General features: G+C 42.0%; 1 protein-coding gene across 10 annotated transcripts; it reads right to left on the reverse strand.

Moving 5' to 3' along the window:
- Positions 1-42,122: 42,122 nt before the first annotated feature.
- MACROH2A1 (macroH2A.1 histone) lies at positions 42,123-89,701 on the reverse strand. Of its 10 annotated transcripts, XR_012654308.1 has the most exons (11): positions 89,563-89,701; positions 80,985-81,185; positions 67,273-67,379; positions 65,555-65,752; positions 62,898-63,008; positions 56,359-56,458; positions 50,790-50,879; positions 47,408-47,582; positions 45,869-45,985; positions 43,449-44,729; positions 42,123-42,860 (listed from the first exon to the last, which is right to left on the reverse strand). XR_012654308.1 is itself a non-coding variant. In XM_075056786.1 (9 exons), the coding sequence occupies exons 2-9, from the start codon at positions 81,154-81,156 to the stop codon at positions 42,695-42,697; spliced, it is 1,107 nt and encodes a 368-aa protein (XP_074912887.1). In that variant the 5' UTR covers positions 81,157-81,185; positions 89,563-89,701; the 3' UTR covers positions 42,123-42,694. The 10 variants fall into 10 exon arrangements, 8 of the variants coding, with proteins under 8 accessions (XP_074912887.1, XP_074912884.1, XP_074912886.1 ...); XR_012654309.1 differs by lacking the exon at positions 45,869-45,985; XM_075056786.1 differs by lacking the exons at positions 43,449-44,729; positions 45,869-45,985; positions 56,359-56,458 and adding an exon at positions 54,772-54,862 and having other exon boundaries at positions 62,898-63,005.
- Positions 89,702-144,179: the final 54,478 nt, after the last annotated feature.

Raw genomic sequence — 144,179 nt, forward strand, 5'->3', positions numbered from 1 at the left:
TGGAAATAGCAAGTCTGTGCAGCTGTAGTGGGGCTAGACATAACCTCTACTCCAACAGTTGTACAATAACATGGCACAGCTATGATATGGTTATAGGCTGAGAAATCCCATGTTTCTGTCCTGGACTTTATTTTACCAAGTACATACTGCAAGGTGATCTGTGCAAACCCAGCAGCTGCTGGATTTTTTGGGCAGCCAGTGGCTGCTACAGCTCTGAAGGGACCATCTAAATGCATTCAAGTGGGACAAGTTGAAGTCAAAAAAAGGATTAAAACACCCACATCCCCTGTGGTAAATATCTGTACCATTGTCACTCCCTTCTCTAAACTTTACCTCACGTGGAGGCTTTCCCAAAATCAAAATACCTATGGTTATGGGTTACTTTTTTCCTGGCTGCAAAAGACCTGGCCTTGCACAAGGAGTGGTGAAAGAGTTTCGGCAAAAGTAATTGCTCTGCCTTTACCAGAGTTATATTTCCAAGAACACAGTCCCCAAAGAAAAAGGAAAGCAACTTATTCTTTTAATTTTAAACTGAGATTCTACTTCACATTTCTATGTCTCTTCTGCCAAGAAAAAAAGTTAGAAAGGCCAGTGGCTTTGCAGACCTACAAAATTCACCCTGAGCTGTTCTGAAAATAAACAGCATCAAAACTAGATAGTTTTGCTGAAATATAACCCTGCAGTAATAAAACAAATGACTAACACTTTCTATTGGTCTACGTAGCATAGTACATGAAACATACATGTAAGCAAGTCAAGATGGATGAGTCATCTTGACTTAATAAAGCTTACAAATACTTGCTAAATATTTGAGAAGTCACATGCCAGGAGCCTTCATCACTTGTTTTGTTAGACTCCTGCTTTGCCAAGTCAAAACAGTCAGAAATCATAAAAAATAATCCACACAATCTGTCTGAAAATACAGTTTTCTAGCATTATTTTTCTTGGTTTACAGCACCAAGTCCTTCATTCTGCCATCAAAATTTTGCAATAGAGAGCATGACTTCCTCTTCTCATAAGGTAAGCAAATGTTTTGCATTTATCAAGTTCCCAGAGTCTAAATGGAGATAGAGAGTTAGCAGACCTCACATGTTTATGTTTCTGTACTGGAAATGAGCCACGGGAAGTTGCAGTTAAAAGGCTGCAATGTCTTGGGGTTCAAGGGACACAATAGACCTCAATAACTTTAACATAGCTGAACATCTGAAGCTCTGTTTGCCTTAAATATGAATTATAAGTGCTCAGAACCTCTGTGAACAGGGCCAGAAACCAGAAGCCTACATTTATTTGTGAAGCCCACTGCTAGTTCATGTTGGTTTACAACCTTGTTTTCCTATTAAAAAAATACTAATTACCACCCCCACTCCACCCCCCCTGGTCCACCAATCTAAACCTCATCCAGTCTAGAGCTACTCGTACATCTGGGTTTCCCTGGCCACATTTTCCCTTTTCTCCTGAAAATTTTGTCTGAGTGTAATTTGGAGATTTTTTTATTTTTTTTTTTTATTTTAGGGGTGGATATCCAGATGTTTGGCAATCCAACTGGGTTATTGTGCCAGTTAAGCTGCTGGCCACCCTGGAATTTCAGCTCTGTCCATTGCCTGCGATTAGATCAAAGCAAGCACAAATGTGCAGTGAGAGAAGTGCTTTGGGGATAGTCAGACCTACTGCTCAGGAGCTGCAGACGCAGTCTGTGCTAGCGATAAACATGATGTGTTCAAGACAGGGTGGGCTTACTGTACCAATGCATGCACAGAATGACTGAGTCTTCCCAGAAATGTCAGGCTCATTAAATATGCCTAAAAGTGAAAACACTCAATTGGTGTCTGGAAAGAAATATTGCAAGATAATCTAGCAGTGCATGAAAAGTCTGCACAGGCAACAAGAAAAACTTGTTACTTCAAACAAAAGCAGGGAATGCAATTGGACAGGTGGAAGGATTGATGTTTCAGTTGCCAATTTCCCTCCAAGTAACCTGTGCAGGTTGAACCTGTTACTCACTAAGCAGAAATGTAATAATCAACAGTCAAACAGGCTGCTCTTCCCTTACAACTGTGCTCTATAAATCAGAACTTGGATGTGGTCCTTTGGCAACAGAGATAAATAAGTGATTGAATGTCAGTGCAACAAAACAAGTGATGGAAAGGGCTAAACATTATACACTGAGTTGCTGGGGAATTAAATTAGCTTAATTGATCATGGATGGATGAAATTTCTCTTGTTACCTGACAGTTGTGTTACATTTGCCATCTAAGGGGCTTAATGCAGATTTAGCTTTCTGCTGTACACACACTCAGTGCCTGGGAGGAGTTGGTGTACTGCTGAGCCAGAGTTCTGCCGTTATAAACAGGAAGAAATATCTTTTGGCTTTTACTGCAAAATTTGTGTCCTACAGCCTTCCTCCCATGAGAATTCATCATTTGTCTCTGACACAGAAGAGGAGCTGCAACATTACTGGAAAAAGGGCAAAAGTTGCTCCTTTTTGGAGATGGCCTCTCTCCAGTTTTGGTCCAGTTCAGCCTTTGTGCCTTGCAACAGCAGTTTACTGAACTCCAAGTCAGTTGTAACTATGAAAGTCAAATTTCTAACTCATTGATCAGCTTTCCCACAAATGTACCTAACAATAATGCATTAATCACCTTTAATCACCGAGAGTCTAGTTTGTCCCACATGGTGCACCTTTTTTAGCTACCTTCTGCAAGTGAAGGTGGCATGTACTCCATCGACAACCTTGTGCAAAAAAATTAATTAAGGGTATGGATATACATTACTTTGGAGGGGCTTGTCTAAGCAGTACAGTGGGCAGTACTGGAGCCCTGCTGAGAAATAATACTACCCAAACCCTTATTCACAGAGAATAAATAATATTTTTCACTATATCTATTTATTACTGAAGTGTTGCTGTACATAACATCTTCTGTCCATTTGTTTGGGGTCCTAAAAAGGCCACTGATTGTGAATTATAACTAATTCCCCACTTCTGCTCTTCATGGTGCACACACAGAGAAGATGCACAAATTAAGCATCCTGTAACTGGAAGAAAATGTATTGACCAACTGAATTTTTTTTCCAAGGTTAGACAACTAGCACATCAGAGCCACGTTCTCCTGTGGAGCTATAGGGTCACTTTGACTGCTGTCCGTGACTGTTCTGATCTGCTTCACCTCTTTGAAGGCTGTTTTCAAATACTTTTTTTTTAGAAGTCAATGACTGTTATACACAGAGCCACTTCATTATTTACATTTTGATATGTTTTAGGCCGTGAAGGAAGAACTATAAATTTGTGGGCATTTTTTTTTTCTTTTTTTTGTCAAAACCAGAGTACTAGGGATGCAAGGGGGACAGTCCTTTCCAGATAGTCTTTGTCCATTGCATTACCCCAGTCTCCAGGACCTTGCACCTTGCAGCACACAAAGGGTCTTTAGTGCACAAATTAGCTTTCTATGGAGGGGTTGCTGACTGTCTTCTTTAGGGGAGATGGCTAATGATACAGGTATCTCTGTTAGTGATATCCATTCAAAAAAACCCAATTGTATTGGAGGTGATCGGTGTATCTGTGGATAATGGACAGTTTTTAGCATAATTTTTGGCAAAGGAATGAATGCAAATGACAAGTATATATTAGAAATCACCTTTGCCTTAACTGGTGGTTGGCTCTTAAGTGAACTGTCTTTTTTCCTGAACCCATTGCTAGTGTCTGAGTTATTTTAACTTCCCAAATCCTTGCCTCAGGCCCTTTAAAAATTCATGTTTGTGTATCAGTGGCTAGATGTTGTATCATCTCCTTTTAGTTGTAAAATTTCATAGGTGGGAATGCGAAGAAAATGGAAACCTAGTAGTTAAGTACTTTTGCCTCGTCCAGTAGAGGCGGTGTTTTAAACAATTGTGTATATGAAATGAAAACAGCACAAAGCTCTTTTACAACCTATTAAAATTACTGAGTTTTCATTTTAATTAAGGCAGATCTTGGGAAGGAGGAGAAATGAGCATCATTAAAACACCACTGTACTGTAAATATCTCTGGTGGCAACTCTGGTTAATTTTTCACGAAGTTTGCGTAAATTATTATTATGTAAAGGTTGCTTGTGCATCAGCGCACATTCACAAAACATCTAGAAGAGGAAGAGATTTCATTAACTGTACAAAAAGTTCATAAGAGCACGAATAAGGATTTTAACAATAAGCATATAAAAAGAGGACAGATTTTGTAGAACATCTACCAGCTAAATAGGATCAGCTGAAACATGCATAGGCACTTTTGGACCAGAAAGACATGCCGTTGCATTATTTCTATTTGTCTTCAGGAAAATTTATATCTCCCAAGAAAATGGTACTGCTTGTGTGAGGACGGGGAAAAAAGCAATGATTTGGCCTCTTGGAGAGAAAAGAAAATGTGTTCTTACTTACTCCAGTCTCTGTTTTCCAACAGTTAGGAATACCAATTCTACTAACTTTGTCAGTTATTTTTAAAACCCTTATGTGGAGAATATGCAGACAGTTATTAAGTCATTTGTCTATTGCAACAGAAGATTAGGAAGGGTTTGATCTTCACTCATGTAAGGGCATTGTCTTTACTTATAAAAGCTTTCCTTTGAACATGCAGGGGTTCCTAACCTGGGGATGGATCACACCCCCACCCCTTCCCTATTAAATCCTGGGAGAGGTTTTCCCTGTGGACTTTCCCATACATCATCCAGTCAAGAGGGCAGTAGTTGCTGCCCTTCTCTTCCCCCACCTCCATCATTTTTTCTTCCCTCACGGACTGAGCTGTGGTTCACAAGCTCCAGGGACCCCCAGGCATCCAGAAAGGCCTGGTTGCTCCCACGGGAGACCTTTTTCTCCAGATTCCCTCTAAAGCCTGGATGCTGTTGCTGCCCAGCATCTTCTCCCTTTGGAGCTGACTGTCAGAGGCTGCTCCCTGGACCACCTGGGGCTTTCTCTTTCCACCCTGAAGATGGAAAGACAATACAGGTGCCTGTGTGGTAAGGTGGAAAAGCAGACCCCCCATCTTGGGAATTCCTTCTGGGAATTTTTCAGGAATACCTAAAAGCTGAACAGTTGTGAAAAATAAGGAATATAACCCCACAGCAAAACAAACTCAACACAGGGATTTATATATATAGATTTTGGAATTCTTTTGTATTTGTTGGCTGCTTTCAGGGAAATCACTCAGTAACACATATCAATGACAATAATTTCTCTCAGTTTATTATGTTTTTAACTACTGAAATTCAGTGGCCAAACCATGGAGAGTGAGATTAACACAATTAGTTAGTTATTAGTGTTGGAATTTTAATGAATAGGACTCTCTGTTACTGGAATACTTAAATGGAATGGTGTTTTCCCTTTTTGATAGTATATGCCTTGGTGTCTCCTTCACTTCATAAATAGGGACACATCAAAGATTTTACACTGCTGTAAAATAGTTTGAATTATATTAATGTACAGTGCTCCTATACGCCTGTTTTCCTACGATTTTCAGAATATGGAACTTATTTTCATTTCTGAGTATCTTAAAGGACTTAGCACCCCTTCATTTTTAGTAATCTTCTTTGCGTTTGCTATGGACTATGTTCCTCCTAATAAAACAAAATATTCAGACTCCCATTTTACAAGCTTTTAAAAGAACACCAGACTCCAGTGACTTGGTAAAATCTCTTTTCTACCAAAGCTTAAAAAAAAAAAGAGTAGATAACTTGGGAATGTGTGGCATTCTTACTTGCCTTGAAAGCCTTTGATTTGACAGTATTTGCAACCACGCTTTGTACGCAGTTGTTCAAGACAAGCAGTAACTGGGCTTGCTTATCTTGGGTTATGCAGCTCTTTGGTGGGAATAATCCTCTTTACGTACAATCTAAGATATTTCTTTAGCAAAATGTGCCTTTACTCCTATTGTTTAATTGCACTCAGAAAGCTAAGTAACTCTGACAGTTTTTCCATAACAGTGGCGGGAATGGTATAATTTAAATTTAATTGTAATGTTTTCCTGGTGTGTGTTTGTGAGAAAGATCTTTAACTGGGCCTGAAGGGAGAACATTTTGTCAGTGTAGCATTATTACTTGTAATATCAGAGTTTCAGTTTTTTACTTCAGATTCATTTAAGTCTAATCTACTTATAGCTTTGCAAGTCTTTAAGATGACCTTGGAGAATTCTGAATCAGGCCCTCAAATGCTTCAAATTAACTGGAAATACAATATCAAACAAAGAGACACAGCAGAAGGCTAGCCAGAAAATTCTACAAAATATAATGACTACATGACACTGAAAGTATATTTTCTATTTTCAAAAATCTATTTAAGCCATTTCTAAAATCTTTAGAAATGTTTTCTACAAACTAGAATGAGTAATTTCAAAATATGGGAGTTGATTATTTTCACAGAGAGATTTCCTCAAGTCCTATGTTTCGTAAGTCAGTAAAAAAAAAAAGATTGAGGTTAGCTGATTACACTTATATTATTTACTTTGCATGTAGAAACCCACTACAATCAAACAGGCTTTATTTTTATAACAAAAAATGGAAAGAGGTTTTGAGCTAAGGAAATGTTTTTTCTATGCATCAGCAGAAATAACAAACAGAGAAACAGCTTAAATATCAGTGTTGGATCATAAGACCCTTCTCATGTTAGTCTGCGCAGCTGAACTGTATGATAGCAGCTTGTTAGGCTATAGGTTTTTATTGAAATGCCTATTGAGTAAAACATAATTCATGCTGCTGTTCACCCTTAAAACAGGAAATAATATACCCATTTAACTTAATCACAATTTATATTACATGTGCATATTTCTAAACAAGTGCTGTAGATGGAGAGTTTGGTAGCAATAATATTTATGAATTACACTTTTAGTTAGCAAAGGAAAATGTGTGACCTCTTACATTTTGTTTGACATTTGAATTTGGTATCCCGTATATGTGACATGGGTGATGGATGCTTATTAACACAGTGTATAAACAGGAAATGCTTCTAAGCTGACCATTTATTAGCGCAGTATGTGTTCAAACTAAAATTTGAATTTTAGCTGCAGTATTCTTCTCCGACGACTGCAGAGCTGAAATATAAGGCGGGTTTCTTTTTTTTCTTGCTTGCTTTCCTGGACAAAATGGACAGATTTAACAGAGTATAATTTTTATATCTAAATCAGTTGTCCATATGGAGCCTGAATAAATATATGAACACAAAGGCTTTCCTATGAATCGTACAAAAATAGAGTTATAGGAAATGTAACCAGTGGAAGGATTTTGTAGAATTCATAGTGAATTTTCCTGGGTTAAATAAATAAATATATGCGCCCACATTCCCCTTCACATCCTGACGTATGCAACAAGCCATTTCCCCCTTTACTCCATTACTGCAGAAATGCAGGAAAGAAGTATCATTGACTTCACCAGAGCTTTGAGAGCCGATCCACTTTTGATCTATCCTTGGCAGGACTGGAGACATAATAATTTTTCATTCACATTTAATAGTTGGTTTTTTTTTTTAAAACTTAAATTCCTGACAAATATCTGAAAAGCTATTTCAGTGAAAGTTTCAACACTTCATCTTATCAAAGCAAAAGTGAAACTTTCCATGTATTTAGAAGGATTCTTCCAGCAGAGACCAAGAATATAGTTTTTCTAAAAGGCAACCCCTCCTTTCCAATTTTCCTGATGATTTACTAGGGAAAACATAGAATAATACAGAGAATCTGTTTCCCTTTCTGTATCACATTTAAAGCCAGACCTCAGGAGACAGAACATGAATCTGTTTTTCCTAAGCAGAGGCTTAATATTCCGAAGCATTTGGATAAAAATTATTTGTTTAACAAAAGAACTGTGATGACCCGGTGAAGTATCTCAAAGGGAAGATTTTATTTTAAATATCTGTGTCCAAAGAGTTCTACTGTATTGTACAGTGTAGGTCAATGAAATTATTCTCTATTTAAAAAGTCAGTAGAGAACCTCCTTCTAGCTATTATAAGTAGCAGGTATAAGACCATCTTGACTGTTACTATTAATATTAAATACCTTTACTAAATACACAGCTTTCCACATTTCAGGACCCAATCACAGGAAGGTTAGCAACCTGGAAATTGAAACTGGCAGATCTTTAATCTAACATTCTGCTTTTCAGTGGAAAAAAGTAACGTCTTTATAGATGAGAGTCAAAGGTTAAATTTAGTTTGTATCAAATTACAAAAATATGCTTTTGGTGAGGTTAGATTCTCATGCTCAGAGCAATTCGAACTGTAATGAAAGCAAACATTGAAAGAGATAATCCCATTAAAGATGAACTATTCACTTTAACCTCAAATATTTGGTAACTAAAATAAAACCATCCTAGTAGGAGGATGAAGTTCAGCTCTTAAGGGAAACTGGAACTCAGTGTTATACCTCAGACTGCACGAGAAAAAAAAAGCACTCCTGTTTCTAAAAGAAAACCTTATTTTGGGGGAACAAATTAATTCATGTTCTCCTCTTGAGGTCTACACAAAACAGTGGTGACCCTTTTAGTAGTGTGTGTTTGTACACTGCAGGGTAAATCATGCTTTTCTCCAAACAGCAGCTCTTCCAGAAATACTGAAACCCGCGCGGTACTGTCGCACAGTGAGAAGTCAGGAGCAGGGGGATGAATGTCTGCAGCTGTGAGCTGGCTCAGACTCACATGTAACATCCCATAGCAAAGGTCTGTGCCTACTCTTCCTCCCTGCCTTCCAACACCAGCAACATTAGGATGTCTTTCTTTCATGTCAGTTCCCTCAGCCATGCGTCTGGTTTCTGAGAGGGAACTAATTCTGCTAAAACCCCCAAGCCTGAGCTCAGAATAAAATCTCAAATAAACCTGATTTCTGTCCCTGTGCCTCTGCAGCCTGGCACAAAGAGGGAGTGTAGTGGGACTACTTACCTGGGGCTTGGTCAAGGTACTGAGTGTGGTTTGGAGGTCCTGGTGGTTTAGAACTATGCACTTTTCTGAACAAAAAGGGGAGCAAGAAATATTTTTAAAGCCCCATTGCTAAAGTATTGAGCTCTTTCATATAGGATGACAAAGCTTTTGGCTTTCAAGAAATACCAAAAAGCGTCTTTAATCCCTGAACTTCTGATACCCCAATGAAAACTCACCCCTAAATGCAGCCACAGCCAGAGTCTTTCTTCATTCCCAGAGGCCTGGATGCCGATTTAAAGAATTTGGGAAGAGTCTCATATTCTTCCCTTTTACAACTTAAAATAGACTGAAGAGATTTTTTTTTAAAGCTAAAAAAAAAAAAGAAAAAACCAAACATAGACTGATATTTCTTTTTTATGCCAAGTTTCAGCCTGGAGAAAATTTTATGGCTGAGTTCTAATCCACCCCAAACCCTGGTTTATAACAGAAATGCTGACACAATGATAACTATAGCGTTACAAATGCTGGCGCTATGATATTTATTGCTCCCTAGTGCCAGCAGGGGTTAATCCTTATTAAATGCATTCATTTTCTGGCCTTGTGGAGAACAGATCATTTAGTGATCAGGCAGAGTATGGGTCCCTGGTAGCGTTAATGGAAGATATCACACAAGACATAGTAAGTGAGGAGTCTTTAAGGGGGCTACTGTAGGTGTTTCTGAGGATTAAGTGGCCTTCTCTGGGGGCTTGAGTTCAAATCCAGAGTGTCTATATCCAAGAAGTGTCTTTGCTGCAACAGAACAGCACACACTGAGAAGAACTTTGTTCTTCTTTTCAGCTTCAAGGAAGAGTATGAAAGGAAACATGAGATTATCATGTATTTCCACAATGAGCAGTGGAACAGATCCCACAGATTAGGAATTATCAATGTCTCTCACACCTGGATATCCAAAATCCTCTTCTACATTGAACTGTCCCCTTTAACAGTGTTGGAAGAGCAGAGGAATAAGAAGAACCTTGTTAAATATCTACAAGCTGATCCTGCTATTATTTACCAGAGAAAGTGAAACTTACCGTTTAATTGCATTCAAATGTTTTTCACATCTCCTCCTCATAAACATTGAGTTTTAGCAACAAGGGGAACCGAAAATCTCACAAAAATTTCTCCATAGAGCTATGTGGGATGATGGATAGTTTTTTTCCAGAGATTCACACACCGACGTGGTGCTTGCTGCATTTGTATGATAAGCTGGACAAACATGAAGGAAAGTTGCAGATTTGGTTTAGAAAAGAGTAGGATACAGTGGGCATTTTAGCATTTTGCTCTTGCTCTGGGTTCTCCAGTATGAGCCTGAAATCACCTGCCAAGCTCTCAGCCTTAGAAGTCAGTCTGCAGACTTTAAGTAAAAGGGGGTTGCTCGCTACAAAAAAAAATCTCAGGACAAAAGGAGTGAGCATGCGTGCAAAGTTCATGATGAGTTCAGTGAATGATCATATTTTCCCCACAATAATAAATACTTCTATAATTTATAAATGCCTTGAAAGGCTGAGATATGTGGGGGATGCAGAATCAAAGTGTCTTGACAGGAGAGAGACAAAGGAATGAGCCAGAGAGTGAACTGACTACTAAAATTCCTCATCTCTGATTTGTTTCTTTTAGAACTTGTCCCCAGAGAAAAAGCTGCACTTTCTAGAGAGGCTTAAAAAATAAAAAGAAATCCTCTGGGCTTGTGAACAGCCAAGGAGAATTTAAAACACCTTCAATTTGAGCACAGAGCCAAAGAACAATACTCAAGATTTTCTCCTATTTAATAATTGTTTTTTAAAATATGAGCAATGAGACAGAGGAAAAAGTGAGGCTTTTTATAAAAAGATTAAAATCAGAGATATGTTTTCTTCATTTCAAGGCAATGTTCTGCCTTGCTACATGGAAGCTCTCTAGTAAAAGAGAAGCAAAGTAATTTTCATCGGAACTACTTAAAACAAAACCAAGTGTTCAAGAGAACAGAAAACCATGTCTTCAGTGTTGGGAAAAACATTTTTTCATTAAAAAGTCATTTTGAAAGAAAAGGGGTTAATGTACATTCCCTTGATATTCAGAGGAACTGGAAATGAAAATAAAAATAGCTTTATTTTTGTTTCAAATTTCCACAGGGCAAAATACAATGTCATGACCTCCTCTAACAGATAGAAACTAGAAAAATGCTCGTGCGAAGAAAACGGCCACTGGAATATTCAGAAAGGTGCCTTTAACAAGGAGGCAGGAAAGACTTGTTTCCATTTGTCCTTCTGTCAGGTACAAAGGTTTCGCGTTGTACCATGGACTCCAGGGAAGCAGGCCAGACCAAGCACAAGACTGCAAGGTCCTGAGCATCCCCAAAGCCTACTGATTTTTAATGGGAGCTGGGAGGGGTGAGTGCATGGCAGAACTAGTTAAAATCAATGGGATGGAGCTGTGGAAGGACAGGCAGAGTCCAACGTTGCTGCTTTGCGTCTGGCCTGTCCACAGCACCATCCAAAGGAAAAGATGGTTTCAGCAAAGATGGGCACCATGCAGTCGACTTGAGTTTGGTAGTCTGCCTGCAGGAGTTCATGAAACTTCTGGCACAGAGAAATTATTAAAAGGAGAAAAGAACAATATGAAATCCCATTGAAGTATTTGCAGGGATGCCAAGAGCTTTCATGGCTTTCTCTGCAGAATGAAGGGGAAAATTCAGACGTTTGTTCCTTACTTCTAGGGTTTCTTAGCCTCACTTGGCCGCTAATTTGTTCTCTGCCTTCAGTTTGAAGAAGGATTGAGCTCTACAACTGGAAGAAATGTTTTCTCACCCATTAGCCACTTGACAAACAGATAGACTCTCACCGAAATCAAACACAGCCTCTTATTATCTGCCCCACCAGCATAGACTGGTCCAACACAGCTTTGTACATCTTTGAAGTTAGCAGCGTAAGTGAGCCAGGTCTTTTTATAAGGTTACATGTGAAATTGTCAGAAGAATGAAACCATTTGCAGATGGTGGAGTGATAAAGATGGTACAGTATCTCACTTGTATTTGCCCCTCATTTCCTTGGGAAGAGAAAAAAAGGAAAAGGGGAGGGGGGGGCAAAAAAAGCAGTGGAAGGAAAGAGAAACTCCAACAAATGAAATTCTTTTGACAACACAGTGTTGAAGGAGTAAGTGAGATTTCTGGCAAAACCACTAGGACTCTGAAGACAAGCTGACTGCTGCAGTATTTATTACTTTGCTTTCATGAAACCTCTGACATCAAGGACTTTCTTAGTGACTGATTTTTGTCAGAATAATGCTGCAGGAACTGGAAGTGACAGATGATTTTTTTGGACATGAAGCCTGTGCATAATGGCATGAGAAAGAGGACATAAAAAAGTCTGCCTTGAAGCAGCTTAATGTGGCCCTGGAGAACAGAGCTGTTATCACTGCTTACTGATGTAGTCACAGCAAGAGAAACTGTTACCAAAAAATGGTTCCTGAAGTCAGACTGTTCAGCATGGGGAAGATTTTCTGTGAGTTGCGCTCCCTTATCACAGCCTCGTGGAGGTTGGGACTGGCAGGAGGAAATGGAGCTGAGGAATGTACCTCCAGAAATGAAACAGAAATTGACTTTATTGTGTCAGGTCTATTCCCTGTATTGCAATACCACAAGACCACATGCAGCAACAATAAATATGTTGAGCTTGATGCACATTGCTGGGGCTTGTGGCAACCGCTGATGCAGAACACAATATCCCTCTGCTTAGTCTTCTGTATTTCTGAGTGCACGGCGTGGAGGGTAAAAGGACACTGTGATGTGCCTACTGTGCGGTGACTGTAGCTCTTCACAGAAACACAAAACTTCTAGAAAAATTGTTTCCAGATGAGCCATAGTATCATATAAGCTTGTGTGCAGCCAACTTGTCAAATGGTAGTTAGTACCTAATTACTACAGAGCATCTAGGATTATGTGAATATAGAAAAGTTGGGGAATAATTTAAGAGGTAGTCTAGAGTACTGGAAGATATTTTCAAAGTAAGTAAATGATTAAAATAATAACCACCCTTTTCTCATGTCCATAGGTCTTCGAGATGGCAGTCTTGGAAAAACCTGCAGATCTATCTTTGGCTTAGGGGAGATACCTGTTCTGCTTTTCTTCCCATCAAAAGGTTCCAATTGAAAATCAGCGACAGAGTTACAGTGCTCTGCAGCAGAACTGCTATTTTTAAACCTGGAGGCCAGTGTGGCAGCAAGATACTGTAATCTTCTCTGGATATCTCAGTACATTTCTCTGTGCTGTACAAACACACCTTTCTGCTTTGATTGCACCTCATGCAGTGTAATCAAGCTTGCTTTCAGTGGCAATATTGTGAGGTGTGTAGTTGGTGTTTATATATTTTGGTGGAAAAAAGGCAAAATCTCTTCAGACCCCAAACTATGTATTTATTAAAATCAGATTTTGTTTTGATGTACCTAATATTGCCTGTACATTGAGATGTGGGCTTTATTCAAGGCATAAATCTGCCTGAATAAAAAACAAAACAAAATGCTTTATATTTACTTACATTGTAGGTATAGAAGAATACCATCCTGAATGGTAAATATGACTCTTACGTGCATAGGGAATTACTATCGCTATCGGGCAATGGATTACTCTGGAATAAGCTGCAACTCCTTTCGTCTTTTTTGTTACATAGAAAAGGAAGAATAAGCAAGTACTAACTCTTGAAACATCTGTATGTGTGAGGCCTTTAGTGGGAATTTATAATTCATACATTCTCAAAGAATGTGACAGGATTTCCAAGTACTGAAATGGCAGACACTCAGAGATGCTGTAAATTAACCCACATGTGAAACCGCCGACTCTGTCATTTCTGTTCATTCACTCATTTCAGTTGAATTGACAAGGCAGGATTTCTCCCTGGATCTTGGTGCGTTACATACACCTGTCAGGCAGAAGCTTCAAGCCAGCCCTGGGGGAACATCTTTAAAAGACACTTCTGCAATACCAATGAACTCTCCATCCATTTGCAGTCTGTTTCTTTAAAAGAATCATTGACTTAAGAACACACTGACCAAACCACTGCAATTTTCACAGGGCATCCTCTAGGGCAGAGTATGATAATATCTAGGTTTGGACCTGTACCTCTTCTTGCACACCCACAAGTGAGGGTAGATCTCAGCAGAAGTCAAAGGGCACTACCCCATTACAAAAGTGGTGTGAAGAGAGGGCAGGGTCCCCTTGCCAGGCATCGGCTGGTGTGTTTGCACCAGTACATTGGCCTGAGGGAAGCGGTAAGCGTGCTTCTGAAGGAAGTCTGGCTTTCGGTTATATGAAGCTCCAAGTCACTAAGATATTACGGTAACTCTTCTGAGTGTTGCAGATAATCTCCTAGACAATATTGCAATATTCTGGCCCCATTATTTGGCTAAGACCTGGGCATACAAGGCGCAGCCGTGAGTCCTGCTCCCCAGGGCTGCTGTGAACAGCCTGCAGGTCACTCCCAGCACCTGGTCCTCTGACTTCTTTCTCCCAAAGACCCCTTTAGTGTCTGGCAACATTTCAGATGTGAACTTGTCTAACCCATATGTCTAACCTACTTGTCTAACCTACAACAAGGGATACACCAGGCTTTTGGGGACTCCATTTTGTCACTGCTGCTCTGAGCCAGGCTGGCTTCTCCTGGGCATGGGGGTGAGTAACAAGGGCACAGGAAGCTCCTGCAACAGGCTTGCATGTTCAGCTGGGTCCAGGGTACACCCCCTCCCCTCCTCTGGAGGTGTGGAGTCACTGGGTCTGCACATGTACCTCTCTAAATCCTGTCTGCCTGTTCAGGAATGTGGATACCAGCTCAGCCATGGGCTAATAAAGCAGACGAAGTGTTGCCCTGTGCTTCAGAAAGAACATCTTAACCCCAGCAGGACTCTACTGACTGCTTTTATGCAGAACCTCTTGTTTGCTTTGTACAAGATGGAAGGATTCAGCTGACAGTTTAAACTGGGCTAAAATGTGTCACTGACTTTTTTTCTTTTTTTATTGTATTTTTGCAGTGTATGCTGGCTCATAAATTTACGAACTATTTTTAAAGGACTCCTTACAAAAATAAGCATATTTGGGCGGTTTAAATTTGTCCTTAGTAAGTGGAAAGATTTACTAAAACAGGCCTGATGTGATGACTTGGGAGGGATTATTCACTATTGATGCCAATATATTCCAGACAGCCTGAAGAATTAAGCACTCTGGGTGTTGAAAGCAATCTGAATATCACCTAAATCGTGTGCTGAACGGAGCTCTTGTCTGCAAGGGGTGAGACTGTCAGGAATCCAGTGCAAGTCAAGGGACTGCACGGCGGGTGAAGGCAGGTAAGACCTAACTTTGCATTTTTATGTGATCTTTTCAGATGGCGATGTAGTCAAGCTCTGCAAAGAAGTCTGTCCGATAAAGCTGTGAGGCAAAGCACAGCTTTGATAAATGGTGTGCGTCACAATTGCATTCCTACCAAGTGCTGCTGTCACTCACTAAGCAAATTTATCGTATTTTATTCTAAAGTGCATTGGATTCCAGGTGTTAGGAATTTTCTCCTGACCCTTTTATCCTGCTTGTGGTTTCATTTTTCTTTAAGGAAACAGATTTAACCACTTATAAACAGAATTTGCTAACAGTATTTAATGATGGTCTCTCAGATGGGAAAGGAATCCCAAGGAATTGCAGACAATTCCAATGGATCAGTGCATGCAGGTAGCACTGGCATAAGTTGAAGCAGAGTCCTGGCAGGACAGCACACCCTGTGGAAGGGCTTTCCAGTGTGATTATTCAGGCAGTGATGTATTGAGAAACAGTCAAAGGGAATGCCAGGAGTCATTCCCCAGGATGAAGTATAGCCAAAGCTAGAGTTGGTGTAGGATGCTTTTTTGTAAAACAGGCAGGCTCAATTCCATTTGATGTATCTGCTTGTGTAAGTCTGAGTGCTCTGCAGAAGGCAGAGGTGTCAACTTATGCCATGTCCATGTCCTGTCTCTGATCAATTTTCCTAAGTGAGTATTTTCCCAGATCACAGTCCATGGACAGCTGGCGAGCAGCACGAAGCTTACTGTCCAGTAGTGTTGGCTTTCTTCCTCATGTTCACCTGTTATAATGTAATATAGACTGTTAAATACCTGTTTAAAGGTGAGCTTGATATATTACTTCTGCTGTAATAGCTACAAGGATGTTATATTACTGTGAATCGAAAGAGAAAATGCTTATTTAAATGCAAATGGATAGACTCATCCAATGACAGAGCCTTGAAAATCCTTTTTAGACCTGGTGTGGATACTAATTTATTTCATTTATGTTGGAAATAATTCTGTACATACCCAATTCTTTGTCTATGCATGAGCTTATGTAGTTTTCCTCTTACTCTCTTTGGTCAAGTGGCATTGCCATTCCAGACTGCGCATGACCCTCACCATCAGAGCAATGACACAAATCACACTGACCATTCAGTTTATCCAATTTGTGCTAAAGTCATTATCAAAAATTACTGACATTTTGTTGGCAGTTTAAAGGTGCATGGATTCACTTCTTTTTACTAAAGTCATTTGCATGTTTTACTAATGAGCAGGTGAAAGCTTTCACTTCAGGAAGATATTGCAATGGCAGAAACTGGACCTGGAAGATGACTAAAATATTTGTATTCCATTAAATGAGTGGATCATAATAGGGGGCAGAAATGTGAGTTGGAGCATTACTTGGACTCATGACCAAGGCCACTCCAGTTGACTGCACCATGAACAAGCTACATGACAAGGCTGGGGTATCAAACATTTCCAGAAGTGCTGCTAGTGGCATTGCTCCTTTTTTATTTTCTTAACTACAGAAATCAGCAAGTCTGAAATGTGCCAGCCTGAGGTCCAGATCTTTCTGTGATCTGTAGAAGGGTGTTTGCTAAGAAGACTGTAGAAAGTTCCACTTGGCTTGTCCTCTTGTATGACATAGCTGGTGATCAAAGCACAAATTCCAAATCTATTTTTACATCTTTCCTTCCACAGTTATAAAAAGTAAGAACAGCATGAGGTGCTAGAGGTCTTACCCCAGGAAAGAAGTTCTTTATACCAAAACCATGGATTTTTTTGAAAATTTTTTTTTCTTGTTCTTGTTGCTAGCGTGTTTGTGAGGAGTAATTCAAAGATGTCTTGACTACAATGAATAAGAGCTAACTGCAAGATAAACACTTTGACATAATTTTTTTAATTTCTATTTTTATCTATCAAATAGTCACCTTTGAAATCAAGGCCTGGAAAGTTTCAGCTAGGGAAATGGTGCCAATTCCAAGTTTGGAATCTCACTTCTGCTACACAAACAGTTCCCCCTGTTCAAAGTTAGGGGCTTGCTTAGGCTTCCCTACAGCTAAACACTAGAAGGAAAGTTGGGATTCAGATGTCCATTTGGACCACACACCATCACTTTCATCACTATACAGCATACGAGGATGTCAAGATCCCAATTTACAGTCTGGAGGGAAGGTACAGCTGATGTAATTTTATGCTAAGCTCCCATTGCTAGTGTTCCCCATTGGCGGTGCAGCCTCATGGTGCATGGTGGAAGACAGGCAGCCAGGGTCAGGAACTTTGTCCCCGCCTTTGGGAACTAAACACTCCAGTGGAAGCTGGATCTGACCATAATCCTTGGATCTTCCTCTCTCTCCTTCTCTTATGAACATTAAAAATCTTTATTAGCTTTGCTTACCAGCCAAATTACTTCATTCTACATTATTTCTTCATAAGAAGTTATTCGGGTTAGAAGATCTGATTCACATTTGTTCACTATGTAAAGCATCTCAAAAGGGAAGTAAATTGTACAGCTATTTCAAAGTCCCTGGTGGCAAGAGACAATCAGCCTCTTCCCTCTGCCCCAGCCCTTAGGTATTACTGCAACCACTTCGTTGCAGGAAAATGAATTGGCTAGATCCATATGAAGCAATTCTAGTGGGGAAAACCACACTCAGGTGAAACATACATTTTAGCCTTTTGGAAATAGTTTCAACTTTCAAGATAACTATTCCTTTGAGAGGCTTTAACTATAAATCCCCAAGTGCCCGCAAGCAGTTGGGTAGAAGCCAAAAATGCCAAGTCAGAGGAAAATAATTGTTTTCAAATGGTGACAAACCTGCAAGGTCGGCAGAGAACAGAGGAGCTGTGTTGCTGAATGGAGATAGCCATGTAACTCAGGACTGTGAGTTCTGTACACTAAACAGAGCCTAACATCTCCACAGGGTGTTTCGCTGCTGCAAACGCAAAAGGGAACTGGTCTGCACTGGTCTAACTCACGGGGCAGAAATGATATTGAAAGAGAATCTAAAGACATCGAGTTTAGACAGTGTGCACTGCTAATGCTTTGGCTTGTTCTGTTTTTGTTTCCCAGAGGTGAAGAAATGACAGGTTTTGTATTTTTTAAATTATTGCAATGAAAATTATTTGACAGCTTTGTCTAGCGATTTCTGTGTCATTATGAAATGTTGTTTGAAATTGTGCAAGGCAATACAATAATTATACAGTCAAGCATGTCTAAGGATGAACGATACTTCAAGTGGAGGCTGGGAGTTTACCACTGGTGTTGGTCTGGATTTCTCTGTACCCTGGACAGATGCCTACGCAGTGTGGGAACATGCTGCGAGGGGTGCCGAAGCTTCAGGAACAGCATTGCTTTTGAAACTGCAGTTGCAAGTCATGTGGAATCAGCTTGAGGGAGCCTGGTGATTACTTTCTAAGGATATCTACATATAAAAAAAGTCTGCCTGGTGGTATAAATCAGCATAGCTCTGCTGACTGCAGCATAGCTGCATCCATCTACTCCAGCTGAGGATCTGGACAAAAGTACTTAGGCAACACTGAGGACTGAAAACTACCAGAACACCTTTAAAGCTAATGAGCCAGCAACCAAGAGAGGCATTCAGCTGTGTGGAGTAGACTTCTTTCATCTGTGGTAGTTAAAGCAGAAAAGTGAACTTTAGATTCTCACAATTTTACTGCATCTGTTAAAACAGTATTGGCTTTCAACAATGAAATGAGTATTCAGGCCAAGTGTCTCTGCAGAATTTCGGGCACTCCATGAACGGATAAAATTTCAATTGCAGAAACAAGAGAAAGTACCAGACACAAATGTACCACGTATTACATTTAAGGAAAGACAGTGAAGCGGGCAGGTTATACCGTGGGAATAGGCAGCAGCTGGCGGCTGACCCCAGTGTTATGACTAAGTCACCAACGAGGCCACAAAAAATTAAGAAAATTAGTAAGTAAGGGCAGCCTGCCTTTAAGAAATCCAGAAGGGCTGGTCTGCGGGCTAGCAGCAGGGAACTGCTAAGATCTGGGCTTGGGCTCCAAGCTGGGTCCCTTGTTCCCAGGCAGACGGAGTTGGCAACAGCCCGTATCGCTCTCCGGTGGCCCCTCGGGCCAGAAAGAGGAGGTAGCCTCTTGGCAGCCCGGCGAGGGAACGGCAGCCAGCTCCCCTTGCCAGAAATCAGGTTGCTACATTGGCGGCGAGAAAAAGGCAAAAGCGGGGCCCCTTCGATGCGGCGGGCAACGGGGCTCGCAAGGAGAAGCACGGAAAAGACCTGCGACCGTGCCGTTGGGATATGCGGTTCGAAAAGCCCAGGCCAGGTGGGACTCACCAGTCAGACGCCTGCACCGTCCTTCGGTGAGCGGTCCCGGGGGGCCAGGCGCTGCCGGGCTGTCCTGGCCGGCTGGCTGGCGTGCGGCAGAGCCGGGTGCTGGCGTGGCCTCGGAAGTGACTCACTCTCCCACCTGGCCAAAACTCTTTGGGGCGCAGCGTGGAGATTTCCTGAAGACATCTGTGCTTCAGCAGCTCCTGCATCTGGAACGGGCTGCAGCTCTGGTTTCCCCATGCACGAGGCTCTCTGCATATGGCTTTTCTCTTTCCACTGCTGTTCTGGACAGGCCTCCCGCTCATCCTTTCACTTCATTAAAAGGACCTCGGCCCCTCCTCCAACATCTTAAAAGAGTGCTGGGAAAGTCAGCAGTGACAGGAGTGACAGGCAGAACTGGAGTAACTACTGCACCCTTTTACTTAAAGCCCCTGCAATTACCTTCTTTCTAGGTGGGAATCTCTCCCAGTGATTATCTGGCTCTTCTGATTTTCATCAGCTGGAGCGCTGCATCTTTGGGATTATCCTCTCAGCATCCTTGCCTACCCCTTAATGTCACAGGCTTTGGCCAGTTAGTCCAGTTATAGCTTCTCTCAATTCCAGCCTCATCCTCCTGCAAGAGTAACTCACAAATAAAGCGAAGTGGGAGTTGCCATGTTAATGTGCTTTCCTCGAGCCCTCAGGGAAAGGTCTTGAACATGATTTCTTCCGCTTGGATGGAAAGAGGAATTTCTGTTAGAGCCTCCATGAAATTACAGTCTTCTTTTTTTATGAAATGTAAAACAAAGTAAATATTACCTTAGAGTCTCTTATTCGTGTTGCAATAAAATGAGACACTTCCTTGGAAATAAGTTTTAAGACATGAGTCTTGTAATGTTCATATTTATTGGAGTGGAGTTCACAGCTGACCCGAGGTCTGGAGGGTTTGGAAGCAATAGTCTATGTGAACTTCCAATTCTTTCTCTCCTTCTCCAGCACATGAGGTGCAAAACTGGTCAGTTATTCAGAGACTTCCCCACCCTTCGCAAGCTCATGTGCTCATATATCTCTCATGGTACATAAAGAATGACATATTGCAGTGAATCTGCTGAGAATAGCTTGTAAAATACATCATTATATGAATCAGCCTCATTAGAAGTCTCCTTCTCTCATGATTTAAAACAGACACAGTACTTGCAGGAGTGGAAACCAGTGTGATTTTTTTTTCTCTCCTGCTGGCATGTTGTGCTTAACCAAATGTTGAAACAGAAGAAAATAATTCTCTGAACTCAAGGCCAGAAGTAGAAAGCAAGTACTGCATTACCCTGATGCCTCTTTGGCATAATTAAAGTCCTGGGTGTTTCCCTGGATATATGACTTTCCAGCTTCATTAATAAAATATTATGTTGCTCTTCTAAACAGCACAAAGCTGCATTCTTTGCATACTCCAAATCCCCCTGACTCAGGACCCTATAACACCTCACATTCAGCATCCTTAGCCATTCCAGGCTTTTCTCCCACAGCTGCTGCTGTGTTTATGAAGGGGATTATACGACATGGTGCCTGTGATAGCAGGAGACAAGGCTTGGCGACCCAGGAGGCCTCTCTCAGTCCTATTTTATGCAAGGACTGGTGCACCAGGTGCCATGGCTGCGTGACTCAGACCTTGTTCAAACTGCTTGTATGCTGGTGCAGCCACTTGCCAATGAACTCAATGAAGTTAGTGTTTTACCTTAGACAAGACTACAGCAGATGCAATCCAAATGGCACACCTCGGATTGCAGCAGCTCTGAGCTAGTGGCCATGTCATGCAGGACTCGTGGTAGAAAAGGGATGGCTCTTTGCTCCAAGGCAATGCAATAAACTCTTTCACTCCCGTTTGCTCTCGGCATATTGTAGAGCTCACTGACAAACTGCAGGTACAGCAAATATTTCTTGTTTCTCTCTTGTCACTTTAGCATCAGTGAATGTAGTATTTCTTGCTGTTCTTTCTTTTAAACCTTGCCAACACACACCCTCCACACCAAGTTTTGGCTTATAAGCCTCTGGCTGTACTCTTCTGAATCAGACTGATTTTTTAATTAACTGTGATATGTACAATTACTGAGCTATCCTGGGTTGTTCTGGTCTCCTAATCCTTCCAACTATGTAACCCGTGATGTCTCCCTGGTTTGCTCTGCATTGTGTCTTGTCACCAAAGAGCCTTGTTGGCTGAACACTGCGGTATGTTTCTGTCTCCCACCTAAGATTTTGGGCCATGAACATCACCAGGAGCCTTGTCACAATCAAGACATCATGCCTTTGCAGGCAAGCTGTATTTATCTTGAGCTTCTTTACTAGACTCTGCTTTGCCTTTTGAAGAAGTAGGTCAGAACGTGCAATCTGGATGAGTTTTACCCACAGAGGTGATAAGCAGCTTCTGCTCGGCTCATGTAGACTCCACAGAAAGCACCACAGTCTCTGCTTGTACCCACAGGTTTATACATTGCCCTTATATCCTACAGTATCCTCAGGCTGCTCTTGAACTTGCAGTGACTTCAGTGGCTGAAAGCACAATCATGTTAGTCCCTCTGGGTGTATCTGTAGTCTGGCTTTTGATACCAGCTTTAGCTGGACATAATGGCCTGCTTGGATGGTCAGAGGCTGCACTAAATAAGCCACAGAGTGCCAGGGGCTGGGAGTCCTGCAGCTGCACTGGGGATGGAAGGTCTTTAGTCTCTCCTGTGCTCTGGACATCTGCTATTTTTTTGTCAGTAGCAAATACAAATCCCTGATTTTCTTTCTGCCATAGTTCGGCTGTTTTAGCTAGCAATCAATGGATGGTGCCAAGGATTCAGTGTGGTCTGAAGATGAAGAAGTATTTGCAAAAAAACACATACCCTTGTGCAACTGCACCTTACTCAGCTGGTGGCATTTCAGGGCATAGAACAAGCAAATTTCCTCTCTATTTCTAGACTCGATCGTCCTTTCCCACACATTTGCCTTGTTTGTCATGATTTGGAGGAATTTTTCTTAATAGCAATTCACGTAACCTTTGTATCACTGCTGGTTTTGCCACTGACAGAAGTGGGTTTACTTCATCACTCACTTTATTTATCAATAACTCTTTCACAAGACCTGTTGCATTTTAGTTGTGATTTTTGCCTCGGGACTGGGCATCCTTTGCAATGCAAATCTTGCCTCCTGCCCCTTGGATTTGATAGGGAGGATCTGGTTCCCAAAGCTGGGATTTCACAGCTGTGGTCTGACTGGCTTCCTATCAGCGCATACAAAAGAAGTGAGCACACAGCAACAGCTAAATACCCACTTCAAACTTCAGACTTCTCAGCTGGAACAACTGTTGCGGTTTGAAGTTGTTTTGTTAACTTCTTTGGCTAATTGATAACATCTGCATCTCACCACCCTTCCTTGCGTCTCAAGCTACTTCCAAATAGATTGGATAGATAATACTGTGGCAGATCTGTTTCTGTATTAGTGATATATTGTCACGCTTTTGGAAAATTGTATGAGAACTGGGGGGCGTCTTCAAGTAATGCCTCCTTTATAAAGGTTTCTTTCACACAGTCACAGAAACAAGCCCAGAGACACCAATAAAACCTCATGCTATTTATTTGGTGTTTCTCTCATGATCGTGTTCAGATAAAAGAATTTTTGATGTCACACTTTTTTCCTCTGTTATTCTCTACCACACTTGCTAAGTTTGAAATTTACATTTGAGCTTTAAAATATTGGAATTAGCTTTTATTTTTCCTTAGTTTTCATTTTCTTTGTATTACAATAGATGGATCAGGAACTGGTATATGTGATATTTTAGTAAATAAAATTCTTGTATTCAGGATCAGTCTTGAAGTCTGGTAATACACAGTGACACCATATAGGTCCCAAGGAGACATTATGGTTGTAATGGAAATATCATATATCTCATATCCCAGGTCTGATATATCAGCTCAGCAATAAAAAGAAACAGGATATTTGCAACTATATTTTAACAGGGATTTTGCTGTTACCATGAGAACATGGATTACTTGGAAATTTTGGTGAGAAAACTCTTTAATGGTTTCATCAATGTCTAAGCCCAGGAGATTTCAGTTCTTTCACTGCTATTGAAATAGCTATTAATGCAGCAAAAATCAGAAAAGTATGAGTGTGTTTCATTGGCGTCTTACTGTACATCTCAGACTTAGGTCTCAGTACAGGTCAGATGGTCCCTTCTATCATATTTCAGGATTCCCAAGATCAGATCTGGATTATGCCTAGCGACACATGTCCACTGTGAAGTCTCCACAGCTTGACATCGTTCCAGTTTTGGCTGGGGACAGTTCCCTCCTCCACTTCGCTTTTGCTGTTGGGATGGTTAGTGCTGTTACTGAGCAAGGCCTAGAGATGTCTGCAGGGCCTGTGATGTGCAGGGAACTGACGTAAGCCAAGATTTGAAGGCTTGACGTTGCTCAGCCAGCCAGGAGAGCCTCATGAATTTCCTTGTAAAAGGAATTTCTTAGGATTCAGGGAGACTTGTGTTACATAATCCTTTGAAAACAATATTTGACACAGGATAGGGCTATCCCCTTTACGAAGTCCCCAACAGAACCTGCAAGATGCCATGAGCACTATTATTATTGCAATTCTTTTATTTTGTGCCATTTCAGCATCACTAGCATCTACAAAAGAGGTTAGATAAAATCCCAAATACAGATCTCTCATAACTTCACCTAATGCAAGCTCAACACATTTGGTCTTAATCTGAGTGCCTGGAGTGGGATGAGTTCTGCAGGGTTGTAATAAAATAAATATTATCCTGCACTGAGAATGGCTCAGCGAAAGGTTCAATGTCAGGTCAGCACAGCGAACTCTTTAACCACGTTTTGCTAGGCACGGACCATGTCTTTACCTAAAAAATTGTCACAGCTCCGTAGTGGCTGGTGGAGTGGAAGTGATTTAAATCATTCACCTCTTGCTCATTTTAAATGTTGGATTTGGTCAGCATTCGAGGAGGAAAGCTGGGCAGTGGGTACAGCCCCAGCTTTCAGAAATAAAAATGTTTCCACCAAAAAATAAAATAAAAAAAATAAAAAAAGAAGGAGGGACTTTCTGTGGAGTTCCCTTTACCCACTCAGCCCTGCTCAAATTGGATTACTTACAGAAACAAAGGGAACAAGCAGCCTTGTTACAGCAGACTAGTCCCAGGTGGGTAAGTGTGAGCTACTTAACAATTAGCAATATAGTGAGAGCTCTTTTAATTGTTTTTTTTCAAACAAACTTGAACCACCTGTTCTGCCATTTTAATGCAGGAACCAAAGGAAATGTGATTCACAGGTGTGTTATAAAAGGGAAGGCAGAGATGCTTAGGAAGGAAACTTGTTTCTTTGTTGCAGTATGAGGCAGAGCTTGAAAATTCAGTGACTGAATATTTTGTGTCATTACACAGTTGGGGCAGAAATAACCTGAACATCAGAAGAATTTGCTAAGGTTAGTACTTTTCCATTCCTTTGTAATCATGTTGTCTGTCAGTACACCATAGATGAGCAAAAAAGCCCACTTCCCTGCCAGGTAATTCCAAAAGCTGTTCCTAAAGAGAATGTCACTGTACTAAAACTTTTGGTGACCATGTATTTATTTTTGTCACTTTTTTTACACTGGGTCCTGCTGCACAGTCAAGATAGTTCCCTTTCAATTTAGCGGGAGTTGATAATGAACTCTAGAGTTAAAATTCAGCTCCTTAGGTGGTGATTCCTTAGATAAAACTGACTTATCAAGTAACTTTTCTAAAGCTTAATACTTTCCTGGTTTGAGAAGTGCTTCATTTTCTACCTAACCATGCATGTAGTTATTGAATGTTAGCTCTATAGTGCCAGCTAAAAGCATTTTTCTCATTTCCAAGCTCATATCAGCCTATACAAAGATCTCAATGGTTTGACCAAGTTCATAAAGAGGACTATGAGCAGAGCTGGAAATGAATGCAGTTCTGGTTCCAGGTCTTATACTGCTGACTAATTAATTATTCACTGATGCGATTCAGTCTCCAGAAAGATCAGTCATATACACCACAGATTAACTCAGCTCAAAGCAATGGTATTGATGCACACTAGCAGACCTAGGCCAGCAAGAAAGCCATCATGTGTTCGTAATAGAGGTGGATGATTCTCTACACCTGGGCCTACAAGTTTTACTGCTCATTTAAATTCAGCAAATGTATTCAATGTAACCTCATACCTCTTGGTAGAACCTAGTTCTCCTTGTTTAAGGAAACAGTTATTTACTGAGATACTGCAGAAGCCACTCTAGGAAGAGAAGATGGCTCTCTTGGTTGGACTTGCTGCAAAAATCTTAATTTGTTATGTATTTTTCAGGAGAGGATTTTTAAGGAAAGATTGATCCAAGTATGTATTGTTTGTTCACTGGCTGCCAGTAGACAGGTTGATGTGTCCTGTCCTTGCAGGAGCTGGTTAAGTGAAAGTATTTCTTTATGGCCATTGCCATTTATCCTTTCATTTTGGAGCAGCGCTAATGTCTCTCCTTTTAGGGTGTGTCAGTACATTTACAAACTATGATAAGTTGCCCTGCATTGAAGGGTTTACAACCGTATGTATATTTTTTGATTTTTTTGGGACACATATAGATCATGTTAAAAACCAGAAGTCCATTGTTCAATCAATCAAGTTAATCCTGGTGCTCCTTGATAACTATAGCTATCGCATTTCAGAGTGATTTTACTGGATATTACTGGGATTACTTGTAGTAGCCACTCAGTCTAGACAGGGGTTTCTATTACAGTGAACACAGACAAAAGGGTAAGAAATATTAATGCCCAACATCCATTAACCATGCACAAACTGCATATCAGAGAGTGGATCCTGTTCACTTGGCTGTGGTTTCCCCCTCCCTTTTGTTTATCTCTCAGGAGGGCACTGTCTTTTTTTAATTAAAAAGAAGCAGGTTGTCTTAAAAAAGCAGGAAAATAAAAAAAAGAGCTGCTTGAAAACTTTGCCATTTAGAGTTAAGGGAAGTTAGAGATCTTTTGGTACACTGTCCCAGTATGGAAAGGTCCAAGTATTTTGGCCCAAGAGCTGTCTTCAGGATGGCTTTCTCTTGACCTTTCTGCGAGAAGGGAGCAGAGTCATGGTGATCTTGCTGAAATGAACAGCTTAGAAACTTGGATCTCTGAGAATCCTGTCCTTGTGAGAAATATGGCAAAATGGTTCTCAAGACTGTCATCAGGCCTGGATAAAATTATACTACCCGTTGTTTCTGAAACAAAGTCATTTAGAATGACAAGCTCTCCAGGAATGCTGCTCCTTGAATAAAGTTAATGTGGCAGTGACATGTAGTTCCCACCATCCCCTAGAAGACAATTCTGCTAAATTAGGACAGTTGGCCGATTAAAATTAGGCCTAGTTAACGAGGCACTGAGTGAGGTAATAATGTTAAACTCTAAAGCATTTCAGATTCTCATTTTATGCTGCTCCACATGTTCAAACTCTTAACACATGGGCAAACATTGTATTTGCTGCCTAGGCCATTTGTTGTGTCACAGATTTTATTTTGGATAGGGCATATTTCAGGCTGTTGTCAAATTGCCCATCATAACTGAAGCTCCACCAGGTCTTCCAAAGCATGTTAGGGTAACAGTAGAAGCACTTAAACACTCTACTTACATATGGCTTGCCATCCTGTATTCATTCGTCCACAGACCTTGATGACCTTTTATTCCTGACATCCTTTTGGAATCAAAAGCTAATTAGCCTGCTGTTGGGAAGGGTCTGTGGATCCTGTGGAAGCAGAAGCTTCCAACCCCCCTTTTTTGGGGGGGGAGGAGGGAATGATTAAAAACAAAAAAAAATCCCCAGTTTTATAAAAAGCTTGCCATTATTTCAAGATTCCCTTAATCTCTGGGTGATGTATCCATATAGTGCTGAATTGGCTTCATAAATCAAGATTTCCCTGCAAAACTTTAGCTTGGTGTAGACTTGGAGAACGTACTGTGTACCAATGCTCTCAAACCCCTTTTATATCTGACAGCTGATTTCAGTATGTTTGAACATGATATAGTAGGCACTGGGAGCCTGTGTTACTGTTGCTCTTGCAGTGTCTGTCATTCAGTTTCTAAGGCTGGGCACTCTCCACCTCTAATCTTCCACAGCAAGTTTGCTCATGACTGGAAATCTTGTCTGTTGGTTGGCATAGCTCAACAGTAGGTTTGGTGGCTCGTGGGTCTTCCCTCCAGGCAGAGGGGAATAAGTAATGTGGTAGGTTTGGTTTTTTTTTCTGGGAGGCAAGAGTTGTGTTTATATCTCTCTTTTACAAAATGGAAATGTTGCCATCATGAAGTTAAGGTCCAAGTTTATCAAACTATGCAAGTACCTAATTCTCTGGGCTATTTTAATCAATGGTTATGCTTTTAATACAGTTATAGAGATGACAATAAGTTACTTGCATAAAACCTGTGGTGCAGGGCAATGCAGTTGAGTTCCCTCAAATTTTAGGCTTACCGAGGAACATTTTTTTTCTCTTGCTGTGTACATGTTTATCTTGATCCAGCAGCTACAGGTCTGCTTGCCTTGATACACCTCCTCCCTTGAACCCTCATTCCATGATAATAAAACAGGAGTTTCTAAGGTATTTCTCATGGTAGTGTCAGAAAGGAGAGGAGAGCATAAATTCTGCCCTCATTTCCAGGAAGATCATCACAGCTGGTGGTTTTTGCACCCTTATTTTGAAAGCAAGGCCTTTCAAATAAGCCCATGCGTATAACCTTCTTCAAGCAGCTAATGGGTAGGCATAAACTATTGCTTGGAGAGCAAACCCCATTCCTCCTTGGAATAAGTTTCTTTACTTTCTTGCAGGTGTGTGGATGGGATGTGGCAATTCTTGCTGTCTTCTGGTGTAAGGAAGGTTAGGGTGATCCAAAGAAAGCATATGGTATGCTGTTAGAGTCTGAGAAGAACAAGATCAGAAAATCTCCCCTATGGAAACATTGCCTTTGTCCAGGGTGTTTTGCCAGGCGGCATAACCTGACTCTATTGAAAGAGCTGAATTATTGTTATATAGCTTTGAAAACACAGTATCAAATTATACATATAATTTGAGGCTGGTTTTAATAAGCATTTTCTCTAGCCTGTGGTTCCCTCTAGTTTGAATGTTCTCAACTTTTTGGTCAAATAAATAACAGCCTAGAACAGTATTTTCAGGAAAAGATGATGCTTGGCAATGGCTGGGGATTCTGTGGCTTTCACTATCCTTCAGAGGGCTTGGGCTAATGTATAGACTTTCCAAGAAAACAAAAAAATGAAGAGCTTGGGAAGGTTTTAACTGAAACACCATCCAATGTAACTCGCAACTTTTCCTTTGGTGTTAGCTGATGTGAGGGTTTTTCTTCTTTTTTTTTTTTCTGAATATAACTGACATTTCTGAATCTCTGTATACCTACTCCTAGTTTTTCTTTCCTTCTTTATTCTTTATACTTTCCTCTGTTTTTTTCTTCCTCCTTGTTGCTCATTCATTCTTTCATTTATCTCTGTGTTCTTCCCACTGTTTATTCCTAATTTGCTGCTTCACTTCCCAGTTCTTCTACAGTTCAAAATTACTGTGTCTTGAACTGTTCCAACCAGTCCTGGCAAAAGTCAGCTCCTTGTCAAGGCCAAATCATGCTCTTGATCTAATGTTGAGATCACATCTGATCTCAAATGTGCCTAGTTTAAAAGGGACAATATTATAGAAAGGCTGGAGAAGAGAAGATAACAGGGAAGCTTGGAGGAGTGTGCCATGGAAAGTCCCATGACCCTTGCTTTAGTTCAGGCTCATTTCCACAGGGCTATCAACAGCCAAAGGAGGATGATGAGGTGTGAACAAGAGCTGGAAGAAACCATGCAGCAAACACAGCACAACATCTCAAATCTTCTAGAAATGGAAGAAGAGTCTGTATGCTTTGAAGTTGTAGGATGTACCAACTCAAGGCCTGGATTTTGTTGTCTGAATTTTTTTAAAACGTGGCTGGGGGTGAGGAAGTGACTGGGCCTATGAAGGCAGTACCAGAGAGGTCCTTACCAAGGAGTATCTGAAGGGTTTTGGCTAATTCCCCTGGCTTGTGGATGAGGTCACTCTTTTGCTGAGGAAGCTGGAAATGGAGAAGGCTTCTTCCTTGTGTCAGATCCTTTCTCTCCTGCCTGCTGGATGCCCCACAAAGCCTGGCCCTGTGGTTCCAGTGAATGACAAGAACCACCAGGAACTACTTGTAGCAATGTTGTGAAGGATGACTGAAGTACTGAGATTTCTTCTTTGCCTTTTCTGCCCAAATTATGCTTCTTGACAAATCCATCACTTGACTGTGCTGTGACCTCTCAGTCCCTGCTTCCTGGTGGCATAGCTCAGCTTTGGACTTCTAGGAAGCAAAAAGTTCTTCAGACTTAAAGACAGTGAAGAACTGCATTGATTTATACGGCCTGGGATAATGGCCTCAGGATGTTCTTTGAGCTTTTCTGTAATTCTTTCATTACTTCCCAAATGCCTCTTGGTTCCTGCAAACTGAGCAATCGATGGTACTATACCAATGTCATTAACTTTAGATTAAACCTTTTTTCTTAAACTTTGTCAGTGTTACGGATGTTTTGGAAGTTACAGAATATGGAGGAGGTAATCGTCTGTGGGAAAGGCTTGCTGACGCTATTTCATTAGCCATCTGGCTGGGAGATCTTGATTGTACTACTTCAGACAGCTTTGGAAAGACTGAAGATGTAGATGTTTAAATGATAGTTAATAACAGTATTCATCTCGGTGATTCTCTTGGCAAAACTCTTGCTTTAACATTAGCTTTCAATAAAGCTTTGCCATTTTAAACTTTCATTTTAAACAGAAAAATGCTTTTAAAGTTTCAGATTTAGAAGCTTTTACAGAGCTTAATAAAAATTCACTTTTTGGGCAAAGCGCAGTTGACAGCTGTATTGGTACTGATGGTTTCTATTTAAAAACATGTTCCTTTCCTTTGCTGCATCTTTCAGCTGCTGAGATTCTTTGTCTTGCTTCCTCTAAGTTTCTTTTACCATCTCACAGGCATCAGGGAAGGGGGCCAAGTGCTTCAACACCAGCAGAGAGAACTTGATTTTATTCTTTCTTGCATGACTCAGCTCTTTGTATTGATGCGGGAAGGATCTGGACGAGTACCAGAGAAGCTGGGGAGAAGTTGCTCTGTAATGCACAGAGTAGATGGGATGGTCAAACACTCCACCGTGCTTTACAAGCTATTGTTAGATATGTAGGTAGCAGGACGGCCAAGTGCACCAGGCTTCTGTGTAGGAGAAATATACCCTTAATCCTTACCCAGGCTCTGTGACCAACCTATGAGGTAATGGGGCAAAGTAATGCAGCATCAGTGTGTTGGGACAGAGGCGACTTGTTATTCTTAAGTTGCATATTTCCTTGAGCAGTAAGGTTCTATAGAGACAGTAATGACAGTGCTGTGGGAATCCTGCTAAATGCTGTTTGATTTGGACAGATAAGCAACAGCAAAACAATAACCACAGTAAGATGGACTATTCCAAGAGAATAAATTAGAGGAAAAAAATGCACATATGAGTTTAGTGGGTAAAAACATCTGCCTGGGGAGTCTGGGATCTGGCTCATCCTTCTGTCACATTCCTGGATGTCCTTTGCTTCTAGGAAGAAGTTAGCAAAGTGAAGAAAAGGAAATAAAAAAGTTAATCTCTTGCCTAACTAGTAGCTGTATCTCTTTACCAGCTTAGCACTTCTGGGCCATATATCCATGTAGGAACCCCAGTTGTACTTCTTTTTATGTGTATTGACTTAGTGGAGTGCAAACATGTTAAAAAGTTCACTTTCTCCTTTATACGAGTCTATAAAAAAGCTCTTAAAATGGAGTCATAGGGTTTCAATGAGACAAATGAATGATCAGCCGAGACCTAACAGTCCTTTCTGATGGATTAGGTGCTTTAGTGTGAGAAATTTTAAGATGCTAATCAGCCTGGAGAGTTTTCATGCCTCCAGCACTATGTAATGACACAAAATATTGTGATGCCTCCAAGTTATAATGGAATAGGCAAGGAGGATGCAGTAATAGGTATCACTCATGATATTTGATTCCAGTTAAAACTACGTTTTCAAGAGTCTCTAGGCAGCAGAGATTTCTTATGCATTTATGGGAATTTGAGTAAAACTAAACATATACACACTAGCTTGGAAATTTTCTAACAGCTATTTGGACACAGTAATGTACAGAAATAATTGTAAACACATGCACAAGTAGATCAGTGTGTTTTCAGGGTCTGCTTTTAGCAGAAATAACACATTAACATATTTTCTGAATTTTGCAAATGCACTGCAAAATTGCAGCTCAATAAACTTAACTTTTTATGTTCTTCTAAACTGATGACACCAGTATAATATCAAGATGTTTTCCAGTTGGGATTTAGGAAGCTGTAAGACATGACAGAAGTGTTCATAATAGGACATTTCAGCAAAAATTTTTACTTGCACGGAGTTGATCCAAAATCAGCTCTCCAGCAAGGAATGTATCTTTTTACAGCACTTACTGTGGATGGGATCGAGCCCACTGCCAGAGTAGTAAAACACACATTTGCTGCAAAAGCACAGAAGCAGGTCAGAGTCTACCAGAAGGAATCATTTACTGTACAGAGCTGTTACATTTTATTTCTGTACATTTGGAAATTTTGAGTTATGTCCTGTCACTTACATTTGCAGGCATGCAAGCGCTGTGTTTATATTCCACGTTGGTCACTGAGAAGAAGAAAAAAACCCCCAGGATATTTCCTCTGCATGTTTTTCTAGGAGTGGTATTGTGGTATTGCTGTTTTGGGAGATGAAGAGCAAAACTCAAGTGTCCCCAGGATAGCTTTCTACAGGCTTCACTGAGCGGCAAAAGGATGCACCTGAGCTGGTGCTGAAATGGTTAACTAATAGCATGGGGCTAGGAAATCAGCATTCATCCCTGGCACAACTGCTTCAGGAGTTGTGCCAGGAACCAGTAGCTGAATGCCTCACTAAAAACAACAGGACAACACTATAAAATGCCTGGAGTCTTAAATGGTTAGTAGTGTGTCAAGGTGACATGCTTGTGGTCTTCATTAAGGTGTAAGCTGAGAGACATCTCTGTTATTTATAGAAATGAGTAACCAATGCAGTTTGTGAGCATTCATGTTGTCATTACAAGAACAAAATGTTATCTGCATAATTACAAAGCTATATTCTGATGGGGATTCTTATTTAAGCCTGTTACATGCTCTAGCAAAGCAGAAAATCCCTTACTGAGCACCGTTAATAATGGAGCATTAAGAATACACTGTTTTCTTTTCTTGCTTCATATACATCTATTTATTTTTAAAACAACTGTGTTTTGGTGCTTTCTAGGATTTCTCTCCTGGGTGCTGGAGAGATCTTTTCCTTGGACCTGGCTACAAGAAGGAATGTCTCTACAACCATTTCTGGTAATGTTCCCTATGCCTTGCTGGGACCAGCCCTCTCCTTCCCACCACAGTCTGCAGCAGGGTCTGGGACAGAGATTTTGGTGGGCGATGGAGTGTGGGGAGTTTGTCAGCTCTAATGGAAGTACATGGCCCAGGAGAGGCTGCTAATGTTCAGAGACCTCTTTCTGTAAGGATTAAACTGAACTTTCTTAGAGAAATTCATGATACGATGCCAGAGAACTAAACTACCTCTAACGTCCCCTCAGCAATCTTAGTAGAGTCCAGCGAGGTGGGCATGTCCTAGGGTATGTCCCAAGCAGGGACTTCCACTTAGGCAGTGCTGGTGAGGAGACCCTGGGAATCCTCCCTGGGGGCTGAGAGTGCTTTTCAGGCTGTGCTGGTGTGCGAGGTCCTTGCAGCTGATGGTGAGCAGCTGCTTGAGAGGCTCTTCCAGCAACATCTCATGGCCTCAGCCACCTGAGTGTGCGGAGTGCTGGGCTGCGGACCCAGCCCTGCCCTCTCCAAACCTGGGAAGTAAAGGTACAGACCTGCAAAGAGCTTGAAATAACCCTTTGGAATAAAAAAGGGAAGGGAAGGAGTGTGAACCTTGCAAAAGGAAGTAGGTGAGGAGGAAGGCAGGAGGGAAGGGCAGGTGGGGTGAGGGTCAGTCCTGGTAATTAAGCCTTCCTGGAGGCAAGCCCGCTCCCTGGGCAGAACCTGCCCGGCTGCTCCTTCCACTGCTGCTGCTTGTGCACACCGATGCGTTGGCAGAACAAACAGCCAGTGATGGAAAAAAAATGGCCGCTACCGATCAGGCTTTGCTTGTTGAGCCACTGGGCATTTGGATCTGGGAAGGTTGCGGAACTGGTCCTCTATTTAGTGCTGTGTCTAGCTGAGATATGGTCAGACAGCTAAGAGGGGAGCAATCCAAGGAACCCGGTTTCCTACAGGGATTTCCACACTGCAGAGTCCTGTAGTTGGAGGATGGTTTAGCAGGCTAACCCGTACCTACTCCACTTAATGCAATTTGCTGCTAGGATGCATGGGTGTATCTCCCCATGCTGTGGGAAATGAGCTTGTCTCTCCAGTTTTGTTAAGGCACAGCAGTAAATTAAGCAGTGGAAAAAGAATGCAGAATCAAACCCTTTCCTGGGCTGGGCACTAGTAGAACTGCGAAGTGTAACATTAGCATTATGTGGCTTTATTATGGACACGTGCATGCTTGGATTTAAAGGCCAGTGGCTAGACTGAGCAAATATTTAGTGCAGATGGGAAAAGGGAAAACATCTATTTTCTTGTGCCAGTACAAAGGATGACTAATTACACCAGGAACAGCTGCAGTGCACTTGAAACTATAGAAGACCAGCTGATTCCTACCATGCTTCTCCAGCCAACTGGCAACACCTGAGACCTGCCAGGTAAAAACCAGGCTCTGTGCTTTGTCCAAGTCATTAGAGCTCCACTTGGAGAGAAGTGAGCTTTGCTTCACTGCTTAAAGAGTTACTCAGAAAGAAAAAAAAATACCTGGAAGAAATATCTCAGTCCAAAGTAATATTTACTTGGGTGCTTAAAACTTTGTAAAATGCCCTGAAGGTCACAAGCCATTCATCCTGCTGTGTATTTCTCTTTAAGAAGGTGCTTGTAAGTACTACTGGAACACATGTGTGATGAGGGGTTGCCATGGCAAACAGGTTTTGGCACTATTTAAGACAGAGTTTTATTGCACAGCAGAATAAATAAGCATGTTAAAGCCACATACAGTAACTTGTTGGCACATACATTAATGCTCCCAAGGGCTGCAATAACTTAAGCACCCTCCCTTTAAACATTTTTCAGCGTTTTTTCTTTTTTATTGACTACATGCATTTAGTATTAGGGCTAGGAATGTCCCATTTCCACTCCCTTTTGAAGTGAGTAATTGAGGCAAAAAAGGAGGACTGTCTAATAAATCATAAAGGGGCATTGTGCACAGACAAGAGGGGCAATTTTCCCTTTCCTAACATACATGAGGATAAGCCAGCGTGAGACCTGGCTGTGTACTAAATTCTGACTTGCTCCCTCTAGGCATTAGGAGTAGATCGGCGTGTTTATATTTCTGATGGAGCCTGAATAATCAGAAATAGTTTCACACCATTTTCTACAGTTTCTGTCTTGCTCTTTTGTGCCAAGCCAGTCTTCTACCACATCAGAGCAGCAAGTTAGTTACTTCAGCTTTAGTAATTTTATGAACCACCTGTTCTGTTCCCAGTTTGGCTCCCAGTTCACACCAGTGAGTCCCATCAGGTCTGGAAACACTCTCAGCTTCGAGGAAGTGCTGCAGGGAGGCGAGAGGCAAATCTCTGCCTGTAAGAGGGCTCAGGTTTGTGGTGCTCTTAAAGGTGAACATAAATTACACTTTATAATGAAAGCTCTGGCTTAAGAAGAGTTATTAGTGTATTAGGCTGGGCTTTATTAGCTCAGAGGTTTCAGAGCCATGTGGGAGGTGTGACACTGGCTCCCTCTTCTGTGGGAAGCAGTAACTTTTCTGGTTTGGAGAACCTGGAAGCTGCCAAACACAGGCGAAGCCCACAACATCTCCCCCATCCCCTCCCACCTCAGATACATAAAAGCACAATTAGTGCAGATGTGATCAGATAACGCCCAGCTGTAAGGCGAGTGGCACAGTTGCCTCCTTCCCGGGTGAGTGAAGGATGGCTGAGGCGTTCAGCCAGAGCTGGCAGTAATTGTTTCTTGTTTAAAAACTGGGGAATTGGTGAGTGCGATGGACCTAATTCTCTTTGGTTTATTGGCAAGTAAGAAAGTTACTGGGGAAGAGCAACAGAAAGTACATCTCGCCCTAAAACAAGACTGCAGGCACTGCTGGCTCCTGCTATACTCAGAAGAAAAATCTGTTTTACATATTCCCCATGGGTTTAGGATGAAAGCTGTAATGTATTTTACTCTTAGGGCCCTTTTTGCCTCTTGCCCCATTGCCAAGATGACTCCACAGCCTTCAACAAGGCTTGGGCTGATCATCAGAGCCACTTGTCTCTCCTAAACTTTCCTGTGCACTCAGCAGTTGCTGAAGCATGCTCAAGCCTTGTGAAATGGGGGAGGAAAAAGAGTTGGTTGTTTTATGAAAGAGACATGTTTGTAATATCACATACTGATAGGTTCATTATGAATTACAATTTGCTGAATAAGAGAACTGATGAGGGAGGGATAGTGCATGGAGAGAAAAGAAAGAAAAAAGGAAGGAGGCGATTTTTATGCCTAGAAAGGTGTCTCCTGGGCATAACCGGAGTTGAAGACCTACAGTTTCCTTCTAGCTGTTTGGATTTGCTTGCAATTAAAGCCTGGTGGAGCTGTCAGGGGCTGTTGACAAATATATTATAACCAACTTAGGTTAAGCGAAAGTTACTTAAAATTAATCCATCCCTGCACAATACTTCTGTTTCACTTCAGAAGAATGTGCCAGGAGGAATAAGTACAATCCTGACCATGTTCGGAGAACCTCCTCAAGGTGGAAATTTGCAAATAGGGCTACTGTAGTATGTAATGAGAAGCTGCAGGGCTTTCAATTATCCCACATAGTCTGTCTCTTTGCAACTTGACTGACAGCTAATTATGCTGGTGCCATTTTTTTGGCAGTGGAATTTAATCTCCCAGATGGAAAGCAAATCAATCTGCCCATCGCTGCAGCTGAGGCATACTTTGGCTCAATTTTAATTTATTCTCCTAAGCCTAAGAAGGCTAGTCATTTCAAGGTACAAAAATATCAGATTTCTTCTGTTAACCAGGCTGGTGGAAAAAGTGTGGAAGTGTTGGGATTTCGTAGGCTACGCTGTGAAATGTTGTCGCTCCTTAGGAAACAGCAGTATCATCTCCCCTTGATTCCTGTTTGTGGAATCTGACAAGGAAGAAGCATTTATGAGCGGGTTGCTAGTGATAATGGTTAAACATGAGTTGTGGAGGCATTAAGTAGGATTCTATGGAGGAATGAACTAAATCTCTGAAGAACTCGACACAAAAAGGAATCGGTGGCAATTTTCAAGCACTTTAGCCAGTGTGCAATAGCCCAGTTCCCATTGGGTTTCACACCAGGGATATAAATACAATCCTTCTACTTACCTGCACTCTTCAGGCCTATCAATTATGCTGCTCCCTCTGAGTTGCAGTTACAACTTTAGGTATTACTGTCCTCTGTAAAACCATCGTAGAGCAGAGTATGTGGCTAGTTACCACAGGCTACAGACCTGATCTTCAAGTACCCAGGCACCTGCAGCTGCTGTCAATGTTTTTCAGGCTAGAAACCCCAATTTTAGCTAGGATCAAGGGGAAGGGAGCTCACAAAACCTTGACGTTAATGAATGCTGGAAAATCAGAGCCTTATTTTTCTGCAAACTTTTGCCTGTTTGGCTAAGGCTGTTCCAGTCTGCATATGGTACCTATGTTTTGTCTGTGTGTTGTTGTTTTCCCTTTTGGAGTACTTTCTCTGAGTTTTTAAGCTCTCAGGTTATTGGATGTATGTACTCTGTTTTTTTGAAGAGTTTACCAATAGAAAGGTTCCTGATTCCCCTTTTTACTGAAAAAAGCATTTCTAAAAGTACTTTGCTCACACCTAATGAGTGTGATTCCAGTCTTTCTCACACTTGCACAAAACCACAGCCATTTTACTGACTCTCGTTAGTACATTTGGAGGCTAAAAGATTACAAACTCTCCTATCTAGCTCTTAATACCTATCTTTTTATATTTTCATATTATGCTTTTAATTATATTGATGCTGCTCCTAATGAGCCCTTGAATGACATTTTATGATTATGATGAAATCTTGTACATGGAAGCACTTGTTCCCCAGAGATTTGTCATGAACATGTTCTGACACTGTCCCGTCAGTGCATTCACTACTATGCTGCACATTGTATTTCTGCAGTGTGATAGTTAAGAGGGAGCCTGTGCAATGCCCTGTCAATTTGTAGCAGAGGACAGATATAATTCAATAGATGATTGGAGTGCTAATTAGTCTGTGGGAAGAATGATCAATACCTGGGGAAAAACAGTGCAGGAGCAACTGAATGTGGGCTTGGAAAGTAACATACTGTGTGTCTTGTAGCTGATGTTTGAGGTTATAATGCCACTTAAAGATGCTGGCTGCAGGCATTTATTTGAAAATGTACATGTAGCAAATGGAAATCCAACATAATCTGGAAATAACCAGCTAAATGGAGCATTATGAGGAAACCCACCACTCTCACCAGATGTCAGACCTCTCTTTGTAAAGTGCTGTAAAACATTGGCATGTCCTAATAGCCAGAAAATGGGACCTCTTCCAGTGCAACCTTGCCAGCAGGGCTTGCTTTACCCAGGGCGTGAGTTTTAGAGCACAGTTGTAACACCAAGGTGTAAGGATGGACGCCACCTTCAGAGCAGGGATGTGGGGCAGACGCTGAGGCTCTTGGACACTGGGTGGAAGCAATGGTTTGAACTCAGTACCCACTGGCAAGGAGCACTGTCCATAAGGCAACGGAGAAATACGCTAGTGGGGAGGGACTGGTTTTGGTACAGAGGCAGCAGTGTGATTTATTCAACTAAAGATAGATTATTTTTTAAATCATAATTTATTAGTCTTAATTAGAACAAATATTTGGTTCTTAATTATTCTAGAAGCTTAAATATTGATGATAAAATACAGAGTAGAAGACCCAAGACCTCTGTGCCAAACACAAGGACTGCAGTGCAATCCTGCCTATTGCTTGCCCACTTGTATGAAAGTGGGGGTCAGTGGGGTCCCCAGGCTGCAAACAGGGATCAGAATGGGGAAAATCTCCACCATATTTCCAGAGCTCCTGAGGTCCTTGCTTGGCCACCTTACTTTTACTGATGTCCCCAGCTCTGCTGCAGGGTGGTGTACCTCTGAATTTGCCAAATGCTAAAACTAAACTTCCAAAAAGTTGACATCCAGAAAGGAGCTAAAGGAAATGCAGCAGGATTTGTTACTGAATCTTGAATTAATTGTGAAGTACAGAGGGCTGATTTCAGTGGAATGTAACATGAGACTAAAAGTCTAACCTGTCCATCAGCGCAGCAACCATCCAGAAGACACATCTGCATTACTGTTAGCAAATAATCTGCCCTTCCCAAATTGTTTTAGAAAAGTAAAGGTTACATAAATGTTGCTGTTCATTGCTCCCATTTTTCCAGATTAAAAAAAAAAATGGATTTTGGGAAACAAGGAATGAAAAAGGCAGATGAGCTACAGCATGGTTATGAATTCTTATTTGGGGTGGGAGAAATGACCCCAAACTTGCATTTTTGCTTACTTCCTCTCTGGGGCATGGTAACACTTCTTCCAACAGCTAATTGCAGCTATAACCCAGCCTGGCAACCTGACTATGAATGTGGTAGGATAGTTATACCAGCTCAACACATCATATAGGCTGACAACTTTGAATAAGGAAAGCTTCAGGAGGATGATAGACTGTAAAATCAGAGGGAAATTCTGAAGTTAGACAATGTGGGGTACCCTAAGGACAGTATTACAATGAATTTTCTACTGTGGAAAAAGTTGACTAGAAGCAGAGAAGTAGTAGAGAGCAGGATTTGAAACAGTGAATTGAAAATGCTATTGGCCACAAAATGCTTTTAACCTTTGAAAGTATTCAAACAGTTAAAGAGAGAATGTCTATTTTAACCATTGTTTTCAGATAAGATCCATAATGGTCTTACCAATAAGACAGCAAGCTGTAAAGGCACTTTCACTGAGATTTTTCCATACGTGGCCTTCCCAGAGTGTGACTAATTTTTTTGAAAATGGACATTGCACATATAGCTATGACAAGCAAAATGCTAGGGAGATTCCCAAAGTAATGTCCTGGCCGCAGTGCATGTTAGCAGGAATTTCTTCTCCTGTTTTTCTTGTTATGCATGTAACCTGATATGTTACTTTTTAGGTTCTTGAATATATGCCATAATCTACTTGGGCTGCCCCATGTGGCCGAGTTCAAGCTTGTTCTGGGATCTCTGGCTTTCTTGACAGAGCCTGCTGGATTTCAGGACCTCAGAGCCGCATTCTTCAGGCTGTGGGAGACCGGGTAACATCGCCTGAGAGGCAGAGCCATGTCAGAGATGGGCTTGCTCCTCCTCTGGGCAGACTCGCCTGGCTACAAGTGTGGTGGGGAGCAGCTGTGCAGTGGTTCAAGGTCACTTGTGGAACAGGCTGGGTCAGAGCAATAGAATCACGGTACTCTCTGAACACACTGAGGGTTTGCAGGCTTTTGATTGAATGCTGAGAAAGAAGAGGATGCTCTGGTATTTGTACAGTAGGAGAATACAGCGAGGCCCCATGAGACCAGCTTTGATGCTGCAAATGATTTTACACAGGAGCAAAACATGGTCCATAGTTATGAGTTAGAATGAGAAGGGCTTTGTGAAAGCTCTAGGTCTGTGGCCCTGCCTGGCAGAGCATTTTCCTTGTTCCAGGTGATGCAAAAAGTCCTTGATAACTGGTTTTGGTCACACTGGGAGGTGGTGCTGAGAGCTCAGAATCTCATCAGGTGGGAGTTTTTTCATGGCCCTTTTTTTGCAAAAGGACCTGAATTCAAACAAAGCAAATGGCACATCACAGGCAATCCCAAGGAAATCCATGGAGCTATTTATAGAGCCAGTGGCTAAAGGAGCAGATGAGATGTGAGGCCAGAAGCAAGTCCATGTGATTCGAATTACAATACAGTTTGCTTTGGCATTTTCTTAGTTGAAAGACAAAAGTTGACCTTCCCAGCATGGTGTGACAGTGTAAAAGATCTATTAAATGCCATTGGAGGCTGTACTTTGCTTTGAAAATGCTTGTTGACAAACACCTTTTTTTCTGTTACTGACACTAAAATTTTGATACTTTAAGAAAATGAGACTTTAATATTCTACAGTGCAAGGGGACCAAGAAGCTGTAATCTGTACACTCATTTTGATGTGCACATTATTTCTGTGTTAAAAATCCCTTTCTCTGCTGGAAAAAGGAGGGCCCTTCTTGCACCAAGTGTTTCCTGAGGTACCTGCCCATGCATGCTTTTTTTCTATTTTTTCAATCCTTTTAGTGACACCTAGTGAAATTTGTGGAAAGTGCAGTTTCAGTTTTAAGAAACAATGTAACTGCAGTAACATGCATTTCCCAATTAACTGCTAAGGTACTGCATCTTATTTCATTTATTGCCACTTGAACTGCTGTCTTTGAAGAACGATACCAGATACATTTTTGGCTATTTAAAAAATTTCCATTTGAGCCCATAGTATGGCCACACACCTTATGTATTAGAGGCACAAAATTAATTTACTCTTTGATCCTTTTAACTTTGGGTATGTGTTTAGAATAATACTGTTATTAAATTTTTGTCTTCTATTGTTGCTGCTGTTGTTCCTCTACAGCAGCCCCCTTGAAAGCTGCAACTATCTAGACTCCTACACAAAACCCCCAAACTCTTGCAGGAGCTTAAGCTACACATTTTTAATATTTATTTGGTATTCAGGATACATATAGTGAGTCCTGAGCTTACTGACAAGTCAGATTTGGTCTGCTCATTGCTCTGGATCAATCCAGAGTGGATGTGAAGCCCTCTTTCATCAGCAAATGAAGTTTTCAACAGAGATGGAAAACGTATGCCTACTATCTAGAGAGCAGGCTAAAGACTTCAAAGGAAGAGCTTCCTCTTCAGAGCGAGTGTTTGTATGCAATAGCTTTTGAAAGCATAACCTCTTCTTTCTCAAAGTACAAAACCAAGTGGCTTCCGTAAAGGTTTATGCTGGTATGGATTTCAGCTGTGCAAATGATATGGCAACCAATACAAACCGGGCTCATAAATATTTGGAAAAAGTACAAAACAGCTTCAAACAGGCCAATATTAGATGACTGGAACTAGTTAAAAAAAAAAAAAGAACCCTAGGCCTTGCTTGATCTAAAAGTCTTCAACCTCCCAAACTAAACAGCCCATTAAGTCAGATTCTGAACAGGAGGACCTGAAGGACCAACTGGAAAGTCTGAATGCTCAGTGGAAAAAGACCCAACTGGGAGTGTCACTGGGCAGGCACCCAGCCAGGCAGCACAGGTTAAGAGGCCCAGCATCCCCAAGCATGTTTCCAGGCCACTGGTTCAAATCTGGTATTTTATCATCCCTCTCATAGCTATAACTTCTCAGAATTCAGAAAATGAAGGCTTAAGGGAAAAATTAATTCAAGTACACCAACAGCAACAGTTCGAACATTTTACTAAATCAATTCACACAATTTCAAAATTGTAAATATAATTAAGGACAACAGGGTTTCTGTATTTTTTCTTCCAGATTTATCATTAAGACAATAAACAAACACAAATTAGGTTTATAGCTTCTGTTCTTTTAAAAAATGAAAGGAACGCCACTCGATGTATTGATAAAGCACCACAACACAGTTACAAAATAGGGTTGGCCTGTTTCTTTCACAAGTAAAAGACTACATACTCCTAACAGCTTTCTGCTTCAATCCATACTTCATTAAAATAAAACTATAAAATCTCCTAGATTACACTAAGTTCAGACGATGCCTGGTATACAGTGCATTAACAGCAGTAATGCCAACTATCAGTGCCAACATAAAACATTTTAGAAAGTAAAAACAAAACAAACAAAAACCCCCAAACAAACAAAAAAAACCCAACAGAAGAACCACCTTTATTCCCCTAGGTGAGCAAAATTTAAAATAAGGGATGCTCTGCTTCACAATGAGTTAAGGATTTGGGGAGGACGATGGGTAGAAGAAGGGGCTGGTACTGTAGCTTTCTAGGCTTAGTTGGCATCTAGTTTGGCCATTTCCTGCACGTATATCCCTATACTCTCGCTGTCAAAGAGCACAAAGTACACCGTCTTGATTGAAGAGGACATTGTTGACACAAAATAGCTGGAGATGGCTTTCAGGATCAGCTGAGCAGCCGTTTGCTTTGGGAAGCCATTTCTAGAAGAGACAAAAAAAAAGGAAGAAAATCAAGACTTGCTAAACAAGTTTTTGATGGCATAACCTTGCAGGGAATGCTCCATCTTTTCTCTACCGCAGCACAGTAAATAAAGCTACAAAGCCAGTGTTTACAGTCTGAATTAGAAGCTACAAACTTGTTTGTTTAGGCAAGACTTAAAATGTTCAAACAGAAGAAAAGCATTCCCCAAAAATGAATACAGAGTTCACACACATTAATGGGTTGAACCTTACAATATCTGACAGGTCAATTATCCTCATTAAACAGACAAGTAAACCAACAGCCTGAAGTGTTCAGGAAAGCAGCATATACGTTAAGAGTGGCAGAGTGAAACCCATCCTGAAAGCAAACCAACTGTTAAAGAAAAACAAAAAGGGACAGAGAACTTGATATAGAAAATGAAGCATGAAAAGACACAAAGTACAACATGGTTTTACCATTATTAATGGTTAATAATATAGCAGAAAATTGAAGAAGTTACTTGCATAGCCTTGCTGCAGACTGAAAAGGAAGAGAGAACGAGTTCTAGTAGCTTTGGTAGTGAGAAACAACACTGGCAACACCCTTACCATTTCAAATGTGGCAGAAAAAGCGAAGCGGGCTGAGTGAAGGTGAGCAAGTCTGCTCTCCTGGGTCACAGTGAGCCTTGTCCAGATGGGGTCAGTCTAACTTTACTGGGCTTGGGAAGCCGAAGTAGCTGTGTCAGGGCTGAGGACAGACTTAAGGGACTGGATGGCTTTTCTAAGCCAACCTCAGCAACACCTCCAACACTGCTTACACCCTTTTTAATTACAGGCTGATTCAATATAAGTACAGTCCTAAGAAAAATATCGTGAAAGACAGCTGCTTGGTATCAACTGGAGAGATCTAAAACCCAGAGGCCTTTCTACTCCTCTAGCAATGCCTAAAGAAGAGGCTCCTGCCCCCTTCTTCTGGAGGAGGCACAGACAAACAGAACAAACCTTGCTGCTTTCTCAGATGACAAAACTGTGCATGACTGAATTTCGCTGTCTAACCCGCGAACCTTTCTTACAAGCTTTTTCACATTTTTATCTAGCAGCCTGCATCTGAGGTTTCATCTAATCTTAAAACAGGTCAAGCACAAGTAGAAAGGTCTGAACAAAGCCATGATCTGAACTGTAAGTTTTACAGGTCATGGCAAACTCCTGAAATTACACCTGGTAGCTACTCTGTGGCCTAAGCTTTGCCACTGTATTACTCATGAAGTACTGCTGCCCACCCCAGCCAAAGTCTGAGCACTCTCTGAGCTGCAGTGAAGTGTGCTGCAGTAATCAGTCTGAAGGTGATGGTATATGATCACTCTGTTACGAGTAAGACCCAAACAGAATTTGAAAGACCCCACTGAAGATCACCTGGTTCCTTGACATGCACTTACAGATATGCGATGGTCAACACTGCCTGTTACAGAGTGCGTACTATTAATACAACTAATAATTTACAGATTACACAGATGGCTGAGTTTCTCAGAGTTTTCCTCAGCAATTTGAAGAAGCTGGGCTAAATTCATCTCTGGCACTAACAGGTGCAACATCACTTGGCATTTGCTCACTGAAGCACCAAACTCTGATAATGAAACGCTGTTGTACTCTCCCTCTCATTACATGCCACAAGACACAAAATGAGAAAGGCAACTGCCTGTGTCATGGCCCGCTTACTGCACATTACCTTACCATAAAGTATACTCCGAGAGCAATTCTGTGGTAGTGCTGCCTGTAAAGTGATATTATACATGCTGCCTGAAGATAATGCTTGCGATATTTCAAAAATGATGACATGAAATAGCTCATGCTGTTTCTTTCTTTTCTGAAAATGCCAGATTTTTTCTTTTACTGAAGAAGAAAAGGAAAAAAGCATTGTGAGAAAACCTTGTACTCTTCCAAAGCCAAATGAGCTGGTCAGGAAGAATCAGCTGCGTGACAAGTTAATCAACTGAGAGCATAGTTTTGACATCAGAGCTACTTCCTACTGTTGGCTTACACAGAGAAAAAGACACAGACTCAGCATGCCTCCACATCTGATCACTTGCTAGTTACTTATGAATGCTGCATCCTGGCTTATATTGAACAGATCTTTAAGGAATTTTGCTCCTGAGCAGGAATTGTCATGCAGGGCAGCATCAAAATCAGGGTATACGCCATTTCTGAATTGCTCACAGTGGACTCTGAAGTCATACAACTTCCACTTTGGTAGTGCTCCAGCAGGGTGGTCACAACAGGGCAAACGGGAGGAGAGCAGCCTGGTCAAGGGGAGGGATGCACACAGGGAAGCCAATTAAAGTAAGTTGTTTATGACCACTCTCCCAAAAGAAAGAAAAGAGAGCAGAAAAATCAGAAGAAAGGTGCTGACCCAATGGCCATGTGTGGGCTGCAAGAAACAGAAGCCTCTTGCGTCAGTCTACTGGTCTGAGTTAAATTCCTGTGAAAAGGCAGTTTGAGACTTTAGTCAAGCTAGCGTCAATTCAGATCAAAGTCAGAGCCTCAGAATGAAATCCCTACTCCGAGGATGATTTTATGTTCAATCCCTAACTCTCCTTCCCCTGTTCTCCTGCTGGCCCTACCAGACTGAACTCCAGGCTACCTTTGTACAGCACCCAACTTGTGCTTTCCACAAGTTGGCTGTAGCTGAGCATCTGGCCCACTGAATGCTACAAGTATGCTATTTTATTTCCCCCCGTGATTTATTTGAACTGCCCTCATGTAATCCCATTCCTCAACTATAAAAGAGAATGAAACTGTTTATGTGGGTTTATTGGGTGATGTCTGCTTGACAGATGTCTGTACTAGAACAGCTGCATCCATGTGGTATCTTTGGCATTTGCTGTCTTTAAAAGCTTTACTTTTATTTTTTTTAACGCTTCTGACTTCATAAAAACAAGTAAAGAGTATTGTCAAAATATATTCTGTTCTCTCCAGAATTAATTTATGCTTGAGTATCTCCAATTAAGAGAAAAAAGAAAAAAATACACAACCTCATATATTTCTGAAGGTCTGTTGATCCCCCTCCGTCTTTTAAAAGCACCACTTCAACTGCCTTGAGTGAGAATGACGTGCACATGCCAAGTTGAGAACTTAGCCACAGATCTTGCCTGTCAGTAACCAGATTTCATAACAGAATGTGAATCTCATGATTGTTCAGGGTTTCATCATCTTCCAACAGCAACCAAATACTTCGCAACAAGGGTTGTGAATGGTTCTTCCCTGGGAGCTATCCAGAAAAGAAAGGGCTCTGTGGAAGATACTTTACATAATCTTGCTTTAGGCACCCACATAACCAATTCCATAGTCACTCTACAGTCCGTGGAGGAATACAGTTTCTCCCAAAGAGCAATTCAGAGCTTCTCTTTGTACCGACTAGCCTGTGAACCTGACAGCTAATTCAAGGAGGGTTAGTATGCACCCTCCACTATACTTCTCTGCCATTCTACAAAGTAAGCTCATGTTACCTCCTTAAAATGACACCCATGCAAATTAACCATATTTGGAGCTTTGTCTGATGCAAGTTGCTTAAATTTATTATCCTAGTGAAACTTCTATTTCTTTATTGTCATTCACCCAAATGACACTTCCTGCCCTAACCCACAGAATATGCAGGAATTAATCTAGTGTTGCAACACGGCACAATGGGAAGAATATTCTTGCTGTACATCAGCCAACTTCTTTCAGGGCAAATTTGAAAGGGGCAGTTGTTCAGGGTTAAATACACAACTGTGTAATTCGGCCTAGATTTGGCCCTTGGTCTTCATACTGAGCCATCATTACGGGCCAAGCCTTCCAAACCTCCATCCCCAGCCCAAACCCAAAAGCCTCAGATTAAAAGCATAGTCCGTATTCAGACCCTTAAGAACGTGATCCAACTTTCAAAGGCACTGAGCATCCTGTACAAAGCCAGAGGACCTTAACTTTAGACTTTGGCCTTCAAAAACCTTGGCAAAGGCTTCTAAGGCCTTTTTTTTTTTCTGAAAGAGGCCTATCATGTAAACTGCATGGAATTGAGCTTATGAATTTTGGGTGAAAGCTTGAAGTGACTCTGCAAATCCTGAGAATCAAGGCACTTCAGGTTTGCTGCTTAAACAAACACTAAGCCATGTTTTCTGGCCATCCTAAGACATATATTGCAGTAAGTTTAATTATGCACTAAAGCTAGGTAAAACAGACCCCTTTCCTTCATGTTCTCCACGTCCCCAATTTACATGAACGAACTGATAGTCTGAAAAAAGTCTTCTAATATCCTTTTAAAAAGTTCATTTCATGCTCTTTAACCTATTTGCACGCTTTAAGATTCTGCAGGGATCACTACAAGACCTGCAAAAGCTGAACTAATATTCAGGACAATACTGTAGGCTCCACGCACAGCTTCAACAAACCTAGAAGAAACATTTCATTTAGGGAACTGATTTAAACAAAGAAGAATAAAGTCAGCATTGTAGCAATAGGTTTTGTACATGAGAAGGGACTGGAACATTATAAAATGTGACCTATTTGGCATTGGGTTTGTGTAACAGCCTTACCTGCCACTGCCAATTGAAGGAAATGCAATTGATTTCAGCTTCTTTTCATCAGCCAGAGCCAAGCAGTTCTTCACTGTCTTTTCCAGCAGCTCCTCGCATTTGTCTGAGCCCCAACCTGGGCTATTACAGTGGATCACAAATTTCGCAGGCAATCCATGGCCAGCACTGACAACAGCTAGTAAGAAACGAAAGTGAAACATAATTGCTTTCCTCTCCTTAGGATTAAAAGAGTGCATATGTGATTAAAAGAGCGAACAATTGACAGACATTCCTTTAGCCCCTGTGAACGTTTTAGATTACAAATCACACAGCCTTAATATAACAACATGATTACAGAGACTTTGTGTTTTCCATTTCCAGCTGTACTTTGCTGTGGTAATTTAGAAATCATAGCTATAATCAAGCTTATTTTACAGAGAGCAAGAATTCATGGCTGACAGCAAAGGAAACACATTTATATTGGGGATTGTGCAAACTTGTGTAACGTATAAGGAAAAAGGCAGCAATCTGTTAGAACGTAAAGCTGTTCAAGGGATGATCTTGCTTTGGTTCCCTTTATTGCAGAGCTACAGTACATACCAGCATGCTGGACAGTCGCACAGAGTTATGACTTGTGTGACCTTCAGCTACTCCTGCTAAACACACAGTTTGTTTAGCGAGCTTCTGATCACACTGCGGCCCAAACTGAATCAGTTCAGAGCTATTAATGCTCTGCAAACTGTTAAGGAAGGCTGGAAGAGAGGTGAATTAAGATTTTTGCTATATTTCCAGTTTTGTTTCTGAGTAAATGTAAAGAAGACATTTTGTGTGATTTCAAGACTTTGGACCTGGTCTTATCCAAGCTTTTTTGTGTATGTGTCATCCAAGACCACTTAAACAATTCTGGTTTTACTTTACTTCTTTCATCACATTCTTGACAGACGGTTGGACAGGATGCATTTATAAATTCACAATGTTCGATTCACACTGTTTATATACTAACAGGCAAGGCCTTGTATGTACAAAGAAACGGAGAACAATTTTTACCATGCTAGTCATGTATTATCACCATGACTCTACCATGGACATGTGGGGACTAAAAGGATACAGCACAGCCTGCCTACAAACTACCGACAGTCAGGGATTCGCTAGACAAGAGGCCTTCTCTCAGCAGAAGAACACATTCTGGGTTCACCACATCCCATCACAGAGCAACAGAAGACTGTGCTCTGCCTGCCAGGAAACAGAATAAGAGGATCGCTGCCATTTCTGAACTCACAGGTCTGTGGTTGCAATTAAAAACTTGCAACTTTGGTTTGCTTACAAAAAAAAAAAAAAAAAAAAAAAAAAGTAAAAAGAGGGAGGAAAGAAAAATACCCTAATTGCAAGCTGAGGGAGGAAAAATACCTAGTTGAAATCTCAAGCGAGCATACACTGAACCTTCAAAAAGACTCAGCCCCCTTAAAACACACTCTTTGGGATATAAACATACATGGCCACAAAACTGTAGGTATAAAATGGCAGCTTATGTCTTCAAAAACAATAATAAAAATACCAATAAATTCAAAAAATCAGGTTTGTAAAGGTGCTTAGAGGCCAGAAATCCTCTACTCCATTCTGGAATGTTTATGAGGCATTTTGTTATTTAAGTATAGTAGAAATAACTCTTGGAGCATAATCATCACATATGGATGCTATCCTGTAGCTGCTGCAGGAAAGAGAAAATAGACTTTGCCATATGGCATTCTGACCGGAGGTTAATCAGAAGAGTATATTTTGAAGGACAATGGAAGCACAAGCCTTCATGTTCTTATGGGTTTGCAGATTCTCAACATGTTGAATAGCCTCAGTGTTAGGCAACGTTAATTTGTCATAATGTGCAACTAAAACGTTGGCAGATTCAGAATACATCATAAATCCAAGAAAAATCTATTAAAAGCAGCTGACATATCTCTAGTCAGATGTGAAATGTGGATAATATCTTCATCGTGAAAGCCTAAAATACTGTATTGATACGCATCACCAACTTTAATATTTCTCAGGGAGTGTTTTCCAGGGTAGTCATTAATTAACTCATTAGGATTCTGTTGAGGACAACTGTTAATTACCAAGAGCACTTGTCCCTTACTTCAAATGCAAATGCTCTGAAAGGGGAAGTAACTTAAGCTTTTGCTGTAGAAATGGAAAGAAAGAACCATGGACACATTCTGTGCTGGTTACAATTATATTCCAGGTAAGGATCCTGGTTATTGGTACATTACAGGGATACCCATATAACTGAGAAATCCGAAAACTGGATAACCTTATGGTTGAGAAATTGATGTGTACCAATTCTTCTCTAGAGTCCCCCTCCAACAAGTCCCTAACAGACAGTTTCTCCCGGTGTAGTGTAGAGCTCCCCGTGGGCTAAGACTGCCAAGCAGCCCTCAGATTTGAGGGATGCACTTATGGCTGAGAAAAAAATCTTTTCTCTCCAACTCGCAACCTATTTGTGAGCAGTTTAGTCTGGGCTGATAAGGAATACTGTACCAAAGTAAGCAAAAACAAAAAGTAAGTGATTCTATGTATTTTTGCAGAACAAGAATTCCAAGAAAAACTCATTAAAAATTTTAAAAAGGAGAAAAAAACCCTGTATTAAGCACCAGAAGTAAACAGTTGTAATTTTTCCTGTCAGAGCTGAAGTCTTACATCTCCCCTTCAGCTTTAGTCAGAATTCGTTTACAAAACTGCGCACACTGTATTTATTTTCATAGCATAAACACAGATGGCAGAATCATCCTTCTATATGAACAACATGTATCAGCAATTTCACAGATGGTGTAAAATTATGTATCACCATTACCAAACTTTATTACTCATATAGTAGATTTTTCTCAGATATTACATAAATTTTGATAACTAGGCATCAAGAAGTCATAAGCTTTTATAGTGATGATTTTGGCACCGATTAAACAAAGTACCCAAGCAGATGCTTAACTTTAAGCACATGCTTAAGTTCAGTAAAAGTCAGCGGCCTTTCAGCAAAGCAGATGTTTAACAGAGTCGGACTCAACTGTTCTGAAAAATAAGCATCTCATTAATTGCTTTTCTGAACTGTGCCCTTAATAATCAACACTCATTGTGTACGCATGTACCTGTGAATAGCCTGCTTTTACTTGCAATATTACATAACTACACCATTTCCCAGATGCTTTGGTAAATGTTACTTAAGATGAGAAGTGTGTATTTTAACTTTGGAAAATACAAATATCACATAACCCATAAAAGTTGTCTGCAGACAGCATGAATCCAAGCGTTGTACCAGAAGGAGCTTGGCTGTCTGACTGCAACGAAGACTGCCGCAGACAGCGAAGCCAGCGCCCGCAGTGTTTTGTTTGCAGGTTTCCGAAGCGCAGAACCTCACCTCCAGCTATGTCCAACGGCCCGTTCTTTTTGCGAAGCTCAATGACAGCTTCCACAAACTCCTTGCCGCCTTTCTTTTCCAAAGTGCTCCCTGAACAGAGAATTGTTATTTTACTCCTCTGATGCCAGGTTTCCACAGCAGACATGTGACTCAACATTATTTTTTATTACATCAGTCTAGAGTTTTCTGCCCAAACATTTTTTGGGGACTGCAAAGTAAGATCTAAACCTTTTGGGACTTCAGAATTAGCTAGTCATTAAAAACAACAACAACAACAACAGAAAGAAAAAACCAAAAAAGACAACCCTAACAACCCAAAAAACCTCACATTGGTATCCCTTGCTAACATTCTCTAATTCTAATGTCAAAACATCTGACATGACATCCCTACCTCCTTCCTTATCACGAGCATCTGTTAGTGTGAAATGTTCCAGAAGAACGTGCTAGCTCAAGAGTAGTTGAAGGTTCATAATTCCTTCCCCTAAGATTCATTTCCCCTCTCTCTTACAAATTGTTTTAAAGAGCCATTTGCCACAATAAGAATTTGAAACTCACCTGATCTTGGTCCCTGACCCCAACAGGTGGCACCAGGAATGAAACAGTCTCGTGAGTGCAGCGGGCTGCTTTACTTGGTAACTGCCCAGCTTGTTGAGCCACCTTTAACCAAGAGGAAGAGCCTCAGAAATAAGGAGAATCTCTAAGGAACATATTCCTCCAATGAACTTCTCTAACTACAGCTAAGGAGCTGGACAAAGTCGTTCTGGGAGGAGAAGAGCTGTGCAGTGTTTCAGAGCAACCAAAAGGTATGCTGTTTACAAAGGCAGTCCATCACTAAATGGTTTAGATCTTATTTTGCAGCTCTAGTTTTAAATATTAACATAAAATAAAACAGCCCAAGAAAGCATTTTCCTAACTACATAAGCATCCCACATAATTTTGCACTGTGCATATTAATTATAAAGGTAGATAAGTAAAAAGCAGTGATATCACAAAGGCTCTGATTTGAGATATTACTTTGAAAACTGATTTCCAAAAATTCAGAACTAGGATCTCTAAAGATCTAGACATTTATTTGGTGAAACCCCTTACTTTCACTGATGAAGAAAGAAAAAACGCATTTTCTGATGGAAGTGCACATACTATATGCTCAAGGAAGCAGAGCCCCTCCTCCAAGATTCAGTTGACTAAATAGGGTTATAGCTCCAAAAACTAAGAGGACTGCAAGATGCTTTTGTTTTGACACCATTGCTAAATTTCTTCCAAAATGAAGACTGAGGTTGAAAATAATGCATTTGTTTGTTCATTCTAAAACTGACTCTGTGACGCTGCCTCTATTTTCCTATTGGCAGTTTATTGCTTTTGGGGTACAAAAGCTGAGGACAATTAAAAAATGTATGCCTTTTCTTTTGCTTTTTTCATAACCAATTCACAATGGGTGTTTGCCAAAAGCTGGACTGCAAGGTCAGACTGCGTAGGTCAGAGTGTAATTTTCTCTTTGTGCTCCTTTAAGCTTTTTTCTAGAAATACTTCGGTCTGTTTATTCAAACTCCTCACTAAGAATTTTCTGAAACTCAAAGTCACCAATCGCTGTGCGACTGAGTGGAAGGCACCACCTTAGAAATCTCTTAGAAAAGACAGCAATGGCTTTATTTGTAGCAGCAAGGTGTCTTAGGGGAGTGTGCTAGGAAAGGAGATCCACACCAGAACTGAGGTGCTTGGAAATGTGCTGCCCTTCAAAGGCAGCGATATGCCAGACGGCATGACACGCAGTGCCCTTTGCTGAACCAGCCCAGCAGACATGGCTGACACCAGGGTCTTATAAAATCACTCTGACAAAGAAGGGATGGGGAGGGAAAGAGTCTTCCATTCTAGTTATGCTCTTGTTATATGTATTTCCATATCATTCCTATTTATATTTGTATATATTCCAGTTATACTCCCCCTGAGTCCATGAACTCAGATCAGTCCTAAACCCCACGACATTCATAATCCTTAATTTCTCATTTCAAGGGGAAACATAATTAAGCCTCATGCAGAACCTAGGAACAGAAAAGATCTATTAAGTAGGTCATTTCTTTGCCATTGCAAAGCTGTTGTACATTTAATGGAATTTAGCCTAGTTTGGTTTAATTCAATCCAGAAGGATCAGCTTTTTCCCTTCTACTGGGAATTAATTTATAATTAAAAGCAATGAACAACCCTGTCAGTTTATTTCACTGAGCTCTCCTCTTGCAGATTGGTACAAAGAAGAGCAAAAGTAGTATTTGGTATGAATCAGTGAGGTTTTCTGCATTTACTCCTCAGTTATGTTCTTCTTCTGATTAATAGTGAGGGTTTATATTGAAATTGTATTTCAGAACTATGTTGTAAATTAGCTTTATCTGGGAAAGGACATACTGTATTTAACCATTTTCCACTACATTAGCAAGTTTCTTGATGGAAGTCTTGCTTCACGGCTTCAAGGTTAGTAGCTTATTTGCTCACAGGCATAAATATGTGTCACTCCCATGAGAATAAGATCATTATCTCATGCTTTCCAAGCAGGCATTGGTATCAGTGTTGAAAACAGCGTTAGCAGAAATTTAGGCTCTAAAATTCTCAGGATAAGCCCCCAGTACATTTAAATTGTTAGGGAGAAAAACAACAAAAATTAAAAAAAAATAAAATTTAGATGGGTAAAAGTTAATCACTGGAAGCTAAGCATTTGTGCACTTCTATTCTTTCTTACAGCAGTCAGAGGCAACAGGAACCTACTCTAAGGAATGAGCAGTACAGCTTTGAGAGACAATTTTCTTTGTAGGGTAGCAAAGCATTTCTTTGTCAAAGGGTAGGAGACAAGCACATTAGCTAAATGGGTCTGACAGACTTTAGAAGCATATTCTTCAGATGCAGGGTATTATGACACTTTTATTTTAATGTCTCTGCATAATGTTTAGCCAGCCAAGTCACAGCTGTTCCTGCCCAACAGGCTACACAGAGCTACACTTGTCTGCACGTTACTCAGAAAGTAGCCCCTTCAGAAAAAGCAGGTGGTGTAGGACATGCCTGCTCTGCAGCAGGACGCGTGTCCCTCCAAGCCAGTACCGAAACAGGGCCTCAGGCGCGGAGGGAGACCACGTGCATAGCGATGATGAGGTTAAGACGAGATGTAGAACAGAGGCTGGGATCAGGTGACTTTTTTTAAGCGTGGTGGGTCATCACCCTTACCAGCAACTTCTGTGTTCAGCCCAGGTTCTGATTTGCCTTCTCAAATTACCAAGGCAGTTCAGTTAAAGGACTGCTACCCTTTTACAAAATCCTTCAAAGTACTGTACGCAGAGAGGGGTATTACTAAGGTAAGAGTTACTCAGGTGACACTTAAGATACAGAATTAAGATGTCTGTCATGTTTTCTATCATGCTTTCTCTCATCGGTGTAGCTTAGATGACTGACCGCCTGAAAAACATAGGTAGCGTCACTAGCCGTGTGCTTGTGGACGTGAGGACCATTAAGCAGGGCTACAAAGGTAATAGGTCCATAAGGTAAAACACGAAAAAACTAACCAATCTTAAGAGTTCAGAAAATACAGATGGGCTAGATCCAGCATGTCAGATGTGAACATCTGAAACTTGGCATGGAGAGGGTGTACTGGAACTTGTTAGAAATCTAAAGATCAAGACTCAAACCATATTCAGAACAGGCATTTAACATGTCAAACAAACAATGCGGTAATTCATTTTCCTTGGTCACATGCCTGCATTGAACGTACTGTTCCTGCACTTCAAATTTTGGTGGTGCATTCTATTGTTACTTCTTAAAGTCTGATTTGGTGATAAAAATCAAAAATGCCTACTGAGTTTGCAATTATTCATTTCTTTTTATTATCGGTCAGGACTGCTGGAAGCGAGAAATGAATGCAAATCTGCATAGCTACAACAAGCTTGTGGCTGCTGATTGACCATGCACACACATACAAACTCCGCAGCACTGAACTTTCCATTACCTACTTCACCACCGGTGTAGAAGTCAGAGTTTGTCGGGTGAACGACAGCATCACTGTCGATCGTGGCAATGTCAGCCTGTACAACTTGCAACTACAACAGGTAAACAGATGTATATCAACCACGTTGGACAGAGACCCAGCACAGGCTCTACATTTACACATGTACCAACGTCCATATTTTCCTACCTTTACATCTCCAAACCTTGCGCCAAAGGAGTATGCTGAGTTGTGTGTGCAGGTGTGTGTAGAGAAAGGGGTGTAGGGAACAGGAGGAGGAATATTGAGTATGACATGATCAAATAAATGTTAAAATGACAGGTCAGAGCAATCACATGAGATCATTTCCAAAATTTTAAAATCAGCTAATACCCCATTTCACTTTGCAGAAACCTAGAACAACCAGTTCCCCACAGAGCATGACACTAAAATATGGAATCTGTTTAAAAAAAGAAATTCAGGATCATCAAGCCAAACAAAATAACTAGTTTCTCCATTTTGTCAGCACCAATAAGCTGACATGCACTAATCTTCATATGTATGGCGATTCATCATTTTGTTTCTAAAAATGACAGTCTCCTTCATATGGAGGAAACCATGTATTTGCAGACAGGGTTGTAGTGAATTTGCTTTAAAAAATATAAATGAATGATCTTATATTTTAAAAGTAAGGCATATTTTCTTCTTATGTGTTGGAATGGCTGAGACACTTGTAAGAATATGTTTCTGAGAAAGGCTGATTTAAAAATTAGGCTTCTTAACTCTTTTTCTTGTTAAATTACTTGTGTACGTTCCCATAGGAAATGCAGTAGTAGAAGAATTACGGGTTGTATCCATTAAGGAAGTTTAAAAAAAAGACAGTAGCAGGTGTAATCAAATAATAAGGGAATGCAGTACATAATGCATGAAAGTTAATTGTTTTACTTTTGCTGAAGAACAGACTTCTGCTGAAGAAGAATTTTTTAATTTTTTTTTTTTTCCAATCGGGAACAAGACAGAAGCTTTAAAAGCGATACACCATCTATGATAGTATCTACAAGTTCATTGTTGGTGTACTATCAGTATTTGTTTTCAGCTGAATGTGAAAGTGACAGGGAGTAATTGAAGCATAATCGAAACAAATTATTTGACTGAATTAAACATGAAATCAAGGTAAGAAAGATTGGGGGATAGTTAATTATTTAATCACTCCTCTTTAAAAATTTTATGCCTACTCTGAGTATCAGAAAAACACCCGAGATTGCAGTTAGAATGGAGAAACTGCTTATTTTGAAAACAACCTGACAAAAAAGTATTTTAGTCCTCAAAGTATCCAAATAAGAAACCCCCCAAAATAGCTAACAGTCACATATGATCATTATGGAAAAGAATTTAAATGATTTGTTTCAACTGCAATCAACTTGAAGACTAGCAATAGCTGCAAGTATTCAGATTTGGTGAAAAAGTCTTTTGAATATAGTTCTTCAACAAAACAGAACCTGCAAGATTTAAATTTCTGCTCTTATTAAAAGTATGAAGCCCTAGAGAGTAAATTCTGGGTTCCATAATTTCCATGTGACCGTTAGTTGTGTCAACCCATGCCCCATTTACCTAGGTCATCTTTAAGGTCAATGTCAGCATTGGTAGGATTGATAATGGCCTCCACCTCGAAGCCGGCTAAATTACTGATTTCACTGTGAATAAGGTTCAGCTGAAAAGAAAAGCATGAGGTGGGAAATAACAGGACAGCTGGGAAATCACAGAGAAGCTGCAGAAAAGTGAGCTTTGCAACACAGATGGAGATAGCATCACTGCAAACAAATATGCAAAATAAAAGGCAGGTCATAAAGGAGGGTTATTATCAAAAAAAAATTCAAACACAAGACTCAAACACTGTTCACACTGGGAGGACATGAATGTATCTACTAACAAGCTCTGTTTTGGCTTTATGCTCACCACTATTTGGGATTCTTATTTTGACATTATAAGAGGATATTTGTTTCTCCTCAAAGTATAGATGAAGGACACTCTAATAGTTTCTTAAGCATCAATTACAGGGATGAGCCATGACAGTTCAGCACTGAAACTGGATAAAAGATGCTGCTCCTCCTTCTTCAAGCTAGCAAACATGAGCATATCTTTGTGAAAGCACACACTTGTCTCCAGCGATTCCTCCATCCTAACAAGAGGACATGTTTCTTTTCCTTTCCTTCTTAGCAGTCACCGTAGTCTGTATGGCAGGCACTTCAGTTTTTATTTGCACAGTTCTGCAGCCTTTGTGAATGGCTGGTCACATACTGTAAGCAGGCACTATTATGTGCTTATTGCTTCTAGTTTTTATTTGCTTTACTTCCTTTTGTTATTTATGAAAATAGAGATTTTTTAACCCCACCCACCAATGCGCATTAACTCCTCTCATTAACACCCATGTATTCCAAGCATGCCTCTCAATTTCTGTCTTAATTGTTACAGAATCAGAAGGATTTCTCATGGGCACACAGTAAACTGAGGATGTCAGCACAGATACCTAGAGATTAACCTCACATCCGCACTACGTGCTCTTAAAAGAATAAAAAGAATTAATGAAATACAAGGAAGTGCAGATTTCAAGTTCTAGCAACACATTTTGAGCAGGAGTTACAAACTATTATATAAAATAAGAAGTCAATGAAAAAAAATCAGACCAGCAATGGTAACAAGCTGATCCTGCCATGTCATACTAGTAAGGTTGTTTTTTTGGAAGTGCTTAGAGGTGTAAAGTGATAGCATTTTGCTTACTACTGACAGTTGGGGTATCTCATCTGAGTACGTGACCCACACCACAGAAACAACTCTGTAATTTGAGGCAATTTGATGCAAATGCCAAACTTGGCAAAAGTCAAAACTGCAGTACACTGACAGGTATGTGAAGAAGTTTATAACCAGGGGTTTGTGACACTGCTTCGTAGCCAGTGTTGGGAAGTCTGATTTCACATGCACCAGGTTTACTACAGCCAAAACTTAAAATACTTTAAAGTGCAAAAAATTTTCCACACTCTTTCATATGGGGAAATACACTATCTACATCATAAATTATGTTTATATATACAACACGCATTTAAAATGATGGTTTCAGTAGCTGATTAGGCAATATGGAAAGCAACTATGAAAGAGAAAGTTCTCATTCATTTATGCAAGTTCTGAAGCTAGCTGCAGTTAAGCGAGGCTTTCCTTCTAATCCAAAGCCCGCTGGGTTCAGCCTATGAAGCATAAGATATACATTCAGGCACAGCAATTAATCTCAACAATAACTGAATTTTGTCTCTTGGTCTGTAATCCACATTCTGTAAACTTAACTCTTCAAATCTCCTCCTTGTGTATGTCAGTTTATTAGTAGGGAATATGAGCCCAATTCATGTAACCAATACAAGTGAATGGGTCATTTACAGAGGCCAACATCCATATATTTTTTTATGAAAAAATTATTTCCATTTTATTCATGTGATTATATGAATTGACCTTCTTTCTCTTTTTAAAAGCCTGCAATTTCATATAATTTGCATATGTTGCTTGAGTAAACTATGTTCCCTCAAAATAGGGTGATTTTGGCTAAAAATGAGTGTAATTCAGCCCTGTTTTAAGTACAGGTCTGTCCGGGAATTTGTAATAAAATCTAAGAAAGCTTGCTTTCCAAATAGCTTAGAATCCTTTAATACTTCACACGTGGCGAGTTATTCATACTTGAGTTTGAGTCTTGAGTTTGACTACAAGCAACTGCTGTTTAAAAAAACAAAAGTCAAATCAAATCAAACCAAAATGTTAAAAGAAACTTTATGAATTTTGAAATAAAAAAACAACAACAAAACACATGCACACACCAAAAGACTGTTTTGTGGAGATCTTAGTATGTTCCTAAGCATATATTGTTCATTTTATAGGTGACTCTCTTTGGTCCCTAAATCTGTGTTCTACAAGTTTTTGCCCCAGATCTATTGGCTGCAGACCATTTTGGTTTCAGACTTTTAATCTATCTCTGTGCCTACTCATATGTGGGATTTACATAGCGACCAGCTGGTAATTCAAGTTTCAATTTAACAGCAACAACAAAATGTTTAAAAAGCTGCCCATCACTGATAGCATGTGTTGGCAGCTAAGTATTATTTTGCTAAATTTTGCATTTACTGTTCAATGCACTGTTAGCTATCTGATTGCCAAAAACAATTAAAAAAAAATAATCAGAAGTTTCACCATAGAATTAAATCCTCCAATGAGCAATTGCTCAATTTTGCTATGCAATAGCATGAAGCATGTATTAGATAGAAGAAGTGATCCCCTAAAGGGCCACTTTAAAAAAAAATAAATAGGCACAACTTGCATACACATGTGCAACAAAGAATGGACACAACTTTAGGTAACATTTAAATTAAATGTTAGTTAGATAAAATGCAGACGGCACTTAGCACATCCATGAGTATTTTCTGAACCAAGACTTGCATTTCTTATTTCAGACAAAATTACCTTTAAAGCCTTGGAACTTTTTCTGGTATGAGTTTCAAACAGAAAACTGAAGATGCCTGTTGCAGACAACAAGCTGAGGTCTCTCTGAAAGTCCAAACCCTACAGCTTAGGCTTGAGGTCTTACAACTCTGCCTCTACTCTGTAATTGTCTCAGGAAAAACAAACTACTTAATGTGCAGAATACCACATTTCCATTGGGATGTCACTTGTAGGATGTGCAATCATTTACCTATTAACTAGATTTTAATACTTAATTAGTGTAGCAGTAATACAGTTCTACAGGTATAACTGAAGGGTTCTTTGCCATTTCCTGACCTCTAAGAATTTCTAGCTGAATGTCAGCAGTTACCTGAAGATTTAATGCAATAACAGTACTTTTAAAAAACTAAACAATACCCAGGTTTGCAACATTCTCATTTGTGTTTTCAGTAATTAAATCTGGGGGTATTAGAAGGATGAAGAGCTGCTCTTGCAAATAAACCCCTTCCCTTTCCCTTCTGTAAACATGGAGCCAAGAAAAAGATTCTTCCCATTAAACATTTATGAATGATGTGACACTAAGAACAGGATTATTTTCTTCCTTCTCTGCATCTAGTAAATTATTTCCTGATCTAGCAGATAGTGGTTTTGCAGACCAAAGAGACATGCTGTAAAGGTGTTCAGGGATGTCACAAGAGGTTCGAAAGATAACAATTGTTTGTTTGGGTTCTTCAGTTTAAGGTTTCTGTGTTTGCACTGTAGTTTATTAAGAACACACAGAACATGAAAGTATACTGAAAAGCCATATGTACAAATTCAAGAAAAATCAAATAACTGTGATTAATATGAATATTTTTGCTTTTCAAATGGAAAAGCTCAAAATGCTTTAATATATTTAGCCTTCCTACCATCCATGCGAAGAGTGTAATTGTATCTCCATTTCGCAAATGGGGAAGGCAACAGAGAAAGAAGAGGTGATTTACAGTATCTCTGAATCAGCCAAAACCAGGAGCCAGGAGTCATGGTTTCCAGGCCTCCAGCTGAACCATGTAAACACACTGTCCTCCCTACCCAAGAGACTAGCAGATTTTTCCTTCCCTCAAAATGCTGTTTAAGGAGGGTGAGGCTATGCTCAATAGGATAAAGGTCCTCCTCCAAAAAGGCAAACACCTTCTGCCCTCACACGCGTTGAAAAAAAGCAACATGCACAAGTCTAAGTAATCGAACTGCAACAGTACTGTCGAGAATCACTATTGTTAGTTCCCTGTATTTATGAATACCATGTGGCACTAATTTAAGTCAACTATAACAAAACCTATTTTTTTATGTTAAGCATCAGACTTAAAACTTAAATATTTTAAAAATCAATATTATCTTTTTAAACAGCAATTGCATGTAGAAATGGCTAACCAGAAGCATTTAACTGATTCAAAGTCACTAGTTTTTATAGATAATTTTTACATTTAATTTGTAAATTTCCAAAATAAATAGGAATTATTTAAGACTGCCATGTCTCACTCAAATAATTAACAACCACCACCACCTATGAGATCGCAGTCTGCTAAACCTGCATATAGCAGCAGACATCCTGTCACACCCAGGAGCCTCCTGGCCCATGCAAAATACACCTCAAGTTTAGGAGAGAGGAAGCATTCAGCTGCCACCGATTCCATAATTGAAAGTTTTACCTTTACCTTTCTTATCATAAGAAAAGCAAAATTATTTTGATAATTTTGAAAATGCACATTTTGAAAATAATTTTTGGGGAATAGTCTGAAAATATTTCTAGGAATAAACCAACATAATTTTTTTTGTTGTTTTTATGCTAAATAAAAATCTCTTTGATCATTACAGTGCAAAGTTTTTTTGCATTTTAAGCTTTCCACATTTTCAGTCTTAAAAGAATTTAGGTTGGTCTAAATGTGCTATTTTGGGGGTAAAATCAGAACAAAGACATTAATACATTATTTATCATCTCAAACAAGGTAAGAATTTCATTTTTAACTCACACATAATAGGATACAGAAAATTCCTGTATTTGTTAGGCATAGCCTACTTTTCTTTGATTTTTACACTAACCATTTACTGCCTGTGAAGAGTTTCTCACAGGGAATCAAAACCAAAATATAGTCTGTGTTAGAGACATCTCAACAGTGCCTATGCATTCTCTACCCCTCAGAAAATAATCCATTTCATTTGGAGTGTTCCGTCACAGGAGACAAACGGGTTTTCATTTTTCTTTTCATTATGTGTACTGTGTTACAAATAAAGGCTAACACCTGGCCCCTCTTATGTGCAGAACTAACTGACAACGAACCGGTATGGGGATGGACATGTCATACCAGTAATTTTTTCAGGGGGCTGCACTCCAAGTGAATGAGAAAGCCAGAAAGTCCACTTCCCAGTACAAGGTACTCACTGGAAAGCTCTACAACAGACACTGGCTTTGCTCACCACAGCTTAAAGCAGTCCTGGAGTTCACGATTCTCCTCCACTGAGCCAACAGCAAAGCCCCATTGATTTTCTGGGTCAGTCTTGCTGGAACATAACGCTAAGTCTTATTACAGGTTTCCTGTGGTGACTAAAAGAGTTCAAAATCAGGCCCAAAAGTCTGACGTTACTTGCTTTCTTGAAACAGTAATGTAGTTTATAAATTCTGGGTTCCAATTTAGTCATCAAAATGTTTTTAAAAATATGTTCAAAACCACCCCCCTAGTAGTAGTCAAATAACAAAAAAACCCTACCAAACCAGCAATCTAGCTCTAGCTGTAGAATTAAATGTGGAAAATCAGAAGTCTTGCAAAAAATAACATTACTCTCATGCATGTTAAACTTCGCAAACAAACTGTGGAAGGATAAATGGAGAACAACCTCAGTATGAAATAAAAATGAGTCAGAGGAGATACATTCCACAATGGACAATGGCTCATCTTTTATGACTTACAACACAATGATCTGATTACTGAATGATAGAAGAAAGATGCAGTTTTACTTAACAAAATTTTGTATCATGAACTAAAGGCAGGTTTCAAGATAAAAGACCAAATTAATTTAATGAATTTTCTCTTTAAATGGATCCTCTCTTTAAGCAGATATGTATTTGTATTAAACCACCCCATGTCCCAAAGCACATTCACAGGGAAAAAAGGATCGTTGACTTCTAGCTTTTCATAAAAGCATCATTCATTATTACACAGCATTAACTTTTGCAAATAACAAAGCAGAACAAAACATAAAACCACTATTATAAACAAACGTCTAAAATAGGTTTTGATAAAAACCTGTAAATCATTTACATCAGCAATGAAGTGGGCTGCCCATTGGAAAAAGACATTTTATTCTTAGAATAATCTCATCTTTGGCAGAAGTTTAGCTGTAACAATTATGCTGTTTATGAATAAGGTGAGACAGATTACAAGCACACAGGCTTTCCTTCTATTTGAGTATTTAATTATGTAGCCATATGAAGACTCATTTCTGTATTTTTAAAATGTTCTAAAAGTTGTTTCAGAGAATTTCTTTGTTCAAAAACTAGTATCATACACCTCCTCAAGTGCTCAGTGGGGAAATGTCCATTGTACCTAGATGTTTTGGGGAAAGGGGAGCGGTGGGAGGGGGTATTCCCTAAGCAGCACTGAAAATAGATATTCCTTTATAAAAATGCAGGAGCATACCTTCTGGCCAAGAAACAGACTTTTGGTGGACAGGACTGTGAAACCATCTGCAGGAGTTCCCTCTGTTGTACTGTCAGCACTGGCTGATTTGCTCACTTCTCCCTGCTTCTTCTTCCGAAAATATAGTTAATTAGTTAACTCAGGACTGAGAGAAAAAAACGTTTAATAACACTAAGATATATGACATGCCATAAATGCTTACCAGGCAATAAAATGCCAGTACAAACACTGGCGTTTGGATTTTATCCTTTAGTCTAACTAAAGTGGCTGATTACAGCTGAAGGAATCAACAGAAAAAATGACCTCAACATCTGCAGATCTACGTAAGCCTTTTCTTGCCTACAACAGCGCACAATTCAGATGACAGTTATCTTAAATATTGCAGGAAAACACATAAACAGCCCCAAACTTTTAAAAGCGTTCTAATGACTTGTGTGGAAAAAGGTAATGTATCTATTTATATGTGTGGGCAGACATTCATTCTAAGGTAAAAACTGAATTCTCAGAGTGCAGATTTTATCTCTCTGTGGAGGGAGGTGCTCCCAGATTTCACAAAGTTATTTTTAGAAATACTGCTTTGAAATCTGGCTGTCCTTAGAGCCAATGTCAGAAGAATACATCTACTTTCTACCTGCCTAGTAGTAGGAAATGAGCTGAACAATTTTCTCTGTCTTGTTTAACGTCATCACCTTCCTTTATCTCCAGTAAAAATGTAGAGGAAGAAGGAGTTCCCCTCAACCGCCATTCCTTTTTTTAACTGTATTACTGAAGTAAAATTATAGGTTTCAGGAATGAATTGATTTACTGAATAAAAATAAGAATTAGGAACATTTTGAAAAGGATGTTTCATGAAGACAGTGAATTGACTGCTGTGGCTATAAACTCAATTGGTGCCAAAAATAATTTCATATTTTCAATAAAATTACTACTTATTATTTCATGTAAATATTTGGTGCCTCAGCAATATCTGCTGAAGCTAAAAAGCACACCTGAATAATAAGCAAGCCACTGTTCTTCTACTGTCCTTTTCCAAAGTATATAAACTACATCTGTGGCTGAGCAACTAAAATGACTTTGATGCAAGGGTATATTGGTGCTTCTAGAAGCTGTAACCATGCTTTACTTTACACAAATGTTTTGAAAATTAGATTTTCATGGGTCCTATTTCAAATCCCCAGGAGTTTACTGTTAGCCAAAAACCAATATAGTAAGCAGACAATACAGTTTATTGTGTGGAAGAAAAACAGAACCCCACAACAGACTTCCTGCTTTTGTAATCAAGTAGAGAAAAAAATTCCAGATTTAGGGAAATTATTAGTGCATGGTTATTAGAAGCACTGCACTTCAGTGTCAGCTACTAGGTGTTCTGAGAGAAAACTAAATTCCAACAGTTTGAAAAACAAAGTGGTGAAACAACCAGAAGAGTGACCAAGTAAACAAGAGACACATACAGGATGAATACAGAAGCTTTGTTTGACCCAGAAGGCAACTTTTCACATGTGTACTTTTCTTCCTACTTTCATAACCTATTGCTTGAGAGTAGTTTTGAAAAAAAAAAAAAAAAAAATCTAAATCTTTGGTTACACACACACACATTAGAAAGATTTCCTACTTCTACAAACTGAAACTTAAAAAAGGAATGAAGGAATGTTCTCCTTAGCTTAAAAAAAGATGTTATTCTTAGTTTCCTAGCATAAGAAAAATCACATTTTGGTCCTCCTGTTCTTCCCCTCACCTCCACACTTCATTTTGAATGAGTTTAATTAATTACTAGGAATTAAAAACACCCAACAAGTCTAAACATGGAAGAGTCTCATCTATAACATACTAATAACAGAGGAGAACATTTGTGGGTCTTTAGCTCAGCCAAAGAAATTCCCTGTAGCCACAATACAGTTTCTCTGATGCTGCAAGAGACTCAGCTACCTGATCTAGGTATGATCTTTCATGCTCCTTGGATTTCATCAAATCAACTAAACAAGCGGAATCTTACACTAAGCTGGAACAAAGCAAAACCCATTAAAAAGTACAACAAACAACAGAAAAATGCAACACTTGAAAACAGGACTCTGACATGCTAACAGCTGAGGACATTATTACAACGCAAGTGACTTAGGCTGTTGTTTTTCTTCAATATTTAAAATTGCAAAATGCTGCTTTAGTGTGAATTTTGAAAAAAACACCCAGATTCCCTGTTTCTTACAGACACGTATCAATACTTGAACAAAGTCCAAGCAAGTTTACTCCGCCTAGCCCAGTGCAGGCACCTGCGCAGTCACAGCAAAGCTACCCCTACAGTTGCTACGTAAGACTTTGTTTGCTCACCAGTAAGGCATGACTAGTACAGCCTCCAATACACTCTCTTCTTCTGCCCCTTGGTGCCTCCAGCCTGCGTCAACCTAACGACTGTTTCATACAAAGAAGAGAGTATTTACAGCTTGCCTGCCTGTCCTGCAGACCTGTGCCACTTCTGAGGGTTTTTAGACTTCCAGCCGCACTAGGGAGAGGGCAGCACTCCTCCTTCAGCATTTGCTTACACTGCTACTGAAATCCCTATTGTTAAAAAACCCACAGAACAGAAAGTCTACCCTACATGATGCTCCCTACAGCTACTACTAGCAAGCTTGTTTGGGTTTTAAATAAACAGATTACTCTACCTTGGATTTCCTTGCCCCTTTCTTGCCGCCTGTTTTCTTTGATACAGTTTTTTTCTGTGATGGAGACTTTGCCTTCTTTGCTGGAGGTGGAGTGATGATGGCTTCCAGTTTTCCTTTTGATCCCCTCTTCTTTGCCAACAGCTCTGGGTGAATATTGGGTAACACTCCGCCACTGGCTATGGTGACCCCTTTCAATAGCTAATAAAAAAAAAACAAAAACAAAACTTGTAGGTTACAAATTCCAGCATTTAATCACCAATAAATACAAACTGGCATTTACAGCAAACTTCGCACGTTGCCTTGAGTTCTAAATGGTTCTTGTACGTTTCTCAACACATTATCCTTGAAGAAGAGAAACATGAAATGTATGAAATGAAGCTGATCGTGTACTAGATTTTAACTATAAAGGGAACATGTATTCTTCTTGCACATATGCTTGTTACTGTCAGTATCGCTTAGGCTCACACAAGATCTTTTTCTGTGAAGCCACGCAATGAGGACTGTTACCCAGCTACTAGAAAACAGGACAGCCCCAGCCACAGACATGAGGGCTTTGCAGAGCAGCTTGTGTGAGAGAGATGGGACCCCAAAGTCCATGGTATGGGACTGCAATGGGCACCACGCTGTGGAGAACCCAATATATGTCCCAGTTGCTGAATTTTCTTGAAAATGCATTTTTAAACCAGAATTTTTTTCTTAGAAAAAGAAACTTCAAATGGAGGGTAACATTTATACAAATATCTATACCTGCAAGTCTTTCTTCAAAAAAATCTTTATGTAGTTGAAGAAAAGCAGATCAATATTCAAAACTGTGCAGTTTATTCAAGCCTTTAAAAGCAGAGGTGAAATATATCATGTTATGTATTTAAAACCACTTTAATCCATTTTTTATACATCTAGCTGGGACTAACTCACTATTCGGGAGGATACAAAGAGTAACATCAAAGTCCCTCAGGTACTCCCACCTTCTGATTGGTGTTTACTGCTCCCCAACCACAACTCAGTGAGGCTCCAAGCTTACAAAGGGATGATGAATGGAAAATATTACCAAATTTCAGACAAAGCCAGAAGGAGGTTGGTTTGGGGATATTATTTTTTTTTCCTGCCCCATCATGATACATAGGTTTGGAAAAAGTACCTTTTCAGATGTGTTTTTACAGGGCCTCACACAAAGGTACATTAATCCTAGCCTGTGTCTCTGGCTGACACCACAACACTGTAATAGTAATGCCCCAATTTTTTTTGGCTTAGTTAAAGGCATCTTGAAATCTGCAAAGGACACAGACTTGCAAGAGTTCCAAAGCTCTTAATTCTGTGGTCACAATGACAGACTTCAATGGGAACAGTATAGGTCCCACTGAGTCCTAAGCTGTGTAAGGGGGGAAACAAAAACAAACAAAAACATCTACAAGATTTTCTCCATGTCTCTGTAGAGTTTATGACAATGTCCCACTCTAACAGAAGTGGTTGTGATAGTCCCAGCAAATGTCATATTACATCTCCATTGCATCTTTACACATTTTAAGAGTTCTGAAATACATAATTAAGCTGAATGCTGTAGTTAGTTACACAGGCAGTGTGCTAGTGAGTGAATGAGCTGTTTCCTGGTGGGCTACTCAATAAGCAGAGGTCTTGAGTTACAATTCAGCTATATGGAAAGACAATTTAAAAAGCTCTAAAGGAAATCCTGACCCTCACACGGTGGAGTTTTTTCTTACCTGATTTAATTCTTCATCATTTGCTACAGCCAACAGGATGTGTCTAGGAGTGACTCGACCCTTCTTGTTGTCCCTTGCTGCATTTCCAGCCAATTCAAGAATTTCCGCTGGGGAAAAAGTAAGCCCCTCTTAATTACATTGTGATCATTAAGAAAAATCAATGTGTTAGTTAGCATCCATGCAAAAAGATATGTGATTATATCATGTTATTCCTAACTGCTGTAGAATACCCTCAATAGATATCTAACTCTAAGATGATAATTTTCTTTTTATATGTCTAATCACTGAAGGGTGAATGCACACTTTAAGTCCTGTGGTCTAAACTATATTTACTTTTTTGTCCTTTTAAAGCAGTTCCCCTAGATTCCTGACTTTTTTCAGCGTTTTTCTCAAGGCTACTGTGTGTTCATCTCCTAGGATCCCTCTCCTATCAGGTGACAGAGTACTAGATGTACAAATGCTATAGTTTTTTTCTCAAAGCTGTCATAAATGTGAGTTCTGGCTTGCATTGCTGCTTCTTTTTTATTATGGGAAAAGATGCTATTCTCAGTTTCTCATTTTTAACATTATGGAAGCATGTAAGCACACATTCAAGTTAGGACACTAAAAATACAAACTCTGCTGCTACGCTGACTTAATGATTTTTTTTTTCCCTGTCCAAGACGAGGTTTCTGTCCAGGAAAAGCAATTGATGAATCATGTTTATTTGCTCCTAGTAAATTATCTCCTTAGATGAAATTTCCAGTCCTGACAAAATACGTTTAACAGCTGTGCATATAATGGCTTTTATTGGAATTAGGGAAGATTAACTTGCTCTCCTGCAAGGATCTATGAAGCGAAAGGCTAGAGCGTTACCTGCTAACTTATCTGACTTCAACTCAACAAGCCCTAGGCAAAGAATGCAATTAATTACAAGAACAATTAAAAAAATGACATAACGTGTTTATCTGACTTTGCAGTTATGTGCTACTGCTGTCTCCATTATACATAACCTTTCATCTCCCTCTGTAGAGACTGTGTTTCACTATTGCTTTTGGTATATTTTCTTTTGCAAACCTGGTAACGTTTGGAGAAAAAGAGAAAAAAGAAAAAGAAAACGACTTTTTTACACCTATTACACACTAATATAATAAAATTTAACATTAGTATAGGGTATGAAATTGATTTCATATTTAACAACTGACTGTACCATGAAAGCTCTCCCATAAGCTTGCTTCAGAGGCAAATAGAACTGAATTAAGACATTAATCTGGAAATGAAAAAGACTAAAATCAAAGCCCACACAACCACATGCCTTTACCATAAGACACAGTAAATCTTAAGTAATACTATATAGCACAGACTATGGCTTTTCATTAGACTGAATTCAACATGATTCTCCAATCATTTTAAGTCCTGTAATAAGCTAGTTATGACACCTACTGGAAAACTTACAGCTGCTTCTAGATGTTCTACAGTTAAACTTCATCAAGAATTTTGGTAGGCTTTCACTACTTTTGTGTTCTTCAAAGTGCACAATTAACTTTATTATAGGGGGAGATGGAATATTAAGTCTAAGCCCCCAAAACTAACAACATTTCATGCTGACAACAATCACTTTAATTTATTTTTAAAGAAGGATTAGCAAGGTAAGGTCAACCTGACTATGCTTTCCACACCTCCAAAGAACTCAATTAAGCTGGCATAATCCTTTTCACATACTTCTCAAAAGCCACAGCTCAGACATGTGAGGTTTAGCTTGCATTCAGCACTGCACACAGCCGCCTGTTGTGACAGAAGAGCTGTATCACCTTCCACTGGACAAGCTGCGCTCTTGGTTACACCCCGCGCATCCCCACTGACCTCAGTAAGATTCTGTGTCACTGTAATAACGCCAGCATCTCCACCTCTCTAGATCAGGAATTGTTTTGTTTGTATCACAGACTTTATTACCGGCTGAAAAGCATGGGAAGGATTTGCTGCAAACAGCAGACTACTTTTCAGTTTGCCTCTGCTTCCCCCACCTCCGCTTCTTTACTGCATCAGGCACTGCTAAACAGTTGGGCCGTGTTATTCTCTGCAACTGATCAGCATAACTATGCAGACAGGTCATTTTGTAACTAAAGAGTCTAAGAAAGTGTTATGCCTGTAAAGCACAGAGGAATGTTTTATTTGTTCCTCATAAAACTAAAATGTCTGCCTTGTACAGTGGAGAACTGTTCTTGTAAGTGCTAAGCCCTCTTCCTTGGACAGGAAACTCATTTTGAAATTACAGTTTTCTAATGGTCCTTTAGGGAAGTTGAGGTACCCCACTTCCTTTTCAGGAACAGAACGCTTTGCACTGGCGTTGAGGACCACAAAAGAGGAGCTTAGGGAGAGGGAGAGAGGAGGAGGAGGGCATGGAGGGTGGAATTTTTCTTCTGGCCTTCTCCTCAGCTCTCCAGTAATAATCAAGCATTGCTCGTGCATGCAGAGAGACCCACAGCACAGAGAACAGCAAAACACAGCTATGCACACAAGTCTGGTTAAAGGGGGAGGGACTCTCCCCTATTTAAAAACAGGAGATTAGGAGGTATTCCAGCTGAAGCCAATATAGGCAACAATTTTTTGATTTAGTACTGACAGAGACAAACCTAATCCAAACCCAACAGATCAGAGCACTTAGAAATGCTAGAAATGAAGACTTTCTGGATCCGGAAGGGATCCGGACGGGACCCTGACTACTTGCCTGGATTTCGCTTGCAGACAGCTTTACTTTCACATCTGTTTTATGCTGCTTCAATTCTAAAGATTTAAATGGCGTTTCATCCATGTTTTAAATAAGATGAAAATCTAGCGTTCTCTGTAAGGGAGCTGACTCAAATTTCCAGAATGATCACTCTGGATTTAGGTGTGGAGCTGGAAAGAGTAGTAGGTGGGAAAAGGTATTTAAAATTGAGATTGGATTTGAATTCTTAGGTCAGACCCATCTTTGGAAGTGCCAATCTATCAGGTTCAAAGGTTGGAGTCATTGAAGAGCTCTGTTTCATTAAAGTTAACCTTCCAAAAGTGGGGAAAAAAATAGACACTCAAAAATCAACTCCTGCAACTGAACAAGGTCAAGAGAGAAAGCTTTGCTTCTAAGTGTTGAGGGAAAAGAAAGTGCTAAGAGCTTCCATGACATCAGGATTCACTCAGCTTGTATTTATCCAGCCAGAAGACCAAAACAAGAACATTTTACAAAAATGAGGCCTTACAAAAAGGATGTAAGTTGCATAATGTCTATTCCATTCCTTTCATGTATTTACTCAGGGCATTTCCCCCCTAGAGAATAATTACACCACCACCGCTCAGGCAAAAGACACACTTTACAAAAGTAATGAACAACAAAATCTCTATTTTTTTTTTTAAACAAGGAAAATATACAAGTTATTCAGTATTATCAGCTTTTGAAGGTATAATTCTTCAATTACCACATATTGAAATCTTAGGGTAATATGAAGAGACACCCTTTATATTTGCACAAGTGGCTTTTTCTCGTGCTTTTGAATAATTATAAACAAAAAAAGCAAACTAACATATATTGCTTTAACTGCAGATATAAAACAATCCAGCAAAAATGCTGTGAGAAGTATATAATTAGGAAAGAAAAAAATTAAGTAGGAATGCCATGTCAGCATGTGATATATTCATGTATGGACAGCTGTTATGTAGAAAGAAAAGGGATGGATGCCTTAGAAATCTATGACATGAACACATCGATTTGATTTAAAAGACAGTTATGATTAATATTTTTGTTCTTTTCAGTCATCATTAAAGTAGAAGGTTAAAGTGGGAAGAGAAAGTCCTAAAAGTGAAGAAATTTTCTCTTAAAATTTAACTTAAAGGTAGTTCTTATTTATATCAATTGAAAAAATCCTTTGCAATATTTAGAACTAGGCAAATGGATACGGGTAGTGAAAACTGGTATAAGCCTGTTCGCAGCACTTGAACCAAAACTGCTTTTCTTCTGCTGAGGTTTTTTAAAGTTCAGTTAAATATTTTTAAAGGAGAAAAGAAAACAGGTTGTATATCTTTGTACTTAAGCCTGAGATAAGACCACAGGAAAAGCTGTTCTCAAGGCATTTCCTATTCAAACACAACCAAAAAAGTGTCAGAAGTCTCAACAGAAACCTCATCCTGAAGCAAGTTTTCAGAGCGAGTTCCTCATCCTTTACTTGCAGAGACTGATCTCTGGTCATCTACTGGACACCCTACTAAGTTCTCAATTTCATTATTTGCATCTCCCTGTTTCATAGTGGTACTGCTCTGCCTTGAATACTGTTGCTTTGGTAGTTCACAACACTTGCAAATATTGGAACAAGAACTTAACACAAGGTTAAAATGAAACAAATTACTATTAGACCTAAACAAAGCAGGACCAGTAGCAGCTGCAGACTGGATGGAAACAAAAGCAAATGCATTCTTCTCCCACTCCTGGAGAATGCTCTTGTTCACTTACTCTAATTTTCAAACAAAATATTACTGGTCATTACTAAATAAAACTCCTTTAAAGCCTAAATGACAAGGCCTTTAGCTTATCATGCATTCTAGGCCATAATACTTTCTAAATGTAAATACTCAACTCAATCTGGTCTGAGTTCATCTCCAAAATGTTTTTTGGTTTACATCTCAAGCTAAAACACTGCTGTTGCATTGAATCCCTTTGTCCACCTTCTCTTCTGGGAGATGAAATCATAGCTTTGAAAATTAAACTCTTAACAACTAACAGGTGATGTGTTGACACAAGGCCAATTTCTGAACACGCAAGTTCCAACAGGAACAAGTCAGGGGTTTCTAAAAAATTTTGAAGCCTCTCCTCAAAAGAAAATTGAAACCAATATCCAGAATCAAAGAAAAATGAATGTTGATACAATTCCACTGAGAAAATATGTATTTGCTACAAAGCCAACTACATGACAAGGAGTCTGTTTATTGTATTTTAAATTAATCATCCTCCCATCAGCATTTTATTGACTTCAGAATCATTTTACATGATTCCGGAAGGTTTTAACCCAATCAACCCCAATCAACCAAGACTGTTAAGAGTTTCCTGCATTCTTCTCTCTGTGTATTCCACCCAATCCCCCTGGAATCTGCAGTTGCAAGAGCGAAGGCAGAATCATTTAACACTTTCCCTCTCATGCATTCCAATAAAACAGTTCTTAGCCCTGGTTCAAAGTCATGGAAATTTGATGCAGTGAAAATCAATTCAAGAAATTTTACTGCTTTGAACAAGCCTTGATGAAACCTCAACTCTCAACAGGGCAATCATTCTCTTAGGATGCGATAAAAAACCCCAAACCCTTCAGTCTTTAGTGTCTGAGCTGTATCAAAACTAGGCCCCTTAAAGGAGAAACTGTTAACTTTGCCAAGTTATTGTAAGTTTTGTATTTCTGTGAGGCAGATGACAGACCGCTGTTTACATAAAACTCAAGTTCAGGCCACAAAAGCCACTTCCACTTAGAGCCTTCTGATCTGACTCACACCTCTTTTCAGCTCTTTTCTACACTTTAATACCATCCTTTTTATTTTTTGGTAAGACATCCAATGTTATTTAACTTCCTAATTTTTAAAGTTTTTTGTTTTACTATTGATCTATAAAAGGTATGAGAGTTCAATTTTCAGGGAAACCTGAAAGTAAATTTCATCTCAAGTGTTGTTCTTTACAACAGTCACACCCCAAGTACTAATATAAAAAGACATAGCCTATTTCTTCTCCACTGACTTTAAGAATCCTGATCTAACTCAAATTAACCTTTTTTCTTTTTGAATGGAGCTTCCTCTACCTAGCAGCTTACACTTTGCTGTTACTCCTAACAGTTTACGTATGTTTTAGAAATGCACTCAAACATGATTAATATAACCGCTGCCAGACGTTACTTGATCAAGTGCAGCATGTACGCTTTGGTCTGGCTGTTAGAGAGTACAGGAGACTACTCATGTCTTAAGACTTGGTCCTAGCTTAGTCTTTCACCTTTGCAGGCACGTGTTAGGAACTTGCATTCCAAACATTAAAGAAGTCAAGGGGCAGATGCCAATGAACATAAATAACATTATTAACAAAAGAAAAAGAGGAAAGGACTTCATATTGTAATTTGGGATTTTACAGAAGTGACGCCAAACCCTGGTCTTGAACGAGGAAATGGATACGTGTGTCAAGGGTGTGCATACCCATGCCCCTACAAAGAGGAACAAGATATACAAGTCAGTGTCAAAGGCTTTACTAAACAATGACCAAAGCTGATGTAATCCATATATGCTGTGCTCTCATTTTTATAGTGTACTCATTTCAACATGATCTGGCAGATGGTGATAATGGCTTTGTTAGATACTGCCTCTGACAGTGAAGTGGGATTCGGTGTTTATTACTGAAAATATTATGACTCATTAAATTGCTGTTGTCTCAAAGTCTTTCCACCACATCAAGTCTTTTTGTACCAAGATAGCAATGGAAGCCATAATCAATACAAGTACCTGTAGACAAATACAACTGTTATTATTTAGAAGAAAAATATTTACAAATCTTTTTCCCCATTACTTTACAGAAGCAGTATAGGAGTGACTATACAGCATGTTCAACACCTTTTTCTGGAAAAATCTACATCTTGAGAACAAAGCATGTAAAAAAAAATCTGTTACTTTGGGTGTTCTGTGGTAGGTGAACGTATGGACTAGCTATAACTTCACTGGAGCAAAAAGTACATCTAGTCTGACATCCTGTCCCTAACTAGTGCCCAAGAGCAGATGCTCAAGAGCTTTAAAGGAACAGGCAAACTTAAAAATGTTATTTTTCCAGAACATTCCCTCTGACTTCAGCCATGTGCAGCTGAGTGGTTTCCCAACTTAGAAATGCCATCTTTGTGTTTAGTCCCCCAATGGATTTTGTTTCTATGGATGTGTCTAACTGTTTTCTGAAACCATTCAGAATGGTTTGGTATCCATTTTTGGTATTCATAACATCTTATGGTAACAAGGCTCACTGTACTACAGACATTTTTGCAGTTTGGAGGAAAAGTACCTCCTGTTTGTTTTAAAAATACCGTATTTCACTGTATACCCCCTAAATTTATTTTTCCTCAATGGAGTTGATATTGGGGATGGAGAATCTCATCTGACTGCACCTAAGAATCCACATAGAATTTCATCCCTAAAAGAAATTCAGGGATAAATGTACTGTGGAAAAAGACTGAAGACCAAACACATAGCATGATCTGAACTCAGGCATTCTTAACTAATCCTTAAGGAAAAAAGAAATGGGGAAAAAAGTCATGCTTACAATACTTGATGTAAGAACTTCTGAAGTTTGAGAAAATCCGAGGAAAGAAACTGCTTGCTAAATACTGCATGCTACTCTAGAAAGGTAGGATGTCTTCCTGCTTTCTAGCTATTTGTGCTACAACTGTCAGTCCCAGGAATAAAGGGCCAAAGAAGAAAAGACTTAAGCTTTATAGATTCTTTTGTTCTTCTCAACAAGAGATACAAGACAAAGGGTAGGAAAAAAATGTGTAGCAAAATCAGCCACATTTTTTTTTACTCTTCACTTAAACTCCATTCTTCAAAACAAAGGGCGATTCCAATTATTAAATTGAACAGCAATTTATAGTAGTAGTCATTACTTTGTTGCAACTTAGCCAAATAAATAGATGTAATGACTGTTACTAGAATAAAAAGTATTTCATTCTAGTTCTAAGGATATTAAAATATAACTAAAATTTAACTTTTTAAAGGGAGAAAATAATTCAGTGACCATGATGTAAAAAACAAACCAACCCAGCCCAGCATTTTGTACATTATCGCAATATGACACATGTCACAACGCAAATTCTGATGCATATTTACCCCTCTGAGATAAGTGTCTATATTTACATATCAGTATGCACTGTTAGGGCTTTTATTATGAGAAAATGCTTTGGTTTTTATTGTTTTTCATCAAACCTGATCTGTGTAGCTTGGAGAATACATTAGGACCCTAATTGGTTAAGTAATTTTGTATCGACTTAGCTTTTGTGACTCCGAGATCCACTGAAGTTTACGGGACTACAAGATAAGATAGGCACACACATTAAGTGTTTACAGGGTTGGAGCCAAGGAAGGGCTTATCAGCAAAAAGAAAACTCTTCATTTTTGTACATTTCAAGCAGACTGATTCATACATTTGTAAGTTCAGAAAGTTGGTCATTCAATTGGCAACAATGCAAAGTTTTAGATATAAAGTACAAGTACAGCAACTTTGAATTATGACAATCTCACTTAAGAGCATGACACAAGTACAAGAGGCATGTTACAAAGGAGCTTTGCTATGCTGATATTTTTGAAAGGTCTCTGCTTGTGAGGCTATTGCCATAAACAACCCTGCTGTATTTTAGGTCCAGTATTAATCCATATTAAAAACACACTGGATCTGAAGAGGTAGTTTCATGCTTGCTCAAGTTAAGGCACAAACCCCTAATTTATTTTAAACCTCTTTTGGGACACAGTTTGTGGCACAACAGCATAATAGGGATTAGTGTTTCTAAAGCTGCTGTTTAAATAGAAGAAATGTATCTTGGTAGTGAATGCATGTTTCAACAGTATCAAAAAGATACTGTCAATTAATTCTCTTCTTAAATTTCATTACTCCCTAAGGACCATTATTTATGGTAGTCTCAGAATGCCTGGAACTTGAATCTGCTTTTAACCTAATGCTTTTTTACTGTGGACCTCTGAGCTCCCCTCTGCTTCCAAGAAGAAGTTCAGTAGTACATCTGCTTTGACAAACAGGGCAAATCATTGTTTTCCTCTGTGACCCTGTAAAAATTTTCAGCAGCAAGCAGAACACAAGAGGTGAACAGCAGTTCAAGTTGATCAGCTTGCACATCGGAAAGTGAGCATCTGAAGTGAGCAGTTAAACTTACTGCATTCAGGAAGGACTTTCATTTTGCAGCCAATCAGCAGCTGGCTTAAGAAAGTTTTCCACATCGAAAATTAATCAAGATGAAAATGCAACGAACTGAGCTCCAGCACATGAACCTCCATTAAGGGGTGACATCAGAAAGCCTGAAAACAAAAACTCAGGTAAGCACCAGAATGCCTCAGATGCAATTCTAACCATGGGATTCAAAAGGTGCTTATTTTACATTTTAACAAAATACACAATCAACAGTACACAATGGGCAAATAAAAATCCAGTTGTGAAAAAATTCTAATGGAGAAAACAGACATTTAACATTTTCTCCTACCTTACTTCAGTATGTACAGAACAAATATAAATCAAAGTTTCATTTCTTCTGTATTCCTGTTCTCCTGCTGTTTTATAAACTACTTCTCCTCATTTGCTATGACATTTTGGCAATTGAAAATTATTTACAGTGTAGAGAAGACGATGGGGGGCAGGGGGAGCAGAAATCACTTGCAGGCCTGGTTCTTGCTGCTTTTAAATATGCTCAAGAGATTTCTATTTTTTAAGGGCAAAGGAGTATCTTTTTCAGTCAATAAGAAAGTTTGGACTATATTGTAACTTGTGCAAGCTATACATCTGAAGGGAACATACCTGATTACCTGTACGGCTGGACCAGTTCTGACAAATACAAACCATACAACTTCACCTGAGTGGTTGTAATGTGCCAAATGAAGTCTGTGGACACCCTCTCGACTGACCTAGGTTTTTTTTTGTTGTTGGGTTGTTTGTTTTTTTTTTTTTTTACATAAACTGATACTGATGCTCTACTTTGCAGAGAAAATAAGGAGTGGATTGCAGTTTTCCAAAGTACATGTTAGAGAAAGTAAATAGGCAATGAATCATTGTAGAACAAGTGCCACAATAAGTAAAGAAGACAAAAAGAATTGCTAACGCTGAACTTCTCGCCAGCTTAAAGCAGTTGATAATGCTTAGAATTAGTTCTGCAGCACAAACAGAAATCAATCAAATATTCTGACTACTCCCAGCAAGATAGACAGCGCTGCATGAACTGCTACTGCAAAGAAGAAAAAGAAATAAGGACCATGCATTATAGTTCTTCAGCATGCATGCTATTCCTTCAGAGTAAGGAAAGGAAGTATATACACTTGCTTCAATATCAGTAAAATTCAAAGGTACTTTCAGCACGTTCACCCACAAACACATCCTTGCATCCTATTTAGAGTGAAAATCACACATTATTTCCTTAGATGAAAAGCAGGAAAGAATAAGCAGGTGGTATGCTTAAGAAACCAAACTGCATACACTGGGTGTGCTGATGAGAGGATTATTTTGTAGTATTACTTGTAGGTAACAAGAACCTTTAGGGGATAAGTAAGGGAAGGAGAATACTCACTGTGCAACCTGCTTATATGTCAAGTATGTGAGATAAGGAAAAACACTTTATTAGCTGAAGACCAGAAGTCAAATTGTACATCTAATATTATAGTAGTTTTATTATTATTATTATTTTTAAAGTTACTATAACAGACAACACAGGGAAGATGTACTCCAGTCAGCCCCTGTAGAAGAAGCTGTCAGAAGGCAAGAGACTGAAAAGGAGCACAGCAAAGACACACAGTTTTTAGTTCACAGCAACTGAAGCAGCCATACTAATTCCTGTGTGCTAAAACAGTGCATGTTCCTGCTAGCAGAGCTGTACTGTGTATAAACACGCTAATACAAAAGTACAAGAACAACATAAATGTAGTTTGAAACGCACTTTGTTGGGCACAGACTAAAGAAGGGCTTAAATTACAAATGGGCCCATACACTACAAGAAATTATAGATATGTATTTTTACTTTCTGAGGAGTAGCCATACATACACGGTAACAGTAAGTTACCTTCAAAATACAAAGCAGAGAAAGTCATAACTACAGACGGATCCAGAACAGAACTCCAAGTCTGAACAGCTGGAAGCATTATGGAAGTTCAAATCTCAAATTGAACCAAACCAAAATCCAGATCCGAGCACATTATGGGCTAATTTCACGTTTACATCACAGTTAAACTTTAGCAAAGGCCAGCAAAATTTAGCACCTCATCTTCTAAAGGATTAAAGTCAGTGCCATATTCTGCACACACATGAACTAGTTTTCAAACCTTAGTAGGTTCCTTTCTATTAGGTCACGTCTCTGTCATTTCCCCTCCTAGTCTTTTCTGAAGTTCTTCTTTCCTACAACTGCTTTTGATATTTTACGTTCTTCCTCTCCTTCCTGGATGCACAGGATCGCTTTTTTGATTTAGCCAATTTATTAGCATGCCACTTCACATGGTCTCCTTCCTATTATGTCACGCTCCTGCCTATATTTTGAAATGGTTGAAATGCTTTGATTTAGTCTCAGATCATGTGCTGACATGAGCATCTTTAAAAACTCTCCTGGAGAGAAGTCAGGATTTCTCTGGTTTTGTGAAGTAGCAACTGCCAAGAGGTAAAAAGAACACAAACCAAAAATCTCCAAGCATCCCATTTCAAGGGAGTGTTTCTGAATTAGACTGAAAAAGAAGAATGACCTGAAGTTCAGAAAACATACTGAGCATTAAAGGCTAAAAAATTGCACTACATCAGAGTGTGAAAAACTTAGAGAAAGAGAAGGGGAAAAAAAAACCCCAAGCCCCACCAAACTGAAACAGTCATAAAACATAAAACTATTACTAACTCAGTAAGGAAAGAAAAGAGTATCTGTGCTTTTGAGATGCATCTATGTATAAGAATGAAAGAAACCCCTGAGACACAGGATACTAGGACTATCTACCTAGCCTTCAGAGGAGAGGAAAAAAAAAAAAGCTTAAAAATATTTAAAGGGAGAAAAAGGAAGGTACTTTTCCCCTTAGCTCTCGCCACCTCCCTTTTTTCTTTTTCCTAAAGATGTGTGCAACTTTTTTTTGACTTTTTGTTGTTGTTAATCTCCTCAGACAGTTTCCCAGGATGCACAGCAGTTAAAAGAAACACCTTTATTTCCCCAGCCTGTTCTTAGCTGCCTAAACCATCACTGCCTCAGTAAACACTTTAAATCAAACAGTTAACCAATAACATGTGCTGATCATTAGCAGTGCCTTAAGCTCACCTGTATTGTTCTGTTTCTTTAAAAGGGCAGCATTCAAAGCACCCTTCACCCTAAGAAGCATTTTATTTGAGTTGTTATTGCTGTAAGCAGGAACCTAGCTGAAGGAAATGTTAATTTTTTAAGGCCATCTATGAAGTTTAAAAGCATTCTTTTAAAGAAAAGGCCCAAATAAAGAAAACTATGAACATGAACAAGTGATGGAAAAAAAGGATATTTGATGGCTGAGAAAATTCAATAATGTAACATGAACACCTTACAGAAAACAAGCACTCCATTAATTATTTTCTAATGTTACCAATCTTCATCTTTAGGGGAAGAAGAAACTTTATGGAAAAAATATCAGCCTATTTCTGTTCTTCAATGTCAATACCCATTATAAGGTGTACCTAAAATTGTCTTAAGAGTCAGGTCACTTCAGTTTTAAATACTCCCAGCAAAGTTAAGCACAAAGTAGCAAAGCATGTGGTTTAAGTCAAAGAAAGAATGAACTTCCTCAGAGGCTCAGCACACCATTATAGCTTAAAGACCACTGTCCCTTGAAACACTTGAACCTGCTGCAACCAGAACACTGACATAAGTAGATACTGTAAAAAGAAACACTGCTGCGAGAAATGAGATCCAATTCAAGCTTTTCCTTAGTTGTGCTAATAGAATCTGTCTCCGAACACTGATCCATCTAGCACTTGTGCTTTTTGCTAGATCCCTAGCCTGCAGGTATATGCTTGTAAGTCAATCCAGCCATGCGAATGTGACTGAACTGGTGGTTTATTCTTACCCATTTTTAATTTTTTTTTTTTTTTTTAAGCAAACCAATATTGCAAAAAGCCCATATGTTGATGCTGTTACAGTGGGGTTAATATTCTGTTTAGAAGACTACTTTTGTAATGTTGTTTGTGGGGTAAATTTGCAATGTTTTAAGTTTCGTTTGAGAGGAGAACTGCTATATAAAGATCTTTACTTGCATGTCTAGTTGTGTATGTCTTTGGGGAAAGCATTTTCTTCCTTTGAAGCTTCTTGCTAAATGGAGGAAAAATAATACTTTCATCCTCCAAAAAGGTGCTGTGAGGATGAGATAATTATTTAAGGTGTTCTCATTCTGATGTGATGAGAGGAACAGAGAAAGGACTGCAATTATAAGCAAATAAGCTACGTTGATCTGGGGCAGATGAACAGAGTGTGCATTTATATACAGACTCAACCAAACAAATTGCTTGTAGCATATGTAGTCTCAAAAATAATCTGTAAATTGAACAAAAATGTTTAAACAATGCTGTAAGCAATCTCAGCCCTCTGTAAACACCGAGAAGCTCTCTATTTAAAAGGAATGTATGTGCTTAACAGACAATTACAACCCCAACAAAGCCATCAGGCACAACACCGGAGCAGGAAGGACTGCAACACTGTAGGTCCAGTCCATATGCATTGATGTTAGTAGGAATTCTTCTGACTGCCTATGTGGAAGAAGAGTGTTTACGACAGGTCAAAGCAAATCCAGTGCTGGAATGCACAAAAGCCATCAAAGCTCTGATGTAGGGGTGAGGGTACTCTGATTTTGGCTTAGATGTGTGATCAGCACAGCACTTACTTCAGCTATAACTTTTTTAGTCATCTATAAATCAGAGGATCTTTTTGGGTTTTTTTCTGTGCAAATTCAGTTTGTATTATTACTTTCACTGCTGCTATTTCACATTGTTCAGCAAAACCTACCAGTCAGATATTCCAGTACAGCAGCCATGTACACTGGAGCACCAACACCAATTCTGTACTTCGGGTGGCCTTTCTTAATGTAACGTAGCATTCTTCCAACAGGGAATATGACCCCAGCCTTTGCGGAGCGGGAAGTCTTGGTTGACTTCTTCTTTCCACCCCTGCTGGACATTTTGTCTGTATTGGGTCTGGAACAGCACTCTATATATAAAGAAGGGGGAAAAAAAAAGTTATCAATAAGGACTGATGCTGTAATACCATATATTGAATTTCAAGACAGATCAGTATTTTGTGTTAGGCAACGCATTAGGGTGCCTAAAACATACACAAAAGTTGCCTTTTCAGAGTATATACAAAAAGAACCTAAAAAAATGTACACAGAATGTTTATTTGCCATTGTCATCTTGGCATAATTTTACACAGTAAATATATAAGCCAGAGAAATTATTTCATTTAAATCTGCTTTGGAATTACTTTCCTGAAATTCTTAACAGATTAAACCGGGTACCATTAATGGAGCAAAGTGTGTTAACTACCTAACGTAAAACAGAGCTTCTGCATTAAAGCTGAGGATGCTTTCTGCAAGGAGACTGACACAACCCTCTGCTCTTTGGGAAAAACTCTTGATTGTGCATTTGAACAACTGCGGTGGGACTGTTACACTCATGAATAACTATGTTCCTAACCAGGAAAAAACTGCATCCACTAAAGGTTTCGTAAAGTGTATTCACCTTTCTTAAAGAACTAGATTTTCACGCATGTGTGAATTTACAGAACAAAGGCCTATGCATGGCAAAATACATCTCCTGTACACTAAATGTTCTATTTCTAGAAAGATCTGAAATGAACACCTTGGAGATTTGAACCAAATGGATACCAGCTATCTCCACATCGAACACTGTACTGCTTCAACATGCCCTCTAGGAATCTGATGAACTTCAATCTGCCACCTTTCCTTAACATAACAGTGGTCTAAACACTCAGCAGATATCTGACAACTGTATCTCAGTTTATGTCGGTGAAGAAACCTACTGCTGATACAGCTGTCAAACATATTTTTTTCTCTTTGATTTCTGCTCAGGCTGTAAATAGAAGCTGACAAATCTGAAGAGGTGGACAGTTTGCAGGCTTTCAAGGTACCTTTGAAGGTTTAGATGATGCACTGGGTTTTGAAATTAACTCAGAGGAGAGGAGACAGTCCCCATCTCCCCCTCCCTCCTTCCTGCGTGTCTGAACTCTAGGGAAACCAGCAGCATGCATCAGTGATACACATACCTCTGTACATCCTACTTCTCTCCTTGCTGCACAAATCCTACCTAATACAAATGCAAATTCGCTGGTGTGTTTATATACTCCACAATGAAACCCCTTTAAGCCTGCTTTCCCATCACACCAGTTCTCCACTTGTCTTTTTGCTTTCCTCTCATTTATTCTGAATTCTGTCCTTGTCCTTATAAACTTAACTGTATTTGCCATAGGTCTGAATCCACAACAATTGACTAAGCTCAGACTTAGGCAAAACAGGTTCACCAACCCCACTTCTAAGTTTTGCAACTTCTGCTCTGTGCTGACATGTCCTGAAGTCTTTTAAATCTCCATGAGTCACTGAGATTCAGACTACATAACTACCAAATGAAGACCACTCAGGATAACTAAAGAAATGCGAGTATCAAACATTTCTTTTCCTTTCCACTTCCACACTCCATTCATCAGAGCCTATACTTGCATAGCACATTAAGTAAAATAAATGCAACGGGCTCACTGCTTGTTAAAGGTAAAGGAAATAATCCCATCTTATTAGCTCAGATGAAAGTCACACTACATTTATGAAACCGATGTCAAAACACAGACAGGAAACTTTGGAGGAGGGAAGCCATCAAAAAGGCTCCTTTCCCTTTCCTCTGCTGTGAACTCAGCTCTGTAACAACTATTATTCTGTGAAGAAGAGGACAAAAGCCAATTTTCTTGCCTTGAGAAACTGCATAACTGGAGCTCACAACTGGTTTCAAAAACCTTCCATTTAATTGTATTTTCTCATCTAGTTAGCTCTGTCTTTGTTAGCAGAAAGGCTGGGCGTGGCTTTGAGTTGGTTATGGACTTTCTGCCAGAAATTATTTTCATAGTTCAAAATCCATTTTCATCAATACTACAGATGTTTAATCTCACAAATGTTGAGAAGTTCATTGAATCAAACACCAGGGAAAGCTGCATGAGAATTACCTGTGCTTCTAGCTTCCCCCATAATTCCTTTAGTTTGTAACTGATAGGTGAATGATGAAAAACATAATTTTTCCAGGGAAAACCTGCAAACCTTGAGCAGTAAAATTCTATTAACCATTTGGCTTATGAGTTAATGGGAGAGTCAGAATAGCTGGAAGATAATATGGAAACCCTTACTTCCTGATGTTGGGGTTTTTTTTCTTTGGGAGAGTGTCATCTAGCCATCAGCTGCATTTGGATCAAAGTATGAGTAATGCAGCAACACAGAATTACTGCCAAAGAGGCTTTGAAGGAGCTGGAGTAAATACAGCTCACCCAATCTAAAAATCCAAATGAAAGACACACATGGATGGCCATGCTGTAGCTAGTAACAGAAAGAGATGAAAGAGCACTGCCCTTTCATTTTTAGTTCCAAGAAAATGACTATTCATAGACAAATAATGGAAATGGTTTCTTCATATGTCGAAACAAATAGGTACTGTGTATCACTGCCTCTGGATACATACCACCTATTCAAAGTGATGCTAAGTTTGTTGTTAACATACTGTCAATTGTCATCGGTCATGCTAAACCAACCTCCCCTATACCACCCTTGAGCAAAACACTTTGCTGTTAGCTTCCAAACTCTTTCATCTGGTCTTCAGAAGATGTTCTTCCCTTTAACGTACTATTTTCTACTTAATACCTCCAAGCCTCCTGTCATCTGCAGCTAACGCCTACCCGTATATAAAATGGTGGTTTTTTTTTTCTTTCATAATAAGCTTATTTCTGCAAACTTCTGCAAACTCTAGAAGTTAATTCCCCCCTTTATTTTATACTCCTGGTGACATTTCTCTTGTTAATATTCAGGATAAACCTGGACCTCTCTTGACAATTAACCGGATCCTCTCATACTGTACATTAAAGAGCCTTCTAGCTGTAAGTTTATTTGTGAGGAAAAAATTTGCCTGAACCAGAACAGTGGGAGACTTGCATACTGAAAAAAGCAAGAACTTCTGGAACTTTTAGTATCAAAGGTGAAATGCAATAAAGATGAGTTTCAGATCTTCTTGTCTCAAGGATCCCATTCCTACAACGTGTGGTGAATCACTGTATCTTTAGATGTTGGGGGTGGAGGGAGGGAAATTCCAATTAAGTTTCAAGTACCACTTTTAATTTTGCCAACCATGCAATTCGGAAGGGGAAAAAGAGAGCCTGCCATGGAAGACCTTTTTCAGGCTTACGTATGGATTCAGGATCATTACTTTGCAGAACCTGTTTGTCCTGCCTTTGAGCTGAGGGATGGCCCAATGAGCTCTCAAAGTTTCTTCTCTAGTTCCAGTTCTCCACAGCAAAAGAAAAGGGAAAGAGATTTCACTTGCAACAGCCACCAAAAGATGTACTGAAGTTAAATGTAAAGAGCATGGCAACAGATCAAAAACCAAAGAAAACTCTGTGCCTTACATGTTCTCAAATGGTTTATCTCTGTAACACCAGAAACTCTGGAATGCTGCCAACATTAATGAACCAGAGCTGTTTGCTGAGTCACTGCTAGCCAGCAGATGAGGGAGGCAACCAAAGGGAACCTTATCACATGTGCCATAGTTCAGACAAGATTTGAACAGGATCATTTACAGTTAAAATAAATAAATAAATAATAATAAAAAAATCACAGTCAATGACCGTCAGTAGACCAGTCCTTTCTCTTGCCTTTGCAATGCATTTACTGAGCAACTTTGCCATATACATAGCATCTTCAAAGAGTTGACAATAAAGTGATTTTGTTTCAATGTGACAGTTCACAAAATTATCACTGTGATAATCAGGGGATATCACCAAGGAGTCAACTTATCCAAGACCACCTTTGACTTCAAATCAAATTTAATGCTATATTCTTCAGTGGCTCTGCTGCACTTGGACACACTTTGCCCTGTTGCAGAATTTAGCACCAGATTCATAGCCTTTTGAAAACCCCTTAAAGACTGCAGTTAGATTCGTACTGCTTTCTAAGATCTCAAAATTCACAAAAATGAGAATCTGATGGTATATTAATTTGGCTCACAGCAAAGATTCAAGCTACAAGGCTCCTCTACTGTCACATCTTTGTGAGCCAGATATAAATTCTCTAAGAAACAAAACAATATAAAGATGTAGCAATGAAATCAGCATTATTAGAATTTTTCTGTTTAAAATTGGCTGTAGTAACTCTTGTTGGCCATATTTTTCTATGTGAAGATCAACACTCCACTAAACCACACTTTCAAATACCATCTTCCTAAAATGCACATAGGCATCTGTTTTTCTGAAAGCTTTAACATCACATAATTCTGAAAGTACAGTCTGCACATCCTGGTAAAGTGATACCTAATTTCCAAGTACCAGTACTTCATTAGCTCAGTCAATTTGATGCTTTCATCAAACAGTAGTAATAAAAAACACCTGCTATTAATAGTTTTCAGGTACTGGTTCTTAATGACTTGACAAATTACTAAGAATGCTACTGCTGTCAGGCAGGGACTGTTCTGATCATGGGCTTACATTGGTGTATTAACTGCACTCAGCAAACAGATGATTAAATTTAGATCTATGTGATCACATCAGCAGTGTTGTGGAATCCAGGAGACTATTGCTACAATGGGAAAAATACTAAGATTTAGTAATTATTTTTTCTTCTTTCCAGTACAAAGACTAAGCCAGAAAGTTCATTTTTGTATCACAAGAGATTAACTGCAATGCTATTTTCTTTCCATTGTTTCAAAAGATTAACAATGTAAGTGCTGCCATTCTCTCTTAAATCTATTTATGTACTATAATAATAGCTGCTCGCTGAACTCTTTTTGAAAAGGTGCATTTGAATTTGCTTTGACAACTAACTTGCTCTGTTCTTGGCTAATCAGAAGCTAGTCTGGCATATTTATAAAATGCACTGCTCATAGTCGGTATAAAATGGTCTCTAATAATGCTTGCCTAGCACAACAGTGTCTCAGTCTGTGACTGTGGCTTCTAGGTACGACAGTAATAAAAGAAGAGCTAATCACTCAGTTATTGTTTGATCTGATGTGATTTCAAATTTTAGCTTAAGTGCTTTATCAAAGCAATAACTCTTTGTGGTCTGAAACAGACAGAGGAGTGAAACTGGTTGTGATAGAGCAGTTCCACCACTACATTAATTTCTCATCTGAAAAGGTAACACCATACATACATTTAATTTCACTTAGAAAACCAAGAGAACATTCCTCATCTAGGAATGCCCAATAGGTGTACTTTCTGTTGAAGATTAGTAAGACTAAAATTCCCACAGTAATAACGTAAAGGACGGGAAAAAGAGGAATAACATTTTCACAAAATCTGTGTGCAAAACAAAATATTGTTGCACAATTGTATTCAACTGGCAGAAGTCCCTCCCTCCCACAATGGGTCTGAAACCCCGAAACAAATATCCCCTTAATGCGCAAACCCCCACTATGAACAGTACTGGGAGAATGACAACAGTTTTAGCTGGGCATCCTGCCACCAATAGTCAGGAAAACGTAAATACAATTGTCTTCACTGACCACTGCTGGGAGTACTAGCATGAAATCAAGCCCATTTGTGCATTATAGCTTGTTGTATACTAGGGAGGAAGCATAAAATTTGATACAGGATGTTAAATCACTGGATCATTTATGAATTCAATGTTCAGAAAAACTGTTTTAAAGAACATTTTGGAAACTTCTTTGCCCCTTGACATTTTTGGAAGAAAGCAAAAACGCAATAAGGAATTTACATGGATGCTTCCAAGGCTAAATCCAGATGTAGAATGAAATTTAAGATAGACGCCACGCTGCTGAGGGAAGGGAGTGCAAAAAACTTGACCCACTGAGAAGGCCATGAATGGTGTGATTCTAGCACCACTCCTTTTGGAGCAAGGACCATGAGCTGAATCCTGCCCATACTCTTTAAGGAGGGGTCTGGGTAAGGAACTATAGCTTCTTTACATGTCTATAGCCTCTTTCCCAGACAAGTGAGCAAGCACTGCACTCTTCTCACAAACACCGCACGTTTCTTTTCCGATTTACCTCTAGGAAGCACTGGGCTGACAAAACCTAATGCTCACTGCACTGCCCCCTGGGTCAATATTCCCTCTCCCAAGGGAGGCGCTCTCCAGAGGCTCCTTTTTTCCTCTTGTGGCATCAGTTCCAGATTCCTGTTCCTTTATCCCTACTTCACAACCTTGTTGGGGCAGGACTACCATTTATGCAGAACAGACAACAGGCCGTGATCCTGGCTGACAGAGTTGTACAAAAATACTTTTGAATTTCTTCAGGAAAGCAAGATTTTGACCGTTCTTCAGGAATGCGACTATATCACCTATCTTATCATGAGAATATCTTTTATCAAAGCTCATTGCTGTGTATTGAAATTTTACCTGCAGAACCAGGCAACTCCTAAGGACAATTTTAAACATGCTGATTTATTTTAAGACTAAGTTTGCAATGGTGGATTTTTCTTTTTGCTAATGCTGATCTATAAAATAAGCAGTGCTCAAGCACTCTTCCTATATTACTGTCATTAGGCCAAATTCTAGGCTTACTACTAGTTTTTAGATCAGTTATGGCTTAATCCACACTGTCAACATTTGGCTTTACTGGCTATTAGAAGGGTATGCCTTACACACAACAAATAAAGTTACTCTTTAATAACCCAGAAAGCCTAGAAGATTTCAGCATGAAAGATTATGATACATAACACAGCAAAACAACCTGCAACCATTACTAAGTAAAAAACAATATAATTCCTTTCTTTCAGAACACTTAAAAAAACCAAACCACGCAACACATTGGGAAGTTTTCTAAGACCACTTGATACAAAATGTCTCATGCCCAATTACATTAAAATGTATTTTTCAAAGCAACTGTAATTGTCTTGTTCCTGCCAAAATCTTTTAACTCTGGGTTGTGCCTAAGAACCCAGGTTCCGTTTTTATTAATTGCTCACTTGCTCCTTAGCTCATTTATTTTTTCTACTCTTAGGAATGGGGGAGGCAGTGGATCTGCAAAGTTCCCTACAGACCTGTTGCTAAGTGACAGCCACACACAGTCCTGGGGAAAAAAAAAAAATGGTCTTTCGTCTGTATGGTCAAGAGATAAATAACAAGCCTCATCCAGATATATTTCAACAACCAGTCTCCTTCCATCACCGTAAATGAAGCAACCTCAGTTTTACGCCACCCTATGTGCATATGAGCTGGTTCCAACTGCCAGCTTCAGATGCAAATTCATGGGCCTTCTGCAACTTACTTCTAAAGCTTACAGAGAAAACAAAGGGACTATAGGAAGATATGAGTTACAGAAACAGTTCGTTCCCCTTACTGTCTCCTACATGCATGAATATGTCAGTCTTCGGTCTAAATCCAGGCGCTTCTGTGATATACCTTGTGCCAAGTCTTAGGAACCTGCATTCACCTGCGTCTTGCAGTACTTGCAGTCCCCTATGAGAAACACCCACACCCAGAGACAGTCCGTATAGGTTGCTCAAATCCTGCAGGCAGACATATTGCAGGCTATACGAGAAGTGACAGTTCTAAAAGAATATGGGGCCCTGCTTCTAACCGAACATTAATTTTTACCACTCTCGGAAGCCTTTGCTTACGGTTTTAAAAACGTCATTCGGCCTTTTTTTTATTAAGTCATTCACATGCGGCGGGTAACTTTTATGCCACGGTTTCTTCCTCCCAAAGCGAAACACACCAAAAACACGTTCAGCTGCCTTTCACTTGCGCTTTTTGCGGTCTCTCCAGATTATCTTCTCCTGCCCGATGACCCGAGGTGGGAAAAAGCGAAGAAGGAGTCCGTGCGTGCGTATAAAGGCAGCGAGACGTGAGGAACGGCGGCTCGACCCCCCCCCGAGCCGTTCCTTGAAACCTCCCCGCAGGGTGGGCGAGCGACCGTCTGCGGGGCGTCCGCTGGACTCCTTCCAGCCTCCGTACCATAACCCAGATGCAGCTTCTACAGAAATAAAAACCCCGCTGCCACCATTTCGCTGGGAGCCGGGTAAAATCTTCCCGGCTTCACCTCAGGCACGACAAGAAGAGGCAAGAACCCACAGACCGCCCGGCGCGGCCCGGGCCCCCGCTTTTCCTCAGGGAAGGGCGGGGAGAGGGGGGGGCCAGCACCCCACCTTCCTCACAGACCACCCCCGCTCGGCTCGGGGACCCTGGCACCCCGGCCTGGCTGCCACCCCACCGCGGAAAAGCCCCCCTCAGCGTCGTCGTCGTCCGTCCGTGCACCCCCCCCCCCCTTCCTCCCGCCTCCTTCCCCACACGGCGGGCGGCCGTACGTAAGGCGGGCGAACCCTTTCGCGCCGGGTACGGCGGTGCGAAACCGCAACAGTGACTTACAGCGCGGCCTCCGGCGGCAAGATGTCTCCCGTCGGCCGGCGGCGGCCCCGCTCCCGCTGCCCTCCCTCCTCCCTCCTCCCTCCTCCCTCCTCCTCCGCCGCCGCCGCTGCCTCCGCTCCGCTCCGCCCGCGGGGCCAACGGGAACGGCTCGACGGGCTGGCGGCGAACTCCCACAATGCCTTGCGCGCCCCCCGCGTCACATCCCTCCCTTCCCTCCCCGCCTGGCCCCGCCCCTCGCCCCTCACGGCGGCCGTTGGCGGGGCGGGCGGCTCGCCGTCCCCTCACGGAGACCCGGGGCCGGGGGGGGGCGAATCGTTCGCCTCTGGCAGCGGTACGAGGTCTCCCGCTTCGCTGCTACAGGCCCTCGGCTGCCCGCCCCAGGCGGGGAGCGAGGCCCTCCGGCCCCCGTGGCAGCTGGCTGCCATGCGGGCGACCGGCTTGGCTGTGTGGGGCTGGGCCTTGGCACCGCGTCCTCCACAGCTGCTCCTCGCCGGGCCATTGTGTGCAAACGTGTGGGCTCCTAAATCTTCGGCGGCGAGGACAAGGCCGGGGTGGGGGGTAGGGGGAGGTTAATGCCACATTCCTCCTGAAAGGAAGTTTTTGGTTTGGGAAGGGAGCGAGGGACTGGATGGTTAGCGCTGGCACAAGGCGATAACGCGCTCTTTCTGATTGCCTCGTGCTGTACAAAAATGGCTTGCTGCCATTTTATAGGAGCCCCAGATGGAGCTATCGGAGGAGTTTCCGCATGGGAGACGCGGATGTCCTTGAGTGTGCCTTGCTGGGTTGGGAGAGGTGGGTTGCTTCTGCCCCCCCCACCCGTACGCCCAGCCGGCAAATGGAGGGTGCACCCCCTCACCGCCCTCCCCTTTCCAGCTTTCTTCCAGTTGCCTTGCCCACTGGCTGCCCCATCGAAGAGGGTAGCTGCTACAGCGGGTCTTGGCTGCAGGACGGACGAGCCGTAACAGATTGCCTCTGGGCTTACAATGGTGGGACTAGAGGCAGCTGGAGTTTTGAATGTCATGGAGGACTCTGGGCTTGCTACAGCTCCCACTTTGGCTGCTCCTACCCAAGTGGAGCATCCCCTTTCTTCAGTGCCCAAAGCGGGATGCCAGCCCATAGCCCCTTCCCCAGCGTCCCTTGATGTTCTTTCATGGCTAGAGCTATGACAGGTGGCAGTGGCACAGTGGTGTAATACTGCAACTACCAATAGCTAGTAGAGGCAAGGAGCTTCTCTCTGTTCCACTCTTCTCATTAACCACCCTCAGCTCCAGGTCTCCTTATTTTGCTCAGTATTGGCACATATTCACAGTACGTTTGTCATACGAAACAGAAAGCAGAAAGGAAGAAAATGGTTTAAAGGAACAATGAAAAATGGGGAACTGGGAACAGCTTGTATAAAACATGTGGGGCTGGTCTGAGAAACACCCCTTCAAAAAGTGTTTCTGAAATAAGGGGCCAGAAGACGTAGTACGCACAGGGCTGCATGCAGTGCATGCAGCCTACAAAAGGAATGTCGTGTTCAATTCCAGTAGACAAGCTCAGGCATTATAATTGTGGTGGTCTCATCCATATAAATGGCCAGGCTTGGTCTGTTTTTTAATGCAGCTAAACTCTGCGTCTCCCAAGACATCTCTCATTACGTTTTTGTGCAGCATACGGTCAAATGCAACCTTGGCCTGACTGTGCTCCCCAAGTGCTAATTGTGACCTGAATGCTATTCAGACACGCAGTTTTGCCTAACAAAGACTCCCCGCTAAGTAAAGTACCCTATAGTCCCTGATTGCCCTTAACCCAAGGATATGGATACAGTACTTATTAGGCCATCTGCTGTGGCTCCTCTTACGCAGCTGAGGACACACTCTACTTTCCCTGTGTTCCCATCCACACACACCATCTCCCTCCCACCTCTTCCTCCTCCGCGTTCACAGCACAGCGGAGCTCCGCTCCCTTTTTCCTTGCTGGGAGTGCTACCCACACAGTAACCCTTCCCGTGTGCTGTGCAGAGCACTGAACAGAACTGGTCCTCCAATGCTTGGCTGTTCCCACGCCGTTTTGCTGTCACCCACACAAGTTTTATTAACAAAAAAAAAACCCCAACCAACCCCCAAATATCTCTGTTGACATGATGAGCTGCAAAGGCCCATGTGGAATTTAAAGAACCCACAACATTGTCTAATGGGGTTGATACAAGGCTACAAGGTGAAGGGAGCTGACCTACAATGACAGATAGAAGGGGTTACCTGGGAAACCAGCGTAGGTCGCTTTCTATGCTCTTCTACTATCATCGTTCATTTTGTCTGTTTTTTAAGGGGAGTCTCTGGATTTTGTGCTTTTGAAGAAAGCCTTCAAAACACAATTGGTGAGGATTTCTGGAGTGGTAGCTGCCTGAGTTTGCAGAGGGCCTGAATAATTTGCCCATGGAATAGGATGCTAGCATGGAGACTGCTGTTGATCACTTTAATGTTAACATTGACTGGCTCACCTCCCACCAAAGCACAGATTTATCATATTTCACATCTACTAGGTCTGCAAAGAGCGCCCAGTTTGAGAGTGCAGTCTGTCACAAATGTCTAAAAGGGTGCGTTGCTTACAAAAGTCTATACTACATAAACTACCTCATTAAAACAAACCTTGGCTTAGATTTTATTCCCTTTGCCAGTTTGGTGATGTATTTATTTATATATAGAATGATAAAAAGCACCTTTCCAGAGCTCTGCTGTCTTCATGATTAATATAAACAGTTCATATTCTTACATTCTTGTATTCTTCATTTTGACACCCCGACTCTAATCAATTTTAGCAACCTCAAGGGACTATTTGCAGAAGATAGTTCTGAGTGACTGAGAATATAAACACCTAATTTGTTTATGCAGCATAGGTGGCGGAGAAGAAAATATTACTTGGGAGGGGGCAGAGCAGCGTGGGAAGGGTTGTGGCTGATGGTAATCCTCTTAAACTTAGATAAGCGTTTTCACTTTGGGGTAGCTATCTTAATTCTGAATGCGTCGCCTCATTTGTCATTGGTGTTTATTTGTCATTGTGTGTTTATTGGATATTGAGAATGCATGTCCTAGGTTACTTCAGTTTGCTGAAATATCTCTTCAGGATGTAGTGTGCCCAGCCAGCAGATCCCTGCTGTTTTCCTACCACCTTCACGTGGTCAAAAGAAATTACAGATTCCTCAGGCACGACCTACTTCTCTGAAGGAGCTATCTGAACCTCCTTCAGCTGCTTAGCCTCCTCTCTTTTTGTAGACTATATGACTAACCCATGCTTCAGTTAACTCTTTATAGTCAGCTTACAATCACATATATGTACCCGCAATGCGCGTAATGCTATTGACATTCTTGCGATCTCCGTCAGATGGACACAGTGACCTCTACCAAATCCAGTCAGTGCTCATCACACACTTAATGCAACCCACAGACCTAGTATCTGTTGCAGCAGAGTATTAACTGTGATTTCCAGAGGGCTGACACTGGCCTTCCAGCAGATTGCTGTAATCTACCGTGGTTGTTACTGTATTGAGAAATTAGGCACTACAGTACTTGAATATGTGTGGGACAGGTCTTTTACTTTTCTTTCACTTCACTCTGGTTTCCCGCCACCATAAAGATCTGCAGCTTCCCTGTTATTCAAAATTAGCCCATCAAGATCAGGAGCTTCTGCAAGAGAGATCGACCACAAACTGATGCTGGAACCACGATGTGTTTTGATACCTGTTTTGTGCAGGGTCGGAGCCATTGATCTTAATGATGCCTTTTTATCTTTATTATCTAGACAAACAGAGAACTGCAGTTTGGTTTCCAGCACACTTCAAATACTGGCAGCTGACTTTGTCGAAGTGAGCTGCTGTTTTACACTCAGCCTTTATCTACCACAGGTGAACAGAATTAATTCCACTTTCAGATTGTCACTCTTTGCTTTGTCATTCAAGTCATGACTATTGTGAAGATATTCCCCCTCTTCTGAACATGGAAAACAATTATTTGTTCCTGCCTCGACGTTCTCAAGGCACTGTCAACTCTATATTAATTGCCAGGCATGTTGTTCTGTAGCAGAAGTGCCAACTGGTGCTAATATCTTATGATGAGATTAATAATTTCAGGGCACAAGAAGTGGATGTCTGGGATTCATTTCCCAGGCTGGTAGACAGAGATAAGTTAGTACTGATAATGTGCTTCTTTTGTTCCAAACTTTTGTAGGCGGGCTACTACTTATTATTTTCCCAAAATGAAATTTGTGCCAACCAACTTTTTCAACTATGTATGCCATTTTAGTAATTTCTTTCTTTTAGAAAAATATCAACTTATGGAAATTTTTATCAATGCTTACACCCACACACCCTATCAAAAAAATGCTCAATTGCTTTGAAAATATTTTGAATAAAGTGTCACTTTTTTAAAAAAAGAAGGCAACCTTTTTCAATTTTAAATCTGGAAAATGGAGCCACTATGATAACTGCACTTTTTAACCCACATATGAAGTCACTCATACAGCTAATGGATGCTGTGACTCAAAAAAATGCCAAAGTCTATAAAATTGTAATTAATCTGTAGATTAGGGATAATATTAACCTCCGATATAATGCATTTCAAAACCTGCTTCTTCCAAATAAAAGCTAAATGCTGTTTTGAGTTCCAAAATTGGTAGTCCAACAGCAGTATGACACAGTGACATCAGGAAACATAAATGCTTTTTTCCCAGCAATATGGAAGAAGTGAGCTCAAAAATAAGACTGAAGCACCCTGGAGCACACAGAGAACAGGCGCCCTTGTCTGCCTCTTGTGTAGTCAGCCTTCTGCTCTGAGCATAACCTGATTGCAGGTTGTGCATTAAGCAAAGCAGTTCGTTCTCTTCTGGTATTCAAACCAGCATCTTGCGTGACTGCATTTTTAATGTCAGGTGGCTGGGGAAAGTTCTGTGTTATTGTGCAAAGAAAGTATTAAACTAAGAGCTATGATTTATATCATTAAGTCAGAGGATTCAAAATTACATCCCATGATGATCTGCTCAATGGTTCCTGGTAGCTGGTGAAAAGCTTGGCGGATAGTCATGTAGTAATAACTCATATTTCTTATTTTTAGTTATTAAATCCCATTGCTTCCCCAACATTAATTTTCCATGTAAGCAATAGCTATAGTTGCCAGAGGGATTTTATATAATTGCAGATGGTAGGAGACATAGTTGGTAATTGCAGAAATGCAGAGGGAGATGTCCAGGAGATGATCTTCTATTACGATGCGGCCGTTGCTATGGAATACTTTACTAACTGCTGTTCTGCATGAGAGCACTATGATACATCATTTCAAATAAGAGGTTATTTTTAAGGCAGACCCATTTCTTTGCCTGCAAAAGCAAAATCAGATCACCTCTCTGAGGAGTATTAATTAAAAAAGCTCCTGTGCTGGACAACAGACATTATATAGAATATCGTTCATGAAGGAGTCGAGAGAATTAGAGTCCACCATAATACCAGGCAGCAATGAAGTCAGGGGCTTTCATATCCATCTCATGAGACAAACCCTACCCTTTAAATTAAACAAAACTTCTCTTGCAGATATGGAGATCATCATCATAGCAAACAAAAGTTTGCTAGTGTCCTCAGTTTAAACTGAACTTCATAAATTCATTCATATTAGAGAGACCATTATTTCTTCTGCTTATTTTGCAGTATGTTCTCTGCAGAGAGAGGGGTACAGAATGAAGGCATAACGGTGCTGGATGTTTGTTTGTGATGGACGCAGAAGGGCAAACTGTGCCTGCATGTTTGTGTCAAAAGTAGTCCCAGTGACATGGTCACCCTGGGCTTTGCTGAAGGATCCAAGAGCGCTGGGAATGCAGTAGCTGCCCTATTGATTCGTAAGAACAGTTTCCGTCTCCGTCCCTCTTTGGGAAATGTTATAAGGGTAGGTTAAGAAAACAGTCATTAATTGTAAACTTAGTAATGCTGGCTCAACAATTGCCAAGTCACTACTGTTACTCTGTAACAGTCTATCTTTAGCTCTTTGTGAAGTCGAAGTCTGAAGAAAAGCTCTATGTCAGGACAATGGAAAAAAAAATAATTCAGTAATAGACACGAATGACAAGTTCTAGTGCACTCTTTGCTCATCTTAAAAAATCTACGTGTTGGGAAGTGTCTGCGCTATCTCTGGAGCACATGAAGTTTTTCCCAGGGCATGGACAGATAAAAACTTTAAAATAAGGAAGAAACAAAGCAACATCTCCCTCTACGGGAGTCACCTGTATTGCACCCCCAGGCTCTTGGCAGCTGAGATCTCATCTCCTGCAGCGCTCACTACCTGTCCGGTGGGCCAAGCCTCTGCTGCTGCTCCTCCTAATTCCAGCTGGGCTGTGTGGGCTGACAGTGAGCAGATGCTGAGGGTATGAACCATAACTAATTATTTCTAACTAAAGTCTTGGTTTCTTGACAACTACTGAGAACTTGTGCCTTTAAAGAGTTTACACGTTAATGAGAAACCCAATGATTATTGCTGGGTTTTGCTTTTTTTTTTTCCTAACAGGCTTTGCAATATGATTGTGCTTACATGTGCTGCTTTTGGTGGGGTAGCCAGCATGCAACTAACTCTATATGACCAGGCAAACAGGTCCATCCTTCTGTGCTTTGACAGTCCAACCCTTCTGCATAGTCCCTGGAAGAAGAAGGAACCACATTGTTTTACCCATTTCAGAGGGAGGAAAACGTCACTATGCTGAACTCAAGCAAAAGTCTAGAGATGTGAGACAGACTTTTTCTGTCATTTTCAGATTATGTCACTAGACACAATGAGAATAAGCAGATGCCTCTAACATAAAATCACTTCTTTTTTTTTTTTTTTTTTTTGAAAAATATTCCTTGTTGCTTTATTCACATAAAGCCCTACAGTTCATTTCAGGTTATGTTATTCCCTTCTACTTACTTCTTGCTAATTCATCTGATGGCATTTTTGTCCATACAAAATGGCTTATGGAAAGCATTGGGGTGAATACCAGTGAGAAATACGCCAGGATATTTGTTTGGAAGTGCTTAGAGGGTCATTCTGAAGCTTGTGGATCAACCAGGCAAGCAGAATTAGTCTCACATGTCAGTTGACCTGTGCCACAAATTGAACTATGGAAGGTAAAGCATTCTCTGGGTGATAGTTGTGGTGAATACTTTCCAAACATTTCATACAATAGAAATACGGTCACATAAACTGTTTATTGGATAATAAATGAATACAAAATATGAATATGGAACAAAATGAAAATCTAAATCTTTCTGTGTACTACTTTGAGACGAAAATAGTTAGTGTTTGGTGACTTCCTGAGTGTACTGATTGTTAAGAAATACTCCCATAGCTTGGGAATATGCCTCTTAAATTAATTTTTGATTTCCCTTTATGCTATGAACCGAATTCTCAGAGGTTTCTGTCTCATTAGTATCATAACATTTTTCTAAGGTTTGGCCAGTTTTGAGAAAATAAACGATGTGTAGTTTTATGCTAAATTACCCTTATCACACATGGAAGCATTTACTTGTGCACAGCATTTCTCCTGAATCCACCTCATATTCTTAAAGTGCTCTATAGATTGTTTTTCCACTGAAGTTGCTGTACTAAAATAAAGAAGAAAAAACAAAATCCTAATTTTCTTTCAATATATGGTTTTGTAAAAACATAGGCATGCAGGAATCCCAACAGAAGCAAATGTCAACTTTCTGCACCAATCCAGTTACCCTTGTTATGGTGCATATGCATCGTGTCCTGCACATGTACGTACAATACGTACGATTAGTTAAGTCCATTGTTATACAATTATTTGAAATACATCTGTGGAAACTGGATTTGGCAAACAAAGCAACATCTGGTCATTCAAACCACTATCTCAAGCCTTATTCATGAAATATATTCCTTTTTTTTTGCACTAAGAGGACATTTGTTGCTTCTCCTTAGACCTATTTGCATTTCAGAATATTTCTGGGCTGTGTTGGCCAACGTTTTCAAATGTGATTAGTGATTTTGCAAATCAGATCCTTTAGACATGTATCTATTAAACAGAGCTATAGATCATTAACCACTTTAGAAAGTCTTGCCTAGTATTTTTCTTAATGGGATGTATCATGAGATCTTTCTTAAGCCCCTTGCCACTGCAAGGGGAGCATCCTTAAGCACCTTTACCATCTGTATTTGAAGACATGATGCCATTAAGGAGCTCAGCCAGCAGGTGGAGTTTAAATTGCATTTAAACAGCAGAGCTTTAGACCCCGATTAAGGCTTAGCTGGAGCTGTGCTACTGGAAATGCCTCTTACTGACAGTTCTGGAATAGCGTTGAGTTGTTAAAGCTTCCATAGGCTGTCAGACCATTTATATGTAGGCCACATCGCTAGTGCAAAGATGGCACGTTCGGTTTATTAACTTGGTCACGTTGAATTTGGAGTAATGTGGAGGAGTGCTAAATAATTGTCACTATGTGTAAATTAATAATGATAATAATAATAAAAAGTCAGCTGTCAATTTTGTATATACCTGAGTAGGCATGAGGGGAGAAGGAGCCCTCAGATGAACTGAATTCCCAATTTAAGCTTTTTTATTTTTTGCCTTGATGGCAAAAAATAGGATTAGGATAGGATTAGGTTAGGATTTGATGGCAGTGCTTCACTAGAAGCTGCATTAAGCACTGAAAGAGATGAGAGGGTCAAGAAATATCTGACAAAAATCATAACGCTGCATTGGGAGCAATGGGAGGTAGATGAGAGAAGGGTTTATTGCATCTGTCACTAAGCTTTATTATGAATCTAGTGCTGAACAACAGCCAAAGCAAGAGAAACTGGAGCTGGCCGACTCTTCTGAGCAGGATATGGCTATGGCTGGCATCTGCCTGGGACTGAAGCCAGACTCCAAGGATTATACCTCCATCTTGGAGATGAACTGTGTGGTCTGGCACCACTTTATCTTACACTATGAGTTCTGGCTTAAGGTTAAAGACAAGACCTGATTTATAAATGCTGCTAGGATAAGCTATTCTGTTCTGGAGGCAGTTTCTGCTGTTTTCCAGAAATCAGTGTAAGAAGTATGTAAGACTGTGAAGAAAAACAATGGTGGGATTTGCTTTGGCTAATAGAGTCGTAAGCATCTGGGGAAGTCCTTATGTCACAGTTTTCAGGGGGAAAAAAAAAAAGAAAAATAAAATGTTACGTCATGCTGTGGTGATTTGAAGGGTGAAATTTTGCACCTTCCTGACAGGAATGGCTCGCAGAACCTCACGGAGATGCAGTCTATGAAATCTAAAGTCATACTGGACACAAAAACAGGCAGAAGCATGCAAAGAGGAAAGGGAAGGCGAACGAGACGGGCAGATCAGGGCCTGCCAGGTTACCCTGACTTCCTCCAAGCTATGCAGGAGCAGAAAGGGAGTTGGCAGCCATTACAAGCACATGATGACACAACCTGATTGCTGCAGAGACAATGCAGATTACAGGCAAAACACTGAAGAAAAATACAGGCTGAAATTTCAGTTTTCTGTAGCGGCTACAGAAAAACTACCACTTTAATCTAAACCAGGACTGTTCCAGAACTGGTGATACTAAACCTGTGACAAAGGACTCAAAGGGGAGATGCGAAGCACCACAAAAAGCACGTTCAAAGCAGATGACACAGGCTGCAGAAAAACTGCTGGAAAATGCCCAGGCGTTCGGAGGAATTGAAATATCTTTCAGATCCTTCCGTCTGAAAACATGCTCGTATACTCAAATCGGTCAGGCACCTGCTCAGCAGAATGCCTTAGAAGAGAGAAGAGGAAGTAACAGGAGCTATAAAACGAGCATCTCAGCACCCATAAGGGATGCAGCAGCTAGAAAGCAGATGGACAAACTGCACTAGACCCAAGTAACATTAAACAAAGCCCTAGCAAGAATTTACTACCAAATACCCTCAGTTCAGTGAATACATTTCACCTGGCAAAAAGGAGAATTTTCTCCATATTAAGCGCCAAAAAAAGGAAAGTTGGCGACGGATGCTGGAGAAGGAGAGCCGCCGTGGCCACAGAGGCTGTCATAAATAATGCTGGGAAGCATTTCAGGAGACAGGCCATCCCTGCCTGGGTGGTCTCAGACAGTGAGCCCCGGCTTATTCCTGCCGTCTTGCTGGCTGCAGAAATGAACAGCATTTTGTTTGCCACCTTAGAAAACCTCAATAATCTAAAGGCCTGGGTGATGTGCTTTCTGCCGTAGCAAAAGATTGGCTTTGCTGATCTAAGGATCTGTTCCAGTCCCAGGTCTAGTGTTTCAGTTTCACATCATCACTCTCTCATAGCTCGCCAGGAGGTAATGCTGAATCAGCAGCTCACTCCACGAAGACTTCTTAAAGAAAGCGACAAAAAGCAAAGAAAATATATGGCGTTCCACTCCTGAAACGATATGCTATAAACTGCCTTTCCAGTCTCCTGGTGCAATGCTTCATGCCTGATGTCAGCATACTTGTGTACTTTGGTGCTTACAGTCCCAACATTATTATACCTGCCAGTACGGAAAGGAGTTGCAGACATAAAGGAAGAAAAATGTGCAAAGGATGAAGGCTGCAACTACTGGCAAGCTATAAACCTCCCTAAACTATAAGTGGGAAATTCTGCCAAGATCAGGCTATTTCTTTTTTTTTTAATTAAATAAACTTTCCTCATATTATTTTCTTCAGCTTCTAAATAAAATCTAGCTGCTAATGTATGCGGTATGAGGTCAATGGGTTGCACCTGAAATCAGATGGGATCCCACTAGTAATGCAACATTTGGATTCCCACATATTAAGTGCAATATTACCAGCACACTGATTTTTATTTCAGACATCAAAAGAAATGAACAGGCATTAAAAAAAGAGAAGAGGGAAGGAATTCAAAGTCAAGGATGGTGATTTGCTATATAAGATAAAAGAAGGGATGATGAGGTAACACATGATTTTACCTTTCGAGTTGCATCTGAACCTCCGTCAATCAATTCTGCCATGAACTCCAGTTTTACTTGGGTTTGCATGAGTATATTCCGTGTGATCTTGTCCTTTGCTGCCAGCATAGCAGCTGCTGGGAGAGAATTTACTCTTAGAGTATTGCAAAACTGTCTCTACTGTAATGTTTTTCAGTGAGGGTCAAGCTAAGTTTGGGGATTTTACATTTTCCAGGGGTGAGGAGTGTTTGGACAGTCACCTTGAGACTGTCAGAGAGACTTTTAGAAGAGGCCAGTGGCATTTTATAGAGGTGCCGAAAAAATGGCAAATTGCAGTGAGGCTGGGAAGAGCAAGCCTTCACTTCATTAGTCAGTAAATGACAACAGATGGTTTTAAAATTAGTTCATCAGCAGTGAGTTTTTGTTTTCTGCAGAGATCCATGCCATCACCTCAATCCAAAGACAAAGCAGACAGGGGGTATTTTATTATTATCACATTTTTGCCCACTTCTACCTGTCAGAGGGAATGAGGAAGGAGGAATGTAAGATGGGGAACTGGCCGTGGGAGAGGATTATAGAAGATCATCACCTTTGGTTTCTAGGAAACTCGTGGGGTTTTTTGTTAAAGGACACCTCTTTCTGTGCCGGAACCCCTGCTCCTGTATCATGTAGCTTTAAGTGTGCAGGAGACCTATGGTAGCTTGTCACCAAGCGCTATTGCTTTTTTTAGGTTATTCTCCTCAACGTGTGGTGGTGAAACATTCACCTCCTGCTGCAAAGAGCAGTGTTTGTTACTGTCGCTGCTGCGTGCGTGTGTGCTGGTCCTTTGCAGATGGCTGAGCTGTAGTTGCTGCGATACAAATGCAGCTCTGCTTCGCGATGCTCCTTCCCTTAAATCCGGGAAATAGCTCAACGGCCAAGAAAAGCAGTTGTTCAAAAGGCAAGGGGAGCCCTCCCGGTTTTGCTGTCTGACTGGGTTAACTACTGAAGTTAAAATGAGGAGGTTGTGATCAGTTCGCAACATGTAAAAATTACCATTGACTGTTTACAAGAGGGGATTATAGCGCAAGAAGCAGATATAACAGTGCAGCTGGAATGAGCAGGTTTAAGCTATTGAGGCTGCAAGAAGATTCATCAGAAGAGAGTTTGATGATTTTATCGAATAAAGACCTCTGCCAGATATACATCCTGAAGATGTGTATTTTCACATTAGGCAGTACTTGCAGTGTGTTGCACAAGGTATTTATTATTTTGCTTTATGTTGTTATTTGTCAGTGCTCTGGATTGTGTAAAACACGCTCGAGTACCACATTTGCCCTGGCTCCTGCACTCCTGTTATCCAGACAGCATTAGCTGGGCTATATCTATTCCTCCAGAAGGCATACAGGAGACACGATACTGTATTAAAACACTTAAATGTACAACCCAATGACCATATTTTGGTTATCAGACAAGCTAACAGCTATAAAAGCAGAGTTAATGTAATTAAACAAAAATTCAGTGTTAAAATAATATAGAAACTTGCAAGGAATGTAGCAGAATGTGAAGACAACCTCTGCACGGGGAGGTGATGTAGTGTGATTTTGTCTAGGACCTAGTCTGTACTTTCAAGAAGAAATAAATCCTGAATGTAGCTGCAGAGCTGCCAGGGAAATGGGAATGAAGGGATGCTGGAACGGTTTCCGCAGGGTCTGGCAATAAATAGCAAGAGGGTTAGAGAAATTATGAGTGAGTCCAATATTTTACTGCAAGTTTAAGGGTGCAGGAGGGGGAGAGTGGCATGACAGAAGGTCATGTCCCATGCCTGACAGGAGGTCCCTGGTTTGCTCAAGAGCTTAAAAGAGTTGAGTCCCGCTCAGCCCTTTCTCTTTTTCTGCATGAGCACCAAATCCAGAGAGGCCTCACTGCAGGAGGTTTCGAGTTTCTTCCATTTCATAGTCTGGTTGGTGCCCGTATATGAAAATTATTAGGAATATGAGCTGATGCTGTCCACATCCAGCTGGTGAGTAACAGAGGTGGGATTTTTATTTCTGGGAAGTATCAGGCTTTCCTCATGAGCCAACTCAGTTCCAGCCTGTGCATCTAATGTTTTCATCAAAGAGGTTTGGATATGAGATGGAGCTAGTGCCTTTGGCATCCCAGAGACACTCGTTATGGTTTTAGGCAGCTGATAGCAGGATAATGCATGTGCAGCAAAGATTTTCATATAGGTATCAGGAAAATACAGGGACAAACTGATTTGTTAAAGAAGCAGATTTAATCCAAATCTTCTCTTTATAAACCTCTAAGCAGCGCTGTCATTCAGAATGATAGTCTAAAGCAAGTCTTTCTCTGATGCCAGGAGAAACTGCATTTTCCTAATGAGATAATCATCTCCTTTGTGAATCTGTGAAGACGTGTTGCAGTTCCACCCTTTGGGAATCAATGGTTTCAATACCGTCCTGTTTTTTTCACTGCGGGTTGACAGCCTTGCCACACATTATTGTGTTTTTCCAGTTTGGAATCAGAAAGACTAAAGTAAACCAAAATAAATCTGGAGAACAAGGACATAGTTTTTCCCTTTTTTTGGGGGGGTCGGGGGTGTCATTCCTTCCTAGAGGCATTTATCATGTTCTGTAGAAATAGCAAGTTGTAGCAGAGAGCTAGCGTTGCTTCAACTTCAAACAATTAAAGGCCTTTTTGTGGCAAGCCTGTACTGCTGTGCCGAGCACTCATATGTAGCACTTAGCTGCCTCTGAATGGCATTTGAGGATTAGCAGAAGAGTTAGTTTATGATATATTTCTTCAGATCAAATTTGACCCCCCAAAGAGACTATTAAAAAACTTAAACCCGAAACATGCCGAGGTTTACAATAAATAATGGAAACAACTGAAAAGCAAAGCAGAACAACATGAATGTTTCCTCTACACGTCTGTAAATTAATGCTCCAGAATCCCAATGACTGGCCAGATGTGCTGTCCAAGAGGTGGATCTTTGCAGTTTTACTCCAAATTTTGAACACATCAAAGTCTAAAGCTGCTGTACAAATGGCAATAAAAACAACTTTGCTTGGTGTGGTCTCATTTTCAGGCCTACAGCAAAGAGAATAAACAGTGAAGTGTAAAGGACAAGTTTTAAACTGTCTTTGATTAATCTAAATTGGCTTCAAAAATATAAGCAAGCAACTATGCTAATTGGAAATACATGGCACCGAGTTGTCCATTGGGGTAAACTGGCACGGCTCCACCGAAACGATGCTGCCGCACCCTTCGACACCAGAAGAAAATGTTCTCATGGTATTTTACCCCGGTGACACTTTGAAGGTTGCAGGCCAGCCATGTTAAGGAGATGTTCTGTGTTTAATATGGTGCAGATTGCATCTGCTCCTATCTTCACTTCCCATGCGTGACCTAAAACCGCTGCAGATTTGGTCCCCGTTCAGTCGTGTCTATGAGTCCATCGCCGCGGTATGGAGGCACCAGCGGTGCTGTACATTAGCTAGTAGGCATCGGTTCTGTGAGAAGAAAATTACAGCTGTGATTTTTATTATCGCTTTACCACAACCTCTTTTCCTATGATTCATATTGCCTTAAGAGATTAGTTTTCTTTACCATTTAACCTTTCTCAATATTGCTGCCTGAACCAAATTTATGTCTAGGATAAAGCTATGTCCTCTTTTTATTGAATCCAGGTACTTTTCATAATGAAACTAAGGTCATGTGATCTTTGATTGTGGTACTTTGAATTCTTTATTGAAAATGTATATTATATATTTTTATGACATTAATTAAATGTCTCAAAATAAATGACAACATAAAAAATAATTAATGTCTCTGTTTGGCTCATTATCTCTTCAGATTTGATTTGTGTTCAGAGAGCTGGAAACTCATCTGACCCATATAGATTTAGATATTTGGGAGCACTGCCTCATGGCAAAATTTAGGACTGAGAGAGGGCTCATTTCATGAGTATGGTACTGTATTTTTTTTTATTTGCTTGCAAGTTCCTTGGGTAAATTGCATTCTCATCTATACAGGATGTTATTCCACCTTCATCACCAGAGAGTATCTGAGTGCCTTCCAGCTAAGCATTATGTGATCCAGCTAACATCTGCCATGCTCATTCTCTCTTTCATCCTTACCCAAGCGTGTGCATGTTTTGTTGTTGCTTTTAGATCTACATGCTGCCATGTGTCAGTGTTACAGAAAGTCATATGTGCATCAAACACTCTTCTAAATAACTTGCATATTGATCCTGCAAGACCCCTCTGGTTTATGGCCTGAGATTCAGAAAACTGAAATGGGGGTATGAAGCTATTATAACCTTGCAAGACAGAAATAATTATAAAATCCATCAGGATTTCATTATCTTTATGTATATTTTTATATTATCCCAGCATCTTGGAGATCTTTAACCATGAATTAGACCATTTGTACTAGAAGCTCTACAGTCTGTACTTTCACATCATTTACAATCTAATTATAAGACAACAGATCTTGTCATTTGATACATTAAACCATCCTATTATAGAAAAAGGATGCAATTGCCTATTAAATCTCATAGAGAAGTTCCGAATGTCAGCAGAACTAGATTTCTGTTAAGTCTTACAAGTAACTCCTATATGGGTATTAGTATTGGTTTTATTATTCTTCAAAATAATAACGTGCTGTACAGACACACAGAACTATGCCCAAAAGGTGTTTAAAAACCCTTTCTGGTGCACAGCAGGGAATTCAGGTGCTGTTCAGATTCCAGTTCAAGCCCTGCTTAGGGCTTCATGAAAGAGACCATCTGATGAGGTATTTGCAGTAGAATATGGAAGCGCTTGAAAGACGAGTCTAGTGTTAGAGGACAGTTGACATTTATTGACTTCCTGCACCATCTAGCGGGGATTAAAATTAATTGCTCTCATTTTATGAAGACTCTAAGCTGTTCAGGATGCCCATGGCTTCCTCTCCTGGGCACTGAGAAGAGCACTGGAGGACCCAGTTCTCATCGACCTTTGCACAATGGGACCAGGCTTCGTTGGGATCATCAGTGCCACCCAAGCCAGTGTATAACTGTTACCGGAGCACATTGCATCCAGCAACACATGGGAGTCAACCCGCTTGAATTAAGGCCAAGAGGACCATTGGGAGGGAAGACCTCAAGGAGCATTTCTGGTGTGTCGTTGAGCTGTGGGCGTACGCAGGACCTTGGCGTCAGGCAGGTCCCCTGGCCGTGGCAAGCAGAGAGTACAATGAAGACCTAGAGAAAATAGCTGCAAACTGTTCTGGTAGGCTCATGTTGTGGTTGGGGCATTGGAATGAATTTCAAGAGGTCTGAGTGTGATTCTTCCCTCTCTCTTATGACCCGGTTGGAGTTAGAGCTCTGAGGCTGTCCTGAGTGACTAGGACTTAGGAATAACACTTTTCAACAACCATTAGACTTTTCAAGCTGCCCAACAAACCACAGAGAAGGAGCCAAGATCTGATCCCGCAGGTGGAAGCAAAAATCAGTGCTGTAACCTTAATATAAGGCATTTCCTTGAACATCATTTGCTTAATTACCAGTGAACAGGATGACATTAGGTGATTACACTCCTAATTTTCTGTTCAGGAAACAGCAGCCAGCTTTTTTCTGTTGCTGGGCAACACAGATATGCTTTGAAATTTGGTTAAAGTGGTGAGTTATAAACATTATTAAATAGACATGATATCACTACAGAGGCAACCCTAATTGCTATAAACAGCCAGGAGGCTGGAAAATCCCACCTACAGAATATAATTTATGAATTAAAAGATTGCCCAGGCTAACTGAAAGGGAGGTATATACAGAAAAGCCTGAAGAAGGGGACAGAGATGTCCTCCTCTGAGAAAGAGCACTAATTATTTTCATATGATTGTGTTTGTTATTCCTGGTGCAGTCCTTGTTCGGTCAACTCATTACCCTTCCCTTGGAGTCTGTTTGTTGGACATGGTCATATACGTGTATCATTATAGCAGTAATGAAAAGCACACTGCATGGGAAGTCGGCATGCCACAGCCTGGAAATTGGTTCGTGGAAACAGTTCTTCACTGCAGATGTTCTCTCCTTCAAGAGCAGGGCTTATCTTGACCTGTCATTTTGGCACATTTTGGTCCAAGTCATGGGGACCAAGTGGATTTGAAATGCTGCCCTTGTAGTTTGACAGGTTTTTCCTTTGGATTCACTTGAAGAGGGTCCCGAGGAGTTAGTTGACCCATGAGGAGTTGGGCCTTGAAGAGGCATCTGCTCGAGATCTTCCTCCTCCTGCAGAAGATCCTGGCAGTACCTATGAGATGTAATGGTGGGATTGACTCTGGGAGCCTTTCCTGGCTTTGGTCAGCTTTGTAGCATGACAGGAATCAGAAAGGTTAAAGACCTGATCGTGTTGTCTGCTTTGTTTTCTCCTTGTGAGTGCAGGTTTCCAGTTTTCCGACACGAATTTCACTCTGGCAGAACATCACTCAGTTGTTGCCGCCACATCCCATGCTGTTTCCTAGTTTGCAATGGCAGAATTTCCTATGCCTTTGTTGTAGGTTGGTTTTTTTCCTTTTTACTTTTGATCTGACGCTGCCTGTCACTACAGGCACTGACACCTGCTTCGTTCCTTTGGCTCGGGGTTTGGAAAGATCTTAATTGCCTTGCACTGATCTTGATGTGAGAGGCAACTGGTGCGTAAATTTTGTTACTGAACCACTGAAAATAGACATTACAGCTGCCACACTGTTGCTCTTCAAACGCAAACAGTATGACTGTTTTAAAAGAGTATTTTCTTTAAAAAGCTCACATTGCAATGTGTCAGAGCAAATTTCTTCCGTAAAGATGCTGCTGCATTCACATTGATAATCACGTTTTTCAGCTCAAAATAATTATAAAGCTGATTGAGAAAGCTATATTTCTCTCCACCCCAGGAGGCAAAGGGCCTCCCACCACAGAAGTGTGCTGTTACGTTTCTCGGTGGTTGGGATGCTGGAGCTGCAAGACATGTTGTTGAAATGCCTGTCTCATGGGTCCTGCCAATAAAACCTAACAACACCTTCCCTGGGGAGGTCTCACTTGTTCAGTATTGACAGTTGTCTGTTAACACAACCTGTAAGGCTGTTGGCCCCTGCCTAGCAAGGACAGCCAGTTTCCTGGTCTTAATAGTCTTTAAGTGTGTCAGGAAGCTGCCTAGCAAAGCGTCTTCTTAGGATAAAGAATCTAGTTTTCACAGGCATTTATGAATATTCATATTTAGATTTACTGAGAAGAAAAAAGAAATGTCAGCAATTTGGGCTGAATCTTCTATTGAATTCACTTTTTTTTCCTCTTCAGCTTTTTTTTGTGGTAAATTTTGCCAAAACATCCTTTAATTGTGTGTGTTACTTTGACAGATCTGGCAGAATTGCGAACAGAAATGACTGCAGATGCCATGCTGAGCATGTAAAAATGGAAACTCCGTGAATATCCTTCTTAAAAATCTGGCTTTATAGACTTGGTGTACTTTTATTTATTTAATTAATTCATCCAGGTGGTGAGAGGCTGAAAGTGCTGGTCTGAAATGCCCCCTCTTCCTCCAGACGGCTCTGCCCACATGCCTCAGCCCTGATCGGCTTTTCTAATTCATCTCTGAGCTTCTTTGAGGAATAATATCACACAGTTTGTGCCAAACTGTCAGATATTTTTGCTGCTAAGACTATTGACCACAAGGAGAAGTGACAGAGCTCACCTCCAGGCATGATCCCAGTAAGCACTATAACCACTTTCTAACCCCAAAATAAATAAAAATAAAAGATCCCAAACCTGCCCTGTTTATACTTCGTGTTTGAACTTGGGAAATTTCTTGGCGATTTTGTTGTTCATTGCTTTCCACTGTAAGATTGTCGGTGTAGCCTTAATGTATCTGTCCAGCTAATACCTACAGACTTTGCCTTCTTTGCTTCTCATTTTGATTCTGATCACAAACACAGAAAAAAGCCGTTCTGGAACTTGGATGGGTGTTAATAACTAATGGGACCCCAACAAATCGCCTGAAATACAAAGGTGGGTCAGATGAATGGTTCGTATAAAAGTAACTCCCAGTGAACCATCAGGTGGGAATTAAAATTTAATTTAGAATGTACTATCACTGCTGCGGTGGTGGTGGTGGTGATTTACTTGATTGACTGCTGGTTTCTTTCACCTTTGCGAGCCTTAGGTTTTTACTGTCTGAGGAAATTAAGGCTGAATTGCAGCAGGAAATTCCTTGTACCCAGGTGTTTCTGGTTATCCGATGAATTACTCGGCTGGTGGGGAGGCGAGGATTAGGATGGGATGGTTTGGAATCTAAATGATTCTCATTGCTTAGTACCACACATTGACATTCTGGCAGCCGCTGTATTTGTTCTCAGCGAAGGATGGGAAAATCCTACTGAGCTGAGGAACAGGTCCAGCAAGCAGCGATAATTTCATTGTTCTTTTTCAATAGTTAGGGTGAAAAGCTGGTTTTATTGGGTTGTCCTGATTTAATGGACTGAATTTAAAAAACACTATTGAATTCTGTTGGGTTGAGATTTGAGTTGCCTTAATAATGCAGCTGTGTACTCTACTGCTCCCGTTCTCCAGCCTGACTTGTGTTAATTTTCCTTCCCGGATGAAAGCGTGAAGGACCCAACCTCAGTTCCACTGACTTGCTGGGAGATCATCAGGCTGGAAAGCATCCAAATGGCTGAGCTGCTCTTTTGTGAACGAACACAATCAAAATCAGTGTCGATTCAGTGACTGATGATCCCATGCTGGACCTGGGTGGTGGTGGTAGACTTCATAATTTAACTAAGTAGGTGAACAGAGAAACAAATACGCCTGGATGAAGGTAGTGTTTTCTCACCTTAAAGTTCATGATACAATGGACATGCCTTGCCGTGGTGGGCCATCTCGGTTATCGTGGAAAATACACACTAACTTCCCTTCCCTGCAAGGCTCTGGGAATGCAACTTTTCCAGTGCCATGATGATCTGATGGATCTGGGCCGTTAGCTGGTCCCACGGCTGCTGGGTGCCTGTGCTCTGCGTGGCCCATTCCTGGGGTATGCAAAAGTTACCCAAACACAGGCTTTGCCTTCTGCCCCCGGCTCCAGAGCCCTCCGAATTCTAAGACCTTGGTCAAGAGATCCCTCAGCAAGAGTGGCAGAGTCAGAAATAAACCTCCTAGAGCCTCCATACGCTTCACAAAATGTAAATTATGCTCCATTCCCACTTCAGGTTCTCATGAGAAATAAAGGGATTAAAAGAGGCAGAGATGTCCTTTCCTTTGCCCAAAGCTGAGGAAACCATATTTCATTTACTGCAGTGAAGCTAAACAGTTGAATCTGTGAGACTGCAGTGGATGTGCAAGCCGACAGCCTGGCTTGTAAAAGAAACAGAGAGAGCGAGCAAGTGAGAGAATTATTTCCCCAAGCCTTCAAAGCTCTAATTCCTGCAGACCCCTGGGCTTGGTTGCATTGTCAAAGCTAAGTGGATGGAAACAGGATCATTTCCCTTAAGCAGTCATTAAGGAAAATGACTTCAGATTATTCGGGGTTTCAGGTACTGCTACAGCAGCCTAATGGAGTGATAACCAGTTACATCTTCCTGGACTGTACCAGCAGACGCAACCTGAGTTTTGTAAAACACCCAGTGCCACAAACTGCAAATGAAATAGCCCCAGAATAGAGTAATGCTATGCAAACTGCCTTTGGTGCCAAATGGAAATGTAATTTGCAGGCATGTGTCAGCAGAGAAAGTCCTTTCCTACAGGAGAAGAAATTCAAGCAGCCACATGGAAATACTTTAATTTCAGCATTAACCATCAGAGGAGATGGCTGTTGCAGATCATGGGAGCCAGGTAATTTAGTTCTGAACTTTAAATATGTGCAATGCCAAGAAATATTAGGGGATGTGGAATGTTTAATGCAGCCCTGCACCATCAGCGCTGCAGAGTCAGGAGGGGAACCGGAGCAAAGCTCTTACTGAGCTGATTGATACCTTCATTGGAGCCACAGCACAATATTCAAACTGAGAGCTGGCTTTGAAAGACCTGCACTCTCTGCCGTTTACCTCTTAGTCATGAGATATAAGACGAGCCTGGAGGTCGCCACCTTCTCCATGGTGTGATTTTGATGGTTGGCAACCTGTGTCTGCCAGGGGGTGAAGGATGGAGCTGATGCCCCCGTCCAGTCTTCAGCCCTCCCTCCCTTCAACATCCCTACCCCCAAACCCGTGAATCCAAATAGCTCCAGGGTAGGTGGATTTTTCCACCCTGTTCCAGGTCTAATTTCTCTTTCAAACTAGTACCGTATATCTTTCCCCACCTCCCACTTGTCACTTTATGGCTTGCTGGATCTGTTTCCTTTAATGCTTGAAAATATACAGTTAAAATCACCTTAAAATTTACTAATATGCCTTTTTATTTGAAAGGCTTATTTCCCTGAAAGGCTTTCCCAGTCTTATATGAGGGCATGCTCTCTAATATTAAACATTTTTTTTAAAAAATGGGTGCACATCTGTTTGATATTTAACTCGAAACAAATGGTGAGAGTGGAGAACATGAGCAAAATTACGCTTTAGATAGCTATAAAAGGTCATTTTTGCTTTAAACTACAAAGGATGAATAGGGGCATATGACACACATAATAAAGGCAGAGATAGGTTTAAAATGCCCTGAGGCTAGGCTGAGGTCAGCTGCTAGCTTACAAGAAAAGACACATTTTGCCCTCCTTTTTTTTGCCACCCGAAAGTGTGGAGTAGCAAGCTGGGATCTGTGTGCGAGGAAGGTCACTCAGTCTCTGCTTTAAAAGCCATCACATTTTTTCTCTATCGTTTTCCTAAGGGATGCTGAACTCTTAAGCCTAATAATTAAATAATTGGCCTCAAACTAACCCCCCTTTCTTCCTGGCTGAAAACCGGAGAAGGGTTTGGCTTGTCTTGCTGAAGAAGCCGTCGCTTGCACTCTGCCATACGATGAGAAATTTCTCACTAGCGAACATCTGTGGTGATCTGCAAAAAATATGTGTGCTCCTTTCTGGCGTGGACAGGAGGTTTTCTGCCAGAGATGCTGAAAATAAGCAAAACTCGGTCTTCCCTACAGCGGTGCCAGTGCAGCAGCGCTGGGCTGAATAACTGGGTTTTGCTTCTGGTTGCGGTTTAGCCTGTGCTGGGCTTTTTGGGCAGGGCTTGATCTGAAAACTGCCAAGTACTCCCTGTGAATTTTGAAGGGGAAATGAAGCGGGAAATGGGCCATTTCTCATTTAGAGCTGGCACGGGACCAAACCAATGGGAGCAGATGAGATTTCCAATAAAACCTTCCTGAAAGGCAAAGGAGTGTAGAGACAAGATGCTGGTTGTAATCTGCCCCCAGCCATCTGCTCCAGAAGCACTGGAAATGCAGGGCAGGGTATGACTAGCACCTTGTCGATAAAAGCGAGATGGAAACATCAGCTCGAATTTGGTCATCAGGTGGCTTTTGCATCTGCCAGAACATCTTTTCTGCTATTAGAGACAGATTAGTGAAGAAATATGGAACAAGAAGGTCAAAACCTTACATGGAGCTCCATCCCTCCAAGGCTTATTTGAAGCCTTGTACTCCTTTCTGTACTGAAGGGGCAAAATTTGAGTCTTACCGTTTCCTTGCAAAGTAATGCAACTTTTCAGTTGATTTCCCCCTTCTTTCCCCCCAAACACAAGCAGGTCCTCTATGCTGGCAGGAGTTATTCAAATCCTGTTGGCAAATCATGGGGTATTTCTAACTTTTAGACATGAGATACGCATGCACATTTAAAACATTTGGAGCAGAAACTCATTGTATTTTCTGAGTATTCCTGAGCTTTGTACTCCAATCTGCAATCACTAGAAAGCAAATTATCCATAGCTCCATCCCATAACAAGTAGGTTATTAATGGGAACCAGGTATCCTCCTTCAAAGGAACAGGAACACGAAGAATCATATCTGTTTCTCATGTTCTAGAAAGATTTTGTGGTTTTAATGATTATTCAAAGGGGAAAAAAAAGCTGGACAATAAATTCAGGAGCTAGCTCGCTTACAGAGAGGTACAAACACATCCTCTGGCTGAAATGCCTCTTATTAAAGCCTGATATGCCACGCTTTATCATACCAGGCACACGAGCTTCCAGCTGCCAACATGAGGGCACGCTGGCAAACAGCCGACCCAGCTGCCGTGGTTACGGTGCCATTGTAAACTTTATTTTTTATGCTCAGCATGTATTGAGAGCGATCCCTTTGTTCCATATGGCTTCCATATAGTGACACTGCATCCTGTGTAGGAGAGGTCAAGGAGTGGATTATCAGCAAGTGTTTCAAGTCAAGAATGAAGGGAGCTGGCAGGGCAAATCTGCACAAAGCCTGTTCTGTGCTTCTCATCGGTGCGGTGACCTCTGGGTTTCGGTGCCTGTACGTTCCCCCCCTTCTCCCTTCATGTGCCGAGCACAACACTGGCTAACGTGTTAGCACAGCATTTCCCTGGCAGGTTTTGAGAGGCAAAAAGAGAACAAAAGCAACCCTGAAAGCCTGGCTGTAATGTTTAGCTACAAGCAGGGAGGCCAGGAGCAGGGAGGGAGCCGTGCAGGGAAGAATCTGCTCCCATCCCCATCCCCATCCCCACTGCCCCTCTGCCCAGCACCCTTGGAGCCAGGCATCCAGCTGCAATTGCTGAATACTCCTACGAGCGCATTAACCCCGCTCGGATTCACAGCGAGGAGCGGGAAAGGCTCATAATCCTCCGTGACACTTTTCATCAGCCTGCTTTCCTCAGGGCATCCCCCGATCCTTGGGGTGGCATCAGGAGTGACCTCTGCTCATCTCCCCACCTCTCGTGGTCCAGGTCCACGTCCCTGCAGGATGTCACGGCGGGGAGAACGGGTCAGGACGCCCAGGCGGGCTCATCCACATCAGCCACACCGCTGCTTCTGTCCCGGCCCCAGGCATAGCCAGGGACTGGGGTGAGCATCAGCCGAGAGCTCCCTGATTTCCCCTCCAGCCCAGCACTGCGGAGACTTTTCTCTGGATCCCAAGAACAGGCAGCGGGTCCTGGTCCTGCTCGGGTTCTGCTGAAATTAATGCTCCCCACCAAAAATCACTGTAGATAGTTTGGGGTCTGTTTCTCCCTGATTTAGAACAGTTTGAACGTGAAATGAAGAGCAAATTCCCCTGAGAAAAGTTTGCAGAGCACAAGCTTGGGGATGGTGCGAGAGATGGGAGTTCCCGGGGCCACGCAGCCAGCAGCTCCTGCCTGCCCGTCCTGCTCCCACCATCCCTGCTGCCCCTTTCTGCTGCCTCAGACAACAGCTTTGATTTCTTTTCCGATCACCAAAATGTTTCTTTTGTCTCTTGGAGCATTACACCAGACATCGGTAGGTATGCAAAATTAATAACTGCATTTTAATAACTCGTGACCTGTAAGACCTGAGCAATTATAAACCTCATAGGCTTATTACCGACCAAGTAAAAATTATATTCCATTTAAACATTCCTCATATAATATCCCCACTGCAGTCAGCATTTCAAGAAAAACAGTGTTACCAGTGCTGTTTCTCTGGTACCTAATGAGTTAGCTTTGGCTGGGGATCAGGAGCTTTTGACGGGTGTAGTTTACATTGACCACTCAAAGGCTTTAGATATTCTGGACCGTACCTTGTTGTTTAAGGATATAAAGTTAAATTGGGGCCGGGGGGAGCGTAGTCAGCTGGTTACAGCAATGCTGGAGAAAGCGCATTGAAACCCTACGCTCAGCCCTCCTCCGGAGGAGCAGCGTGGGGGCCTGGGGGAGGGCTGGGGCTGGAGCAGGGTTGGGGACAAGGGCTGTGTCCCCAACAGTGACAGTGGCCAAGGGGCAAGGACCGAGCCTCTGGCATCAGCCAGGGCACTGGGTGCTTCAGGGATGCTCGAGGGGAAGGTGACGTCCTCCCTCTTCACCCTTGCAGCTTCTATCAACAGGCAAAATAATTTCTTCTTCAGTCCGAAAGTCTTCCGAAGTTTGTAAAAAAGTATTTACAAAGACGCCTTGCCTCTCGGATGGAAGCCTGGGGGGAGGACGGGTGAGGAAGGGCTGTCACAGCCCTGCTGTTTTAGCAGCTGTGCCCAGGTGTGGAGGCTGGTGCCCTTCCTGAAGGAGAGATTTCAGACTGGGAATAGTCTGGAGAGCAGTGATCCAGACAGTCGGGAATATGTAATTGCTGCCATAAAAAGAGAGGCTAAACAGAATGGCAGGGATCAGTAAAACTGTACGTGGACAAATCGAGTAGGGAATGATTAGTGGTTTTTGTCATAAGACAAAAGGAGGGAGCACCCAGCGAAATCGCAGGGCGATACCTTCAGAACAACTAAAAATACAGCTAAATCCTGGAAGCAGTCCTGCAGCTCAGCTGGTTGGTGGGAAACACGGTGCCCTGGGCTGGAACCTCGGGGTAGGGAACCCTAAATGCCGGCTTGCCAGACCCAGAAGAGGACGCTGGGGAAGCATCACACTGTACATCCATCCTCTACCTCATTTTTTTGGAAGTCTGAGCACCAGCCACTGTCAGCTGGTTCATCTTTGGTGTGACCCATTACACACACTCGTATGTACTTCTGGTTTTATTTCTATTTTACCGTTAGTTCTTTGTTCACCCATGAAAACAGATTATCATTCTTTATAATTTTATGTGGCAGGAGGAACAGATGCCAGCAGTGAAAACAAATCGAGAAAGTTCTTCCCTTATGCTCTATTTACACTGGATCATCTTCTGTCTAATTTGATTTCAGTATCAATATTTTTCCTTTTTACCCTTGTGCCATGCGAAAAATGGAGATACTAAAAGGGATGGCATGATTATGTTCCTATAAATAATGTTATGTTGGTTCTGCTGTGTAGTACAAATAATTTATTTGGCTTAAAATGAAATATTATTCACCATTTCTGCCTGGCAAGTCTGAAGCTTATTTAGAATAATAAAACCCACTTTTCAGCTGAGTATCCTGGAGTGTTTACCGTTTCTGTTTTAATGGTGTGGCAAATGGATCTCAGAAACTGTGGATATTCAGTGTCCAGGTGCTGTAGAAAACCCTGCAAGTGGACTGTGCCTTTCCGAGTGCCCAGGTGGCTTACACACCATTCAGCTTGGCAAGAGAATTAAGAGTAGGGCAAAAGTCTTTTTCCCCTTCCTGTACCTTCTTTGTTAGCTTCTTTGTAAGGAATGATGGGAAAATCCTTAGCAGGTGGCATTTCACTCTATTGCTAAAATATATCAAGCTGTTCTTCTACCCCAACAGTGTTGGCTCCCATCCTGTGGACAACGACATACTGAGCCGGCTGAGGTCTGTCCCGTGTGAGAATATGCAAAACCGGCTTATCCCATTAAATTAAAAGGAAAGGCTGGGAACCTTACACTGTGTGTGGGGTTAGTGCCTTACCACTGTGCAAATGCATAAAAGCAAACACATAGGAGACGGCAGTCCTGTGCAAAGTATTTGATTTGCTTAATTTAAGCGAAGACTTCAGATACTTGATTTAGATTTCCTGGGTGAAACTCTTCATGGATTTTTGTTCGGAGATTCATGGCACTGGATGCTGGAAGCACATTAGATTAGCTCCAACTCATCTATCATCAGCCAATAAATGTTGCCCAGCTCATTTCTGTTTGGAACCTCATAACTTCTTTGCCAAAGCACATCTTCCAGGAAGGCATCCTGCCTTCTTTTGAAGACCTCAGGAGATAGAAAATCCAATTCTTCCTTTCGTAATGTGTTAATCGCCTTCATCACTCAGAGCGTGTGCTTTGTTTCCGGTTCAATTTAGCTGACATGCAAACAGCCATTAGGTCTTGTTAGCGCATGATAACTAACAGGATTTTGCTCTGAACTCAGTGGGACTGGACTCTCATTTTCGTGAAAATGTTGCCAGTATTTTAGCCTCTCAAGTTTGTGACTCTTCTGTGGGTGACCCTGAAATGTTTGCAAAGTTCTAAACAATGGTGAAAATCTGCTCTTTCGTTTGGGAACGCATAATTTTGTTCAGACATACAACTTGGTTCTTGGTCATGGTGTAACTGAATCCGTAAAATTTCCAGACTTTTCTGTATCATGTCAGCATATTAAAATCTGCAAGATCTGGAGCATTTCTTTACTATTATTTATTGTTATTTATCATTTAACCTGAAAATGCCATGTGGATTCTGATAATACTGTCACTTGTTGATTCCAAAAGAACTTGATGCTTGTTTGCTATCTAAACCTGTGATTGTAAAACATGAGAATAAAATGGGAGCAATTTATTTTCCAGATCAAATTTTCTCTCAGCAGGATTAAAACTGCCACAGCAGTAAAGAGTTTACAAACTCACTAAAGAACTGTAATAACTTCCCTTCTCACTGCCGGGTCAAGGAAAGGTAATACATGTTTCCAATCAGCTTTGAATTGAACTCAAATTGTAGGTTTTATTTCACTTTAATCCATATGTGAGTTCACGTTAAAGGTAAGAGAAATCACAGGACTGCAAACATGGACTAGAGTTAATTAAATTCTGCAGCTCCGTTTGGAAGAAGCCCTGGCTCGGCTTATGCATGAAGGCTTCCAGGGTGCTTCTGAGGGCAAGACCAACCGGGAAATGGCTCTACTGGTGCAGCAAGGACAACGGTAAATGAAGTTATAGTGACCCAGTGAAGTACACTGAGAAAAACCTTGCAACATTTGAGAAATATTTCTTTTTGCTGAGCTATCCACAAAAAAAAAAAAAAAAAAGGCAAAAAAAAGAAAAGCAGCTTCCTCCTCTACTCTTCTCCTCCTTGCCCCAGAAAAAAACCAGAGAATACAGCCCCACAGCTGACAGGCACTGGGAGGACTCTAAGGAAACATGGCAGGTTCTTGGCTCAGACCCAAACGAGATCTTTCTCCAAGGCAGTCCCCGCTGCAAACGCTGCTTTTAGAAATGATAAATGCTTATTAGTCCTCCTTCTCTCTTTCCCACTTATTGTGGGAATTGGTTGGCTTTTTTTGGATTTCTGTTTTTCTGTCCGATCTTGTTTTAAATGTGTTCTGGAAAGACCTTCTACTAAGTGGGAGAGACTGTTCATGTGCTTAAAGTTAAGTCTGCATTTCACTGTCTTGCAGAACTGGGACCTGAGCTCTGGCCACTTTGCAGAATCAAGTGCACTAAGCCCTTGCTTATCCTTTGGCAGGTCTCGTTCAGAGACGCAGTGCGCAGACCTCAGCCCCTGGATGCATGCACCTGGGAGGAGATTCATCTTGAAGCAATAAATCCTTATTTAGTGTTCTTTTTTTTTTTTTTCTTTACAGCTGAGAGGTGCTCTTGGAGCGTCTCCAACATTGACAGCGGTGTTTGGTGCAAGTCAAAATGATGGCTATGACTTACCCCAGGTCTGCACATCACCAGAGACCTGGCTGGGGGACGTGCCAGATGCACACAGTGGCAGGATCCGGGGACGAGAGATGGCTGGTTACTGCAGGGAAGGCAATATTTAACATTTAATTCTGCATGTGGGCATGAAGCTGTCTTTACCAGCAGGCTGATCAGCAAGGTACAAACCTCAGGAAAAATGTTTTGCATGTATTTTGTTGAATGGTATTGTTTCACTTGTTGTGAATGGTTCAGAAAGTTGAATATTCACCACCACCCCCCAACAGAGAGAGCTCTCTCCATGCTCTGGTTTTGCCGATAATTCTATCTAGAGTAACAAAGTGGAAACCGCATCCAGGGAAACAAATTTTTCTTCCCATGTGAAGCTGGCAGTGAAAGGGTTTTCTGTCTAAAAATGAGTCATGTTCCAGAATGAATTACATGCAATGTGCGAAATTCTGGAAAAGCAAGCCTTCCTCAAGCACTAAAATGTGACATTTTAAAAATCTGAATTTTAAAATAATGCACTGTGCATTTATTTTGCCTCATGCAATAAAATAAAAGTCTCCCTTAAACAAATTTATTATTGTTAAGCTTCCCACGGAATATCAATGAGAATATGAGTCACTTAAGCATCAAATCCAGATTCAGTGTCTCCTGAAGTGTTTCTTGGTGGCTTTAATAGGCCTTGGATCAGGCTCTGAAAGATCATCTGCTGGGATGCCAGTGGCATCTGGTCTTTCTGCGTAGGCTTGAAGCTTCACCTTCTGCAAAAACTCATCTACTCGACAAAGGAGTGCTTCAGACCTCGCTGGGAAGAGCTGAGTTCATGCCAGTGAGGAGTTCAGTTTGTCATAACCACTTTAATAGCAAATTCTCATTTTCCTGTATTCCCCTGCTCAGATGCTTGCAAGAGTACTTGAAAGTTATTTGTCCTCAAGGCCACAAATATATGAAGAGGCTGTTTTCATAGATGTACCTAACAGCCTTTCCCCTGTTTCTCATCCTAGCTACTTAATTTCCCCTCTATACAGAAATGTCCTTGGCTATTTTGAGGTTCTGTTCCCTGAAGTTTCTTTGCTGGCAAACTCAGATGCTCAAGTGCTCTGTCCTCAGTGTTTAGAGGTTATTTCAAAGCAGTTCACCACAGTTCTCCTTTTTGTATAAACACTTCAAAATCACTTCAGCAAACTGAAATACTTGCACATCAGCAAAGCAGGTTTTGGTGATGATGATCTTGTGTTCTGCGCATCCAAGTACCTTTAACTCAGATGGTGTTCTTTTACATAACAAGCTTTTCTCTCTTAATTTCCTGACTGCAAATTCAAGCTTTTCTTTTGGACAAATCCGGAGATAGGAACACAGTCCTATTTCCTCTGTTAACACTCGAGTGTGTTAAAACAACAATTCTTTTCTCATATGCTGTCATCCTGGAATTAGCCCGGTGAGTTTTTTATGTTGCTTTGATCTATAGAATTTTCCACTCATTGAAACAACCTAATTCAGGTCTTGCTAGTCCAGCTTTTATTCACATGTACAATTTTTTTTTTTTTTTTAAACATCAGTCACCTCTGTTTTATCTGCATTGCTATATCGGTCCAGGTTTGAGGCAAATCAGTTCGAGGTTTGGAGCAAGAAGACTCTTTTGTGAAAACACCTCTAACTACATCCATCATACTTGGACTCCACAAATGTGCAGTCCACCACCTAATTGCAATCACAGTCTCTTCTCTTTATGCTGGTGACTTTCCCTGGTCACATTTCTAAGGTCGAATGCTGGGAGAAGGTTAATATCAAAAGGTTCAAGGCAAGTAGGCTGACTCTATATCCTTCAGCCTGAATCTGTATGTGCTCTTGCAATGAAAAGATCATTAACTTTGCAATGCAGCTGCTGAGAAATGTCTTGAAATACTTCAGCTCTCCAGTCAGGGTGATAGCAGCTCATTAAAGCACAGTATCTGAGCCCTCTGTTCAGAGAGGGTTTGGAGATCACTGCTGTTTCTTCTTTCTGTTCCATCAGAACCAGGAAGGAAATAGAGCTCAGCTGATATTTTATGGGGTGACCCCAGAGTTGAAGCACTTGCAGAGACATCCTTGTCCTGTATAAAAGCAATCAAGATTACATTACCCAAACCAGGAACCCCCGTGCACATTGGGTTAAACTGGAAACGGGCTTCCTTTCTGGGAGATACATTAGGAAGATAAATCTACGAGATATTCTCTAACAAACTGAGATTTAGATTTAAACTAGCAAAATCCATCCTTTTATTCCCTTCTTCCCCATCATCGCTGCAGCCTCCTGCACCCAAGCCACCGCTCCTGAACACATCACTTCCCATCAGTCTCCCCATCCAGGAAAGCCACATGAACAGCTGACGAAAGTCCTCTTTATGAGCTGATTATAAGTTCTGTCATTACTCTGAGCTGAATATGTTCATATTTTTGGCATATGTTTGATCCAGGTTGGACCCGAATCTTTATAGATGAGAGTTAGACGCTGATGCCTGCAGGGCTTTCTCCTGAGCTGCCCCATTGGGAGGAGGAGACTTTCTCCCACCAGTAGTCCCCTGTTTGTGCACGCGGTGGCTTATCCCTGTTACTGGTTATGAACAACAGGCAGATAGTGGCTTTAGAGGAGATTTGCCTAAAGGTCATGACGGGGTTCCTGGAGGCAAAACCTAAGAGACAAATCCAGCTATTCTGTGAAGAAATATGGCAGGATTGTGTATATGTCCAACTAGTAAAGGACAGCCAGTGAACGCGTTTCCCTGGGGCGTCTGCAGGAGACAAATTCAGCTTTGCTCCTTCTCAGGAGCGTATGAATTCCCTGGGATGCGGCAGGTACATCTTGGACACAGCTTCCAGTTGCCCATGCTCAGAGATGTGAGTGTGGTCCTTTGTCTCCGAAGGGTCCACGCTGCCGTTCCTGGGGGCTGAGCAGCTCGGGGGGGCGAGGGGAGCCCTCACAGCCTGCAGCTGCCCCCTTCTGAAGCCGAATTTCACACCCACAGCCCCTTAGAGCAGAGCTCTGGGATCAGCGCTGGCTGCCAACACGTTTCTGGGTGGAATTCCAGGTCTGGAGCAGAGCTTGCAAAGCCTTAAGAATTTTGTGACCTGGGTAGCAGAGGGAAGGGGAGAGGGAGTTCCTCCTTCCAGCGTGGACCTGCAGCAGCCGCGGGTGTCGGAGGGGCTCCAGCCAAAATCTGTGGTGAGCGGGGGGAGTAGCTGGCAGGGCGTCCTCATCGCAGCCCCCCCTCTTTCCGAAACGTGCTTCCTCTCATTTGGTCCACCAGATTTATTAAACTCGCAGGAGAGCTGCAAGGACCATCTGTTTTCCAGGGATTTTAGGGATGAGTGGAGCAGGGAGGAGAAGGTGGCTTAAGGGGTAATTGAAGGTCTTGCAAGTGCGTCTGGTTTTCTTTGAGGGAAGAGGGGTTTTAGGTAGGCTCTTTGTCTACAGCTACAGATTATAAGCAATGTGGTATATTTTAATGCATTATTGGGTGGTCGGATGACATGGTAAGACCTGACAAGGCTTATTTCACAGATCATGGAAAGTTGTAGCGCTGCTCCTGCGGCACGGCTCTGTCAGAAACAAGGGGGAGAAGAACAGGCAGGAGAACAGCACAAGGCTTGGCTGGGCACCAGGGAACTTGCCTTACGTTGGCCTTTTGCCTTAAGCAGGATTTTTTTCTGACTTTAGATTCCCTCCCTTCCCCGCTCCCAGGCTGCCACGTGGTTGGGAGGAAGTAGAGCAAAAGCAGTTTAAAAGCAAAAAGGGTGAAAGTGTGCTGAAGTGGAAAGGCCGTAATGGACACAGGGAACATAAGACCCAAAGAAATGATGACTTCAGAGGGTTAAACCCCATTTTTTCTATCTAGTCTGCTGCCTCCAAAGATGACAGAGGAGCAGAATCTGAGCTGTACCTCTCTGTTTGATGAGACTATCGCCTTTCAGAAGGTTGAAAACATATATTGTATTAATTTTCATTTCATTTTGTCTGAAGTGACTTGAAATATGTCTCTGTAACCAACCAAGCTCATTCTTAACTCTCCCTGCTACACATTCAACAAGAATTTATAGGCAGTGTTAGAAGTATTCATATCCTTGCCTATTGTTCGTGCTGAAAGCCTCTGTCCTGGAAAAAGAATTGCACTTCCTAATGCTCATCCACAGCGCTGTAAATCAGGAGCTGGGGTGAGCGCACACGCATCCTCTCCTGCGCTGGCCATAATGTTCTGGGAATGTTTCTTTTTATGAATAAGAGCTACTTCTCTTATCTTGATCCCTCGATCATCTCGGGGGAGATCTGGTTTGGTCCCTAGGTGGAAAGATCTGCAGAGATGAGCAGATGCTGTGGGATGTCTCCAGAGCGGGCAGCGTTCCTAGGCAGAAGCAGCAATTCCAAACCATACCCCCCGCCACGCAGACGGATACATCCCCACCACAAACAGACCGTGGTCGTGTCGTGGGACTCTGTGCAGACACCCTGCATCCAGCACGTGGTGCTGAGGGCTGGGAAGCAGCTGGGGACCTGCTCTTGGTGGGCCTTGCAGCCCTCCTGGCGTGGTGCAGGAGCATGGGGAGAAGGTCTCGGCACAGCCCGGTGTCTCCTCTGCAGCCCGACCTTGCGCCCGCACTGCCTTTTCTTCATTTCCTACAGTACCTCCCATCTCTGGAACGTGGAACATAGCTGACGAGCTAATCGAAGAAGATCACGGCTAATGAAGCAAGCCTGGGGTCAAGTGAGAAGAGGAGGAGATCCAGTCTGTGAGGGGAACATCAAAGCTGCAGTTCCTGTCGTTTTCATTCAATTGCAGTGGGCAGAGAAAGGGCAATTCTGTTCTCGGGGAAACTGGAGCAGCTCCACTGAAGTTTGCTCATTCCAGATTTACCTTGATGAATTTGAGAGCAGAAACTGGCCTGAACTATGTATAAAAATTTATTAAAGCTTTGGGACAGATTGTGCTTTGCTTGAGTATGTGCTCGTGGGGAGGGAGCAGGAATTTCCCTCTTCCTTCCCACAGGAAAATGCTATAGTCTTTGGCATTAAAAAATGCAGGACTTAATACATTTATTTGCCCAAAATGACATCATCGAATGGCTCAGGGAAGGTCAATTTGAGCGGGCTGGAAAAGGGAGGAGGCAGCGTTCAACCTCTGTTCCCCAGCCGCTGCTTCCATGTGTCCTGGTGTCCCGAAGAGCATCTTGCCCACGGCCAAATGGCGCAGAGCCTCCACCTCCCCTCGTGTGGGTGTCACACCCTTCCCAGGAAAGCCAACAGGTAGATGGCAAAAATGCACATCTTGCTTACTTGAACATAATTTAGTGTACCCAGGATCTGATCTTTCCTCAGCCGCAGGCATGGTTCTCCCAAATCCAGCAAGAGCTACATCAGGTCCTTGGTCTTCTCCGGCCAGGAGAATAATAAAAACTCACGGTCCTCTGGCCCTAATGGCTCATACTTGTCATCCCACAATGGGCAAGTGGGAGAATGCTGCATTTCCAAATATGGAGAAAAGATTTTAAGCATAGTACTGAAAAAAAATATAAAGACAAGAAAATGATGGAGATGACGAATAATTCCACTGACATCGTGGCACCTGGCCTTTTGGCTGATCCTTGTTTGCACCAGTGTCCCCAACACTAAAATCACAGCAGCTCTGCTGGCACTCTTTGTTCCTTGACCCCAGTGCGAACACCTTGGGGATGATGCTGGCTTTCTCCAAAAGTGTTCCTCGAAGAGAAGATGAGTCCTGAAGGGGAGGCCAAGTGGGCAGCGCTGTGGGCATCATGCCTGTCCTCTGTGGGTGGGCAAGTGAGGGCTGTGACAGTGGGGTGGGTCCGTGGGGAGCGTCAGGGCTGTGCATCGTCTGGCACAAAAATGGGAATACAGTCGCCGGGTCTGTCACCCACTGGAGGTGTAATGCTGTATTTAGTGTGTTAAACAACTGTCTTCTCTGCGTTGTGCTTGGAGGCTCTTGCATGGGGAGATGTGGGGGGGTGTCAGCCTGCAGCACCCATGGGTGCTCAGGAGGGTGCTGCAATGGGATGTGCTTGGCTCCCCAGATGTTTCAGGCAGCAGGCTCCCCATTTCAGTGCAGTGGGTTTTGAAAGCCCTGGGGATAAGCTGAGCAGTAAGATTGCAAGAAAAGAATTATGTGTCCACACAGGAAAACCATCTGCATTCACACAGAGGGGCCTGCACACTCTGCTTGGTGGTGGGGCATACTGTCTGATTAAAAATAGTGACTGAGTTACTTTTGCTAAGAGATTTAACATCTTCTTTACATTGCTGATTTACTTCCTGAGGAGTAAGTAACATAACACATGCTACTCTCCTATTTCATGGTAATCCTCACCCTTTGTTGTCAGAATGCAAGCCAAAGGTGCACATTTTTCAAGGAATTGTTTGAATTACTTTCCTCATCCTGATTACTTTTCTTCACTTTTTCCTTCATCAACCATCCTTTGGGTATTAACCTTGTATTTATGCTCACATTAACCAGGGTCAGCATCAGAAAATGTTCTTGCTCTTGCTTTTGCTCAGCCACCTGGAGAAACAGAGAAAGGAGACAGTACCAGACATACACTAATTTCTAACATGTGTTTCCTGCCAGTACTGGCCTCAGCAGCAAAACCACGTAAGTCACCGCGGGAATACTTGCCGTTTGAGTACAGTCTTTGGATTTGCATGAGCCTGAGAAAGCTCTGCCATGGAGTGAGTGTCCTGCAGAACATCAGCAGGCTGAGAGCAAGAAGGAAGCCAGCCTTGGTACAGACTAGTACTTGGGGATGCTCAAAAGATTCAAAGTGTGGCTTCATCTGAGCTACATCCGTAAGTTGGCTGAATAATAAAAGGAAACAGCTATAAATTAGGATGAATATTTATATCTGTGACAAAAACACCCTCTCTTTGAATATTAGAAGAGAAACCTGGGAGGCTGGGCTTCCTGCTGGCTAAAAAACATCCAGCAGGATCCGCAATGGTTTGGATTGCTTTCAGGGTTTCCTTTGGGTGGAGAGGACACATGGGGTTGGACTTGTGGAATTTTGGCTCTTGCTGTGTCCTGGGGTGGGCTGGTGCTGCGGTATGTCCCTGGCCCTGAGCAGACATGGCTTTTGTTGCCAATAACCTAGTTTATCTCAAGAGGCATCTGACCCTCGGTAGCTGGCACCCAGTGGCCAGGGGTTTGGTGGCCTGGAAAAGATGCTGTCAAGGAATGAGATAATTCTGTGACTATTTCTGCCTACTGAGGGAGGGACGTATTTAAGGATGTGCCCGGTTCAAACTCATTGGAAGTCCTAATGACTTCAGAGATGAACCTGGCCAGGAACACTGCTCACAGATGAGACCATATTCTTCATAATCTTGGAAAGGATAATGCTGTGGAAACCTTTCTGCCATTCAGAAATGAAGGCAGAGCGGCCCCGAGCCTGATTTCTCATGGAAGTGAGCTTCCTAACGCTTGTGTCCCTCCCTGTGCCTGCCCTCTCCCACTTCTCCTGCCCTCCTGTAACTTGTGAATTTATTGATTGGTTTTATCCAAATTGAGCAAACAGTAAGAAAGCTCAGAGATAATTAAATTCTTAAAAGTTTATGAGAGTAGGAAGCGATATGTGTTTATACGGAGAAACTTTACAGCACCGGCTTACGCAGAAGATACACTGGAGTGCCCACTTGTGCCCAACCCCAGAAAAGACTACTCCTGCTTGACCTTTAAAATCAATCACAAGAAAAAAGGAGTAGAGAGATCCAGGCTTTATTCGTTTTGCTCTCCACAGACTAAATTGCTGTGTTAAAACTCACAAAGAAGTTCATATTCTCATTTCTATCTTCTTTGTGAGCATGCGTGCGGGGGCAAGGTTTTTGGCAGTGGGAACCTGGTTTCTTCTAAAGGCTCTGCCAGATCACTGGGGCTGTAATGCCAGAACCCTTTCCTATGGCCAAGCTAGAAAGCTGCTGCTATCAGATGCATCCTTTGCAGCAACAACAACCCCCCAGGCGAGGGATGCAGGACTCGGGGAGCACCTGCCTGCCCCCGAGAGCTCTCCTCACACCGATGTCTCCTTTTGGAAATTTGCTGTGCGGACCAGGAAAACCGAGGGCTGAAATTCTGGGGCTCCGTAAGGGGAACCAGCCTTGCCACGTTTTCCATTACGCTATTTGTTACATCTTCTCTTATTTCAGTAGATGTGAAACCTTTTTCTGCGGGTAAAAGGATACTGTTGGAAATGTGGTATTGGAGGGAAGCCCTTCCCCACCCAGCTCTCCTCCCCAGCCCCCAGAGCAGAGGGGATCACGAATCACTCCTGACTCTATTTCTTCCATGCAGTAATTCCTAAAGAAGTAACCCTTCTTTAAGCTGCCTTTCTTGCTTTTGGAGTTTCACTCCTCCTTGCTTTACTGCAGGGACTATGAAGCCATTTTATGGCTTTTCTTTTTCCTAATTTGACTTTTGGCCAGAACTGCTCATGTGGCTTTCCCAAGGCAGCTGAGGTCTGGTGTAAATTCTGCTGTGGCTCCATCCCAGCTGCCATAACACCGTTCCTTCACTTGTCACTCCCTTTTTCTGGGGCTGTGTGTTTGGAGGACTGAAGGACCAAGGGACGTAGATTGGGAGGGGACCTCACGCCCATCAGGTCTGCTCCCTCTTTCCTTCAGCTTGCTGGGCTTGCTCAGCCAGCGTGGCTCCCAGAACAGCTTTTTTCTTTCCCTGTTTCAGTGAGCTGGGAGCTGCAGCCATTTCCTTCAGTTTTGTTGCAATTATTATACGTACTGGATGCCTTACAGGTGTGTAACAATCCTAAAGGCTAGTTCTTGTCCAGTGGTCTTCACCAGCAGATCTCCATGCAAAAAGGGTTGACGTCTTTGCTTTTGTTCTCAGTGGGGAAACTGAGGCACGGAGCAGGTCTGTGTGACGCAGAGGGCTGAGCTGGGGACAGCAGCCATGTCTCCTGCATGCCGCTGCCTTATGTCTCTTAAGCCACACTGCCCAGAGCATATGATACAGTCCCCACTCGAATGCACAAGCCTCTTCTGTAGGTGGACACAGAACTGGCAGAGCTGCTATTAGCCAAGGCTCGCTCTCAATTAACCTTGTGACCAAGGCTTGCTGCACACTGAAATCCTCGGCCATTTTTTAAATGCTGTCTGTCAGTTATTCTTTATGGGCCACCAAGCAAGGCTTCCCCATGTTGGGTCAATTCTTAATTAGCAAGGTTTAATAGCACCTGGTTGTATCAGCCAGAAATAAGGCTTTGCTTTCAGCAGCAGCAGATGCCCCATCTGTGAGTGCTGCAACAGGGACACGCAGGGCTAGCGCAGGCAGCGATGGCCGGGGACGGCGGTGGGAGGCTGGACAAAGGCAGCAGCATTAAATACCCTCAAAAATCCTTTCGCCTTTCACCTGCACGCCTATTAACATACAGCCTGACCCGGGGTTGTGCTGGCTCACCGACCTGGGGAAGGGGTTGATACAGCCAAACAGCTGCACATTCCTAACGCGGGTTTCAGCAGTCGCTGGTCAGGATTTTAAAGCCCTCATTTCAAGGCATAGTCAAACCTACAGTCACTCTTTTATGTCCCAGCATCTGTCTGCGGTACGGAAACATCATTTATCACTTCCACAGTGCTCTGGTGCAGCCATAAATCCCCAGCGCTTCAGCCGAGCCTTTTTCTGAAGAACAGGTTGCCCAGCCCTGGCTGCCCCCCGGGGCAGTGACGGGCTCCGTAGGGCAGCCCCATGCCCCGTGTGTCTCCAGCTCTCTGACGCTGGGCTTTTATTTCATTTGCATTCTTCCTACGACTCAGCCTTTAAAAAAAATCTTCCTTCCTACTGCACTATGAATGGGTGAGAAAAAACTACATTTTTACTCTAGTTCTCTTTTTGTGTTTCAGCTTGTTTTCATAACCAAATAAAATATCTGCTGACACGAGCATCCTGCCGCCTGCATCTTCTTCCATGCTGCGTCCCCTCGGTGATATCCACACTCGTTTCCCTGGGTGTGGACATACAGCTTTGTTGTCCTGGGTTTTGTCTCACCTCCTCAGGCTGACCCCAGTAATGAGAAGTTAATTACTCCCAGTGGCAAAATGTAGGGTCAAAAGCTGCCGCTCCCCGCAAGCGTGACGTGGCCGTGCCTGTGGCAGCCACAGGGCGCTGCCGGCAGACAGGTCTGTGTAGGTGCTGCTGGTGCTATTTAGTCATTTGTTTCTCCTAAAAGCAATATATATATATCTGTTCCTCAGTGTTTACCCAGGAGCAAGCAGATTTCCACTGCTGGAAATTCAGCTCATGGATTCCCACCGCAGCAATGCAGCGCAGGTCACAGAGGAAGGAAAGGAATGCTTTTTGCTAAAAATAAATGCTCGGAAAGGCCGGCTATCAAGATCCTTTCTGCCTTTCATTGCCAGCTTAAAAGGTTCCACCTCACATCGTCCTTTCCCCTCCAGGCACTGGCAGCTGAGGGATGCTGCCCTCCTGCCCGCGGACCTGGCCGGGTTTGCTGCTTCCCACGGTGGCATGATGCCACCCCTGCCATCCTTGTCGCCTTCGGTGGTCCCCGACATCGTCGAGTGACTCCGTCCCGTGGGGCTGGTTGAGTTTCTTGGGTGAACGGACACAGGAGAGCGTACGCGTGTGTTTTGCTGCTGTGCTGCACGGTGCGCAGCTCCGAGATCAGGAGCGCTGAAGTGATGACACAAAACTGGCAGCCGAAAACATCCTCGCTCCAGAGGATCCAGCGACCTCTGCGCGGGCTTTCTGCGCAGCCCGGGGATTTTCGTTTCATTTTTACTGTAACTACCTTCTATGGTCCATAAACTATATTGTTTTCATTTAATTCTGGGAACGTAATGAATTTCTGTGGGCTTGTTTCCTGTTCAGTGTAATATCTTTGCTAGATGTGAGGTTTATTTCACAAGCTAGTTATAAATTTACTCCAACTCCCAATTGTTTCATCTTGGGAGCAATCAATAAAAAGAAACATGAGGGAGATTTTAGACCCTTCACATCCACTGAAATTCAGGGATGTAAATCTGTCGTCTGACTTTTTTTTTTCCCCGAGTGCTGAGTAATGTTGGAAAAATGTTAAACCTCATACTAGTACCTCAGTGTGCCTATGTAATGGCCAAAGTGTGAAATTCTCCCTTCTTTACCCCCAGAAGAGTCTTCAGCACAAAAAAACACATTGGGCGTTGTGAAGAGGCAATGAAAAACTGCCAAAAATGGAGGGTGTATTGGTGTCAGGGTCTGTTCCCTATACAACTATCCTTTATGTCATGCCTTTACCTGGGCTCAATCTACTCTGCCTTTTCACAGCATCAAATGGGTAATATCTATTTTTTCCTCAGTTTCCTGAAAACTTGATGAAGGCCACAGGATAAATGCTAACCTTCCTGTAGCTGATCTGTAGCTGGCCCTTCTGTGCCTCCTAGCTGAAATACCCAGTTTAAAGCTAACATCTGGCTATCAGCAAATAGATTTAAAGCAGCAGATATATATTTAATTTTCTAGATTTATCCCCTTTATTTTTTTGCCAATAGCGAGCACCCTAGGAGCTGCTGAGCGCTCTTTTGAAAAGCTTGCCAAAAAAATGCCTAATTTCTCTTCTCACTTGTGCAGGCCCGTTGGAGATTGCTGGTGGTGTCAGTCTGGCATAAATAAAAGGGAAAATCAGGCGCAAGCTCCCCAGGTCACTGAGAGCCGCCTGGGAGATTCCCCGGCATCCTGGTGGGTTTATACTCAACCTGGGGTTGCTTCTCGTGACATCAGGTGCTGCTCAAGGGGGAGTAAAAAATACCATCATCCAGCCGGGTTCTCCTCTTATGGCCACATTTCCTTGGTTTTCTCCTTTGTATCATGTTTCTAGAGAAGTTTGCAGCCTTTTTATCAGTGCAAGCGTGTGCGTGCTTATGTTTCAGTGAGCCGGGCTGATGCTCGGGTACCGGCGTATGAAGGCACGCACGCACTCGGGGCAGGGGCACAGGGGCTGGGTTGGGGTGCAGCAAAAGCAGCCCCATAAAGCCCCAGCAGGTTTCCAGCAACCCACTTTAGGACCCACTGGTGTGCTAAGAGCCAGCTGGTCATTGTACTTCTTCTGTCCCGTTTTTCTTGCTGCATCCATGCAGAGCAGCTAATAAACAAGAATTGCATTGTGCCTGAGCTGAATTTATTTTTTTTTGGTTTGAAGACAGACCCCAGAAAGCTTGTGCTTTTGTTTGCTGGAGGTTATTTTGCTCTGGCTTCTGTCTCCTTTGCTGACTTTGAGCGCTTCTCTTTCCCTTTATTGCTGTGGGCTAAATGCAGAATCAAGAGGACCTGCTCATGAGATGCAAGAGGCAAGCACGGCTTGTGAAACAGCAACAAAAGCTTGAAAAGTCCCTGTTCCCACTCTGTTGAGATGTTGTGATGACTGTATGAGTGCTCTTCATCTGTTCCAGTGGAGAGTGAACTAAACTCACATGAACCGTTATTGAGGCAAACTATTGAGTGGGCGAGGAATTAATTTGCAAGAGCAAATTCTGCATCCAAGTGTGTTGCCAGCCCTGTGATGCTTTTATAATAAACCAGGTCTTGCCTCTGAATTCAGGCATAGTTTAGAACATGGTGCTGTTCGTTGAATGTAGAGAGGGCTTTTATTATATTCCTACACAGCAGATGAACCAATTTGTATTGATTTTGTATGTTTTTGCTGTCTACTTCTCAGCTCAGTTTAAACTTCCCTGCCCTAACGCTTTGTGATGGAGCAGCAACATGAAGTCACAGGAGCTGGATGAAATGTGGATGTTTGGGGTCCAGTGCCTTTAAAATTTCCCAGTGCAGTTGCATCAATAGCCTTAGGGGGTTTAGCTGAAATACAAAAAAGAAAGGCCAGAGATCTTAAGACCCAGCAGTTAGCGTTGGCTTTCGACTTCTTCAAGCCACGTATCGTCCATGCTCACTCCTTCGGTGAGATGCTGGGATGGGGGGATGCAGAATGTGACCCCGCTGCCGAGCGTGGGGCTGTTAGAGGGTGAGCACCCCGTCCTGTGGGGCTGGGATGGGTGCAGGTGGGCAGATGAAGACGGACCTTCAATCATGGGGTTGACCTGTCCTTTGCCCCCAACATGTGCTCCTCTGTCCTGCATTGCTTTTTGCTCACTCTGCTTGACGCTGCCCAGGAAGGGGATGAGGGATGTCGGTGAGGGCAGGCTGCTCGTGTGCGTGCAAAGTCCAGCACGTGGATTTGCACACCTTGTCTAGAGAGCTGTGGAGCAGACAGCTCCCTGAAACGTAGATCCAGAATAACTGGGGAGTGAGCCTGGGTGTGAGCACAGATGTGGAAGCATTTAATTCTTATTTTCTTTTTCAAATTTGGTTTGAAGCATTTATCTCAAGGAGATGGGGTGGGGGGGGGGAGGAGGGAGAAAACCAATAACAGGCTCTCTCCTTCTTATTTCATTTGTGTTAGGAGATGTCCCAGCACACAAACTGTCATGGAAACGCGGAGGAGCGTGAAGCAGAACTGGCTCCTGAGCTGCATCCCCAGCATCGTCCCTGTAGGCACCAGCGGCTCTCGCTGGGGACCTGCCCTGCGCCGCTGCGGCTCGGTGGCCGGCCGGGCAGGTGAGGAGCTGCAGGTCCCCTCATCCCACCCAGCTGGTGGAGAGGGACCTTGTACAGCTGCACAAGCCTCCCCTCGGTGCTGCTTCTCCCAGAGAGGTGACAGATTTGTTCATTTGCTTAAAAAACGCTCATTAACCGGAGGCGGTGTGAATCCTGTGTGCCAGGTCCACGCAGGCAGCATTTGTTCTGTAATAATTTGTGCTCGAATTAAAATCACCAAATACACAAACTAGTTCCTTACTAGTTTGGAAAGGAAACCAAAACCTTTAGGAAGCACATTTGGAGGATGATTCAAACTCACCTTTGTGCTCGGCTCTGACTGTGCCATCTCACCCTGCTCAAGCTGCCAAAATGGGCTAGAAACGCAATGTGGTTCCCAGGGCTTTGTTCTTCCCAGCAGTCAAAGAAACTCCATGGAAAAGCTTTTCACCTGGTGTTTTCGTGCTTCCATTTCCAGTTCTGTTCAAGACACACGGGAGGGAAGGTACATGACAAAATCACTGTGGGAACAGACCTGGGGCTGGATCAGTCGTATGTTTCAGTGGAAATTTGGACCTCAATCCTTATTTCCCACTCCGATGTGAGTGCGTGCTCTGGCTGAGTTTCCTTCAGTGTTTGCAGCCTTTTTTTTTTCTTTTTCTTTTTGGCCTTTTTTGAAGGGGATTCTTTGTAACCTGAAATTCAAATCCCAATCCACCGCTCTGCGGAGATGCTCGCACTTCGCAGTCCAGAGGAACTGCTGCTCTGCATCACATCTTCTGCCCGGGGCCACCCATGGGATGTTCCTCCATGAGCATTTAGAGTTTGCTCATAGAGAAAGTTCTCCCTCACCAATAATAATCAGAGCAATTAATGTCCAGAAGCTCAGTGATGGGCACCATCCCTTCCCACACACCGGTGTCACATCCTGGCCCCACTGACATCAGTGGCAAAATGCTCATACCCTGGGTACGTTTCACTCTGCTTTCATTTATTACTATTCCTTACCCAAACCATTAATTTCTTAATCTTCCTTATTCCCACCCAACTGCTTTCTCTTCTGACCCCCAGTATGTTCGTTTTATGCATTTATGCCCCCGATCTGGTTGTGCAAATGCCTCTTCTGTTTATGGCGGGTCCACAGTAAATCAAACCTCCAGCTGCGAACATGGGAAGCTTTGTGCGGCAACGGGAAATTCGGGTCCTTTCTCCCTCCCCCAGCCTCTGCCTCATTTATATCTGCAAATCTGTGATCTTGCCTTGAAAGAATCTGTAATGACTCATTGCCTCTCCTGGACCTACTGCCAATAACACAGTTAGTTATAACCAGTTAATTAACTGGAAAGTCTAATTACTTAAACTTCAGCCCTTTCCTGGGATTTTGCTGTTGCAGGAGAATGCCAAATAATAACTGTGCTTTTCAATATACCCTCGTTTTATTTTTCTTGGGGAACATACAAAAGTTATGTGTAAATATTTCTTTCTCCAGTGAGCACACTTTATTATCCCTTTTCCTTTAGCTTTCATTAAAAACTGCTCCCACCCCTTCTTTAACTTGAACATATAAATAAATAACGCCTGATTCAAACAACCTCAGCCATAAAAACCTGCTTGAAAAGAATCTCAGGCAACTACCACATCTGGAATAATAGTCAACATATTTTAGAAAGAGACTTCATTTTTCTCACACAGGATACTAAATCATGATGGCTCCATGTGCCAAAAATAACACAGTGGGATATGACTATGGGAGGACGTGAACCTATAATGAGGTTCAATAAAGTACTAATCTTATGGGGTAATGCAATCTGGTTTGCTTTTGCTTAAAAAAAAGCCCGTGTGTGTGTGAGTGTCTGTGCGTGTGTGCGTTCATACATGTTGGTGTGCTTTTTAAACCGGATTCTGGTGTCTTCTTTCAAACTCTCTTCGCTGTTTTGCAATGCAAATAAATATTTCAAAGCTCATTAGTTTTGTCCCAAATTAGCCTCATTCCAGGAAGGATGATGGGTTCCACCTGCCCCATCATTTCAACCCAGGAAAATCTAATGGGACAATCTACTGTTGTGAGAGAGGAAGAGCTTTACCATTTACTGAACATCTCCAGAGATGATCAGCAGTGCAGCACAATTTCTTCAGGTTTGACATGATCCCTTTTGTTCCAGTTCATCCCCAGTTAGAAAATGAACCACTAATTACAGAGCCAGGTATTGAAATCATTCTTGAACTTGGGGAAGTAAAAGATGAGTCCCTTTTTGCACCACGGAGCTGGGGCGGAGATGAAGGTGACAACTGGAATAAGAAATATGGAACAAAACTAACCAAAGAGCAACTCTGAATTACAGAAAGCTCTTTCTAATGCTGAAACCCCGTAGTCTAGAGTTGCTAGAGGGAAAGGGGAAAAGTCTTATTCCTTCAGATATTTTTCTCTCCAAAGTGGAGGAAGGCTGGCAGGGGTGGTTGTGTGCCCCCCGAGGGGTGACAGACTTTGTCCCCATTTTTCTGGAAAGCCATTTCCCTGGGAATATCCTCCACCACCCTACGTCTGGATCCTCCAGGGTCCTGCTGTGCAGCAGGCAGGATCTCTGGCTCGGGAGGACGGTGCCAAGGTGGTTGCGCACAAACCCAGGATGGAGGATCTCACCTTCCTCTTCCTCCCCTTCCCTCGCAGCTCTCGCAATCCTGATGGAGGAGGCACTTTTTGCTTCCAGCTGATGTGAAAACAGTGAAATAGCTTGACCAGGTCACCTCAGTGGGCAGGGGCAGAAACAGAAATGAACCCCAAATCTCTGGAGCCCCATCTAACGCATTACTGGACATTTTTAGCCTGCAACATTCTTCCTTCCCTTCTCCCACTTTATCCCCAGGAGGCTGGTACAAATGTTATCCAGCACTTGGGTTTGTTGTGACACAAGAAGATATGACACACGGATGCTTTGGCTTGGGGAACATTGTCCCGGGCAGCTTTTGTCAAACGTAATTCAACATTTCCCCAGACATCTTGATCGCCAATCTAGTGCCAGCCCTTCTGAGCAGCCTATTTACTATGCTGTAAATAAATCTAGCTTCGACCGATATATTTTTTGCCATGTAATCAGTCTGCTTTCATAAAAATTCACCTCTCTTGGCATTCATTCACATGTGCCTTACAAATGTGCACACTGTGTTGAATCAGATGTGTGGGAAATATATATTTTTTCCATATGGATCCCAATATACTATAAAAGGTTTTCCCCTGCCCCCCTCTCCCCTCCTTGCAGTCTCTTGAGGGCATATATCGTAACAATTGAAATCTGATGAGAAAATGAAAAAATGCATGGTGTTCATATCTTCCAAGTAGTTTTCCAGAGTCCTGCTGCTGAGAGGGACATAAATCATTAGCAGCACTCAAGCGGCGTTGTTACCTGAATATACAAAACAAAACACGCTGAGTTTCTTGCTACTGGAAAGAGGAAAGTATTGCAGCCACATAAATATCTTGAAATTGTTTGTCATTCAGGTTATATTTGACAGGAGAAATTGTGCATGCTAGAAGAGATGGGAGCCAAAAAAGGGGGTGCAGCTCATTGCAGACATCTACCTGGCCTGAGGAAGGAAAGCTGGGACATTTTGGTGCTTTTCTACCTTGGCTGATGTCCAAACTGGTACTCAACCAAAACGCCATCGCTCAGGGACGTTCTTCCAGACATGCCGGTGCACTGGCAGCGTCCCGTGGGGTAAAGCAGGGGTGAGACCCCCGTTAGCAGGTACAGAGGGTGCTCACTGGGGTCTGTCTGCTGCCATCAGACGCTCTCTCTGAACCCTGGCACCAAGGGGAAGGGGACAGAGCAGCCAGCAAGAGCCTTCTTCAGATTAATAGAGCCTACGAGGTCACAGCACTGAAGCTTTCCTGGAAGCATCCTCCTAGCACATGGCCTGGTCTATTCTGTCCTCTTGACAAAACAGAACTAGTAAAACTGAAAGAAGTAAAATAGTAAGAAGCCTTTCACAAAAATGTCACCTTTTTTAAATTTTTTTTTTTTTTGGTAGGTGAAACATCTAAAAATGACAAACGCAAAGACCTCTGGATAGTTCTGCAGACAGTCAAAAAATAGGTGATAACTATTATGAAAATATTGCTCAAATCATGCCCCAAATTTTGAGGTTATACTATTAATCAAAACCCCTAAGTGCTTTGAAAATATCCCTCAGGTTACTGTGTGTGATTAATACATTCCCAGAAACCAGTCTCTGCCCCAGGATGTGCCATCAGCTGGCAAAAGAGGCTAAAACCCTGAATTATAATTTGTGACAGCAGTGTGCTCTGTGCAGCACCTCTGCTTTCCATCGCAGGCAAGTTTAGCATCCCGCGCTCCCGAATCTGTCCCCTCCAGCAAACACAGGGACACCGGCTGATTCGGGGTCTTGTTCTGCTCTGGAGAAAATCAGCAGCAGGACTGGGAATAAAACCCCTGTGTCCCGATCCCATCCTGCTAACTAGCAGCACATTTTTCCTCTGACATGGTGCAGTGGGTCGTGCAGCAGAAAAGAGGAAAACCAGTCTCCTTCCAGCAACCGTGGGGCACCCACTGGTATCCCATGGCATCTCTTCTCCCCACGGTGTGCCACTTTCCTCACTGTAGAATAATTCTTGAGAATGAACAGGGTTTGTTCATGAGCGGGAGGATAAAGCCTCTTTCCCACGCCGCAGCACCCACTCCCGGCTTTCTGGCTCCATCTTCTGGAAGTGAGACAAAATCTAGATTTATCAAAGCCTGAGCTTTTGTAAAGTTTGTAACAACGCCCTGCATTGTGGGCCCTGCAGTATGTCTGGTGCAAACAAATCCCTTTCATAATGCATGAAACTTGTAATTAACCTCTGTAAAGTGCCTCTGCAAGAAAAAAAAATGACAAGAGGACATCACAGGGGTTAAATGAAACCCAAGCTACAGGTAAGGAGCAGTCAGTTAAGCATTTCAGGGCTAGACCATGCAGGGTGGTCACAGGTTTTTTGGATGGATCGGGCAACACGGCCAACAGGGAAACAGCATTTTCTGTCTCCTTTTTAAGTCCCATTCAGTATGGGAGAGCAAGTGGACCCAATGACTAAAAGTACTCTGGCCACTCGGTGGCCTTCCAGTTAGAAAAACGAAGAAGAGAAATAGCTGAGAAAGGATTTCAGAGCTTGGCTGAGCAGGCTTTAGTGCTGGGACCCGGTGCCAGTGGCACTGGGACAGGACTCTAACCCATCTTCTCCAAAGAAGCCAATTCAGAAATCCCAGCTTTCCAATGCCATCAGACTGCTTGGCCTCAGCATGCAAAGGATGGGGCGTCCAAAGCGCACAAATCATCAGCCCAGGCTTTTTGGTGGCATTTCCCCACCCGGTGTCAAGATGCTGCCGTTCTCGCCGAGGGCAGGCTATACTGGGGTGCGCAGAGCGTGGGGGACGGAGATTCTGGCCCTGAAGTGTTGCTGTCAGCGTTGCTGTAGGGCTTGGAGAGCAGCGACAAAGCCTTTTCTCCCCTGTTTAACCCAGGGAACTGCCCTTTTAGGCTGGCAGAGCTGGGGAACGGAGGGACGCGGGGAAGACGTGCTGCTCACCAGCCTGGTGCCCTGGGTCTGGGCATCTGCACCCGTGCTCCCGCACGCATCCCAGGAGCAGCGCTGCCTGCAGAAAACCATTTCGGATGCAGAAGATTTTCCGCTGCTTTACGCTCACTGTCTGCAAAGCAGGGTCCTCCTCTGCTGCTCGCTTTTGGGTTTATGCCACCGAATTTAGGTTCCCACGCACTGGGCTCCCGTTGGCCGTGGGTGCCGGTGCTGCGGCCGTGCTGGGCAGATGCCGGCCAGGGATGCTCCAGCAATGGTGCGACAGCGAGAGCAGCCAAGCACGGACCCCAGGAGCACAGGTTTAAAAGGTTCAGGTTGCTCCTTTGTTCTGGGGGCGCATCTTGCCTGCAAAATCTGAGCCCTACGCATCCTCTTCGATGTACTAATTAATTTCACGTGGCCCCTCTAATTGCCCAGGAGCATCTTTCCCCTTCTCAGGGCTGCAGTGCCACGCACAACCCGCCTCGGGGCACTCAGCAAAGAAAAGTTTTGTTCATCTCCATGGAGAAAAAGCCTTTCCCCATTTCCCCTCCAGTTTAGCTTTGTGCCAGAGGGTGGTGCTCGATACATGCTTTGCTGGCCTTCCTCCTCCTGCTGCTGCTGAGGTTTTGGGGCTGGTACCTGGGTGCAGAGGTGGGGGGGTTTGCATGCTGGGGGGCTCTTCCTTCAGAAGCACCAACAACCACTTGGGATGGAGCATTTTGGAAATGTTTGACCTAAACTACCTCTGAAGAGCTTGAGTTTGAAAGGGCACTGTGTGTCTCTGCAAAGCCAGCCCTTGAGGTGGAGTCCACTAAAAATTAAGGGATAAACAACCTCAGCTATGGCAGTCTATTAATTTCCTTTATGCCACCTGTAACAGGCTACTTACCCTGAGCGGAGATCGCTGTGTTTGGCCTGTAAAGTGTTTCTAAAGTTTTTACTTAACTTTCTATAGTTTACTTGTCATGATCTTCTGGCTCACATTAATCAAAACTAAATTTTAAATATCCTTAGGGTTATTATTTCAGGTTTGTAAATTCTTACGTGGTTAAAAAGCTAAATATGAAACAGGTCAGGGGATGAGGCTGTTACGTATTAGAAAGCTTTCTTGCCCTTCATGCAGGAAGGGTGACGGTGTTTCGTGGTATGTGCAGGAACAGACGGGCTCCTTGGGGAGCGCAGGATCCGCTGCCTGCAGGACCAAAGCCTTGAGCAAACCAGAATAACTTCGAACGCAGAAGCACTTTTCCAAATTTCAACTGAGACAAAAAAAGATGGGCAGAGGGTCTGACTTTTTGGGCCCAGAGCCATTTATTTCCCTCACCAGCAGCATTTCAGTGGCTTTAAGGCAACCGCATCACTCTCCAGCAGAGGCAAAAGCTGCCACATGGTCATATGTCCTTGTTATATCCATCAGAGTAATTAAGTAGATTATTAACAATTATCCTACTTAAAAAGCAGTTCTTATGGTGAAATGATTGACACCCCGAGCAAGTAGCAGTGGACTTCCATGGCCATGCTACTGCTACATTACCTGGACGTTGGTCCTGAGCCACCAGAAGAGACACGTGAGGGAAGTGAAGCACATGAGCACTGATGCTCACTGGAAAAGCTGCAGAATGAAATGCTGAAATTCCCAGAGATACCCCAAAAATGTGCACATTGAATTCCCAACCATTTTAAATGGCAGTGGAAATCTAATCCCGCAGACATCTTGAGAGTCTCACCTCCTTTCCCCACTTCCTTGCCTCTCCACATATAAATCTTTGTCTCTGGGTTTCTGGTGTGTGACTTATGATTTTTAAATGCTTATTTTGGCAATGCGCAGTGGTGGGATGTTTCAACTTTGCCTGGAGGCTGGAGCAGGACTCTCTCCTCGGAGATATGTTTAAATGTGAGGGACTTGGCCGAGAACTTCCTGGTAGAAATGGCTGTTCTCCAAAGCGGGACTCTTAAGGAAAAAGCCAGGAGGCCAATTTGGACATCTGTATGGTTTTTGGCTGAGACAATTGTAAACCATGGGATAGTGACTTGAGCAAACAGCAAAGCAAACCACAGATGATCTGATTAGTTTTCTGCCATGGACATTTTATCTGTAGGTTCAACACAGAGTGAAAGACCATTCTTCAAAGCCCCAGGTGTCTTTGGGGAAATCTTCTGTCATTAGTACCCATGGTGATGTCAGTCAAGCCATACCCCGGCTCCCGGGCACAGAAATCCATACCCGGTCCCAGCCATCCTCTTCCATAGATGTGCATGAGCAGTTTTCTGCAGGATGCTCGCAGCGAATATGATTATATTGCTAGGCAAACATTCACTGGCTGCTGGAAGGCACTTTGAAAGCCTCTCTCTATCTCTTTCCTTCCCCAGGGGTAGGAGAGCTTCCTTCTTCTAACGGCATTCCTAGGCAGATTTGGGAGTCTTGTAGTCTTGGAGGGAGATAGTTTTTGTTGATATTAAGATGCAAGGGTATTTAAACATTAATTCTGGTCATTATGAATAATAAAGTGAGGTACTGAAGTACAAATACCACATGCCTTTTCAGCACTTAGAGATCTGAGTTTGACAATATCAAAGAATTTTACATGTCTCTTAGGCATGGCAACGTAACCCAACCCAACGTGGCACGGCTGGACTGCAACAAGGTTTGTACAACGCATGGGTACAGAGATCAAAGGTTAGGCTCTTCGAGCCCATCATGGGATGGTAACGATTCCATTTAGCATTTATTAAATGAAAATAGCTTTCTAAATTCCCAGCAGTCCTTTGGCCCTGTAATAGTTGGCTTATCTTTAACATGGGCAACATTTGAAACATTTAAAGGTTTTCAACATTCAGGATGTGAAAATGGCTTGGGATTATTTTGCTGCCCTGCCCTGCCCTGCTTTTCATCTGCAAACCATGACCACAAGGAAGGATGAGAAAGAAGGGAAAAGGCTGGGCTTTACGGGCTGGTGGTCCCAGACTGCCTGGTCTTCTTCAGCACGGGCAGGTCCTTCCCTGGACAGGTTTGCTTTCTCTTGAAGGGTGTTATTTTGCTCTTTATTATCAGCATCAGCTTCACTTTTTCCTTTCCAGGTTGCCTTCAGAGGCAATTATTACCAAATATTCAGGTTGGTGCATTTAACAGCTTGTTGCATGAAAGCAGTGTAAGGACACCAGCCTTTTTCCAGCAGTTTTTTGCTTTAACTTTTCTCCTTTCATTAGTGCCTGTCCTCCATTGTGAACCACAGCTTCTGAGGTCACCCATTTTTCCCATCCTAGGAAAAAGTTGGGCAAGAAATAAATTAGAGACTCAAATTTCAGTGCCTTGAGAAGTCACTTGGTTCAAACTCAGCTTCAAAACCATAAGCCCATCTCCTTTGTATGTGAGGGCAGGCTGGAGTTTGGTGTGGCCCCGGGAAGATCCCATTCTGTCGGGCACCATGACAATAAACACGTTAATTAAATTAATTAATTTAAAGGGGCAAAGGTTCAGTGGGCGGGTGGTGCTTTTGTATTTCCAAACCAGTTAACTCAGCTCAAATTCAAACCTGACCAAGACAGATCTGCTTTGACTAGCAAAACCCAGCACACTGCGGAGACTTAAGCCGCGCTCTTTGTACGAGCCCGGCCCCTGCCAAGCCTCGGTGGCTGGGATGAGGCATGTCCTTAGGTTAACAGAAACCCAATAAGATATCAAATGAGTTGGGGCTCTCCGTTCTTTTTGAAATCATTGGGAGAATTGTGATGCGCCAGGGCGCAGGGTGCTATTCTTCCTATCTCTTAGCTCCATTGTGCAGGGGTGAACAAAGCCAAGAGGTGTAATTTAAAGGTGCTGTGACCTCCCATGAGCAGCTCTCCCCATTGTGCTGCCGGTTTTGTTTTCTGTACGTGTTTTTTTTCTCCACTGAGATCTACTGATCATAAATATGCATGAATAAAAGAGCCAGGGGAGAGGAGTGGAGGGGGGAAGGGGGCTCATAACCAGCTTGGATAAAGTCCTTTTCTGAATTTTCCACTCTCGGCTTCCTGACGTCGAATGAAATAAGGGACCACACCGCCGGATTAGCTCAGCCGGAGTTCCTATTTCCAATTGTAAAAGCAGAACCCTGGCATCATAACAATCATTATAATTATCACTTACAGAGGGGTCTTATCATATAACAGCTTCTTTTTATTCGGGATGGAGGGGGACCAAAGGGAGCTGGGGGAGATAATTCCAACCACAGGGGTTTGTGTCTTCATTCATCACTTTCCAAACAAGCCACTGGAAAATTGAAGTCCCTGAGCAATTTACAGATTACAGCTCTCTCCTGGTACAGGGACACATGTGCGCACACACACACACGCTCTCTCCAGACATCGGACATAAACCAGGTACGCCTTGGGTGACCATCGGAAAGAAAAAAAGTCCCCCCCCCCGCCCTGCTTTTCTGCTCCAAACTCGGGCAGAAACGGACATAACCTTCCCTTTTAAGCCTAGCAACTCCAGCCCGGCCGCACAGCTCCTCCTGGATTAATCTTTCTTTTTTTTGGCTCAGTGAATTGTGGTCAAGGCCATTGTAACGTGAGTGCTGCTGGGGCGCGGATTGGCTGGAGGAGGCTCAGAGAGGCCCCTTTTCACAGGGGACTAATTGCTTTAGACCACCAGTATTTGGGAGCTACAGATGTCTTCCTTAATTTGCCTAGAGAGCACAATCGGCCCCATCTGTTGCATTTTTTTCCCCCCTCTGTCTCTCAAGTCGCCTTCTTCCCCCTGTCTGCAAAGGCCTAAATTGAAAACTCATCAAAAAGTAATACAAGAGCAGTTTGGCTGGGAAGCTGCTGCCGTGGGGCTTTGCCTTTAATAAAGGCCCCCCTGCTACTTTTACACATGGGCTGGGGAGCAGAGAAAGGAGGAGGAGGAAAGCAGAAACAACCTAGAAGGGGGGCGGCTTGGGGGGGGGGAAGCTAAAAACTAACAGCCAGATGGGATATTTGGAGGCAGGATAATTTGATGTGTCATGGCTAGAGGAGAACAAGGGGCAGCCCCTTGTTTTCTGTGTGTACACACAACAAAATAGATGACTTCTGGAGAGGGGAAGGGAGAGGAACCGGGGGCCGGCCGGGGGCTGCCGGTCTCTATCTCTCGGTATCGATGGTGGGGGGAGCGGTCGCTGCCCTCGGGTCGATGACTTCCCTGGCACACACCTCTGGTCACAGAGGGAGATGGAGAGGGGTCAGAAGAAGGGAAGGGGGAAGAGAGAGGAGATGAGCCTTCGCCCTTCTGTGGGGCTGGGACGTTGTCTTGGCCCGGAGTTGTCTCGGACCATGTGTAGGACCTGGACTGGGGATGCTGCTCTGCACCTACCCATACCCAAGGAATCAGAAGAGGGGGTAGCTTTCTCCTTGCTGAATCAGGGCTTTGGCTCCAGAGCAGGTAACAGAGCTGCATCACCCACAGGCTTTTCCTCATGCTGGCTCCAAGTGAGCGGCACTGCTTCATCTTAAACTGAGCCCTGGGCAGAGAGAGAGGACAAGCCCAAGAAACCTCTAAAACATTAATTGGGAATATACCTCATCTTTGTTCAAAATCCCCACCACGACCCAGCCTCAGCACACACAGCTGACAAGAGGGTTGTAAAAACCCACATTGTTTAACGCAAGTAGAAATGGCATTTCCTTACAGCAAATTTGGCGCTGGTGCTGTACAGAGACATGGTGAAAGCACCGGCCATCCCTGACACGGTGTGCGTGCTTGGTCTGCACCCCTGCAAAAAGCAGCAAATGTATTCACAGCCCACCTGGGAGATAATAAATATTACCCCATCCCATGCAGCCCACAGTTTGCTTGAGTCCACTTTGGAAGCCGTGAATAAGATGGGAATAAAAATCTCCTAGTCCCAGCCCCGCAGTGTAGCCACAGGGACATCTTCTGACAACTGCCTGCGCTCAGAGAAACAGCCCATTTCAGCTCATCTGTGATTTATTTAACACTGAAGATTTTTCCTTACTTCCTCCTCTTGCCATAAAATAATCACGTTCGATGCAGTAAAGTCAAAGGGATTGTGGCAAGCGGGTCATTTGCTCTCCTTTACGCTAAAAGAGAAAGCTCAAGTGATGGAGAAAGCCCCAAGCATCCTCCTCCCACCCAAGCAGTGCCTGCCTCTCCAGGGATGGGTGCTGTACTGGCAGGAAACATTTTGGTTGCCCGCTAGAGAGGAAGGTGGGGAGCCTGCCCGTGCGGGCAGCACGCTGTCCGGCAGCTGATCAGGCAGCACAAATGAGAGGTGCTTCGTTACCAGGCTCTGTCCCGAAACCTGAGCCACGGTGCCAGCGTCGCAGCCGTCAGCGCTTGATCGATCATTCCCATTTCCTGGCTGTCCATCAGGCATCTCTCCCTAAGTCCTTGGAAAGGTTTTGTTTAGATGTGCGGTTACGGAGGAAAAAAAGTCCATTTATCTTGAAGGACCCTCTCAAAACAAGGCGAAAGAAATTGCCGTAGCGATTTAGTGCTACTGCTGGGAGTCCTGCGACGACCAGTCTGGGGGCTTGGGACCCGTGGGACCGAGCCGGCGGCTGTCACGTCTGCTGTAGGACACCTTCCAGCCATCGCCACCATCAATTCCCAGCTTGCTTACGCCATCAGCAGCTTCTTCTTAGCAGAGGTTTCCTAAAAAAGAAGGGAAAACAGTATAAGGCTTGCACCTCTGCCAGCTGAGATGGAGGCATGGGACAAGGTGCTTTCACCAGCGGATAGTGGGGTCCACAAGCGCACCCCGCAGCCCCCGCGCTGGGTAGAGATGGAGAATGGCGAGAGCTGCAAGGGCACTAGTAGCAGGTTTCCACGTTTCATGCACTGCCGTTCTGCTTAGGAGTGGGGAAATTCTCCCTCCTGGGGAATACCAAAGGCTTATGAGTCTTGGAGGGGCTAAATGAGGTCCCGAGTCTCGTCCAGTGCTGGGGAGTTTTTGCAGAAATACCCACTGCAAGCAGCCTTTATTGCTGTCTTCACTTTTTTGCTTATTACTTACTGCTTTGCTTACTACTTTTTCCTTTTCCTTGGGTACCTCTGGTTAAAAACCATGTATTTATTACTTCTCCTGGGGGGGGGGGGGGAAGTCAGTTTATCAAACTGGGAAGATCTCAAAAGCGTTGGTGGAGAACAAAGGCTGCAGGACAGGGGCTTCGCGGTCCGGGCTGTGTCCCGGGAGCGCTCCGGTGACCTGCTCAGACGGAAAGCCCACAAGCACGTCTCTGT

The sequence above is a fragment of the Buteo buteo genome, chromosome 24 (assembly GCF_964188355.1).
Source record: "Buteo buteo chromosome 24, bButBut1.hap1.1, whole genome shotgun sequence".
NCBI classification, from domain to species: domain Eukaryota; kingdom Metazoa; phylum Chordata; class Aves; order Accipitriformes; family Accipitridae; genus Buteo; species Buteo buteo.

Bases quoted from the DNA above. Each gene is read 5' to 3' on its own strand.
- MACROH2A1 (XM_075056780.1), bottom strand. From the start codon at position 81,156: ATGTCCAGCAGGGGTGGAAAGAAGAAGTCAACCAAGACTTCCCGCTCC. The intron at 56,459-62,897 runs GTATGCTCCTGC...TTTTCTTTTCAG, and splicing joins GTCTGTTTCTTGGCCAGAAG to CTGAACCTTATTCACAGTGA. The intron at 42,861-47,407 runs GTAAGGCTGTTA...TGTCTCTTCTAG, and splicing joins CCTTCAATTGGCAGTGGCAG to AAATGGCTTCCCAAAGCAAA.